Below are 144,179 nucleotides of genomic sequence, written 5' to 3' on the forward strand. Positions count from 1 at the left end.
AATAGGGAAGCATGGAGGGCTTGAAGGGAGGGCAGGGGAATGGGGAAAAAAATAAGAACCAAGAGAGCTTATGTAAAGGTGCAAATTTCCAATGATGAATGTCATTACACTGTCTACCTAAAATGTACCAATAAAATTAATTTAAAAATTAAAATAAAACAAAAGTCGACATTATATAGTATTTTAAGAAGACCAAAATCTTACATTGTATTCGGGAAGTCCTCAGAATAATCTAAATTAACATTAGGAAAACCTAAATCCGTGTTGGCAAAACAAACAGTAGACAACACTCCCAATATGTCATGTATGTTCTTCTTACTTGATGACTTTAATGCAGCTATAACAAAAGCACAAATAGTCAATAGCATTACTGAAGCAAGTGTAAAAGGAGAAAGTTTCTCCAAAGCAATAAAACATATTAAAAATAACCAAGTGGATATTTTAGGAATGACAAAAAATGATTAAGCCTAATAAACCTATGCGATACCATCAAGCATACAAACTCACATAATTCCAGAAGGGAGAGAAAGGGGGAAAAATGGAAAAAATACTGAGCAAGTATTTTCTAAATTAAATGAAAATTATGACTACCTATCCAAGAAGTGCAAGAAGGATAAATCCAGGGAGATCCACAGACACAATACAGTTAAATTGGTAAAACCAAGAGACAAAGAGAATCTAAAATGCAGCAAGAAAGAAGTGACATTACATAAAAAAAAGATTTTCTTTAAAATTTTTTTTTCAGTATCCATAGATGCCTGAAGACAAGAGGTTAACATACTCAGAATACTAAAAGGAAATATTATGCAATAAGAATCCCGTATCCTGGAACTAGGAATTAACTCAGTGATGAAGTGCTTGCCTAATCTGCTCAATGACTCTAGTAAACACCTTATTTTACTTAATTATAGCCCCAAAGCACAAGAGTAGTGATGCTAGAATTCAAAAATGCAAAGAAAAGCTATAAAGGGCTTTCTTTAAATAAAAAAGATAAAATTCTTGTTTTATCTTATTTATTTTAAATGAAAAAGATAAAATACATATGCACAGGAAAAAAACAGTGTATGTAAAACTTGTTACTATCCACAGTGACCAACACAGTGAGAACTGATAGTATAACAGCCTTTGATGAGTGATACTACTGTATTCTGAAATGGTGCTTCAAGGAAGTAGTTTTAGATGAGGCCATGAGGACTAATTTCTCACTATAGGCCTAATTTCCTTGTAAAAGAAAAAAGAATCAGGGAGCTCCTACCCTCCCCTCATCTCTCCAGTGCAGTTTTAAGAAAATTGAACCAAAAATCTTCATATATAATTTATAAAAATTTAAGGCAAGTCTGTTATTTGCCAACAAAAGCATCCTACATGACAGAGATTGTATTCCCTTTCTTTTTAAATTCTTCTCTTTGTAGAAAAGTAAGTACAAACTACCAATGGGTTACATTATCTACTTGCCTTTGGTGAAGTTCAAAAAACAACTATGCTTAGAATTTTCAGGGCAACCTGGGTTAAAAAAAAAAAGATTGAGAAATAGATTTTTTTCATCTCTATCCCCTCCCCTGGCTCCTCCCCTGGATTTTCTTGCTTAGATAAAATAGGCCCTTGGGAACTTTTTTACACAGACTCTCCTGGTAGTGTTGTTCCAAGGCACGCACTACCTAGAAGGTTGAAACCTCTGATTGTCTCTCCAAGATGAATCTCACTGCTACAAGTCATCGAGTACCCCTAAATGATGGAAACAGTATTCCTATCATTGGACTGGGTACCTACTTAGATCCTCAAACAGTAAGCTCTCGTTCTCTTTCCTCTGCATGTGTGCATGTGTCTGTAGTTTTTAAAATATTTTCCTAACATGCAAACTTTCATTTTGTGTTTATCTCATTGACAACTTTTTGGTAATATTTAAAGTAACTCTCAAGGACTATTATTTGCCTGATTAAATATCAAGCCAAAGGTTAAACTATAATGAGTTCATGGTTAAAAATTAGCATAAAGAAAGTGATTGTATGCTTCCTTTATTGAACTTGAGTTAAAATCTAATTCCCAGAATGAACTGAGGGTACATGAAATTTGTGAGTTTATGGCTTCTGTAGTTCTCTAAAATTATATACTTCATAATTTTTAGATCAGTCTAACAACAAGTATTCAGTGAATACCTGTCATGCCCTAAGTACTAATTATAGAGTGCTTCTACATTAAGAGGACATGTCTTTTCTAATTAACCATTAAAAACTCTATAAACCATCCAGACTCTTTAACATCTATACAACAATAAAGATTAGGGCCGGGGATTTAGCTGAGTGAAACTGCACCTGCTTGGCAAGCTGAAGGTCCTGAGTTTGATTCCCAGTACCAAAATAATAATAATAATAATAAAGATTAAGTCTCTAATCCTAGAACTGTAACCAGTATCTCTTTGAACAATTCCCCCCTGCCACACACACACAGAGAACAAGATCTGATCATGATGATTGAAATGTGTTTCCTTTAAGACATAGTAAATCTACTTAAAATAACAATTCTTTCTGCATTGCATTTCAGCATTCAAAGCTGATCATCCGAATAAACTATGGTATCATGTGTTACTCAGCTTTCTATACTTGTAACAAAGTACAAAATACATGGCATGATCAAAAGGAGGGGAGATTCATTTTGACTACTTGTTTCCAAGCATTTCAATTCATGGTCACTTGGCCCTATCACTTTTGCCCCATAATAAGGTAGAGCATCATAGCAGGGACCATGCAGTGGAGCAAAACTGTGCACCTCCTTGTGGTTGGAAAACTGAGAGAAACAGAGAAAAGGGTCAGGGTCTCAGTATTCCTTTCAAGAGCATGGCCCCCTCCATGACCTAACTTCTTCCAACTAGATCCTACTCCTAAGGATTCAGCTACTTCCCCATATTTCCATAGGCTAGTGATTAAGCCTTAGCATGGCTTTTTTTTTTTCTTTTTTTCTTTTTTTTGCTGTAGGAGGGATCAAACTCAGGACTTTGTGTTTGTGAGTCAGGCACAGTGCCACTGAGCTCTCCAGCCCCCTTAGCATGGCTTTTAAGGGATGTTTAAATATCCAAACCATAACATATTGCCAGAGACCCCTGCAGTAAGTCTCTGGTCCCCATCTGCCAAGTATGTGATGCAAGGTTGAAGAAAAACTTAAGACAGAGTTAAAGAGAAAGTGAACTAGGACAGCCAATACTCCTTTGGCAAAAGGCACTGGCCCATCTCACCCCCCAAATTTTATTGTTCATCAATCAGGATAAAAGGTGCAATACATGTATAGATCTGCAGTATGTGAAATTACTATGGAAACTAATGCAGGAAAGGCTTCAAAGAGAACAGTCAAAGCATTTTCAAATTAGAAACAAGATAGACAAAATATATGGTTGTGATTAGAGCATTGTCCTTCAAGCTATGAAGGCACAAATTGTGGGAATAGAATTTGGGTGCAATTTACTCTGACCTCAGCTACACACGTTATCGTGTATTAGCCCCATGGCTTCGTAGGCCATTAATCAGGTCTCAACCATGACCATTAGCAGGGAGGTCATATTGACGAACATGACTACAGTACTCATGAGATACTTCTGTGAGTCATGAGATACTTCTGTGACCTTCTGTGAGTAGCTTCAGTCAGACTTGCTTCTTAAAGTAAGTCAATTGAGGGATTTAACTCTTTGTAGCCTGCACTACTTACAGCATGTTTTGGGTATAATCAATATTGTGGGCTCTGGCAACATGTGTATAGAAATGCTACTGAAAGCTGAGTGATCATGCATGAATGAACGCTACAAAGCCAGGTATGAATTGGCCAGCAGAGAAGCTGAGCCAAAGCAGGACATTTCAGGAAGGAGAGAAAGTTGAGAGACACAGGATATATGATATGTACAGAGAAGGCCAAAGGTGGGGTGACTGCAATATGGAGTTAATGGAGAAGGTGATGGCAATTGGATCTGAAAATGCAAGTTAAGACTGGATTACTGTAGACCTGAAATATCTAAGGAAAGAGATGGAACTTCATTATACAGAACTGAGAAACTATATAAATCTTAGGGAAAGAGATCTGTTTCTGAAAGATAATTCTGGTGGCAGCATACAGAATGAGAGGCAAAGTAAAAATAATAAATGGGGACCAAGAATGTAACACTTGCATCCCAATTCTGCATTCCTTGTTTTTGGTAATGGGAAGAAAAGTCATTCTGGGAATAATCCTGAGCCTGTATCATTGACCATTTTCTCTTCTTTCTTTGCCTATTATCTCTGTTTGACTTCATTCATAGTCATGGCTCCAACCACATATATGCAAATCTATATTTACTTTTCTGTTTGTTCTCTCTTCCTTGTACAACCATAAACTGACTATATCAGAACACCTGGGACATTTTTGAAAATATGTATTGTTAGGCCTCATGCCAATCCACTAAATATAGATCTCTAGGTCTGAACCATAGAACCTGCATTTAACAAGCTGCTCAGGTGATTCCAATGTACACACAGATATATACTCCACCTTTCATACCACCTATAACTCTACAAGACAGAAATACACTGACCTTCTTCCATTCCCCAAATAACCACTTTTCCTAGCAAGTGACACGTCAACCAGCAGCCACTCAACCCCAAAGTTAGGATATATGACTTCAGTCTGCCCTCTTCTTCACACTACATCCCAATGATTGCAGAGTCTTTGTTGATTTTATCTTCAAAGACTTCCCCAATTCATACCCTCTCCTACGTCTTTTGTCATTACCTTAATTTAGGCTCTTATTTACCTTTAGGCTGTTCTTCCAGTTTTGTCCACCTCTGGTTAATTGTACAGACTAAGACCATCAGGATCTTTCAAAAACCCAAATCTGATCATGTTAGGCCTCTGCTTAGACAGTTCAATGGCTCCCTCTCCATAAGAAGGTAAATCCTACACTCCTTACTGTGCACACAGAGCTTTTATGGTTTCACTGGCTGGTCAGTCCAGCTACACTACTATGTTCCAAGGTTCACCTATGTTATTAATCATGTCTTGGGCCATATTCAATTATATGAACATATCTGTGTCCATTTTATTGTTGGTGGGCATTTTTTTTCTTTACTTTGTTGGAATTTACAGACATTATTGCCATGAGCAGTCTTACACATGTCTTAGTGCAAACACTTCCTTATTCTTTGTCCACCCCAAAATTAAGCACTAAAGGAAAGCTGCAGAAATAAATTTTTGCCTTGTGATCACATACCAAGAAGACCTATTTATGGCCAAGATTCAGCCCTCCCCCATTCCATGTGGCCCAAGGTGTCAGCTGACAAGGTGATGTTGATGCAACTGTATTGAGTGACTTCTGAGTGACATACTGTCTAGTCTAGCTTGTATCCAATCACAAGTGTACCAATTATATCTCACAATATACTTCCACTGACCCACTTGAACTTGTGTCTTAGTGGCCAGATCACAGCCCAGATCATGACAGATAGCTCTGACTACAGGGTCACACAATATCCCATGGACAGATGCTGTTTCTACAGAGCTCAGTAGCATGACAGGCCCTTTATATCCATGAGTTTTTTCATTGAAGATTCAACCAACTGTGGATAGAAAATATCAGGGAGGTGCATCTGTCCTGAACATATATAGACTTTTTTCTTATAATTATTTTCCAAACAATGCAGCATAAAAACTATTCAACAACATTTACATTGTATCTAGAGATGATTTAAAGTACATGGAAGAATTTGTGCAGAGAATATGCAAATACTATGCCATTTTATATATGAGACTTGAGCATGCATAGATTTTGCTGTCATGTGGAAACAAACTCTTCTTGTATAGCAAGGGACAATTGTACTGTAACTGAGTAATTTATCAAGAACAGAAATTTATTTTCTCAAGTTTCTGGAAATTAGAAAGTCCAAGATCAAGGTGCAACAAATTAGGACAGTTTGCTTCCAAGATGGTACCTTGAATGCTACATTCTCAGAGGAGATTTCTCACATGCAAAAGGGATGTGATGAGATAAATCCATTCCTGCAAACCCTTTCTTTAGCAGCGTTAAGTGAAATGGGCATCTCCCATTAGGCCCTATCTCCCAGCACTATTGCATTGCGTATTAAGTTTCAATAGGAGCTTTTGACGGAACACATTCAGACCATAGCAAATGAATCATGTATACCTCAAGTGTTGATAATCTTCCAGGTTATTTATTTTTGTCCTGTCTATGTTCAGGAGTCAGGATATCCTCATTCTTCTGCTTAACTCAAATTGATAAAATGAACAAAGATTTGATGACCAAATTTTACAAAAAATATAACATAACTCCCAATAATCTTTCCTCTGCAGATTTTCATTTTTTAAATTAATTTTATTGGTACATTTTAGGTAGACAATATAATGACATCCGTCATTGGAGATTTGTACCTTTACATAATATATCTTGATCTTTATTTTTTCTCCATTCCCTGCCCTCCCTTTAACCAACCCACCATCTCTATTTACAAAGACTTTGCTGCCATTTTTTTCATTTTCTCATATTAATTCCATTCCCTTCTTTCCTTTCCCCTACCCCTCTTACTTCCCCTTCCTTTTTGCCCCTTTTCTTCCTATTTCACATTATCTATTATACACTTGATTCTTATTTACACTTTTGGTTTCTTATACCAGAGAAATGATTTGGTATTTACATACGTGTGTCCTATTTATTTCACTTAAGAGTATCACCTCAATGTGCATCCATTTAGCTATGAATGTCTCTAATTTCTCATTCCTTAGGGCTGAGTAGTATCCATTTTATAAAAAGAGAACCACAACTATTGGGATCAGTATGTGGTCTATTTTTGAGAACAACCCGTGTGCAGCTGAAAAGAATGTGTATTCTGATTTTGTGGGGTGGAACACTCTGTAAACATCTGTTAAGTTCATTTGTTCAAAAGTTTTATTAAGTTGTAGTATTTCATTGTTTATTTTCTGTCTAGTTATCTATCTATTTGTGACAGTGGGGTATTGAAGTCCCCCACTACTACTGTATTAGTGCTTATTTGATTTTTCATGTCTGTTATTATTTGTTTTATATAGTTGGATGCATTAGTATTTGGTGCATATATATTTATTATTGTCACCTCTTCTTCTTGGATTTTTCTTTTTACAAGGATGTAGTGTCCTTCTTTGTCTCTCTTATTTACTTTTGGTTTGAAATCCACTTGTTCTGGAAAGAAGATAGCTACTCCTGCTTTTTTTTCAGGTTCCCGTTGCATGGAGTATGGTTTTCACCTTTTAATTTTCAGCCTATGACTTTCTTTTTGAATTAAGTGTATTTCTTGTATGCAGCATATTGTTGGATCTTGCTTCTTGACCCATTCTGCCAGTTCAATTTCTTTTGATTGGTGAATTGAGACCATTAACATTGATGGTTATAAGTAATACATATTGATTTATTCTTGTCATGACTTTTTCTTTTTGTTGGATTCTCCCCCTTTCCATTTAATTTTTTGTCATGCCTGATGGATTCTTTCTGCTGGGCTTCCTGGGATTGTGATCCTCATTGTCTTTTCCTAGAATATTGTCTAAAATGTTTTGGAGTGCTGATTTGGTATTCGTGAAGTTTCTCAGGTTCTCTTTGTCATTAAAGTATCCTATTTCTCCACTAATTTTGAAATAGTTTTCTAGGGTACATCAATCTGGGTTGGAAGTTGTTTTCCTTTAGGGATTGGAATACTTAAGTCTGGGCTCTTCTTGTCTTGAGGGTTTGTGTTGAGAAGTCTGCTGTGATTCTGATGAGCTTTCCTTTTTATGTGATTTGTTTCTTCTGTTGGGTTTCTGGGCTTCTATTAAGTGCCTAGGTGTAGATTTTTTTTATTATGGAGAGGTGGAGTCCTATATGACACACTAACTTATCTGTATGTCAAGTTCTTTTTCCTTGTTTTGGAAGTTTTCTGCCATTACTCTGTAAACAGTTATTTTATGTCATTTTCACTCTCTCTTGTTTCTTCATTGACTCAGATCAGTTCTTATGTTATTCTTTGCATCATCTAGCTGCTTCTGGATTGATTTCTCATGGCCCCTTACAATTTTGAAGCAGTTCTTCTTTTCCTGGTCACTAATTGAAATGTTATATTCTATATCCGAATTCCTGCCCTCACTTTGGTTCATTCTGCTGTGTAAACTTTCAGTGGAGTTTTTAATTCCCTGGATATCTGTTTACATCTCTTTTATGGATTCCATTTGTTTTCTATGTTGGGATTCCATCATGTTCCTCAGCTCCTCTATTTTTTTATCTGTGCCCACTCTAGATTTATTAACCGCATCTTGCATTATGGACACAATCTGTGTTGTTATCTGACAAATTATTTCTGATTTCATTTTTTCCAGAAGGTCTTTCGTTGCCAGTTCAGGGAGTCCAGGTGGTTGAGTATCAGATTGATCGATGTGGTTGCCCTTTGGGGTTGCCTTAGGTGATCTGAAAGTCTGATTTTGTGACTTGTTTATATGTCTTTTCATTTTAATAGTTGCATCCTGTGCCTTTTGAGGCAACTTTTTCCTCACCCAGTGGTCTTCAATTCTCAGCAAGCCACCAAGAGGCCTTTTTGCTACTCACATCTCCACCTATTCCTGGGTTCAGAGTGGTGCCCTTCTGGGTCCCTCAACTCCCCTGTTGTCCAGGAGTGGTTCTTGCTAGGGCCTGTGCGCACTTGGGATGGTATCTGGGTTTGTCTCCAGCTGGGGCCTCCCCCCTGTATATAGCTGTTGTCTGCCAGGGTCTTTGGCTGGGGGCTTTGCACCCCAGTCACTGGTTTCTGAGTGGGCTTCTGGCTGGGCTCTGCATGCATTTACCAATGGTATCTGGACAGGACTCTGGCTGTTGCTTGTGTGCCTGTGAAGCTCTTTTCCAGGCAGGTCTTTGGCTGGGGCCTGTAGGTCCAAGCTGCTGGGGTCATGCTGGGGCCCTGGCTGGGACCTGTCTGCAACCATGGCACCGTGGTCCACACAGGCTTCTTGGTGGGATCTTTGCACCCTTATGGATGGAATATGGCTGGGTCTCTGGCTGTTACTTGTGCACCAGAGTAGCTCTTCTCCAGGTGGACCTTTGGCTGGACCTGTGTGTCCAAGCTGCTGGAGTTGGGATGGGACCCTGGTTAGGACCCACCTGTAACAGTGCTGCTCTCGTCCCCACAAGCTTCTTGCTGGGATCTGTGTGCCCCTCCCTAGATTTTCTGAGGTATAATTGACATACTATAAGCTGCACATATTTAAAATATACTATTTGATGTTTGAGAGATATATTCTTCTCAAACTATTGCTACAATCAAGATAATGAACATTTCCATCAACCCTAAAACTTCCTCATGTCATTTTGCAATTTTCCCACGCATTAACCTTAGCCTGGAAATCTCTCATCTGCATTGTCACTATATATAGATTAATTTTCATTTTTTAGCATTTTATAAAAATAGAATCATAATGTATTTATTTTTTTCTATCCATCTTCTTTTACCCAGCACAATTATTTTGAAATTCTTCTATGTTATATGTATCAGTAGTTTACTCCTTTTACTTACTGAGTAATATTTCATTCTAGGGTTATATCTCAGGTTTTTTACCCAAATCTTTTATTTATAATTTAGCCTTCTTCAATTAAATTGTGCCCTCCTCAAAGGCTTCCATGAAGTCTTCTCTCCCTGGAAATGTTGATCAAATCACATTTCTGAAACTACAAAGCTGAGAGCAAACTCCAGATAGATGGAGTGTCCTTGGAGACTCATTTAATCTATCTTCAAAATAGTCTTACAATCACAACAGTACAGGATTAGGAATTGTCATTTTAGCTATGAAGCAATGTATTGAAAGAATCCTGATTAATAATGATTAAACTAAAGACTCATTTCTTTTCATCTCAACCCCAACCTCCTTGTCATTTCAGACATCTCAGGAGACCTGTTTGACAGCAGTGAAAATGGCCATTGACGTGGGGTATAGACATATTGATGGGGCCTACCTTTACAAAAATGAGCATGAAGTAGGGCAGGCCATCAGAGACAAGATAACAGAAGGAAAGGTGAACAGGAAGGATATTTTCTACTGTGGGAAGGTGAGATCTCTTTTCCATCTCTATCCTCTATTAATGCTGTCACTTCTTTCTGCTAAACAATGTTGGACTCACCAAGAGGAGGAGAAGATTTCTCCCTCCTCAACTACTAGATTCTCAGTCTTGCTGAAAATTTAGAGGTCTAAGACTAAAACAAGGCTCCTTCATATATGGGCATTGATTTCAAACAACTTAATATGGGCAAAGTCAAATCTACAAAGCAGAAAAATCAGGCAGTGTTGGGAAATATGGAAGTGGTCATACTGCAAAAGGATTTGCCAATTTTTGTTTAAAGAGCAGCCTTCTCTTTTTTTATTTGTCTACATATAATCATTTTTGAATTTGAGATATAACTCACTTACCATTGTCACCACTTAAATTCTGGTTTTACCTAATTCCAAAACATTGTCATCATTCTAAAAAGAGGACTCACACCCATTAGCAATCACTTCTCAGTTATTTCTCTTGCTTGGTCTCTAAAACTCCACTGCTCTACTCTGTCTCTATAGTTGTCCTTTTCTGGACATTTCCTACAAATAGAATCATGGACAATATGTGATCTTTTTTATCTAACTTTTCTCTCTTAGAATCATGTTCCTAAGCTTTCACCATATGAAGCTGCAAATGTGCACACACTATAAACTAACAATTCCTCTCTTCGTGTATATTCCAGAGAACTTTTGTCTTACATGATTGATGTTTCTTTGAAAGATGTCCAGAGCTCCACTGATATATGATAGCTCAAAACTAGAAACAGTCCAAAGTTCCATCAATAAAATGGACAAATGGATTATAACATATTCAAACACATACTATAAGTAATGATGAATGAAGTACAGCTTAAAGTATCAATGTGGGATGAAATTTGACAACATGACAGAGAAAAAAACAAGTCATCAGTAGGATTTCACATATATACTTCAAAAACATGCAAAATTGGACATTATTATTTAGTGTTACATTTGTAGATAGTGAAAACGATAAAATCAAGTAAAGCAATGATAAACACACATTTCAGGATAGTATATGCTGCACATAAGGTAATGGTTCATCTTGAGCTTTTTGAACAGATAAGGTTCTATCTCTTGACCTCTTGAAGGTGAAAGGATGTCAGGTATTCATTTTATCACTCATTTTCCGATTGGATGTGTGTATGTAGTTGTATTCTTATGAGTAGAGTTAGTCCCTCATACCTACGCTTCTGAATTTTTGAATTCAATAACCCATGAAAAGGAAAGAGGTGGAAAAAAATGTATTCATACTGAATGTGTACAGACATTTTTCCTTGTTGTTTATCCCTAAACAACACAGTATAACAACTATCTACATAGCATTTACATTTCATTCGATATTATAAAAAGGTCTCTACCAGGGATTTAGCTCAATGGTGCCTCTGCCTGCCTTACAAGTGCAAGGTCCTGAGTTTGATCCCTAGTACAAAAAAAAAGAGTAGAGATGATTTTAAATATACAGGAGTATTGCATAGTTCTATGCAAATATTATGCTATTTTATATGAGGGATTTCAACATCTTTGGATTTTGGTATTCACTGGGGCATGCATGGGTAGTATGGGTGTTCTGTAACCAATCTCTCACAAAGACTGAGGGAGAAATGTATACTGCTTAATAAAAACAGTGCAGTTTTTTTCTTTAAGTAAATGGAAAATGACACCAAAACTATGCAAAATAGAATTTTCAACAATCTTATACTACCAGTTTATTCTTAAGCTTGAGAGAAGTAATAATAAACAGAGTAACATTTTGAAGAGAAAGAGGTTTAAAAAGAAGTGCTTGTGAAAAGAAAGATATTTTTAAAATAGCAAGAGACCATGAAAAATCATGCCAACAGCTGCAAGATGATGCAAAGAAGAACAACATAAGATTGATCAGAATCTATGAGAAAGCTGGAAATAGACCAAATGTCATTTTTAAAAAAGCTTGTTCACAGAAGTAATGGCAGAAAACTTCTCAAGCAAGGAAAAAGAGTTGACAAATGAATAAGTAAGGTATATAGAATTCTAATTAGCCATGACCAAAATAAATCTACACCAAGGCATATAATTATCAAGATCCCAGAAACTCAGCACAAGAACAGGGGTATTAAAAGCTTTTAGAGAAAAGAAAAAAATTATCTATAAAGAAAAGCCCATCAGAATCTCAGAGTTTTCAGTGCAAACCTTTAAATCAAGGAGAGTTCATAGTGAAATATTTCAGGTTCTGAAAGAAAACAACCTCCAACCGAGATTGATGTAACCTGCAAAACTATCTTTCAAAATCAATGGAGAAATATCTTATTTCCGTGACAAAGAACAACTGAAGAAATTCATGTGCACCAAACCAGCTCTACAAAATTTTCTGAAGGATATTTTAGAAAGAAACAATGAAGACCACATTTCAAAGACCATCAATAGAAAGAAGCCACCAGCCAAGAAAACCAATTAAACAGAGGGGAAAGACAGGGAACCAACAGCAGGACAATAATCTGACAAGAATAAGCCAAAAATATCAGTTATAACCATCAATGTAAATGATCTCAATGACAAATCAAAAGAAACAGACTGGCAGAATAGATCAAAAAATGAGATCCAACAATACTCTGCATACAAGAAACACATTTAATGCAAAAAGAAATTCATGGACTGAAAGTCCAAGGATAGAAAACAATACTCCATGTAAGAACATACCCCCCACCCAAAAAAGGAGCAGAGGTAGTTAGGCTATCTCCAGATAATGTGAACTTCAAGCCAAACATCAAAAGAGAAAAAGAAGGCCACTATGTACTTGTTAGGGAAAACTCCAAGAAAATGAAGAGATAACAATCACAAATATATATGTACCAAATACTGGTGCACCCAACTATATTAAAACAAATATTAACAGGCATGAAAAATCTTGTAAGCACTAATACAATTGTAATGGGAAACCTTAATACCCTACTGTCACAAATAGACAGTAAAATTAGACAAAAAATCAAAAAAGAAATGTCAGAACTGAAACAACCCTGTGAACAAATGGACTTAGTAGATGTCTACAGAGTGTTGTACCCCACATCAGAATATACATTTTTTTCTGAGCTTCACATGGATGTCTTCCAAAATTGACCACATACCAGCCCATAGAACTTGCTTAAGTAAATGCAAAGTAATTGAAATTATCCCATGCATATTATCTGACCATAGTGCAATGAAAATGGAAATCAATGGCAAAAGAAACCACAAAAGCTCCATGAGCACATGGAAATTAAATAACACCCTTCTAAACAAACAATGGGTCACAGATGAAATTAAACAGTATTTACAATTAAATGATAATCCCAATACAACATACCAGAACTTATGGGACACAGTCCTAAGAGGGAAATTTATAGTGGTGAATTCTCACATAATGAAAACAGAGCAAACTCAAATAGACAACCTAATGTTGAATCTCAAGTGTCTAGGAAAAGAACAAGCCAATCCCAAAGCTCATACAAAGGAGGAAACTTATAAAGATCAGAGCAGAAATTAATGCAATGAACACTAAGAAAACAATACAAAGAATCAATGAATTGAAGAGTTGATTCTTTGAAAGATTAAATAAAATTGATAAACCCTTAGCCAACCTTATCAAAAAAGGGAAAGAAAAGACTCAGATTTATGCAATTAGGAATGAAAAGCATGAAGTCACAACAGATCCTGGATAAATCCAGAAGATCATCAATAACTACTTCAAGAACCTGTACCCTAATAAGAGGGAAAACACAGAAGAAATTCACAGATTACTAGATACATATGAATTACCAAAGCTGAATTAAGGAGATAGAAAAATTCTAAATAATCAAATATCAGTCAATGAAATTGAAAATGTCATTAAAAACTTACCAACAAAGAAAATCCAGGTCCTGATGGATTCACTGCTGATTTCTACAAGAAATTTAGACAAGAACTAATGCCACTACTCCTCAAACTCATTAACGAAATTGAAAGAGAAGCAATACTCCCAAAATCATTCCTAGAAATAAGTATTACTCTGACACCAAAATGAGAAAATGACCCAACCAAAAAAAGAGAAATACAGGTCAATCTCCCCAATGAACAGAGAGGCAAAAATCCTAAATTATATACTGGCAAACAGAATGTAGAAAATTATGTAGAAGATTCTAAACTATGACCAAGTAGGATTCAACTCAGAAATTCAGGGATGGCTCAATATATAGAAATCAATAAATGTAATACACCATAGCAACAGAGCCAAAGACAAAAAAAGTATGATCATCTCAATAGATGCAGAAAAAGCATTTGACAAAGTCCGAAACCCATTTATGATTAAAAACCCAACATAAAATTAGAATAGATGGTCTCTCTCAATCTGATAAAAGCCATCTATGACAAACCAACAGCTAACATCATACTAAATGGTCAAAAACCGAATGCTTTCACTCTAAAGTCAGGAACAAGACAAGGATGTCCGCTATCACCACTACTATTCACTATAGTTCTAGAAACATTATCCAAAGCAATTGGACAAGAGAAAGAAATAAAATGGATAAAGATAGGAAAGGAAGAAGTTAAATTATCATTATTTGTGGATGACATGATACTCTATATAGAAAACCTCAAAAACTCTACCAAAAGACTCCTAGATTTAATAACCAAATTCAGTATCATAGCTGGATACAAAGTCAACACTCAAAAATCAGTAACATCCCTGTACACAAATAGCAAACTGAGAGACAAATTAGGGGGAACAACACCCTTAACAATAATATCCAAAAGAAAGAAATACTTAGGAATCAATCTAACAAAAGAAGTAAAAGACCTTTACATTGATAATTACAGTATTCTGCAGAAGGAGATTGAAGAGGATATCAGAAAATGGAAAGATATCCCTTGATTTTCAGTAGAAAGAACAAACATAGTAAAAATGGCCATAAATCCAAAATTGTTATACAAATTTAATGCAATCCCAATCAAAATACCATTAGTATACCTCACAGAAGTAGAGAAAACATTCCTAAAATTCATTTGGAACAACAAGACACCTAGAATAGCAGAAACAATTCTGGGCAACAAAGGCAAGGGACAGAGCATCACAATCTCTGACTTGAAATTATACTACAGATTTACTGTGATAAAAACAGCATGGCACTGGCAAAAAAACCAGACCTGAGTATCAGTGGAACAGATTAAGAGATGCAGAAACAACCCCAAACACACTCAGCTACCTTATCTTTGACAGAGGAGACAAATGCCTTCACTGGAATAAAGATAGCTTCTTTAATATATGGTGCTGGAAAACCTGGCTTTCTATGTGATGAAAACTCAAACTAGACCCTTGTCTCTCCCCATGCACTAAACTCAAATCAAAATGGACCAAAAATCTAAATATTAAAACAGAAAGACTAAACCCGCTAGAAGAGAGAATAGGTAGAACTCTTGAGGATATAAGTGTAGGCAAAGACTTCATGAACTAAAGCTTGATCACATGGTAAATACTAACAAGAATCAACAACTGGGACCTCATCTTATTAAAAAGCTTTTGCACCAAAGGAAATCACCAGCAGAGTGAAAAGACAACCAACCCACCATATGGGAAATTTTAGCTAGTTGTTCCTCACAGAAAGGACTAATATCTAGAACATACAAAGAATTAAAAAATCAAGGCCCCCAAATTTAAAGATCCAATCCAAAAATAGCCATCTGAGATAGATACTTCTCAGATGAAGAAATAAAATGACAAATAAATATATGAAGAAATGTTCAACATCACTAGTGATTCAAGAGATGCAAATTAAAGCAATACTGAGATTCCATCTCACTCCAGAAAGAACGGCTATTATCAAGAAATCAACCAACAACAAATATTGATGGGGATGTGGGGAAAAAAGGAACCATTCTCCACTGCTGACTGGAGTGTAGACTGGCAACCCCTGGGACATCAGTGTGGAGATTCCACAAAAAACTAGGACTAGAGGTCCCATTTGACCCAGCTATTGCCCTTCAGGTTATCTTCCCAAAAGGTTGAAAAGGATCATACCACAGTGATATATGCACACCAGTGTTTATAACAGCAGGGTTTGTAATAGCTAAATCTTGGAAACAACTCAAATGCCCATAAACCAATAAATCAATTAAAAAGTTGTGTTTTTTAAAATAATGGAGCACTATTCAGCCCTAAATAACAATAAAATTCAGACATTTCTAGGTAAATGGATACACCTTAAGACCATACTCTTAAGTGAAATAAATCCAACACACATGTGCAAATATCACATTGTCTCTCTGACATGAGAAACTGAAAGTGTAAATAAGGACCAAAATGTTGATAGGTATTGTGAAATAGGAAGAAATTGTTTAAAATAATATTGTCAGATATTTTGTTAGTAATTAAAATGTTTTATGCAAAAAGGTATAGTTTTCTTAAGAGATGAGCTGAGAGATAGATTAGCAACTGAAAAATATTCTTTTAAGGTCATGATACACAGTATATTTATCATTTGTTATTCTCTAATTACCCTATGAAATTTTAGTTTTTTGATAGAAGTTTTTATATTTTCTTTCTCAATATCTACCTGTATTACATTAAAATAAAAAAGATTTTTAAAAAAAGAAGTGCTTGCCAGTCATGGTGGCACATGCCTGTAATATCAGCACTCAAGAGGCTGAGGTGGGAGGATCACCATGAGTTTGGGGCCAGCAAGGTCTACATAGTGAGGTCCTGACTCAAAAAAATAAACAACAAATAGTTCTTGAATAAGCTTAATAAACTCAGAAATCGTATCTATTTTTGCATCAATAGATGGTTAATAAAAGTAAACAAACATAAATCAAAAATAAGTTCATAAGGTCACGAATCCTAAAGCTAGCTGTGTACACTTTTAGGGCAGGTATGTCATTGCAAGCCTGGGACTCAAACTGTTACAGAGTCATTTCTCATTATGAACTGAACATATGAAAAAACACTGTCAAATTATCACCTGAAATTCTTTATATTACCCAGAAAGTAGTTGTATATGCATTTGATATTTATATGTGTACAATAAAAATAATGTACATATAAAATATGGCAGTCAGCAAATAAACAGAAAGGATGTGTGCTGCTGAGTTACCATAATGGGAAGCTGCTGTTGCTCTAGTAAAACTGGTTTTCAGTACCACTCAACTCATGCCTGGAAGATGGTGTGAGGCAGTGGTTGTTATGTTTAGGCCTAGATGTCTCCCCAAAGCCTCATGCAGTCATAGGTGGGGCTTTTTCAGAGGTGGCTGGACCTAGAGTGTGTGATGCTGGGATTGATTCATGGCTCAATGCTAGGCTCAAGGGCGTTAAGATTAAGGGTGTGAGTGCCACTCACCCTAAGTAGCCTATATAAGATATAAGGGATAGAAAGTGCTGTTATCCTCTCTTGTTTGTTTTTCTACCTTCTGCCTACCATGAACTGTTTCTCCTCTACCATGCCTGCTTTCTGTGCCAGCCTGCTTTGGAGCCAGCTGATTATGGACTGTGACACCTCTGCCAACTGTGATCTAAATAAACCTTTCCTCCTTTAACTTTAGGAGTTGGGCAATTTGTCTCAGAAATGAGAAAAGTAACTAAGACAAGAGAAGTGGGGTTGTTGCTGTGACTGTACCTGACCATGTGGTTAATGATACTTTGGAGCTGGCTTGTGAAAAGGGGAAGAGTTAGGAAAGGTTTGGTGATGCTGACTGAAAAAGTACAACTGGAATGCCTTAGGATGTACTTGATGGGAGACTCTGGTCAGAGCTCAGAAGACAAGAATGTTGACAGAAATGATGGTGATAAAGTCCAGGCTCATGAGGTTTCTGCTGGGAAGAAAGCATTGGTTGTTGGACTCCAGATGATTTGTGTTATAGCTTGGCAGAAAGTTTGCCTGCATTTTGCTCATCTCTGAAGATTTTGCCTCTGACTTTTGCTTTGAGATTAAAGCGGCAGACTAATTAATTTTTCAGAAGAAATTTCAAGACAAAATAATGTTGAGGCAGTGGTATGGCTACTGTTGGGGGCTTTTAGCCAGATCTATGTTGAGAATCAAGAACAAAGAGCCCAGCAGAATGATTTAACATGTTTTGAGTTTGGCTAAAAAGAAATCTCCAGTAAAGTTGTGGCCTACAAAGATGGAACAAAGGGGAAATAGGTCACTGAAAATCCTAGCAAGAAAAAGCCATGAATTTCAGAAGAGAACAGAAAAGATGGCCTGAGGACATCATAAGAAGCAGCAGGATTCCAGCCTTTGCAGCCTCAGAGTTGCAAAGCTGGAAGTCTTTGCTTTGAGAAGAAAGCCCAAAATCACCATGCTCCAGAATGCTGGCACCCCAAGGAAATTGTTCTTTGGGATTTGCCTCATAAGCACTTGATCTCTACAACCAAGAGAGAAGGAGGCCTGGCTACTGCTCGAGCTGGCAGGTAACAAAGATGTCATCCATGTGGTGCTGGTTTTAGGGGCATGCAGAATTCAAGAATTGTGGGGTTAATAAGGCTTCCACCCAAATTTCAGAAGAAGGCCTGGGAGGCCAGGCAGTGTGCCCCTGAGAGGACAGTGTGTGAAGCTGTGAGTATGAAGCTAATGGTGCAGTGGAGACCCCAAAAGTTTTGAGAAGTCAAGAAGGTGGCTTGTCTGAGGAAAGCTGCAAGGAGGGAGCAGAGCTGGCCCAAGAGAGAAGCCATGGGAGCTACAACCACCAGAAGTGCCATTAGGGGCACTCAAGTTCTTTGGAATTCACATCTTGCCACAAATTGCACCAGATGGTACATATGGAACTACAGGACTTAATATTTGCCCTGCTAGATTTAGGACTTGTTTTGGTCCTATTCCTTTGTATCCTCTTATTTATGCCTTTTAGAATGGTAATGTTTGTCTTGTGTCATTGTATGTTGGAAGTGTTTACCTTTCTTTTCATTTGTACAGGGGCTCATATCTAAAAGTTTGCCTTAAATCCCAAGGACTTGTGACTTGGACTTTTCAGCAATGCTGAAACTGTTAGGAATTTTGCAATTCTTAGAGATGGACTAAATGCCTTTTTCATAAAGGAATATACATGAGTCCTTGGGGGGTCAAAGGTAGAATGTTATGGTTTGCATCTAGATGTCCCCCTGATGCTTCATGCAATCATAAGTGGGGCTTTTACAGAGGTGGATAGATCCAGAGTGTGTGATGCTGGGATTAAGAGTGTGTGATTACTAAATCAATCCACTGATTGGCTTCGCAATCCCCTAATCCCAGTAGCCTAGGGTATAAAAGCGTCAGAAAGAGGCTGCTACAGTCTTGTGTTTGCTTTCCTGCCTTCTTCCTGCCATGAACTGATTCTCTTCTGCAATGTCTATCTACCATACCACCGTGCCTTGGAGCCAGCTAATTATGGACTGAAACTGCTATAAACTATGAGCCAAATAAACCTTTCCTTCTTTAGCTTTGGGTGTTGGATATTTTGTCTCAGCAATGAAAAAATAACTAAGATAATAGTTAAGTGCACAGACTTTGGTGCTAGATTATCCAGGTCATAATTTATGGTCCCCATAACCTATAATGTAAAATAATATATGTAAGTATTAGCTGTATGTTTCAGATTTATCACTACTAGCTGGAAATTACTTAGCATTTCTGTATGTCAGTTTCCCTCCCTGTAAAATGAAGATAATGTTGTTAGCCATTTCATGTGTTAACTTTTACAAAGCATTTAAATGGTACCTGGAACAAAGCTAATACTGTATCTATTTGTTGAATACAAGTAAATTAATATATAATATAAGCCAGGTGTGACGGCGCATCCCTGTAATCTCAGCTAGTTAGGAAGCTGAGGCAGGGGAATAGCAAATTCATGGAGAGCTTGGGCAAATTAGCAAGAACATGTCTGAAAATAAAATTATAAAAAATGCTAAGGATGCAATTATGTGGTAGAGTGCCCATGGGTTCAATTGCCCTGCTTATGTACATATAAAACAGAATTTTCACTTGGATAGGGTGGCACAAAAAGCACCAAACAGTAATTACAACATGTTTCCCCACTGTTCTCTCCACATTGTTTTCTCTTCCTTGCGCTTTTAAGGCAAGAAAAAAAAAATCATTGTCCAACAAAGAAAAAAAATCATATTTCACCCATTTTACTTTTCTTTCTCATAAAAAAAAAGGTTACAAAACTCAGAACATTTTTCAAAAACAAAATCCTTGAGCAAAATGAATGCTGCAAGATGTACTAGTTCATCCCATGGGTCTGAGTACTGCCTGTCACTCTGTTTTACACACCTACAGTACCCATGCCACAGTATGATGAATCAACCTTAGTCTGTTGCTATGCAATGCTTTGAACATCAGTACATTCTTAGTAAGCATTAACAGAGTTGCTTTGAGGACTTGGTAAGACCAAATGAGAACAAAAGAGCTATGAAGGAGAATCAACTTCTGTGCAATAAGATGTCACTGGGTCACTGCATTGTCTCTTACTAAGCAACAGATCCACTGAGGCTACACACATGACCATTTCTGATGCTTATTCCAATTTTATCAGAGTGACATGAAAATAAAGTTCCAAGCAGGCTCAGCACCTCTTACCAGAGACATGTTCTCTGGTTACACAATGGAGAAAAGCAAAAATGGAAGAGTCAATTAGGAAATTACTGCTGCCTTGGGAAGACTGTTATCAAGTCAGGTTTTCTGGGTCCAGATAGATCTTTATCTTCATGTACTATGTTCAGATAAAGTCAGACTTGATGCCCAGGAGCCACTGATTTATCTTACACTTTCATGACATTGCAACATGCACATATTTCTGTGAAATGGAAAGTGTGCTTTGCAAAGAGTAAAGAGCTGCATAAATGTAAAATTAGTGTGGAAATTAGTTAACCTCTCCTATGACTCTTTCAGCTGTGGGCTACATTCTTTGAACCAGAGATGGTCCGCCCAACCCTGGAGAAGACACTCCAGGAACTCAAGCTGGATTATGTGGACCTTTACATCATTGAAATGCCCATGGGCCTTATGGTGAGTCTGCATACCTAAGCCTTAGGGCTCTGCCCCTCTGTGACCATGAGCCTACAGCCAAGTGCATGGAGCTTGTTCATCCCTTAGCACCACAGAATGCTATGGGCTTAGTTCCATAGATTAAAGTGTACTGACCTTGCCTGACAATGCTGGCCACTTGCCCAGGAGATGGCTAAGATTCTGCTAATTAGGAAGAATGAGGCTTCTGAACTGCAGTTGCTAGAGTTCCTTTAGGTGACCAAAGCCACTGCCCTTGCTTTATTCTCTGGGAGCCCTTCCCTGTTGTCTCCCTTGGGGTCACACCCAACATCCATCACTTTAGGGGAGATTCTACTTTTGCTTCTACTTCATGGACATGCGGATTTGGAGCTTTCACAAGGAGTTTCTTTAAATATGCCTTAAGAGTTTGATACAGTTTCAGTAAATTCACGTTTAGCCAACTCCATAAATGAGCACTTAAAACTAGAAATCTTGTTATTTCAAGTGTCTTTTATCTAATCCTCAGGCTGAAGGTTTCTTCCTCTTAGAATACAGCCTCCTTCTGCTTATCTCCTAAATCCTCAGTTTATCTCCTTCTATCTTGGTCTCTGGCTCAAAATAGTATAAAACTGGGGAAACACAAAGTGCTTTTTTATATTTATTAAGTTTATTGGTACATTTTAGATATACAATATGATGACATTCATCATTGGGAATTTGAATCTTTACATGATATATCTTGATTCCTATTTTTTTACCCATTCCCCTACCCTCCCTTCAATCCCTACACTCCTGCCTATTTACAAAGATTTTGCTTCTGTTTTTTCCTTTTCTCATCTTTTTCCTTTCCCATCTTTCCTTTCTCCTACCACTCCCACTTCCCCTTCCCCTTTGGACTTTTTCTTCCTATTTCACATTAGCTATTATACATTTTGATCCTCATTTACACTTTCAGTTTTCACACCAGATAAGTGATTTGGTATTCACACATTTGTGTTCTGTTTATTTCATTTGAGAGTATGGCCTCAATGTGGATTCATTTATTTATAAATGTTTCTAGTTTCCCATTCTTTATGGCTGAGTAGTAGTTCATTTTATTTTTTAAAAAAAACATATCTTCTTTATCCAGTCACCAGTTGAAGAGCATTTTGGTTGTTTCCAAGATTTAACTATTACAAACTGTGCTACTATAAACATGGGTGTGCCTATATCACTGTAGTATGATGCTTTTAATTCTCTTAGAAGATATCCAGCAGGGGAATTGCTTGGTAAAATGAGACCTCTTATTCTACTTTTTTGAACTATCCACATACTTATTTGCACAGTGGTTGCAGCAGTCTACACTCCCACCAATAGTGGAGAATGGTTCCTTTTCCCCCACAATCCTGGCAGCATTTTTTTACCATTAAGTTTATTGGTACATTTTAGGTATAAAATACAGATTCATTCATCATTGGGATCTTGTAACTTTGCATGAGTATCTAAGTTCTTATGTTTTTCCCATTCCCCTGGCCTCCCTTCACCCCCTCCACCCTTCCCTATTTGCAAAAACTTTGTTTCCATTTTTTTCCTTTTCTCATATTTTTCTTTTCCCTCTTTCCTTTCGCTTGACCCTGCCACTTCCCCTATTCCTTTAGACCTTTTCTTCCTATTACACAGTATCAATTATATATATATTTTAAATGGCAATATCAAGAGCTAGAACATTACCATAGATTTTATAGAATTTAAAAGAATATAGAAAGCATATTACAAAAATATTTTTAGAAATAAAATTTGACAACTTCTAAGAATTACCTTGGAAGACAAATCAATGAAACTGACTCTGGAGGAAATATAAAATTTGAATAGCACCTATTAAAGAAAGTATATTCCTAACTTGAAAACCTACCTATATGACAACAACAGGCTCATATACATTTGAACTGGTAAATTATATCAAACATTTAAAGCAGAAAAAAGAAGTAACATTTCTCCCCTCACTTTAGGTAATCAACATTGTGCTAATACTAAAAATGGATAAAGATAATAGAAGAAAAAGTATGAGTATAGATAACAATTTGTTTAACAAAACTAACTATTGGAAGTCAGATCTGGCAGTATGTAGAAAGTGGTTTTATTATAGGGATGGCAGTGTTGGCTCAGCTTTGGAAGATCCACCCCCAAAAGTCAACATTTTAACAGAGGAAAAGAAAAAGCCATATGATCCTGTCAGCAGTTGGAGAAAAAGTATTGGACTAAATTCTACAGCTGTTCATGGTAAAAGCTATCAGGAGACTAGAAGTAGAACAGAACCTTCTCAACAGATAAGCCATGTACTCTATACTTCCAGCAAAAACCCCTTATATGGATGGAGAAGATACAATGCTTTCTCCCTAAGGTGGGGAACAAGGGCAGATATGCCTACTCTTCATCTGTCCATTAAACTTTGAAACATAGGCCCAAACCAAAGTAGTCTAGCAATAAAATGACACAATTAGGATAGGATTGGCAAGGTAGAAGCAAAATTTTTATATGTAGATGAAATAATCATCTACAGAGAAAATACTAAGAAACCTCTAGGAGCCTGTAGAATTTGTATTTGAATTTAGCTGGATTAGAAAACACAAGGTATATATAAAAATTCAGGTGTATGTATACTTGCTATCAATGAAGAATTGGATATTGAACTTTAAAAGTTATGTAGGAGTAGAAAGGACCTGGAAAAGTAAAAAGAAAAAAAAATAACAGTGGTGGAAGACATTTATTACATGATTTTAAGACTTCTTCTAAAGCTACAGTAATCAAGGCAATGTTGGTGTAAGGAAAGACATATAGATCAATGGAACAAAACAGAGAATCTAGAAATAGACCCACACATATATGATCCACTGAGTTTTGAAAGATTATTTAACATTAATACTTTATAGAACATAAACTCAATTCAAGAGCAGAGGAAAAGATAGTGTTTTCAGCAAATGGCACTAGAGCACCTGGTATCCATATATTAAAAGTTAACATCAACCCTTTATTTCCATACATAAAAATAACTTGAAAGGATCTATGAACCTAAATATGAAAGACTAAAACTATAAACCTTTAAGAAGAAATTATGAGGGAAAATGTTTATGAATTTATGGTAGGCAAGAATTTTCTAGGACATAAAAAACATGATGTATAAAAGAAAAAAATTGATAAATGAGATGCCATCAAAATTTAGAACTTTAAATGACATTGTTAAGAAAATGAAAAGTAGTCCTTAAACATGCCATATTTATAATGCATATAATCTATTACTAGAATAAAGAACTCTTACAGCTCATTAATAGACAACCCAATTAAAAAGTAGACACAAGAAGATGATAAATAGCCAGTATAGCACAAGGAAATGTGTGCAACACTAGAATCAGAAAAATACTAATCAGTACAATAACAAGATTGAATTATACACTCATCAGAGAGATGAAGTTAAAAGCATTAAAAAAACAAATGTCAGCTTAGATATGAACCAGTTAGAACTTACTAATACTGCTAATGTGAATGTAAAATGATAAAACCATTTTGGAAAACAATATAGAAATTTCTTGTATTACTGTTAAGAACCAACAGTTCTGTTCTTAAATTTTTACTTCAGAGGAATGAAAACACATGTTCACAATAGATTTGTACATACAAGTTGAGTATTCCTTATCTGAAATTCTTGGGACCAGGGTGTTTCAGATTTTCCTTTGAAATCCACTTGATTTGCAAAGAGGATAGCTACTCCTGCTTTTATTTTTTGGGTTCCTGTCACATGGAGTATTGTTTTGAACCCTTTAATTTTCAGTCTGTGAGATTCTTTTTGAATGAAGTGTGTTTCTTGTATGCAGCATATTGTTGGATCTTGCTTCTTGACCCATTCTGCCAGTCTATTTCTTTTGATTGGTGAATTGAGACCATTAACATTGATGGTTATAATGTATACATATTGACTTATTATTGTCATGACTTTTTCTGTTTGTTGGATTCTCACCCTTTGCATTTAACTTCTTGTTGCACCCAACAGATTCATTCTGCTGGGCTTCCTGGGATTGTGATCCTCATTGTCTTTTCCTAGAATATTGTCTAAAATTTTTTGGAGTGCTGGTTTGGTATTCACGAAGTTCCTAAGGTGCTCTTTGTCATGAAAGTATCTTATTTCTCCATCAATTTTGAAAGATTGTTCTGCAGGGTACATCAATCTGGGTTGGAGGCTGTTTTCCTTTAGGGCTTGAAATATTTCACTCCAAGCTCTTCCTGCCTAGAGGGTTTGCTTTGAAAAGTCTGCTGTGATTTTAATGGGCATTCCTTTGTATGTGATTTGTTTCTTTTCTCTAACTGCTTGTAGAATTCTGTTCTTCTGTTGGGTTTCTGGAATCTGAACTATTATATGCCTATGTGTAGAGTATTGTAGATTTTTTTTTTTATCAAGGCTAGTTGGAGTACCATATGCCTCACTTATCTTTATGTCAAGTTCTTTTCCCCTCCTTGGGAAGTTTTCTTCCATCACTTCTGTGAACAGATTTTTATGTCATCTGCACTCTCTCCCATTTCTTCATTGACTCTAATGTCATTATTATTATGTCTTATGTTTTTCTCCTTTGCATCATCTAGCAGCTGATGGATTGATTTCTCATGGTTCCTTACTATTTTAAAGAAATTTTTCTTTTCCTGGTCACTAATTACAATCTTATCTTCTATATCTGAAATTCTGTCCTCACATTGGCTCATCCTGCTGCATAAACTTTCAATGCAGTTTTTAATCTCCTGGAAATCTGTTTGTATCTGTTTTATGGATTCCATTTGTTTCCTGTGTTGGAATTCCATCATGTTCCTCAGCTCCTCTATTTTTTTATCTGTGTCCTCTCTAGATTTATTAATCATGGCTGGCACTATGGGCACAATCTCTGGTGTTATGTGAGAAATTATTTGTGATTTCATTTTTTCCAGATCCTCTTTTGTTTCCAGTTCAGGGAGTCCAGGTGGTTGAGTATCACAGTGTTCCACCTCATTTCCCTTTGGGGTTGTTTTAGGTGATCTTGAAGTCTGGTTTTGAAACTTGTTTACGTGTCTTCTCATTTCAACAGGGGGACAGGGTTGCTGCTGGCACCCACGCAGTTCACCTCCTGTGTGCTGGTGGGGGTGGTAAGGTGGCCCTGCTGCCTCTTCCTGTGGCCTGGGAGTGGCTCACCTCCTCTGTGCTGATGGGGGTGGTAAGGCAGCCCTGAAGCTTCCTCCTCTTCCAGGATTTGTTATTGGTTGATTTCTTGATAGCAGCCATTCTTTCTGGAGTGAGGTGAAATCCCAGAATTGTTTTCATTTGCATCTCTCCAATGACCAGTGATGTTAAACATTTTTTCATATGCTTATTTGCTGTTTCTATGTCTTCATCTGAGAAATAACTATTCATTTCAAATGCACATTTTTGGATTGGGTCTTTATATTTGGGAGGTCTGATTTTTTTTAAGTTCTTTATATATTCTAGATAGTAGACCTTTGTCTGAGGAACAGCTGGTAAAAATTTTTCCCAGATTGTGGGTTGTCTTTCCACTCTAATTTGGTGGTTTGTCTTGCTGTGCAGAGGCATTTCAGTAAGATGAGATCCCAGTTGTTGATTCTTTGTGTTCACATGTGACTGAGGTTTTGTTCACAAGTCTTTTCCTACACCAATGTCTTCATGAGTTCTACCTAACCTATCTTCTAGTAGGTTTAGTGTTTCTGTTTTAATATTTAGATCTTTGATCCATTTTGATTTTAGTTTAGTGCATGGTGAGAGATATGAGCCCACTTTTAATCTTTGGCAGGTTGATACCCAGTTCTTCCAGCACCATTTATTAAAGAGGCTATCTTTCCTCCAGTGCAGGTGTTTGTCTCCTTTGTCAAAGATGAGGAGACTGAGTTTGTCTGGAGTTGTCTCTGCATCTTCTAATCTGTTCCACTGATCCTCAGGTCTGCTTCTTTGCCAGTACCATGCTGTTTTTATCACAGTAACTCTAGATTATAGTTTCAAGTTGGGAATTGTGATACACCCTACCTTGTCTTTATTGCCTAGAATTGTTTTTGATATTCTATGTCTCTTATTATTCCAAATGAATTTTTTGATTGTTTTCTCTAGTTCTGTGAAAAATGCTGTTGGAATTTCAATTGGGAGTACATTGAATCTATATAGCAGTTTTGGAAGTATGGCCGTTTTCACTATATTGGTTCTTCCTACCCAGGAGGAAGGGTTGTCTTTCCATTTTCTGATATCTTCTTTGATCTCTTTTTTCAGAGAACTGTAGTATTCAAAGTAGAGGTCTTTTATTTCTTTCATTAGATTTCTTCCTACATATTTGATTTTTTGGGATGCTATTGTGAAAGGAGCTGTTTCTCCAGTTCCTCTCTCAGTACATCTTTTGTTCATGCACAGGAAGACTATTGACTTTTGTGTGACCTTGTATCCAGCTACTCTTCTGAATTTGTTTATTAAGTGAAGACGACTTTTGGTGGAGTTCTTGGGGTTCTTCTATATACAAATTCATGTCATCTGCAAATAATGACCATTTAACTTCTTCATTTTCTATCTTTGTTCCTTTTATTTCTTACTCTTGTCAAATTGCTGTGGCTAATTTTTCCAGAACTATATTGAACAGGAGTGGCAATAGTGGACAGCTCTCAATTTTATATCCCCTGGGCACATGGCTTGGTGAGCTAAATCATTGTAGGATATCCTGTTCTAAGAGGGGCTGGAGAAAGGCCAGGGCTCTTCTGGGCAGTTCCTCCCTAATTCAAATTGTTGCATCCTGAGTATATTATGCAGCTATTCTTGAGGACTGCAAGCAAGAAGGGGGAAGAGTTGGGTCAACCAAGACTATCCAGTAACTTGCACTGCACCAGTTTTTTTTCCTGCTCAGTTTCTTACCTTCTTACTTTGTATAGCACTGACTTCTCTGTTTCTACAAAGCCCAGACATGAACTTTTGCCATCTTCTATTGTAATTGAAAGCCAAAAGAACCCACATTCACAAAACATCATCTTATCTCTCATTTTAAAAGCCCAATAGAAACAGACACGTCCATCTTTCTAATGGGACCTTACCAAAAGCTGCAAAAATGGCCCACAAACCCACTGCTTTCCTACTAATACCCTAAAACTACAGTTTTAGTTGGCCCACTGTCTGAGTCTCTAAGCAATGATATAACCAAATGCCATGCTACCAATAGAGCAATAATTGCCAGTTCTAAGCTCAAGGTTGGGAAATCCTCATTGTCCATAATCCCATACTATTCTAAACAATTCTACATTTTAGGCCCATTACTTGCAATATCCCAAAACATCTTTATTAGTCAGAATTCTTGTTACACATACCAGAAGCTCAGTTCAAACTGACCTTGAAGAGAACAGACAAAGAAATAGAGAATTTGAAAAGTGATCTAATCTAAGCCCAAAAGTTTAAACTATGTATTTCCATTCTAGCTCTTTATCTATCTTCATGTTGTAGTTTTCATACTTCTCAAAAATCTTCATCTATGATAGAAAGTGACTGTGGACATATCAAACCTACAGTATCAATATAACTTGAAAATTCAGAGAAAGCAAAATTGCACATTAAACCTCCAGGAGAAATACTGATTCACCTGTTTGAGTCACTGCTAATTATTCTTCGGTCTATATGGCCATGAATGAGAGCTGAGAAAATACAGGCAAACAACATAGGCTGGATTTCACTGGACAGGAAGGCATAAGGAGGGTATAAAACAAGATAGATTTCCACTGAACTCACTGATTAGATGTCACTTGGTGATGAATCCCATCTCTGTCCCATAAGAGCCTCGCAGTGTGGTCAAGTCATAGCTAGTCTCTATCCCACATTACCTAAGTTTGATGCAATGGAAAGAGTATGGGCTTTAGGGTTACCCAGAAAGGGATTGATATTCAGCTTCATTTCTTTCTAGAATAGTAACTTTGGTTATTCTGAATTTTTTAAATTGACAGTTTTATTATCTGTAAAATGGAGATAATAATAACTAACAAGTCTGGGGATGTAGTTCACTTGTCATACAGCACTTGCCCAGCATGAGTGAGGCCCTGAGTTTGATCCTCAGGAGTACTAGCAATAATAATAACTTGCAGAGTGCTGTGAGGAGTCATTAAAGTTATATTTAAAGTTACTGACACAATGCCTGGCATTTTATAGGTAATGAGTGAAAGATAATATTATGAAATATTAGGGTGTAAAAGGAAGCAGTTATATGCCTCAATAACCTCATTTGATTAAAGACAAAATAGAGTCCAAAAATGATGAAGTGGCTTCTCATTTTCAAGTCCAACAGAACCAGGCCCAGACTCTGGATCCTGGGTCCTGTGGAATCTGTCCCATGAGATTAAACTTCTTTTTTAAAATTTTTATTTTATTGGTACATTTTAGGTATACAATATAATGACATTCATCATTGGAAATTTGCATATTTACATAATCTCTCTTGGTTCTCATATTTTCCCCTTCTCCTACCCTACCTTTAACCCCTCCATCCCTCCCTATTTACAAAGACTTTGTTTCCATTTTTTCATATTAATTCTGTTCCCTTCTTTCCTTTTCCCTACCCCACCCACTTCCTTCCCCTTTGCCCATTTCCTTCCTATTTCACATTATCTATTATACCTTTTTGTCCTTATTTACATTTTCAGTTTCTCACACTAGAGAAACTATTCAATATTGACACGTGTGTCCTATTTATTTCACTTAAGAGTATCACCTCAATGTGCATCCATTTAGCTATGAATGTCTCTAATTTCTCTTTTTTTAATGGCTGAGTAGTATTCTATTTTCTTGAAAAAAAAAAACCAACACATTTCTTTATCCAGTCTCCAGTTGATGGGTATTTGGGCTGCTTCCAAGTTTTAGCTATTACAAATTGTGCTGCTATGAACATGGGTGCACATATATCACTGTGGTATGATTATTTCAATTCTTCAGTGAAGATACCCAGTAGGGGAATAGCTAGGTCAAATGGGACTTCCAGGCCTAGTTCTTTGAGGTATATCCATACTGATTTCCATAGCGGTTGCACCAGTCTACACTCCCACCAGCAGTAGAGAAGGGTTCCTCTTTCCCCACAGCCCTGCTAGCATTTGTTATTGGTTGATTTCATGATAGCAGTCATTCTTTCTAGGGTGAGGTGGAATCTCAGCATAGTTTCCATCTGCATCTCTCGAATGACCAGTGATGCTGAACATTTTTTCATATGTTTATTTGCTAATTCTACTTCTTTGTCTAAGAAATGTCTGTTCACTTCAGATGCCCATTTTGGGTTTGGGTCTTTAAATTTGGGAGATCTGATTTTTTAAAGTTCTTTATAGATTCTAGAGAGTAGACCATTGTCTGAGGAACAGCAGGTGAACATGTTTTCCCACATTGTGGGTTGTCTCTTCACACTGCTGGTGGTTTCTCTTCCTGTGCAGAAGTTTTTAATAAGAAATGATCCCACTTGTTGATTGTTGGTGCTAGTTCACAGGTAACTAACTGAAGTTTTATTCATAAAATCTTTTCCAACACCAATGTCTTCAAGAGTTCTTCCTAAACTCTCTTCCAGCTAGTTTAGTGTTTCTGTTTTAATATTTAGATCTTTAATCCATTTAGATTTTAGTTTAGTGCATGGTGAGAGATATAGGTCCAGTTTTAATCTTTGAAAAGTTGAACCCCAATTTTTCCAGCACCATTTATTAAAGAGGATATCTTTCCTCCAGTGAGGGTGTTTGGCTCCTTTATCAAAGATGAGATGGGTGAGTGTGTCTGTACTTGTCTCTGCATCTTCTAATCTGTTCCACTGGTCCTCAGGTCTGTTTCTTTGCCAGTACCATGCTATTTTTATCACCGTAGTTTTGTAGTATAGTTTCAAGTTGGGGATTGTGATACCCCCTGCCATGTCTCTGTTACTTAGAATTTTCTATCCTGGTTCTCTTCTTGTACAAAATGAATTTTTGGATTGTTTTCTCAAGGTCTGTGAAGTAAGCTGCTTGGATTTCAATTGGGATTGCATTGAATATATATAGCAGTTTTGGAAGTATGCCCATTTTCACTATATTGATCCTTCCTACCCAGAAGTAAGGGATGTCTTTCCATTTTCTGATATCATATTCAATCTCTCTTTTCAGAGTGCCATAGTTTTCAAAGAAGAGGTCTTTGATTTTTTTTGTTAGGTTGATTCCTAGATATTTCAGTTTTTGGATGCTATTGTGAAAGGAATTGTTTGCCCTATTTCTATCTCAGCAAGTCTGTTGTTCATGTAGAGGAAAGCTATTGATTTTTGTGTGTTGACCCTGTATCCAGCTACTCTACTGAATTTGGTTATTAAGTTTAGAAGACTTTTGGTGGAGTTCTTGTGGTCTTCTATATAGAGTGTTGTGTCATCTGCAAATAATGACAATTTGACTTCTTCATTTCCTATCTTCATTCCTTGTATTTCTTTCTCTTGTCTAATTGCTAGGGCTAATGTTTCCAAAACTATACTGAACAAGAGTAGTGACAGTGGACATCCTTGCCTTGTTTCTGATTTTACTATGAAGGATTTCAGTTTTTGACCATTTAGTATGATATTGGCTGTTGGATTTTCATAGATGGCTTTTATCAGGTTGAGGCAGACACCATGTATTCCAATTTTTTGTAGGTTTTTATCATAAATGCAAGTTGGATTTTGTCAAATGCTTTTTCTGCATCTATGGAGATAATCATATGGTTTTTGTCCTTGGCTCTATTGATATACTGTATCACATTCATTGATTTGTGTATGTTGAACTGTGTATGTATGAATCCCACTTGGTCAGGGTGTATGATCTTCTGCATTCTATTTGCCAGTATCTTATTAAGGATTTTTGCATCTATGTTCATTAGTGAGATTAGCCTATAGTTCTCTTTTTCGGTTGGGTCTTTCTCTGCTTTGGGAATCAAAGTGATGCTTGCTTCCAGGAATGAATTCGGGAGTATTGCTTTTCTTTGAATTTCATTGAAGAGTTTAAACAGTAGAGTCACTAGTTCCTCTCTAAATGTCTTGTAGAATTCAGCGGTGAAGCCATCAGGACCTGGGCTTTTCTTAGTTGGTAAGATTTTAATTACGTTTTCAATTTCATTGATTGATATTGGGTTGTTTAGAATTTTTATGTCTTCTTCGTTCAACTTTGGTAATTCATATGTATCTAGGAATCTGTCCATTTCTTCTGTGTTGTCCATCTTATTGGCATATAGTTTCTTGAAGTACATATTGATAATCCTCTGGATTTCTGCTGGGTCCTTTGTAATTTCACCCTTTTCATTCTTAATTGCATGGATTTGGGCCTTTTCTTTCCTTTTTCTAATAAGATTGGCTAACAGTTTGTCAATTTGTTTATTCTTTCAAAGAACCAACTCTTGGCTTCATTAATTTTTTGTATCATTCTCTTAGTGTCCATTGCATTGATTTCTGTTCTGATCTTTATAATTTCCTCCCTTGTATGAGCTTTGAGTTTGTCCTGCTCTTCTTTTTCTAGAAGCTTTAGTTTCAGCATCAGGTTGTTTAATTTGGGCTCACTCTGTTTTCCTAATATGAGTATTCACTGCTATGAATATCCCTTGTAAAACGACTTTCATTGTGTCCCATAGATTCTGATATGTTGTATTGTCATTGTCATTTAATTGAAAGACCTATCTGATTTCTTCTTTAATTTCCTCTGTGACCCATTGGTTATTCAGAAGCGTTCTGTTCAATTTCCATGTGTTTATGAAATGTTTGCGGTTTCTTTTGCTATTGATGTCCAATTTCATCACACTGTGCTCTGATAATATACAGGGGATAACTTTAATTCCTGTGCACTTACTTAAACATGTTCTATGAGCGAGTATGTGGTCTATTTTGGAGAACGACCTGTGTGCAGCTGAAAAGAATATGTATTCTGATTTGGTGGGGTGGAACACTCTGTAAACATCTCGTAAGTTCATTTGTTACAGAGTTCGATTGAGTTGTAGTATTTGATTATTTATTTTTTGTCTAATTGATCTATCTATTTGTGATAGTGGGGTATTGAGCTTCCCCACTACTACTGTATTAGTGCATATATGCCTTTTCATGTCTGTTAGTATTTGTTTTATGTAGTTGGGTGCACTAGTGTTTGGTGCATAGATATTTATGATTGTCATCTCTTCCTGTTGGAATGTTCCCTTTACAAGGATGTAGTGTCCTTCTTTTTCTCTCTTAATCGGTGTTTGAAATCCACTTCATCTGCAAAGAGGATAGCTACTCCTGCTTTTTTTCATGTTCCTGTCACATGGAGCATTATTTTTCCACCCTTTAACTTTCAGTCCATGAGTTTCATTTTGAATTAAGTGTGTTTCTTGTATGTAGCATATTTTTTGATTTTGCTTCTTGATCCATTCTGTGATTAAACTTCTAACAGTATGAAATAACAGACTATGACATACCCTCTGAATGAGCTTGTTCAAAAATCCATATTTGAAGCTATATTTTCTTTTTGTTGACTCTCATAATTATTTTTCACAGTACCCTTTCTTGTTAAAATATCACAGCACTTTATTTTTTGTCTCAATTTGAGAAGACAAAATAATAGAATAAAATGCAAAATATAAAAATTATAAGGCATTTTTAAAAAGACAAATGAATAGCAATGAGAGTAGAGAGCATGGGTTTTGGAGGGTTGAATTGTTCTCTCAATACTGCCTGACAGTGAGGAACAAGAAAATAGGAAAAAGAAAAGCAGTCTTCTCAAGATGATAGAATTAATAAAGTAGTCTCAGAGGAAGCTTCTTTAAAAATATCTAAGATGGGTCAAGCTCAATAAGCATTTAATTAAAATCTGGGGGAAATGTTATGTAACAGATTTCACTGGTAGAGGGCTTGCCTAGCATATGTGGAGCCCTGAGTTTGATCCCTAGCAATGAAAAAAAAAATGAAGTCAAAACATTCAAAACAGCACTCTTGATTTCTGGCTCAAGAAATTATTACCATGATCTACCCAAAGAGCCAGGAATCATGTTTGATTTCTCTTTATCCCTCACCATCATCCCCTCACCACATTTCCAAGCCAACATTAAGGTACATTTGGCTCTAGACCCACTTGATATTTTAATTTATTCCTTTCTTTTTATCTCCATTGCTATTGCCCCTGTCCAGGGCACTATCAATTCCCATCTATTGCAACAGTGTCTTCCTTTGAGCTTCCTAGAAACAGGCCCTGAGATGAGAAAAATGCATATGACAGTGACTTAGTAAGAAGTATAACTGGGAAAAACTGGTAGGGGTGTGGGGAAATGTGATTGGCAAATAAAGAAAGCTAAGCAGATGTGTGATAGAAAACAAAGTCCTGTAGAAAGCAACTTGGGTTCAGTGTCCCAGGAGCCTCTGGTCAAAGTCAGTTACATTTCAAAATTGTTTGATCAAGGAAGAGGAATCTGCGACTATGGATTATAGGCTAACCCAGGTGAATGTAAATTCCTGGGCACATCCCAAGTGATTAGACAAATGTTCCACCACTCTGAGGTCTATCTTCTGACAACTGAATTCAAGTAAGAGCTGGCTGTGGTTAGGAAAAGCATGGGACACACAAAGATGTAATGGCACCCAAGGGCAGGTGTTTTAGTCTAGTCAAGCTGCTATAATAAAATACATTAGAATGAGTAAAATAAATCACAGAAATTAATTGTTCACAGTTCTGTAAAGTAGGTAGGCCAAGATCAAGGTTCCAACAGATTCAGTGCCTGGTGAAGGCCATTTCCTCATAGATGGCACCATGTTTTCTCACGTGGTGTAAGGAGCAAGACAGATCCCTGAAGCCTCTTTCACAAGGGTATTAATCCCATTCACAAAGGCAGAGCACTCAATCTAATTACTTTCCCAAAAACACCCTACCTTCTAGCAATACTGTCCTCTTGTTTATTAAGTTTCAATATACGATTGCACTACAGAAACAAATATTCATAGCAGAGTAGCGGGTAACTGAGCTCCTGCTACAGGATCCTAATCTGCTTTATGTGTTTTCACATTTATTCATTGTATTAATTTTCCATGGTTGCTGTAAAAAAAAGAGTCCAAAACTGGATAAAATTTTATTTTTTAACAGTTCTGGAGATTAAGGTCTGAGGTCAAGGTATCAGAGGGCTGGTTTCTTCTCTAGGATAGAGAAAGAATATCTTCCATGCTTCTCTCCTACCTTCTGGTCATTGTCTGGCAATTTTTGGGGTTCCTTGGTTTGCAGAAATATCACTCCAGTCTCTGCCTTTATCTTTACATGGTGTTTTCCCTCTTTGCTTTCCTGTGTTTGGATCTAAAATTTCCCATTTTGGATTAGAACAGAGTCATATTGTATTAGGACCCTGAAGAGGGTTCAAGGGATTTAGAGACTTGCTAAAGAGAAAGAGATGACCATGAGAGAGGTAGTAAGACAATAAGCATTATTGGATGACATCTGGACAAGGTTGTGAAACTTCAGAGATTAGACCACTCAGAGGTTTATGGCGGAGAGAGGAACACCATTTGGAAGGGGAGAAAGAGGCACCAGAGGAGAACTTTTGTATGTAGAGTTGATGTCACTTGATATGGTGGGGATGGGGAGCCTGGGTCACAGATCTCTGAAGGGCCACAGAAGCTTGGAGTCAATCCTCAAACTGTCTTTTATCAGTAGCCAGCAGATGCTGAGTGAAAAAATGTTTTTTGTTCTAAGTGGCTAATTTCTGCTTGTTTGAGCAATTTTTCAAAATAGATGTCTAAAAATGTGAGTTGGGACAAGAATTTAAGGTAACAGATCTTGGTCTACAGTGAAGAATTAACCTATAGGCCAATACACAGAGTCTACTTGGGGTTTACTTTTATAACAAGCCAGCCCTAACAATTCCATGTTAATTTAATCATTTGCCATTTTACTATTTCCAAATAAATTCACATTCATGGGTACTGGGACTTAAATTTTCAACATTTTTTAGGAGAACATAAATTAATCCATAACATACCCCAAGTGCATCTTCCCAAAGTAGTAGTAATGATCTTTTGTAAAAAGATAAGTCAAATCAATCATTTCTGTTTAAAACTCTCCTAAGATTTCCTATTATTGCTTTGGAGTAAAATGTCAAACATTAGCCACTGCACACTGACCTGGCATAATCTGGCCATTGACTTGCTATTACATCACCTCTTGGCATATTTTCTGGACTTATTTGTGCTCCACTTTAGCCATGCCAAGCCCATCACCTCTGGGACTTTGCATTCCCTCTGCCTGGACTGTTCTTTGGTCCACCTCTTTCAATAGCTGTCTTTATCAAAGTTTTCAGGATCCAGCTCAATTGTCACATTGCTAAGGAAGATCTATCTAAAACTCCTATCAAAAATCATCCTACTACAAGTCATTCTCTAGCAAACAAGTAGCTCCCTCCACCTTCTTTTAAGCACTTGTCAATATCTTGACTTGTTTACCTTCGTTATTATCATCTCTATTCATTAATTGTCTAATTCCTACTAGAAAATAAATCTTACTTGTCTTTTAAACTACAATATCCCCAAATCTTAGACCAATCATTGGTATATAAGAGAGACTTAATAGGGACATAAGGAACTGAGATCAATAGACAGAGAGTAAAACAGGAATAGGGGTGTCTGGGGGTTGGATATAAAAATAGCAATGATGAAGCAAGTTCTTCATAGGTGATCTGAAGGCTGATGTTTTTACTCTGAAGAAAGTTTGTAGATGGAGAAGAAAGGGAGATTTCATTAACTTCAACATGGCAAATGGAATATCTGATTTTCTGATGTTTCAGGAGGGAAATGTACCTATAGAACCATAAGTAGTAGGATGAAACAATGATTTTCACCACTTTTGGATTATAGTTATAGCAAAGATGAATCTTGTCAGTGTTCCCATAGTGAGATGGCCTTTCTCAAAAAGCAAGGGCCAGTCAACAATGGTGTTTCCTTAAATTGGTGTTTTGTCCATAGATTTCTTTTGTGTGTGTCCATCTAGAAAATGAGTTCAGGAAAATTTTCTTTTGTAAATTTCTGGAACTTTCCCACTCCACCATGTATGTTGGCTGGTAATCTCCATGTTCGTTTTTACTGAATTGTTGCAAATACTCCTTCAAAGAGATAGGTCACTTTTATAAGCAGAAAAAAAAGACAAATCTGAAAGACACTGTTCCTACACCATAGTCAGACTTACCTGGAAGGAGATAATCCAAGACTAGAGAAGAAGATTGACCTTCAAATCAAAGTTTGGAGTAGAAAATAAGATGCTGAACTCTCAGTGGGCCCAAAAAGGGAAGGAAAAGAAGCATGGGGAGTTTGTCAGAACTGAGAAGTCACATGCCATGTAGTTCCCTTACAGATAGGAAAAATGCTAGTGACCAGCTGCAGTTTTCTTAGTTGAAGAATTTCTTCTATTCTTTAGTGGTAATCTTAGTCTTTTAGGAGAATAAGAAATTTGCTGTTGTAAATGGTTATATCACAAATCAAACATGTGTGCCAATGAGGATAGACTATTCAACCACTGAGACTGAATGTCCCAATTCTCAACCACTAGTCCTTTCTAGCAAGAGTAATTTTTTCCTTAAGATAGAACTTCATGGCTTAAGAACAATAAACTGTCATTAAATAAAGGAAAATAGGGCCAGGTGTGGTAGCGCATGCCTGTAATCCCAGCACTTGGGAGGTCAAGGCAGGAGGATCCCTGTGAGATCAAGGCCAGCATTGGCTACATAGAGAGTTGAAGGCCAACCCGAACTACATAGTGAGACTCTGTCTCAAAAAAATTAATTAATTAATTAAAATTTCACTCAAAATAAAAGCTAGGCAAGATTTTTAAAAACTAATATGCTAGGTCTACTGGACAAAGGAAGGCATTCATGGATATCACAGGAATGGAGAAGATAGAGAAATTTCATTAATTTTTATTGTCACTATTATATTATTATACATAATATAATTATATAATTATTATATGAGACTATTATATATAAAACTATATATACATACACATTCATAATATTATTCAATTATATAAACATATAAAAGAGTAAACTTGAATTATTTTCCCAAACCAGGGTATATTGATATCAAATACCATAATTTTAATTCCTAGATAAAATAAATTGAATTATATGTTGTTTTGTTTTGGTTTGTTTTTTTGCAGCCGGGAAAAGAATTCTATCCTATAGATAAGAATGGGAAGTGGTTGTATCACAAAGTAGATCTACGTGACACTTGGGAGGTAAGTTCATGTGAGCATCTTACTTTACAAAGTTACATTTCAAAGTTGCAATAAGATTGTTTCTCTCAGATTTATGAAGAGTTGCAGTTTTTACTCCAAGTGTAAAGTAGCAGTTGAGTTGGCATTTCTAACCATAACTACAGATATATGAGCTTTCACTTCCTGGGGCTGAATACATTATTTTGTTTTGTTGAAAAGAAAAATGACAAGGAAGGGTAAGAAGAAGCTGTAGAAGGAAAAAGAAAGTAAATGAATATGTCCTAACCTAATATCAATTGGAAATATATAAATGAGATAAACTCATAAACTTAAAATTTGAATTTTAAAAATCAATAAAAATAAGTGAGAAACTCACAAATCAAACAACCAATAATATGGTGTCTAAAAGAAACAAAGTGAAAACAAAATGATACATATGAAAAACTGAAAACTAATTCCAGTTTCATTTTTGAACCAGCTGTTGACTCCTTCCTCAAGATGACAAGATTGGAAAATTGTAGGGAAATAAAGTGGTTATAGATTCAGGAAGAAGAGAGGGATACTTTGAACTGGTTTACTTATGAGGTGTTATGGAGCTGTGACCCAGAATGGAAGGGAACCTAAGCACAGTAAGAAGAGAACACACATAAGAGAGGAACTCTTAAGGTCTTTTTGTGCTTTCCTCTCTCCCATGGTATCTTCACCTTCAGAAGCTTATAACTTGTGTTCAGGTGTCTTCAGGAATCCTAAACTTGTAAGAAGCTGAAAAAAGCATACTATTTGCTGCCTTCTGGCAACTGTTTTCCTCTTTCCAATATTCAAAATTCTAAGGGCTGGGAAATTGTACTATGATGAGTGTGTCTTCCTATTTCCTCCTGGAGCTAAAAGGTGAAGACCTGAACCTGTGAGGTTGTGTGGAGAGCTAAGGAGGAAGTGAGCAGGTGTTCTGGTCCCCAGGGCTCTCTGTCCAAAAATCTATACACTCACTCCTGACCTCATTATTGCTGCTGAAGCTTGGGGTATGACATCCTCCCCTCATTGACAAGATAGATTGACAGGGTCACCCATACTCTCAGGAGAAAATGAGTTTGGGCTCAAACTAACAAAGCATTTATTTCACAAGAGGACAACATATCTCCATTACATCTCCCTGCATAATAATAACAGAGAATCAAGAACTTTTAAATCATAAATTAATATATTTGCTATATAAAATAATGATAAGCAATATGAAACTAGAACAGGAAAACATTTTATACAAGCAAAAATAATAATTAGAAAAATAAAAAGTACAATGAAATAGCTTGGAATAAATAGAATGGATACAGATTTTAAATATTCAATTAAAGGACCAGAACATACCCATGTTTATAGCAGCACAATTCATAATGACTAAATCCTGGAAGCAGCCCATATACCCATCAACAGATGACTGGGTAAAGAAAATGTGGTATCTATATATAATAGAATACTATTCAGCTATAAAGAAGGACAAATTTGAGACATTTGTAGGAAAACAGATGCACCTGGAAAATATAATGCTAAGTGAAATAAACCAGCCACACAAGCTTAAATACCATATGGTATCAGTCATTTGAGTAAGACAAAGTTCAAATAAAAAGAATAATAAAGGATGGAAAGAAGGAGAAAGAGAATAGATACCTTGCAAATGAAAAGTGGTCCAAGAGATCAAAGATGAGGGGTGAGGGAGAGGGAAGACAAAATAAGTAGAAGAAAGATATGCCATGTACAGGAACCTAATTATTGCAATGAATGTAAACATTACATGTCATAAACAAGAGTTAAGATTAATAATATCAACAACAATGAAAACGGGGAAAATGAATTAAAAGATGGAGGGAGGAAGCTACATGTATTATGTATATGTACCTACTTCCCAAAATGATTACAAACTGCATGTACTGCAAACATGTACTAATAAAAAAAATTTTAATGAGCCAGAATGAGAAAATTTTCCAATATGAAGAAGGAAAAGAAAAAATTTTAAACATTAAAGGAGAGCTGAGTTGTAAAGAATAAAACTAGATTTTCTAATATTCAAAGAATAGACATCTAAGAAAAAAGGAAAAGAGATAATATTTGGAAAAAACAAAGATATTTAGTGCATCACATTGTACAAACAAGGAAAGATGAGGAAACCAACACCTAGAGGCATTATAGTGAAATTTCAGAATTTTAGGTCTAATGAAGAAATGTTAAAACTTTCAAAGTAGAGCAAAAAAGTCAATAAAGGAAGCAAAATAAAATAATAAAAAATAATCTATCTAAGAGAAGTCAAGAAAGGAAAATAAATAGATGGGATAGTGGAAAATAAACAGCAAGATGAGCAAAATATACTATTGCAGAATATATAAATAGTCTAAGCATTTCAATTAAAAGGCAGGAATGGGCCAGGGATTTAACTCAGTGGTTTTGCCACCTGCTGTGGAAGCACAAGGACCCAAGTTCAATACCCAGTACCAAAAAAAAAAAAAAAGACAGGAGTTGTAAGAATGGATACAATTCCATTATATTTTATATACAAAGAACTCATTTTAAATAAAAAGAAACAAGTTAAAAGGAAAAGATTTATTTTAAAAGATAAAAGGATGAAAAAGATATATTAGCCCAGAACTGATCAAAAGAAAGCTACAGTGGATATTTTAATATCAAGAAAGATTTCAAAGCAGAGTTTACCAAGGATACAGAAGGTTATTTTATGATTAAAAGGTCAATCCTAAACACTATACACTTTCCAACAATAAATCTTCAAAATAAAAAAGCATAAATTAAGGGAAAAAGCAATTCATACTTAAGGACATTTTTAAGACATCTCTTAATCATTGAGATAGTAGCCCACGCGCCAGCCCTGCAGAGCCTGCCAGCCTGGCTCCCCTCCCCGGCCCCAACAGGTGGGCAGGCTGCCCTGAGGAGGGGGGAAGGAGAGGACTGGGCCGTCCTGGCAGGCGGGCGACGATGCCGAACTTCTGTGGCCCCCAACTGCACGCGGAAGAGCACGCAGTTCGACCTGGCCTTCAGGTTTCTGCGGGGTCTGGCCAGATGCCAGAAGTGGGTGGAGAATTGTAGGAGAGCAGACTTAGAAGATAAAACACCTGATTGGCTAAATAAACATTATCAGTTTAAATAAACATTAAACATTATCGGTTTAAATAAACATTGAACACTTCGAGACCTCTATGATCTGAAAAACTAATCCTTATAGGACCGTTCTTCGAGACAATGCAATACTAACAATATTTGATCTTACCAGTCATTTGAACAATCCACATAGTAGACAGAGAAAACAAATTAAAGAATTGACTGAAGATGAAATCAGGACACTGAAACAGAAAAAAATTGATGAAACTTCTGAACAGGAACAGAAGCATAAAGAAACAAACAATAGCAATGATCAGAATCCCAGTGCCAAAGTTCAGGGGGATGAACAGGATGATGACATTTTACCTTTAACCCTTGAAGAGAAAGAAAACAAAGAATACTCAAAGTCTCTATTTGAAATTTTGATTCTTATGGGAAAACAAAACATACCTGTAGATGGGCATGAGACCGACAAAATCCCAGAAGGTCTCTTTACAGCTGATAACTTTCAAGCTTTGTTGGAGTGCCGGATAAATTCTGGTGAAGAGGTTCTGAGAAAGCGCTTTGAGACCATAGCTGTTAACACATTGTTCTGTTCAAAAACACAGCAGAAACAGATGCTAGAGATCTATGAGAGCTGTATTAGGGAAGAAACCCTCAGGGAAGTGAGAGACTCACGCTTCTTTTCCATCATCACTGATGATGCGGTGGACATAGCAGGGGAAGAGCACTTACCTGTCTTGGTGAGGTTTGTTGATGAATCTCATAACCTGAGAGAGGAGTTTGCTGGCTTCCTGTCCTAGGAACCTGATGCAGAAATTTTGGCTGTGAAATTTCACACTACAATAACTGAGAAGTGGGGACTAAATGTGGAGTATTGTCATGGCCAGGCTCATATTATGTCCAGTGGATTTTCTTCTAAAATGAAAGTTGTTGCTTCTAGACTCCTAGAAAAATATTCCCAAGCTATCTACACACTCTCCTCTTCCTGTGCCTTAAACATGTGGTTGGCAAAATCAGTGCCTGTGATGGGGGTATCAGTTGCATTGGGAACAATTGAAATTTGTTCTTTTTTCCATGGATCACCACAACTACTTTTAAAACTTGACAATGTAATTTCAGTTCTTTTCCAGAACAGTGAAGAAAGGGGTAAAGAATTGAAGGAAATATGTCATTCTCAGTGGACAGGCAGGCATGATGCTTTTGAAGTTTTAGTGGACCTCCTGCAAGCACTTGTTTTATGTTTAGATGGTATAAATAGTGACACAAATATTAGGTGGAATAACTGTATAGCTGCCCGAGCATTTGTACTCTGTAACGCAGTAACAGATTTTGATTTTATTGTTACCATTGTTGTTCTTTAAAATGTCTTATCTTTTACAAGGGCCTTTGGGAAAAATCTCCAGGGACAAACTTCTGATGTCTTCTTTACAGCCAGTAGTTTGACTGCTGCATTACACTCACTCAATGAAGTGATGGAAAATATTGAGTTTTGGTTTAAGGAAGTCACAAATTTGGCAACGAACCTTGATATTCAAATGAAACTCCCTGGTAAATTTTGTAGGGCTCAACAAGGTAACCTGGAATCTCAGTTAACCTCTGAGAGCTACTATAAAGAAACCCTGAGTGTCCCAACAGTAGAGCACATTATTCAGGAACTTAAAGATATAGTCCCAGAACAGCATCTCAAAGCTCTTAAATGCTTATCTCTGGTACCCTCAGTCATGAGACAGCTCAAATTCAACACATCAGAGGAACATCATGCTGACATGTACAGAAGTGACTTACCCAATCCTGATACACTCTCAGCTGAACTTCATTGTTGGAGAATCAAATGGAAACACAGAGGGCAAGACATAGAGCTTCCATCTACCATTTATGAGGCCCTCCATCTGCCTGACATTAAGTTTTTTCCTAATGTGTATGCCTTGCTGAAGGTCCTGTGTATTCTTCCTGTGATGAAAGTTGAGAATGAGTGCCATGAAAATGGATGGAAGTGTCTCAAAGGATACTTGAGGAATGCTTTGACAGACCAAAGGTCAAGTAACTTGGCTTTATTTAACATAAATTTTGATATAAAACATGATCTAGATTTAATGGTGGACACATATATCAAACTATATACAACTAAATCAGAGCTTTCTACAGATAATTCAGAAACTGTTGAAAATACCTAAGAGATTTCTACAGTGGGATTTTTCTTATATTTGCTATCTGAAAGAAAAGCTATAAGGGGTATGTAGGCCACCTAATCACTGAATATGTTAGCCTACTGGCCTGTCACTGAATATATTAGCCATTGATAATCTCCATATTTAAATGGTCCCTCTGAACCCTCGTGCACCTGAGACCTGTCTGTTCTTCTCCATGGTTCCACTGCCTGCCTCGCAAGTGCAAGTTCCCATGTTCCATCCCTGGTACCAAAAGAAAAAAAAAAGAATGGCAGAAGATGGCATTGTAAGTGTCATGCTTCACTTGGGAGTGACCTCTGCTGGTGGCATTATGGAATTATTTTAATTAAGTTATTTTAGACAACACACTGTCATTGTGGATCCACTTTCAAGTATTGAGTTGTCAGTTTTTGAAGAAATGAATTTTGAGGTGGTGTGGGAGAAAAGAATGCTTCTTATAAAATGTTATGGTGAAAGCCATCACTGACCTGTGATTAGTAGGAGTTTTAAATATGTTATTAAAAATCTAATGGGCAGTTAAGGGAATTACTAAAGAGAAGTTTATGAGCCTACCAGATTTCAATGTAGATTTTGTCTTATTAAATGAACGTAAAAGAAGAGGTTACTGCCAAGTGTGGTGATGCACACCAGTAATCCCAGCACTTGGGAGGTTGAGCCAGGAGGATCACTGTGAGTTTGAGGCCAGCCTGGGCTATATAGTGAGTGCAGGGCCAGCCTGAACTACAAAGGGAGACCCTGCCTCAAAAAACCAAAAAAAAAGAAAAAAAAATGAAAAAGAAAAAGAAAAAGAAGAGGTTACAGTTTAAGCTTGAACAGAAGAGCTTGCCATTGTTATTCCACATCTGGTTATTGCTGTTTACATTCCTTTGTGGAACCTACATCTTCATAAGCTTCTTAGCAGGTAAATGTTGAACACTTCTGCTTCATCATCAAGGCAGAATCAGAGGCCATCCATACAGGCAACTGACTTGTCTGTCTTCTTGTCTTTTTCCTGACTCTTATCTACTGCCTCTTCATTCATAAGCAAAACTGAAAACCTACAAAATGAATATTTTGTGGTATATCTAGAAATAATACAGAAAATATTGCTGTTATTTTTGGTGAAGAAAATTTTGTATAGTTTATTTCAATCTAAATAAAATGTGAATTTTGTTGAAAAAAATAGTTGAGATAGTAAATAGAGAAAATCTATACAATATAATAGATTTCACATTATCAACTTTTTGACATACTAGACATTTATAGAAGATTCTACCAAAATACAATCATGTGCTACTTTTGAAGTACACAAGGAACATTTAACAAGATGGACCATTTTCTAAGACAAAATCTCAATAAGTTTTAAGACATTCTAATTATGCAAATATGCTCTTATCAAGTTTAATTCAATTTAAGACAAGATAATGCCTGAAAATATACAAAAAATTTGGAAACTGAGAAGCACACATGTAAACTATAAAGAGAAATGGAAGTGAAATTACTACAAATAATCTGAATACCAGCAATTCATAATTAGAAACTGATTTTTAAAAAAATAAGAATCAACTTAATGAAGGTAGTGAAAGACCTCTACACTGAAAGCAACAGCATACTAAAGAAAGAAATTAACAAAGACACTAGAAGATTCAATGCAATCCTAGTCAAAAATCCCAATACAAATTGAAAACTTTATTCTAAAGCTTATGTGGAACTACTAATAATCCATAATGACCAAAAGAACTTTAAAAAAAGAGGGATACATTTGGAGGACATGCAACAACTATTTTTGAAAATTGTATACAACTGCAGTAATTATGACAGTGCCATATTAGCATAAAGAGGGACATCTGGATCAGTGGAACAGCATTGAGTGTGCTACAATAGATCCATGGGTACACATGATTTCCAAGAGAATGGTCAGGGTGATTCAATGAAGATAGGTCACTTTTTCAATTGTGTACTAAAACTGGCTCATACCAGCTTTCAAGAAGCCATTTTATAGATCCCTTCAGCACACCATAGTCAGTAATGTCATGTTGTTAGCCTAGTGCCCACTGGTATGAATAGCTACACTAAAAAAACTGACAAACACTACACAGGGGAGCTTCTCCCTTAAACTCTCCATTGCTTGTTGTTAAATATTTGTCAGCATTCCACTTCAGATATTTATAGTTTTTATGGTGGTAATGATTTTACTGGTATGTACATATATTAGAATTAATCAAAGTGAATACTTCAAAGATATGTAGTTTATTGCACACCAATTATAATTTGATAAATATATTTTTTATTCATTAAGTTTAATGGTATATTTTAGGTATACAATATGCTGATATTCATCATTGGAAATTTGTACTTTTACATGATATATCTTGGTTCTTATTTTTTGCCATCTCCTTGCCCTCCCTTCAACCCCTCCACCCCTCCCTATTTACAAAGATTTTGTTTCCATTTTTTCCTTTTCTCATATTTATTCCTTTCCTTCTAAAGAGGAAGGGGACATGGGAGGGATAAACATGTTTTTGAAATAGTAACAACTCGGGGAGAAAGTTAGTCATACACAATTAATTTAGTATGAGTTTTTAAAATGTATTTTGTTTTATTATCAGCAAACACTGGATGTAAAAAGATGGTAGAATAGTATTTTCAAAGAGTTGAAGAATAAAGAACATTGACCTTGAACTTTATATACAGCCAAACTAAAAGGCAAAAAATGGTGCATTGATAAAAGTTATTTCATGTCTATAAATGTTCAGAAATTTCACCACATATAGACCCATACTGAAAAAAAATTAGGAAGAAAAGTCTAAGAGGTACTCCGAGAAATGTATAAAGTGACCAAATTAAACTTTATACATTATTTAATATCTACAAAAAATTTAAGGAAAATGTACTTATAATAAGCTATAATTAAAGTCTATGTATACTATTGATATCACAGATGTCAGAGGTAGAACAAGGAATGTGCGAACATGTTATTTTTGTCTTTGTTAAGAGGAAAGCATGTGTATGTGTGTCTGTGTATTTTAAACTTTTTTAAAGTAATAAAGAGTTTAAAAGAAACAAAATTTGAGATAAACTGAAATAAGAACTGAAAATGATAGGAACAGCTCAAATATATTTGTAGTTGCAATAAATATAAATTCACCAGCTAAAAGACAAATATTGACAAAATTAACATGAGTCATTGAAATATATAGACACGCAAAAATTAAAACTTGAATGAGGAGAACATAGTCAAATATTTATCAGAGAAAGTTGGTGTAATTATATTAATATCAGATAACATTTAAATATCAAAAGCACTTTTAGGTATAAAAAGTTGAATTAAAGATATTTACAAAGAAGATCTACCAATTTTAAATATATAGATCCCAAATAAAAATCTTCAAAGTATATATAGCAAAAAATCAAAATATATAAAGTAAAATCAAAATATATAAAGCAATATCATATTGTACAATATATTGTATATCGTAGAACATAGGAAGATAGTAACAAATAGAGGAAGAATACAGGGAGACATTAACAAATTTACTATCATATGGGCTGGGCATTTAGCTCAGTGGTTCTGCCACCTGCCTTGCAAGTGCAAGGACCCAAGTTTGATCCCTGATACCAAAAAAAAAAATCTACTAGCATAGCAAGAGGTGTCTAACATAGTCCTTTAAATTACTGAGAAATCCCCACAAATGCAAGGACCCAAATTCAATCTCTGGTACCAAAAAAAAAAAAAAAAATTACTGGGCTGAGGATTTAGCTCAGTGGTTTCACTGCCTGCTGCACAAGAGCAAGGACCTGAGTTCAATCCCCAGTACCAAAAAAAACTACTGAGGAGACAAGCTAGTGCTAATTTTACATATAATGTGAATTTTGAATCTAAAAATAGAAAAATATACATCTATCCAACACCCCAGAACATTTTAAAAAATTGATCAAGTATTATGCCATAATGAAACTCTCAACAAATTTCAAGAAATATATCATTAGTAACATACTAGTATACATTTTAAAAATACAAGCAGTGGTGCACCTGTAATTCAGCACCCAAGAAGCTGAGGCAGGAGAATCACCACAAGTTAGAAGTCAGCCTGGGCTACACAGTGAGTTCAAGACTACCCCAAACTACATAAGGGACCCTGTCTCAAATAATAATAATAATAGTAATTAATAATTAATAATAATAATGATAAAAATAAAAATACATGGGGGAATATGGTTACAATATTTTAAAAACTCATTCAATCATAAAGTCATGCCTTTTCCCATCCCCTTTTGTTTTGTAACAGAATGCCAGGCTCTTCTTTCTGTCACAGAATGCCAGACTCTTCTTTTTAAATAATTTACAGTCAGCTTTATAAACATTCATTTTTACTCCTTGTGAGATTTTTTTCTTGACCTGTTGACCTTTATTCCAAGGCCTTGGAAGCATGCAAAGATGCTGGCTTGGTGAAATCCCTGGGAGTCTCTAATTTTAACCGCAGGCAGCTGGAACTCATCCTGAACAAACCAGGACTCAAGCACAAGCCGGTCTGCAACCAGGTACAGCTATACAGCTCCTCCAGGTGGGGAGCAGGACCCAATATAATTTTTAAATAACAAAAAGAAGCCTGGACTATGCATCAGGAAGTCTTCTGATTGCTCGGCATAAATCTCATAATAAGACCCTGGGCCAATCTTTTAACTTCTCTCAATTTACATCCTTAAGAATAATATTTGAAACTTTGAACCCAGGTAAGAGTTTTTTTGAAGAAGAAAAGCAATGAGGGGGGAATAAGACATGGCAGATATTGATACAGATAGAATATTAAAATAATGTAAGACCTGAGAGGCTAAGGCAGAAGACTCCCTTAAGTGAAGGAGTTCATGACCAGTCTGAGCAAAATAGCAAGACCATCTTAAGTAATTAAAAAAATAATAAGCCAGGCATGGGCTGAGGCAAAAATATGGCAAATTCAAGGCCAGCCTGAGTAATTTAACAAGTTCTTGTCAAAAAAAATTAATTAATTAAAATTAAAAGGCCTGGGTTGTAGCTCAATGCTCTCTGGGTTCAATCCCCAGTACTACAATCAATCAATAAAATAAAGTTAAACTAAATTAAATAAGGGAAGCACAAGAACCAACATACAAATAAATTGAAAATGACAAGTGTTTAGAAATAGGCCAAAGTATAATAAATACTTAACATAAAGTAACACAAACTAATGGCAAAGGAATGTATTTTTTATGCAATAGTGTGATAAAATGGTTACGGAGAAACATAGGCCTTTGCCTCATTTTACTCCAGGTATTTGCCTTTGATCAGAAGTTAAAGGAAAAAGCAGAAATCATGTGTAAACACAATGAAAGAATTTTAATTTTTTGGAGCTGTAGGTAGAAAGAAAAGCCATGGAAAAATCATAAAGAAAATTTGATAAATTTAATAGTATAAAATTTTTTAACTCTAAAATTATCAGAAGCAAACAGGTTCAATCCCCGGTACAAAAATAATAATAATAACAGAAAAGGCCTAATTAAAATCAATGGGAAAAATTGAGAAAAAAATCATCAAATCTCAACAGTAAAATGACCAAAAGAAATTGATAGAAATTTGCAAAAGACTAACTGGTAAACATGAAAAATGTTTAACTCACTATTAATTAGAAAAACATAAATTTGAAGATGATTTTGTATTGCATGCATTTGCTTTATATTTTATTATAATGCTCCGGGTAAGCAACTAATGAAATGATGGGGAGGGCAAATTGGGTCAGCTTTACTGGAAAGCAATTTGACATGTATCAAGAACCTTTAAAAACAGTCCACATTCTATTCCTGGGAATCTATTAGTCAGTTTCTCTTCCCTGAGACACAATACTGGAAACCCACAATTTAAAAGAGGCTTAATTTGGCTCATAGTTTCAGAGGATTCAGTCAATGTTTGGCAGACTCCAAAGCAGGATACCATGGTAAAAGAATATGGCAGAGCAGAGTTGCACAGCACATGGTATCCCAGAAACAGAGCAGGAGAGCAGTACCAGAGAGAAAGGGGCAAGGGACAAGACATAAACCTCAAGGCCATGTCTCTATAATCCAAGACACACCCAGAAGCATGCTCTACCAATCCCACAGATGGATCACAAAGACAATCAAGTTGACACTCCACCCTAACTACCACATCCCATCCTTCTCAACAAACACATCTCTTTATCCCGTATTTAATCTCCAAATAAAGACAATAAGTTCATAATTTTGCATAATGTATGCAACTAACCTGTGTACAACTGGAAATGCAACAATCCTTTCCCCAGAATTTTTCACTAGTCCAAGTCAAAGTCTCTTTTGAGACTCAAGGCAAACTCTTAGCTCAAATCTCTATAAAAAACAAAAACAAGTTACAGAATTCCAAGATACAAAATGTCATATGGTAAACATCCCAATTTGAAAAGAAAGGAATAAGAGGATAGAAAAGAATTGGACCAAAGCAAGACAGAAATCCAGCAGGGAAAACATTAGGTCCAGGGGGCTCCATATCTGGCACCCAAGGCACTTAGTGGTAAAATGTGAGTTCTATAAGTCTTGGGTGGCCTCACCCTTATGGCATTGCTGGTTGCAGCACATACAGCCTCCTTTTTAGATTGGCTCCATTCATGGCCTGGAGCTTTCCTTGGCAGACATTCCACATTCCTGGCATGTCTGATTTTCTGGGTTCTCTATTGCACTTTTGGCTTCATTCCCACAGCTTCACAAACTGCCCTCTAGAGGCTCTTTGTGTGGTCTTCCAGGCTTTCTTTTGAGCTCTTGGTGAAAGCCTTTCTGACCTCATAACTCTTGGATTTTGCATGCCAGTAAAACCCTCATCATGTGGATGATTCCAAGGTTTGCCACCAGCTCGAGTAGTATCTGGGCCTCCCTTATACTATAGCTGGCTGAGCACTGCTATAGTGAAATAAATCCAAGGGAACCAATTCCTTAGCAGGCCTTTCTTAAGGAGGCATTCCAGGAACTCTTTTCTGAAATGAAAAGTTTACACTTTTGTTCACTTTAGGCTGTGATGAGATCTTACTGATTTCTGTGATGCTCTCAAGGCATTTTTCTTGGCCCTACACAAACCACTTGGCTTCTTTTCAATGATGCTAATCTCTTCAGTAACCACGTCTCCTTTGCCTTACATATGATTCCTTTGGGGCAAAAATTTAAAGTTTGCTGATTTTACTTCTTTGCTTTTGCCTCTTAATTTTACTATAAATCTGGCTAAAGACAGAGAGCAGTACCCATGTAATAGCCTGAATGTTGGGCTGCTTTGAAATTTCCTCTGCCAGATCAATTAGTTCACCACCCTTAATCTTAATCTCTCACAAAGCCTCAGGACACAGGGAAAATTTCTGCCAGGTTGTAACACACATGGCCTCTAGTCCAGCTGCCAATGGAATCCTCATTCTCAACTGAAGCCTCCTGAGCTTCACCTTTACTGTTTGCATTCCTGTTAGCATTCTGATCTTCTGATCTCTGACTAGAATCACCCAGCAATCTCTACTTATAGCATTCTAAGGATTCTCTAGGCCACATCTCCAAAACTTTCCAAACTCCTACTGCAAATCAATTCCAAAGGTATCTAAACTATATGATAAGATACAGTCACAGCAATGGAACTGTTATTCTAATAAAAGCTGTATCAGGTGCTTGAATAGACTTATATGTGTATTTATCACAGCATTGTTTACAATGAAAAAAATAGAAACATAATACAAAAAATTAGAGGCATGATTAAGACATGTGAAATCATAACAAAAGATGTTTTTGCAGCATTTTTGAGGAAAAAAGAAATAAATATGACATTAATGAGAAATTCTGGTAAAAATGCAATATGGAGGTGATTATGAACTTTTGAAAAAAAAATCTATGTAAAATTGCATTCAACTACAAGGTCTTAATTATGTGCTCTGCTCTCCAATGCAAAATAGATTGAATGCCATCCATATTTCACCCAGCCAAAACTCTTGAAATTTTGCCAACAACATGACATTGTTGTTGTTGCATATAGCCCTTTGGGGACTTCTAGGAATCCAAACTGGTAAGTAATGCTGAACATCTCTTCAGAAAGTATTTTCCTTTTTTTTCTTTCTTTTTTTTTTGGTACCGGGGATCAAATTCAAGACCTTGCACTTGCAAGGCAGGTGGCGGCACCACTGAGCTAAATCCCTGGCCCAGAACATATTTTCTTTAATATAGGATATAAAACTAATGAGAATTACTTGATTGGAAAGGCTCTATGTAGCTGTATAATCTTAAGGAAGTAACATTTTCACATAATGATCCATATAAATGAATTAGAGCTAAAAATATCTCACTAGGGTGTTTTAAGTGTTGATTACATAAAGTATATGAAATTATCTATCAGTGATACATAGAAAATGATCAATAATGTTAGTTTAATTATTATTTGATGAAGTTTCTATGGCCATGTTCAAAATATACTGAACTACTTAATATCTATATTCAGTGCTGACATTTCTTTTATGTGGCCCACAAACTTAAGCAGAAAATTTTCTCTGATTCTAAGAGCTGTGGCTCTATTTTTTTCTTCTCTAGTGTTCCTGCATTTTCCTATTTGTCTACTCCTGACCCAGTTTTCAGAAAAAAAAATTTTAATCAAAGAGTCAGCTCCATAAATTTGCTTCTCTTGTCTTTTCCATTCTAAGAGCAACCCTTCATTCAATGAGTTTTTACATTAAAAAAATGGCTACAGACGATGTCAACTGCCCTGGTAGGTGACCAAGTAAATAGGAGACAGAAGAAACCAATTGATTAAACCTTGGTTCTCATCACTCCAGCCCAATATGATGCATATTTTGATTTTTTAAAGGGTGAATGTATCTTCTCCACCTTTGCTAGAGGATGCATTTTTAAACTCAGTGGCAAAAAAGTACAATAAGACAGCAGCTCAGATTGCTTTACGTTTCAACATCCAAAGAGGGGTGATTGTCATTCCTAAAAGCTTTAATCCTCAAAGAATCAAAGAAAACTTCCAGGTAAGACAATTGGTTTGGAAATTTGGCAATATTGCTCTATTTGTTGCTTTACTTTCAGAAAATGTTCTTAGAAATTGAAATTACTAATTCCTAATAATTTCTCTATAACTTCAATTTCGAGTAACCCCCTGCATTAGCAATTATTTTCCTTTATAATTCCCAACAAAGAAGCTGTAATCTTCAATCTTAAAAAATAAAGTCCAATATACACCTCCTTTCTTCTCCACCCATTTCCACTTCTCCTTCCATTTATTGCAAACCCCATAAGAGAAGTTTTTTCTCATTTCCTGCTTCCCCCACTCTCCTCTAGTCTCATTTAAACCAAGCTTTTACCTTGATCATCTGAGTAAAAGAGCTCTTCTGAAAGTCAGGAATTTCTTGTCTACTGGACTTTTGAACTAATGGGAGTTTTTTATTTTGTTTTATTTCTTTTTTCATACCTGTAATCAAACTTGGGGGCTCACACTTGCCAGGCTAGTGCTGTGCCACTGAACTACATCCCTAGCTCAACCTGTTTTAATACAATCAATGCTCTCTCCTTCTTAAAACATTTACTGTGATGGGAAAGCATAAGAGATGCAGGTTTTGAGGGGGAATGTCAAGAGTTCAGTTTTGTAATATAAAATCTCCATTCACTTAAGGTAATTTCTGCTGTGAAAAAGAAGTTGAAAATCAATCCACATTAAACAAGGAAAATCATTGCATAGGTATAATATAGAGAAGGAGTATTTTTGTAAGTTTATCTTAAAATTGAAACAAAAATTTATGGAAACATATATATTTTATTCTCAACAAAATTTAGGTTCCAATTGCACATGTACACATTTCTAGGAAAAAGTTAATCAGTATTGATTTCCTATATGTTTGACAAAATTAGGTGATAATACAACTGTTATGTTCTAGCTGGCAAAGCTTTCTGCAGAACAATTATGAAAAGAATAATTTTGAAAAATTTGAAGGGCTCCTTTTGAAGAGAATTCTCAATTCTTGAATTTTTTTCAAATTATATTTTTTTAATATTGAACTAGACTTTAACCATGTTAGATGCTTCTTTGGAAAAAAAATTGTGCCTGTAATTAGAAGAAATCTCCCAAATCACTCTCACTAACTTCATGAAATCCTGTATCTTTACAAGATTTCCTTCACTCTGCCATTTGACTTAATTATGCTTTCAAAAAAGTAGATGACTGAGCTTAGCAGTCAACCAAAAAGGAAGTTTGAGTAAGGATTCATTTTTTAAGTGATTATTTCATTCATGACTGTGTTTATATTATATAAATTTTTGACCCCTTAACTATCTCATAAACACCAATACTTGGCTGATAAATGATCAAGAAAAGAATACTCTGAAAAGAGTGCTCAGAGATGATCCACAGAAGAACAATTAAGTTATCATGTTACATGTATACTCTGAACAGTGATTAAATGAATTGTCAGCCTATATATTTTGATAGAAAAGGTCATTAAGATCACTAAGCTATTATGTAAATAAAGCAAAGTTACAGAATAATAAAGATATGCTACCAGAGCATCTTTCCTCCTAATATGTTTAATATCTGGGAAGAATATCTGGAAAGGGAAATAAGGTAGGGGTAGTGAGTGAGTGATAAGAGAAACTCTTTTTTATTCCATTATGCGTTTATTATTTCTGTACTGTTTCACTTCTTTACAAAGAGCATATAGGCTGGTACTTCTGTTCATGAACTTAATTTGTTTTATGATTTGGGGGAAGATGACCACATTTGTATTTGTGTAGGGAAGATGGCTGAGGTTGTGTTTATCACTTGATATGGAGTTTGTGAACAGAAGCAAAATTTTGTCAAAACTCTGTTAGTTGAGGACCAAATTGTTTGCAAACAGAAGCTTTCATGAGCCAAGGTATAACTGCATTTAGGAACTACTTTTATAATTAAAATTTATAAATCATTAAATATATTACAGTGAAAAGGTATAGAAAGATAATAACATGAGAAGTATTATAAACATATAAAGTAAATATAACTGAAAATATATTAAAATGCTAATAAAGGCCATAGAATAAAATCATATTGTAAACAAAGTATAAAAACTAAGAAAAATGCTTACAATAAAAAAGTAAAAGAGACATTAAAAATTATGAGAGAAAAAATTTAAGAGATAAAATAAAGGAAATTAAAAGTTAAAAATAAGCAAATTTAGAAACTAGGTACTATTTTAAGAAAGAAAAGTATATGACAGTAGGCCAGAATTAAAAATTCAGTATCCTACATGAAAATCATTAGAACTGTTTACCTTCGGAATTTCAGATTTTGTAAACACATATTGTTTCAGAACATTAGAAATTTCTTGCAAGATATTCCCAACAGGGTTGTCTCAAAGACAATGGGGGGGGGACAAAGGGGGAAACACAGTATTCAGGTCCACATTGGTAGGTGGTCTCCAACACTAGCCCAATTCTCCTCAGACATCTACAGAAATAGTCACCCACCTTTCAAGAGCTCCCACTGCTGACTCCCCTCTGGTTCCACTCTTGTTCATTTTCTACCTTCAAAAATGTTGTTTTATTTTCATTATTTCAGATCTTTGATTTTTCTCTTACTGAAGAAGAAATGACAAGCATTGAAGCCTTGAATAAAAATATCCGCTTTGTGGAACTGCTTATGTAAGTTTTGGAGGACCCCTAATTCGGTATTGCCCTGTAGTATTATATTGTCAAATGTCAACCATCAAGGATGCTTGATCTATGTCCATGGGAATGCCAGGAGAATGTATGGGTAGCATGTTATGAATATTAAACACTCCTGTATATAAAACACCTGCTATAGGAACCTTCTACACCACACTTCCACTTGAGAGAGTCTGAACATTTATGATACTCCATGACTTAGGTTAAGACATGAAGAAAATTAACTCATAGTGGATATTTGTGAAAACAACAGGAGCACAAATATTGAACTACCATGTTTCTTCCTAAAATTCAGAATGATGCACAAATTGGAGCAAATTTATGAAAATATTTCTGAGAAAAAGAAATTATAATCTAGGCAGAGCACGAGGTTGGGAAAGAAGAACCTAGCATTACAAATACTTTCTTGCCTATAAGATGTAAAGCTTCTAGTTCCCTCTACTAACTGACTTTTCAGAGAAGAATTTTTCACTTCTTCAAGGTGTAGCCAAGTAGAGCTAACCAACTGAAGTAACTTTCATTCTCTAAATATTGAAGATCTTTTAAAAATAAATAACATTAAAATATTAATACAGCTCAGGGGTAGAGGGCTTGCCTGGCTTGTGTGAAGCCCTGGGTTTGATCTCACCACCACAAAAAATAAAAATAATATAGTTTATACATATACACAAAATGTACATTATATATAATATATATTTATATAACCGCACACACATTTTTCTTCTTAGTCAGTCCCCATTAATCTCTCCAGTTCTTCAAATCACCTCTACAATCTTTTTTTTTTGTAATCTTCTGAAGAGAGCATTTAAGAAAAGCTTATTAAAATGATCTATAGAGTTTGTACACTTATCTTATTGATCTATTTCTATGTCTGGAATGCACACACTCCAGATTCTTATGGGCTCTTTGACTATTATTATTTAAAAGATAAGGTTATCATCATCATCACAAGATAGGGAGGCAAGATTCACATCTTGTGTTTTTGTTTTGAGTGAAATGTTGGCATGCAACAACCAACCTTTCCATACCCTACCACACACACTCACACTCACACCCAAGGTGCTCTCCAGAGCTTCAGAAACACAGGGAAATGGAATGCTGTGAGTGAGAAAACACAAATGAGTGAGAGGTGAATGTGGTTATTGAAGTGATCAAAGGATGCTAGCAACATAGCAACTGTGCCATTTGTGGAATTAACTGATTTTTTTGTTTTGTTTTGGCAGGTGGAGTGATCATCCTGATTACCCATTTTTTGATGAATATTGACTTCAGAGAATTCAACTGATTTTTCTCTTTACATAAGGACATTGGGCTGGGTATTTCCCACAGAAGTGGAAACAAAAAGGATTTTACTATCTTAAGAGGAATTAGTGATAGAAACATGCCACACTTAACTTTTTTTTAGTGCAAGTGGCCTCTACTTATATTGTCATTTATGGTGGAGGAATCTTCAACTACATAATGTTAGTTTAACCACTACAGTGCTGAATATTGACTCACTAAAGTCAGCCTTACAAGTATTCCATGCCTATGTGATAAACTCTAATAACATTGAACCTCAATCACTGATGGAATAATTAAACACTGCTTATACAACTCTATTGGAAGAAAATAATCAGATATTTGTGCCTTGTCTCCTTCTTTGATGCTACCTTATTCTCCTTTTAATGTGGCTAATTTTAACCTGTATCCTTTTAATATAACAAATGATAGCTATGAATGTAACAGCTTTCTTTGATTTTGCAAGTCCTTCCAATAAATCACTGAACCTGGGGGTGGTCTTAGGGACTCCTTACCACATATATACTTAAAATAAAATCAAACAAAATGCAAGAACTTCCCTGGGAACTAGATAATTCTTGAAGAAGCCTGATAGACTAGCAGTAAACAAACTTTTTGGCATGACAGACTGGTTTTTTGGAAGACAAATTTTTCATGGACATGGCAGTGGTTTGGGGATGGTTCAAGCACATTACATTTATTGTGCTCTTTATTTTTATTATTTATTACATTGTGATATATAATGAGATAATTATACAACTCAGAATAAAGCAGAATCAATGGGAGCCCTGAGCTTGTTTTCCTGCAACTAGATAGCCCCATCTGGGGGTGATGGGAGACAGTGACACTTGAAGTGTTTTGGTTATGTCCAGTCTACTCTACTTGTTTTGGTTGGTGTCACTACAGAAAACCCTGCTTCACAAAGATAGGATGTTGAAAATGGAAGCAGGCTTTTCAGTGCTTTTGTGGCAATCTGAGGCTATTCCACCTAGATGTTAATCCAGAACATCTCAAACATCTGAAGTTCTCTCACACATACTTTTAAAGCCATCATCATTTGAAATCTCAAGCAGTGTATCCTCTACTAGCATAATCAAAGTTGATTCATCATACTTATTCACAAATGGTTCATGAAACCATTCCTTCCCAGTTCAGAGGTCCTTTGTTGTTGGGAAGTAATGCTCAGATTCTGTTGAAAATTGAGATAGATGACCATTCACCAGTTGGGAGAAAGAATGCTTTTGAAAAACTTCAAGTGTTTGTCTTTCAATCCAAGGTATTTGGTCTCCATGAGGTGAAGGACTTTTAAAGTTTTCATGGCTTTGCTGGATAGCCAGTCACTACACATTACACAAAATAGGCTTGGAGAATGTGAATAACCTGCTGCAATAAGCCCATAATTTAAATAGGGCTCTTAATATTTTCTTTTCTATGCAGCTTTCTTTCTTTTTTTTTTCTATGCAGCTTTCTTTTTGCTAAGTCTTGGAGACTTCTTCTATCCCATCATTGGATCTTTCACCCTTTTAAAAAAGCTCACCAGTGCTGTTTATTTATTTACTCATTTTGGCTAGGGTTAGCTTATGTACTTACCAAAACTTTGACTGAGACAAATGTGCAGTGTGGAAAATAGATGTGAACAGAAGTAGCAAATAAAATAATGGGTAGGCTGTGCACAGAGTAAAGTAAGTGATGCATTCTGACCTAAATGCTACCCCCAGATGCAGCTGTACTATTGAAATATATCAGCTCTTCCTACTAAAAAGCCTGCTGCCTGATGTAGCTTAATTTTCACTCACCACTCACTGATAGGATTTTGATATAAGTTTGCCAGCAATTGATTTATTGTGGTCTCTGTGGAGTCAAACCTCTCTGCTGATGTTAATCTGTATTTGCAGCCAAGCACTGGTATCCCAAGCACTAGCATCACTGCCTCAGCTCCAGCTCAGATCACCAGACACTAGATTCTCATAAGTAGTGCACAACTAGATCCCTCACATGCATAGTTCACAGTAGAGATAGAGTCCTATGATAATCTATTTCTACCACTGATCTTACAGAAGGCAGAGGTCAGGTGGTAATGAAAGTGATGAGGAGTGGCTCTAAAAATAGATGAAGCTTCACTTGCTTTCCCACTGCTTGCTTCCTGCTATGTGGCCAAGTTGGGAACCCCTGTGCTACCCCCTACTCTTAATATATCTTGGATAAAGTACAAATTTTATGCTCTTAAGTTATAGTGAAGAGAGCCACAGGCAGACCAGTGAGGAGGAGAGCCACACTGGCACCTGCAGCACCACCTCAGCCCCCCACCCCCCACCCCACTTCTGGCTTCCTTGCCTTGCCTGTACCTGGATCCACACCACAGAGGCACAAGGGGTCATAGAGGCCATTGTCCTGAGCTCCAGAAGATACAGCAGAAGTGAACAACAGAAAGAGGGCCTCTCTCAGGCTCCTTGATGGAAATTGAAGCCCACTGGAAAAGTGAAGAGAATCTCTGCAATAAAGGCACACCAGACCACCATAGTTGATAAATTGGAGGGATCACCACTTCCCATCAGAACCTGGACTATCTTCAGGGGAAGGGCAGCTGGAACCTACAGTAGAACCTTGCAGAGTTCAACCCTGCAGGAGGTCAGGGAGCTCAACTTGAAGCCAGAAATCAGCCTGAATCTCAGGGGTTGGATGCTGGCTTGCTGAGACTAATTGATTTAGATCTGCACACTGCGGTCCATGTTGTCTATTGTGACAGCAGAGACATACCCTGAAGGAGGCCCTTCATTTTTATTTTTTACCTTCAAAATTATTTTTTGTCTTATTTTTAATTTTTAATTTTTTTCTACTCTGTTCAAAAATTTTTTCTTTCTTCTTTTTTTTTCCTTTCTCTTTCTCAAACTCTCTCACTCTCCCACATTGTTCTTCATCTCCCTTTTTGTTCCTGTTCCTGCCCTAATCCATATTTCTTTCTTTTTCTTTTCTTCTCTCTTTTTCCTTCTCTCAATTGTCATTAGTTTCAAAGGAAAGTGAATACAGTTTCTAGCTTCCTTGTTGCTGTTAGATTGTTCTGTTCTTGTCTTTGTTCTTTCATACCATTTTCTCCTTTTGTCTTCAACAGTTCCCTCGAGTTTGTGTGATCTTCCTGTGTCCTCTGGTCTCACTTCTAACCTTTCCCTATCCTTCTACCTATCTATCTCTCCCTCTCCAACTCCTTCTAAGTCCCCATCCCAAAAGGTAAAGTTGCTATATTGAAGAGTTTATTCACTATAAATATATTTGGGGCTGGTCCTCAATTTTGATTTAATTCACATGGATAAAGGTGGTAGATTAATAACTACCACAAATTGTCATTTTCTAAGCTGTGCTTGATACTATTGTTGTTGCTTATGGTATCACTTGGGCTAAGGTATTGTGATTGATCTAATCAGTTATCCTTCCTGGTATAAAGAAAATGAGACTGCCCCAGAGTCATTAGAGACTGAAAACCTTAAGACTAGCTATATCTGGAAGACACTTCTGAGTAGCAATTATTCTATAAGGGTTCTAAATACAAGCAAGAAAGATACCTACAATAAGCAATATCAAAGTATCAACCCAGGAACTAAACCAAGGACTAAACCAACACCAAAAATAGAAATAAAAAGACATTTAAACAAGGCACAATCCCAGACTTCCAGCTCACCAAAGGGAAACCCTGGGAGAAACAGGGTGGAAAAGTCTGATAATCAACCACCTAGACACCCTGAACTGACAGCACAGGAAGTAACAAAACAGATGAATGAGGCTCTAGAAAAATTCAAAACAGAAGTAATTTCCCAGATAACTACAGAAATGGTGAGTGGAATGAAAGATATGATTAGAGACTCTAGAACAGAAACAGATAAAAAAAAATAACCAGATGAGCTAAGGACCATGATGGAAGCCATGAATGCACAGCATAGGAAAGAAATGGAAATCATTAACGCCCAACATAGGAAAGAATTGGAATCCATGAAACAGATTCAAACATATACCCAGGAGATTAAAAACACTATTGAGAGTATACACAGCAGACTGAGCCAATCTGAAGACAGAATATCAGATATAGAAGACAGGATGGGGGGGGGGGTCATTGACCATGAAAAGAGATATCTCTTAAAACTAGTAAAGGACCATGAAAAAACAATGCAACAGCTCCTAGATGATGCAAAGAAGAATAATATAAGACTGATTGGAGTCCACGAAAAAACAGGAAAAATTACAAATGACATAAAAAAAAAAATGTTCACAGAATTAATGGCAGAAAACTTCCCAAACAGAGAAAAAGAATTTGACATACACATAAGTGAGGCATATAGGACTCCAATTAGCCTTGATCAAAAACAAAAATCTACACCTAGAAATATAATAATCAAGATCCCAGAAACTCAACAGAAGAACAAAATACTACAAGCAGTTAGAGAAAAGAAACAAATTACATGCAAAGGAAAGTACATCAGAATCACAGCAGACTTTTCAACACAAACCCTCAAATCAAGGAGAACCTGGAGTGAGGTATTTCCAGCCCTAAAAGAAAACAACCTCCAACCTAACCTGATGTATCCTGCAAAACTATCTTTCAAAATTGATGGGGAAATAAGATACTTCCATGAAAAAGAACACCTGACTACACTCCCACCAGCAGTGGAGCAGGGTTCCTCTTTCCCCACAGCCCCGCCAGCATTTCTTATTGGTTGATTTCATGATAGCACCCATTCTTTCTGGAGTGAGGTGGAATCTCAGCATTGTTTTCATTTGCATCTCTCAAATGACCAGTGATGTTGAACATTTTTTCATGTATTTATTTGCTATTTCTACTTCTTTATCTGAGAAATGTCTGTTCATTTCAGATGCCCATTTTTGGATTGGGTTTTTAAATTTGGGAGGTCTGATCTTTTTAAGTTCTTTATAGATTTGAGATAGTAGACCTTTGTCTGAGGAAGAGCAGGTGAAGATTTTTTCCCGCATTGTGGGTTGTCTCTTCACACTGCTGTTGATTTCTCTTGCTGTGGAGAAGCCTTGTAATAAGAAGAGATCCCATTTGTTGATTGTTTGTGCTAGTTCATGGGCAACTGAGGTTTTGTCCATAAAATCTTTTCCTACACCAATGTCTTCAAGGATTCTACCTAACCTCTGTTCCAACTGGTTCAGAGTTTCTATTTTAATATTTAGATCTTTAACCCATTTTTATTTTAGTTTAGTGCATGGTGAGAGATACAGGTCTAGTTTTAATCTTTGGCAAATTGAAATCCAATTTTTCCAGCACCATTTATTAAAGAGGCTATGTTTCCTCCAGTGAGGGTGTTTGACTCCTTTGTCGAAGATGAGATGGCTGAGTGTGTCTGACATTGTTTCTGCATCTTCTAATCTGTTCCACTGGTCCTCAAGTCTGTTTCTAATGGAGATACCTCAAAGAACTAGGACTGGAAGTCCCATTTGACCCTGCTATTCCACTGCTGGAGATCTTCCCCAAAGAATTAAAAGAATCATACCACAGTGATATATGTGCATCCATGCTCATAGCAGCACAGTTTGTGACAGCAAAAACTTGGAAACAGCCCAAATGCCCATCAACTGGAGACTGGATCAAGAAAATGTGGTTTTCTAATAAAATGGAGTACTACTCAGCCATCAAAAATGAGAAATTAGAGACATTTTTAGCTAAGTGGATGCACATTGAGGCAATACTCTTAAGTGAAATAAATAGAACACACATGAACAAATTCCGAATAGTTTCTCTGCTTTGAGAAACTGAAAGTGTAAATAAGGACTAAATGTATAATAGGTAATGTGAAATAGGAAGAAAAGGGGCAAAGGGGAAGGAAATGGGAGGGCTAGGGGAAAGGATAGAAGGGAATGGGATTAATATGAGAAAATGGAAAAATAGGAACAAAATCTTTGTAAATAGGGAGGAATGGAGGGGTTGAAGGGTGGGCTGGGCAACGGTGAAAAATAAGAACCAAGAGAGACTATGTAAAGGTGCAAATTTCCAATGATGAATGTCATTATATTGTATACCTAAAATGTACCAATGATTAGAATGAATAATCAATAATGCAAAATAGGAAGAAAAGGTCCAAAGGGGTAGGGGTATTGGGAGGGGCAGGGGAAAGGAAAGAAGGGAAAGGAAAAATGCTGAGAAATGGAAAAAATGGAAATAAAGTCTTTGTAAATAAGGAAGGATGGAGGGCATGAAAGGAGGGCTAGGAATGGGGAAAAAATAAGAACCAAGATACATTATGTAAAGCTACAATTCCCAGTGAGAAATGTAATTGTGTTGTATACCTACAATGTACCAATAAAAGAATTCAATGCATTAAAAAACAAAAAAAAGAAAGAAAGAAAAAGAACACCTGAGAAACTTCATGAATACCAAACCAGCACTCCAAACAATTCTAAAAAAATCCTAGAAAAAGACAATGAAGGTCACAACTCCATGAGGCCTAACAGAGCAAATCCATAAGGCAAGGCAAGAAATTTAAAGAACAGGGGAAAAAATTAAAAAGAGCCAACAACGGGAAAATAGCATGACAATAATGTCAATACATATCAGTTATAACCATCAATGTTAATGGCCTCAACTCACCAATCAAAAACAGACTGGCAGAATGGATTAAGAAGCAAAAATCCAACAATATGCTGTATACAAGAAATGCACCTAATTCAAAAAGAAACTCTAGACTGAAAGTAAAAGGATGGAAAACAGTTTTCCATGTGACAAGAACCTGGAAAAAACTAGGGGTAGCTCTCTTATTTGCAGATAAAGTAAATTTCAAACTAAAACTAATTAAGAGTGACAAAGAAGGTCACTATATCCTTGGAAAGGGAACAATCCAAGAGGAAGAGATGACAATCATAAATATATACGCACCAAATACTAATGCCCCCAACTATAGAGAACAAATATTAGGAGACATGAAGAAACAAATAAGCACTAACACAATTATAGTGGGGGACCTCTAAACCCCACTGCCAGAAATAGATAGATCATCTAGGCAAAAAATCAACAATGAAATACTAGAACTGAACCAAGCTTTTGAACAAAAGGACTTCATAGATGTCTACAGAGTGTTCCACCCCACAAAATCAGAATATACTTTCTTTTTAGCTACACAATGGTCATTCTCCAAAATAGACCACATACTAGCTCATAGAACATGTTTAAGCAAATGCAAAGGAATTGTAGTTATTCCATGTATATAATCAGACCATGGTGCAATTAAACTGGAGATCAATAGCATAAGAAACTGCAAGAAACAAAAACTAATTAAAAGAGACAAAGATGGTCACTACATTCTTGTGAAGGGAAAAATCCAAGAGGAAGAGATGACAATCATAAATATATATACAGCAAATATGAATGCCCCCAACTATATGAAACAAATATTAATGGAAATGAAAAATAAAATTATCAGTAATACAATTGTAGTGGAGGATCTCAATACCCCATTATCACAAATAGACAGATCATCTAGACAAAAATTCAACAACAAAATTCTAGAACTGAACCAAGCTATTGAACAAAAGGACTTAATAGATATTTACAGGGTGTTGCACCCCACAAAATCAGAATATACATTCTTTTCAGCTGCACAAGGGTCATTCTCCAAAGTGGACCACATGCTAGCTCACAGGACATGTTTAAGTAAATGTAAAAGAACTGAACTTACACCCTGAATATTATCAGACCATAGTGCAATACAATTGGAGATAAATAACATAAGAAACTCCAAAACCCCCACAAACACATGGAAATTGAATAAAACCCTCATGAACGACCAATGGGTCACAGAGTAAATTAAAGAAGAAATTAGACAGTTTCTACAAGTAAATGATAATGCCAGTACAACATACAGGAATCTATGGGACACAATGAAAGCAGTTCTATGAGGGAAATTCATAGCACTGAATGTCCATATAAGGAAAATGGAGAGAATGCAAATAAACAACTTAATGCAGAACTTCAAGCTCCTAGAAAAAGAAGAGCAAGACCAACCCAAAGCTTGAACAAGAGAGGAAATTATAAAGATCAGAGCAGAAATCAATGCAATAGAGACTAAGAGAATGATACAAAAACTCAATAAATCAAAGAGTTGGCCTTTTGAAAGAATGAATAAAATTGATAAACCTTTAGCCAACCTTATCAAAAAAAGGAAATAAAAGACTCAAATCCATGCAATTAAGAATAAAAAGGTGAATTCAAAACAGATCTAGCAGAAATACAAAGATCAATACCTACTTTGAGAACCTGTACTCTAATAAAATGGAAAACACAGAAACAATGGACAGATTCCTAGATGCACATGAATTGCCAAAGCTAAATGAAGAAGATATAGAAATTCTAAACACTCCAATAACAATGAGAGAAATTGAAAATGTAATAAAAAATTTACCAACAAAGAAAAGCCCAGGTCCTGATGGCATCACTGCTGAATTCTACAAGACATTTATAGAATAACTATCACCATTACTCTTTAAACTCATCAAGGAAATTGAAAGGGAAGCAGTACTTCCAAATTCATTCCTGGAAGCAAGTGCTACTTTGATTCCAAAAGCAGGGAAAGACCCAACCAAAACACAGAACTACAGGCCAATTTCCCTAATGAACATAGGTGCAAAAATCCTCAACCACATACTGGCAAACAGAATACAGAGGGTCATCAAGAAGATCATACACCCTGACCAAGTCAGATTTATCCCAGGGATGCAAGAATGGTTCAACATACATAAATCAATAAATGTAATACACTATATTAACAGAGTCAAGGACAAAAGCCATATGATCATCTCAATAGATGCAGAAAAAGCATTTGACAAAATCCAACACCAATTCATGATAAAAACCCTACAGAAAATTGGAATAGATGGCCTTTATCTCAACCTGATTAAGGCTATCTATGAAAAATCAACAGCCAACATCATACTAAATGGTCAAAAACTGAAAACTTTCACACTAAAATCAGGAACAAGACAAGGATGTCCACTATCACCACTCCTGTTCAATATAGTTTTGGAAACATCAACCACAGCAATTAGACAAGACAAAGAAATAAAAGGAATAAAGATAGGAATGGAAGAAGTTAAACTGTCATTATTTGTGGATGACATGATGTTCTATATAGAAGACCCCAAAAACTCCACCAAAAGACTTCTAGACTTAATTGACAGATTCAGTAGAGTAGCTGGATTCAAGATCAACACTCAAAAAAGAATAGCCTTGCCATACACAAATAACAGACTCACTGAGAGATGAATTAGGGAAACATTCCCTTTTACAATAGCATACAAAAAAATGAAATATCTAGGAATCAGTCTAAGGAAGGAAGCAAAAGACCTCTACACTGAGAACTACAGCACTCTGAAAAAAGAGATCAAACAGGATATCAGAAAGTGGAAAGACATCCCCTGATCCTGGGTAGGAAGAACCAATATAGTGAAAATGGCCATACTTCCAAAACTGCTATACAGATTTAATGCAAAGCTGATTGAAATTCTAGTATATTTTACAGAACTAGAGAAAACAATCCAAAACTTCATTTGGAACAAGAAGAGACCTAGAATAGCAAAAGCAATTCTAGGGAACAGAGATATAGCTAGGGGTATCACAAACCCCAATTTGAAACTATATTACAAAGCTACTGTGATAAAACAACAGCATGGTACTGACAAAGAAACAGACTGGAGGATCAATGGAATAGATTAGAAGATGCAAAAACAACTCCAGACATGCTCAGCTACCTCATCTTTGACAAAGGAGTCAACAACCCTCACTGGAGGAAAAAATACCCTATTTAATAAATGGTGTTGGAAAAAATGGTTTTCAACCTGCCAAAGATTTAAACTAGACCCATACCTATCACCATGCACTAAACTAAGATTGAAGTGGATTAAAGATCTAAATATTAAAACAGAAACACTAAACTTGCTGTAAGTTAGGTAGTTAGGAAGAATTTAGGTAGTTAGGTAGAACTCTTGAAGACATTGGCATAGGAAAAAACTTTATGAACAAAACCTCAGTAGCACAGGAACTAGCACAAAGAATCAACAACTGGAATCTCATCTTATTAAAAAGCTTCTGCACTGCAAGAGAAACCACCAACAGAGCTAAGAGACAATGTACAATGTGGGAAAAAATTTTTACCAGCTGCTCCTCAGACAAAGGAGTATTATCTAGAATATATCAAGAACTAAATAAAATCAGACTCTCCAAATATAAAGACCTAATTCAAATATGGGCATCTGAAATGAACAGACATTTCTCAAAGAAGTAAAAGCAGCAAATAAACATATGAAAAACTGTTCAACATCACTGGTCATTCGAGAGATGCAGATTAAAACAACACTGAGATTCCATCTCACCCCAGAAAGAATGGCTGCTCTCAAGAAATCAACTAGTAACAATTGCTGGTGGCAGTGTGGGGAGAAAGGAACCCTTCTCCATTGTTGTTGGGCCTACAGACTGGTGCAACCACTATGGAAATCAGTATAGAGATACCTCAAAGAACTAGGACTAGAGGTCCCATTTGACCCAGCTATTCCCCTGCTGGGTATCTTCCCAAAAGAATTAAAAGAATCATACCACAGTGATATATGTACACCCATGTTTATAGTGGCACAGTTTGTAATAGCTAAAGCTTGGAAACAGCCCAAGTGCCCATCAACTGGAAAATTGATAAAGAAGATGTGGTTGTTTTATAAAGTGGAGTACTACTCAGCAATAAAGAATGAGGAACTAGAGACATTTATAGCTAAATGGATGCATATTGAGGTCATACTCTTAAGTAAAATAAATAGGACACACATGTGTAAATACCGAATAGTTTCTCTGGTGTGAGAAACTGAAAGTGTAAATAAGGGTTAAAATGATTAAAATGAATAATTGATAATTTGAAATAGGAAGAAAATGTCCAAAGAGGTAGGGGAAGTGGGAGGGGAAGCAGAAAGGAAAGAAGGGAAAGGAAAAATTATGAGAAAAGGAAAAAATGGAAACAAAGTCTTTGTAAATAGAGAAGGGTGGGAGGGGTGAAGGGAGGGCAGAGGAATGGGGCAAAAGTAAGAACCAAGATACATCATGCAAAGGTACAAGGTGCCGATGATGAATGCAACTGTATTGTATACCTAAAATGTACCAATAAACTTAATGAAAAAAACGTTATAGTGAAGACACAATACCTTCAAGGTCATGTGAGACACTTGTCTACTCTAAAATATTGGAGTATGAAAGAATATTGAAATCAATACAATCTACCCTAAGTCCACAGTAAACAGTGACTAATATAAACTGGCCAATATTGGAACACACAAGAAGAGTTTTGCCTTCATATTAAACTATTTGCCATTCATATTGGACAACATACTACAATGGACACACACACACACACACACACACACACAAATATACAGAGTAAATAAAATGTGTGGAGTCCATTCATCTGAAGCATATAGCTCAATGATGCTTTTCTCATTTATGCACACCCAGATGCAGATGAGTATTTCCAGCAATCCAGAAGTTCTCACCTGCCTTCTCAATCTATATTTTCCCTCCAGAGAAAGCATTATTATGATTTATCTTACTGCATTATTTATCAATATTATCACCATAAAAGGTTCAGCTATGTTTAGTGCCCATTACAAAGTCATGTAATCTGATTATTGGGAAACTACAAAATGATCAGATATTATGCTATTTTTAAGGCTATTCTTGTAAAAATAACTTATGCTTAGTCATTCTTTTATCCAAATAGGATGCTTCTTAATTATCTTCTAGTATACCAGAAGATAAGTCTGAAGCTATTTGTATATTTTTAAAAATTGATTTTCATCTGAAAACTTATTTACTAAAAACTTAGAAATAAACCTGCTAAATTACTACATTTACTCAAAAAATTTATTTACTTAGAAATAAACCTGCTCTATTACTATATTTATTAAACTATGGAAATCTACTCCCCTAAGTACTGCTAATGTATACTTTTTGTTAGTTAACCTTGATCACATCACTAAATGACTATATCTCAAGTAATTTTGAATTTTTCATTTGTTCATTTTTGCTGGAGGTTTTTAGAAATCTCTGCCTACCATTAGTCATGCTTGTAACTCAACCCACACTATGGCTCACCAATTGACAAGGCCAGTGACTTGAGTTCAAGTTGTTGGGGCAAGGAAAAAGATTTCTGTGCAGCTCTCCTGCCATGGCCTGTGTAGCAAGGGTTGGAGGCCTGAGTAGGGCAATGGAAGATGCAGAAAACAAAAGAAACTTAAAGCAGGACCAGGTGGGACCTCCTGCCTGTGAGAGGAGAAGACCACAGCCTGCATGTCACTTTATTTAAGACACAAGGAGGGGAAGTACAAACAAGAAGATGGGGCAGGGCGTCCTTGGTAATTTGTTATTCTAATACATTCTGAGACTAAGTGATTGATAAGGCTGGTGGAAACAGGAATATGCAAGCTTGCTGTTCCTAGGACCATGTTAACTAGGACTACAATAAACAGAGTAGAAGGAATATTTCCTTGCACCCTGAGTATCTACTTTGGCAGGGTAAATTGAGGCACAAAGGGAGGGAAATCATGAACATCAGGAGCCACCTCCTGATCCTGGCAGCTCCCAACACTAGTCAACCAAAATAAGATGAGAGCAATGACCAAATCAGACCATTTGCTTAGAGGTTGCAATGGAAGGCTTATACAGTGGGAAGACAAATTAAATAGGCAAGCACCAAGTTAACTCTAAATTCTAGGGCAATTACAAATTTCAGTGGTCTGTTTTTCTGACACATGAGCTGCTGTTATCTCTAGATCACTGAATGTTCTGGATTCTGTAATGTAAATCAAATTTACTGATTTGAAAATTTCATGACTCGTGTGTTCTAGTTCCTTTTCCCAGAAATAGTTAATTCTGCAGTTAATTATGAGAATACAAAAGGCATCTTTTCTCCAGAGGACAGAGATAGCAAAAGTCTATCTTCCCCCACCCAGTCCTGGGGAGATAGAGAAAAGTAAATTTTCCCTAGATTACAAGAGCAGATATAATTTCTTGGAGAAAAGTTTTAACCCATTAGGTGGCTTCAGTCATTGGTGTCATTTACAGCAAAGCTACTGGGAAACTAATAATCTATTGCCCAGTTGTGTGAATTCCAAAATGAGTAATTTTTTAAAAGTCCACTAAGAAAAGTGAAGCTAAAGGATTTACCTGACTTTTTCCTTGGTAACAATCTCAGATTCCAAGTGTAGCTATTTTTTCTAATTTTAAGCTTTATTGAGGTATGACTGACAAAAATGTGTATATTTAACATGCCCAATACACCTATGAATGGTGAAATTATTTCCATAAGCTAATTACTATACCATCACTTCACATTATTACTTTTTTCTTTTTGTGTAGATATAAAAGTGATTCTTTAATGTTGATTTATTTTCCTGTAATAATACTGAACTTGTGTATTAGTTATAGTTTTTTCATTGACTCTTTAGGGTTTTCTATATATAAGATCCTATCAGCAAATTCAAACAACTTAACTTCTTTCTTTTTCTGCCCAATCACTTTGACAGGGACTTCCAGTACTATATTGAAAACAACTAGCAAAAATGACTGTGATATTGTGATATAATAAGAAATATTTATTTGGTTTCTGTCCTTGTAAGACAGCTCATTGCACCTTAGGAACTCCAAAAACATGTGGCTTTTTGTATGCTAATGAGATGACTAATGATCTTAGATAACCACAGGTTGGGGGAAGCTGGTTGACAAGGGAACTGTATAACTTAGGGTTCACTAGAGGAACAGATATATATCAAGGTAGGCTTACAATGGTCACCTGGAGAGTCAGGTGTGAAGGAATGCAAAAGGGCCATCAACACACTGGAGATCCAAAACATCTGGTCAAATGTTGAAGGCCTGAGTCTCACCGTAGAGTCCCATGTGAGTCTGTATCAGGAAGCTGAATGGTCTTGTGGTGCAAGGCTGAAGAGTCTGCACTTGAAGCCTGAACGTGGACATCCAAAGTTGGTGGCAAAGACTGGAACTCCTTCCAAGAAGTTGAAGCAACATTTCTTTCTTCTTTCCCTTTTCATTCCATAAAGGCTACAAACCTATTGGCCAGTGCCACCCACATCCAGAGTGAGCCTTCTCTCTTCAAAAGTCAATTGTACACACACCCTCACAACTGTGTTAAACCAATCTGCTAGATATTTCTCATTCAATTTGATAGCACAATTAATTATCAGAGATTAGTTCCCTACTTCTGGCTGAACATCAATTTGATCACCAAAGGCCAGTAATTTAATCAATTGCACCAAAGAAATAAAAGTTTCACATAAAACACCAAAATGACAAGGTTCAGACAGCATCCAGTTACATGTCCACATACCTTAACTGAAGCACACCCAACTTCAGAGAGAGAAATCCCTGCGCTTAGGACTTGTTCAGACTTTGCCTTCTGTATCTCTTTATCTGACTGTTCATTTGAATCCTTTAAAACATCCTTTGTAAAAACAATAGTTAAATGAAAATAAAGTATTTCCCTGAGTTCTTTGAGCCACTCTAGCAAATTAAATGAACCCAAGAAAAAGTTTGTGGAAACTAAAATCTATAGCCAGTTGGTCAGAAGCACAAATCCCAGTCTGGGGGTTGCAACAGCAGAAGTCTCATGGGCTCCTTAACCTGTGGGATACAACTCCATTTCCAGCTAGATAGTATCAGAATTGAGTTAAATTGTAGAACATCCAGTTAGTATTTGGTGGATAATTGCTTTGAGTGTAGAGAAAAGCCACATATCTGGTGTTCAAAGTGTTGTATTTAGAAGCTGTGGGACAGCACAAAGATGCTCATGAAAGAGGAGTGCCAGAACTACTTCAGAAAGTGGCAAGAATGATATAAGTATGTTGGAAACAAGAGGGAGTATTTTGAGAGGGATTAATGGTAATGTGTCTTCTACTGTAATTTTTAAAATTTATTCATTATAGTTTTCAATCACATCTTTTATTCTGTTTGGTTCTTTATTATTATCTTTATTATTTCTATCTCTATGTTGAATATCTCATTTTGTTTTCCTGATTTAATTATGGAAATTCCAAGGCATAGACACTCACAGAGTGGCCATGTAGCTGGGTCTGGACCACATGTGTATGCAACGCAACCTCAGTTCTGGGCCCAGTGTGAAAAGAGCCTATAGTTACAGAGGTTCAAATGTCTGAGGGATGGGAACATGCAGCACAGTCATGAAACCAGAGTCTACAGCCCAAACATATATGGAACACTTATGGCTTCAGGGTCTGATGCGTATGAGGTACAGAGAAGATGGTTCCAGTCTCAACTATAGTTTCTTCTTGTGGGTAGGAGAGTAAAGCAGCATTGCCCTCTCCAGAGCATTTGTAGTGGTGATGGATTGTGGTTACTAACTTCAGTGGCAAAAGCTGCTAATGTCTTCTGCACAACATGCTACTAGGAACCTGGTAGCTGATACTGATATCCCCTCCTTCTTTGTTCCTAGAAATCTCCAGTTATCTCAAGTATGCTTATCTCCCCAGTAAACCTTTCTGTATCATTACTCTCTATTTATTGCTCCACTGTGTGGCAGAAGATACTTAATTGGACCCTTGAGCCCTCTTAGGGCTATTTTTGTTTGTATATAGCTATTTAACTGACTTTTGGGGAAGGCTAATTCTGGTATCTCCTATTCCACCACATTACTAAAATTATTAATGTAGCTTTTTAATTTTATTTTCATGAGGTGAGGATATATTTGTATTAGGTATACAAACAGAAACATCTTACCATTTTCTTCCTTAATTCTAGGGGGAAGATCCTGTTTGATTTTCAAAATCCCCAACAACTTTTATTCTTATAGGCTAGGAGAAATCAATAAATAATTATAATAGTGTTTCTGTATTGAATGCTAGGTGGCTTTGACCTTTTTTGTTGATTTATATAGAGGAAAAGAGAGACCAGGATATTATTTTTGATGGTCTCTTGGTTGGAAATGTTAATAGAAGTACAGATAATCACTTTTAGTTACAATCTCTAAGCACTAGTATTTTAGCCACTTTGAGAGCTGAGATGCAGAGGATGGGTGGGGTAAATGGAAGTACTTTTTTCTTAACAAAATGGACTTTGCAGGGCCCACCTTAAATGTAGTTATTTTTAAATCCTCCTACAAAGGAGATGTAATATACTTATAAGCACGGGAGTCCCCTTTGACATTGCTGTGGGATTGTCAGGATAGGGATGAACTATCAGAGGCCTTGGAGCTAGACAGATCTCACAGTTAAGTCAGGAAGCAACTTTACTTGGGTGTTGGTGGGAATGATTGAACATATTATTTTTTATTATACTACTATGTGATAATATGCTACTGAGGATTTTTATATTGATATTTATACATGAGATTGTCCTGTAGTTTTCTTTATGCATACTCTTTAGTTAGCTTCTATTACATGTATTATTTTTATTTCACTACTAAAGAGAAAAATTTTATAGGGACAAATTAAATAAATTAAAATTATATATAGTATTCCTTAAAGTGTTGAGGGAATTTACCTAAGAATTTTATCTCTATCCCTAAGGAGCCTGTCCATCTTCTGCTTCATTTAAGATCAATTTTGCAAATGTGTCTTTTTCTCACATTGTATTTATATGATATAGTTTAATAAAATATTTATGTTTGTCTATTTATCCCATGAATATTTTTGAGTGCCCACTCTGTGCTATGCTCTATACTAAGCACTTGGTCTATATCAGTGAACAAAACAAAATCCATGACTTCTCAGAAGTCATATCCTTACACTCCTGTTGTAACCAGATCTCTCCCACTCTGGATTCTTGTTCTGAGGTGACAAAGAACAGAACAGCATGCAGAGGTGAATGGATTGGGATGTGGTTTATTTTAAAGAACAAAAAGGAAAGCTCCTGCTATTAGGAGGGGTTCCAAAAAATGAATACCACAGACAGTTAAATCCAGGGACTTATATGCAGTTTTTAGCATGAAAAGGGTGCAGGGAAATGTATGAAAACTCAGGGAGGCAATTGCTGCTGTCAGGCTTTTGATGTCCAGAAAGCAGGCTGTGCTATTTCTTTGATCTGCATTCCAGCCCTTGGAGGCTTTTTCAGTTTACTCAGGGACTTGTCTCTTGTTCTTCCCATTCTGATTACCCAAGGCTTATCTTCAGCTCATTTAGGTCCTGGCCTTCAGTTTACTCAGTTTACTTCTTCATTTACTCAGTTGGTTTACTCAGGCCCTTATCACCCTATCCTGTGTATTTTCCTTATATATATCCTAGTCTCACTATGATTCCATTAATTTTCCTATGCCTTGCTTTTCTATCCATTCTTATTTTATATATTTATGCTTTTGTTCCTTTAGTTGTTAATTAGGGGTTAATCTAGTTAGTTTTCTTTCCTTTTCTTATTTTCCTTTATTTCACTTAGACCAAATTTCCAAAAGGAAAAGAAAATGTTCAATTAGTTCTGTGGTTTCTCTCTCTCTCTCTCTCTCTCTCTCTCTCTCTCTCTCTCTCTCTCTGTGGTTCTGGGTATCAAACTCAAAAACTTGAGCATACTAAGCAGCTACTCTACCACTGAGCTACACTCCTGTTCCTGGTTTTCTGAGGTTTTTTATTCACTAATATCTTATTTTCTTATATTAATCTCTTTTATCTGTTTTTCTTAGCTTATCAATGGATTGGTTTCTAACTTCTTGAGTTGAATGCTTATTTCATTGAATTTTTGGCTATTTATTTTTCTTATCTACTAACATAAACATTGAATGCAATGAATTTTCTCTTCAGTACTGTTTCAATTCACATTTCATAAATGTAATAATTTCAATTTTATTTTCTGAAATAGGTATTCTGAAATTTGATTTCTTCTTTAACAGTTGTTTGATAGGTCTCCCACTACCTCAGCAGCTATTATGGATAGTAGCTGCCCTCTTCCTATTGTGCCTTGCCCCCTCCCCTGTGTGATGTCATGTCAAGATGGTTGCTCCCACCAAAGAACAAACCTTTCTTCCCAGCATGCCCCTGGTCCCACCTAGAGAGTAACCTGATACTCGCTCACCTACCACCTAGTGACATCACCAGCTCCTCCACTCCCTAATCACTACCTCACTCAACCCCACCTCAGCCCCTACAAGTCCTACCCCAGTCTCTATAAAAGACTCTCCCTGTCCCAGCCATATTGCTTTTGTCTCTCTGTTCAGAGACCGCCTGGCAGATCTATTCCCCTAATAAAGGCTTGTTGTGGCCTGGTCTGGTCTTGGTCTTTGGCCTTTTACCTGACAATTCTGGTGCCATGACTCGGATGGTAGATGGTCCATTAATGGACGATCCCCCATGGGATGGGGTTGATTGGCCTTTTGGGCCATCTCCATTGGACAGACCCTATCTGCCATTGCCAGGACCCTCCGGGGCTTTCTACCTTTGCCATTACTGATGCTACACATCCATACCAGTCACCAATTTCTGGGTGAGTAGGCAGATCAGCCTCCCTCTCATCAGGTTCTCTGTCTCATTCTCTCTCCCTCTGGGGACTTCTCAGAAATCCAAGTGCTTGGTCAGAGAATCCTCCATGGCTGCTGGGCCCAGGACCGTGCCCCTGGGAGATGTCCCATCAGCCGCCTCCTCTCGTTCTCTCCCTCTGGGAGACTCACTCGGAAATTGTCAAAGGAGACAAGGACGCTTCTCCCCTTTGTCCCTCTCCCAGGGAGCTGCCTCCTCCTCGCCCGCTCTAACATGGGAGCCCAACAATCCAAACCCCCTCCCTCAATGCCTCCGGGCTACCTCCTGGCACAACTTAAACCCTTCTGATTGTTGGGACCAGACTTTAAGCCAAAAAGACTTGTTTTCTATTGTAATCAGGTTTGACCTCAGTATAAATTAGGTAATGGGTTTCAATGGCCTGAAAATGGCACTTTTGATTTTAATATACTGCACAATTTACAGAATTTCTGTCAGCGCAATGGCAAATGGTCAGGAACCCCCTACATATAAGCCTTTTTCTACCTATGCTCTCGACCCTCCTTCTGTCAGACCTGTTTACCTCAAGTACTCCTAGCCCAAACTTTGCAGTCCACCCTTCCCAATTCCACTCTTTCTGATTCTGACTCATTCGATCCAGCTGATCACTCACCAATCACACTTCCCCCACCTTATAACCCCCCAAACTCTTCTTCTGCCTTGTCCCATGCTTCTTCTCCCCCACTATATTGTACCTCTCCTTTGTCTCCTTCCACCTCACCACATGGCCCTTCTCTCTCGCCATCTTGTGAACTTCCTCCTCCACCATCTTGTGACCCACCTTTACCTCCTCCTATCCCATCCCCACCACCTCACATCTCCCTGCCCCACACCCATTCTTGCTATCCCATCCTTCCACCATCAGCCCTGGCCAAACAGATGCCCCTCCGAGAGGTAGCTGGGACTGAAGGCATTGTTAGAGTACATGTTCCCTTCTCTTTCTCTGACCTTTCTCAAATTGAAAAACACCTAGGCTCCTTTTTCTCTGATCCCAATGTTTATATCAAAGAATTTTGAATTTTGCTACCTTACTCAGTCTTATGATATGACCTGGCGAGATATTTATACAATTCCTTCAACTACTCTCTCCCCAGAGGAATGCCAGAGTGTCTGTAGGGCAGCCCAGGCAGCAGCAGATGATTTTTATGCCACAGATCCAACTAAACTAGTGGGCACCCAGGCAGTGCCAGATACTCAACCTGATTGGACTTACCAGGATGGAGACCCAGGCAGAGATCTCTGAGACTATATGATTGTTTGTCTCAGAGAAGGCTTAAAGAGAATTTCACAAAAGACAGTTAATTTTGATAAAATTAGGGAAATAACTCAGGGACCTCAAGAAAATACAGTACAGTTTCTTTCTAGGTTGGCTGATGCTCTTCAAAAATATACCAAAATTGATCCCACCTCTCAGGCAGGCATGATTGTTATTAACACCCATTTTATTTCACAGTCTGCCCTTGACATCAGGAGAAAACTAAAAAGGGTCGAGGAGGGCCCCCCAGCCACACAAACTGAGCTCAATATTTTTTTTAAGATGTTCAATCACCATGAGGAACAAGCAAAGCAATAAAAGGTGGCCAATAACCAGATGCTGGCAGCAGCCCTACAGGGTAAACCACCATCTTGCAAAAGGACATTTACTCATGATGGGCCTCCTGGGGCCTGCTTTAAGTGTGATCAGACTGGACACTGGGCTAAAGAATGTCCCAATCCCAAGCCACCGCCTGGCCCTTGTCCCAACTGCAAACAGATGGGTCACTGGAGGGTTGACTGTCCCCTTCCCCAAAGAGGTAAGAGGCCATCCCCTCCTCAAACCCAGTCAGCAGGTGTGGAGACATCTCTGTCAGAGCTCATCAGCCTGGTGATGGAGGATTGACGGTGCCCAGGGTCATCTACAGCCCCCATGGCCATCACTCTCAATGAGCCCAGGGTAACTGTCAGCCTCTCAGATAGGCCTATTTCATTTTTACTTGATACAGGGGCTACCTATTCAGCCTTACCACAGTACTCAGTCCCTACACATCCCTCCATGGTAACTATCATGGGAGTTCAGGGAATACCCTCAAGCCCACTAAGTACACCATCCCTAGCTTGTTCTCTGCTGGGCAGTACATTTTCACATAGTTTCTTGGTTATTCCTAGCTGCCCTACCCCCATCTTAGGGAGAGGTATTTTAACTAAATTCAGGGCTTCACTCACCCTTCATTCAGCCAATTCAGACCCTACTGGTATTCTGCTGCTCCTGGCTGCCCCCCTGACAGACTCAACTCCCAATCTAACTTCACCCTCTCCTAGGGAGATTTATATTAACCCCTCAGTCTGGGACACCTCCACCCCTTCTGTGGCTAAACATCACCCTTCCATTCAGGTCTCTCTCAAAGATATCACTCTATTTCCAAATGTTCTCCAATACCCTTTAACCTTAAAACATTTAAAAGGATTTAAGTCTGTAATTACCAGTCTACTCAACAAGGGACTTCTCAGACCAACTCACTCCCCCTACAACACTCCTATCCTTCCAGTTTTAAAAACAAATGGTTCCTAACAATTAGTACAAGAATTAAGAGCCATCAATTCTGCTTTACTTCCTTTACACCCTGTTGTTCCCAATCCCTACCTGTTATTGTCTCACATCCCCGCCTCTTCACATTATTTCACAGTTCTAGACAACAGAGATGCATTTTTCACCACCCCCCTACACCCCAACACACAAAATATTTTTGCTTTCACGTGGACTGAACCTGACACAGGACACTCTCAACAACTTACTTGGACAGTTCTTCCACAGGGTTTCCAGGATAGTCAACAACTCTTTGGACAGGACTTGGCTACAGAACTCTTAAAATTAAACCTGTCTAGGTCTGTGCACACCCTACCAAGGCCCCAAGTCACATGGAAGATGCCGAATCACACCGCTGCAGACAGGCAGCCAGCTGGTTCCGCACTACAAAGATGCAGAGGACACCAGACCACCAGAGAAAAGTACTGAGTCCCACTGCTCCAGGCCCAGAGGTAGGGGCTTCTGAGCTGTCCTGCCACTGCTCCTGGTCCAGAGGAAGGCACTTCGTGGCCACAATCCCTGCCACTGCTCCCAGCCCACAGGGAAGGGCTTTTGGGCCACCATCATTACCACTGCTCCTGGCCCATGTCCCACCTCTCCCAGCTCAGAGGAGGTAATCCATGCAGGCGCTAACAGGTCCTGCCCAAGTCAAAATGAGAAAACATGTAAATAAGTCTCAAAACCAGACTTCCAGATCACCTACAGCAACCCCAAAGGGAAATGAGATGGAACACTCTGATACTCAACCACCTGGACCCACTGAAATAGCAGCAACAGGGGATCTGGAAAAAAAGAAATCAGAAATAATTTCTCACATAACAGGAGAAATTGTGCCCCTAGTGCAAGAAATGATTAATAAACCTAGAGAGAAGCTGAGAAACGTGAGGGAATCCCAACATAGAAAACAAATGGAATCCATAAAACAGATGCAAATAGATTTCCAGGACATGAAAAACTCCATTGAAAGACTACACAGCAGAATGAGCGAATGTGAGGACAGAATTTCAGATATAGAAAATAAGATTGCAATTAGTAACCAGGAAAAGAAAAATTGCTTCAAAATTATAAGGGAACATGAGAAATCAATCTAGCAGCTGCTAGATGATGCAAAGAAGAATAACATAAGACTGATTGGAGTCAAAGAAGAAACAGGAGAGAATGCAGATGACATAAAAAAATCTCTTCACAGAAATAATGGCAGGAAACTGCCCAAGCAGGGGAAAAGAGCTTGACATACAGATAAGTGAGGCATATAGGACTCCAAATACCCTTGATCAAAAAAAATCTACACATAGGCATATAATTGTTAAGATTCCAGAAACTCAACAGAAGAACAAAGTTCTACAAGCAGTTAGAGAAAAGAAACAAATCACATACAAAGGAAAGCCCATCAGAATCACAGCAGACTTCTCAACACAAACCATCAAGGCAAGAAGAGCTTGGAGTGACATATTACAAGCCCTAAAAGAAAAAAGCCTCCAACCCAGATTGATGTATCCTGCAAAACTATCTTTCAAAATTGGTGGAGAAATAAGATACTTTCATGACAAAGAGCACCTTAGGAAATTTGTGAATACCAAACCAGCTCTCCAAAGAATTTTACACAATATCCTAGGAACAGACATTGAGGATCTCAACCCCAGGAAGCAAAGCAGAATGAACCCATCTGGCATGACAAGAAATTAAATGTAAAGGGGGAGAACCCAACAAAAGGAAAAAGTCATGGCAATGACAAGTCAATACGTTTCAGTTATAACCATCAATGTTAAGGGTCTGAATTCACCAATCAAAAGAAATAGACTGGCAGAATGGGCCAAGAAGCAAAATCCAACAATAGGCTGCATACAAGAAACACACTTCATTCAAAAGGAAACTCATAGACAGAAAGGTAAAGGGTGGAAAACAATACTCCATGCAACAGGAACCCGAAAAAAAAGCAAGAGTAGCCATCCTCTTTGCAGATCAAGTAGATTTCAAACCAACACTGAGTAAGAGAGATGAAGAAGGACACTATGTCCTTGTAAAGGGAACAATCCAACAGGAAGAGATGACAATCATAAATATCTATGCACCAAACACTAGTGCACCCAACTATATAAAACAAATACTAACAGACATGAAAAGTCATATATGCACTAATAAAATTGTAGTGGGGGACCTCAACACCCCACTGTCACAAATAGATAGATCAACTAGACTAAAATTAAGTAATAAAATACTAGAACTCAATCGAACTCTTGAACAAATGAACTTAACAGATGTTTACAGAGTCTTCCACCCCACAAAATCAGAATACATATTCTTCTCAGCTGCACATGGGTCATTCTCCAAAACAGACCACATACTCACACATAGAACATGTTTAAGTAAGTGCACAGGAATTGAAGTTATCCTCTGTATATTATCAGACCATAGAGCAATGAAATTGGAGATCCATAGCAAAAGAAACAAAAAATTTAATAAAAACATGGAAATTGAACAACACACTTCTGAATAACCAAAGGGTCACAGAGGAAATTAAAGAAGAAATCAGACAGTTCCTTCCATTAAATGACAATGACAATACAACATATCGGAATCTATGGGACACAATGAAAGCAGTCTTATGAGGGAAATTCATAGCAGTGAATAGGCACATTAGGAAAACACAGCAAGCCCAATTAAACAACCTGATGCTGAACCTCAAGCTTCTAGAAAAAGAAGAGCAGGACAACCCCAAAGCTCAAACAATGGAGGAAATTATAAAGATGAGAGGAGAAATCAATGCAATGGAGACTAAGAGAATGATACAAAAAATCAATGAAGCCAAGAGTTGGTTCTTCGAAAGAAAAACAAAAATGATAAACCTTTAGCCAACCTTGTCAGAAAAAGGAAAGAAAAGGCCCAAATCCATGCAATTAGGAATGAAAAGGGTGAAATGACAACAGACCCAGCAGAAATCCAGAGGATCATCAATACCTACTTCTAGAACCTATACACCAATAAGATGGACAACACAGAAGAAATGGACAGATTCCTAGGTACATATGAATTACCAAAGTTGAATGAAGAAGACCTAAAAATTCTGAACAACCCAGTATCAACCAATGAAATTGAAAATGTAATTAAAAACTTATCAACTAAGAAAAGCCCAGGCCCTGATGGCTTTACTGCTGAATTCTGCAACATATTTAGAAAGGAACTGCTGCCACCACTGTTTAAACTCTTCAATGAAATTGAAAGGGAAGCAATACTACCAAATTCATTCCTGGAAGCAAGCATCACCTTCATCCCCAAAGCAGAGAAAGACCCAACCAAAAAGGAGAACTATAGGCCAATCTCACTAATGAACATAGATGCAAAAATCCTTAATAAGATACTGGCAAACAGAATGCAGAAGATCATCAAAAAAATCATACACCCTAATCAAATGGGATTCATCCCAGGGATGCAGGGATGGATCAATATACAAAAATCAATCAATGTAATACACTATATCAATAGAGCCAAGGACAAAAACCATATGATTATCTCCATAGATGCAGAAAAAGCATTTGACAAATCCAACATACATTTATGATAAAAACCCTACAAAAAATTGGAATAGATAGTCCCTACCTCAAACTGACAGAATCCATCTATGAAAAACCAACAGCAAATATCATACTAAATGTTCAAAAACTGAAATCCTTCCCACTAAAATCAGGAACAAGGTGAGGATGTCCACTATCACTTCACTCTTGTTCTATATAGTTCTGGAAACATTAGCCATGGCAATTAGACAAGAGAAACAAATAAAAGGAATAAAGATAGGAAATGAAGAAGTCAAATTGTCATTATTTGCAGATGACATGATACTCTATATAGAAGACCCCAAGAACTCCACCAAAAGTCTTCTAGACTTAATAACCATATTCAGTCAAGTAGCTGGTTACAAGGTCAACACAAAAAAAACAATAGTTTTCCTCTACACGAATGACAGACTCACTGAGAGAGAAATAGGGCAAATAATTCCTTTCACAATAGCATCCAAAAAACTGAAATACCTAGGAATCATCCTACCGAATGAAATCAAAAACCTCTTCTCTGAAAGCTATGACAGTCTGAAAAGAGAGATTGAAGATGATATCAGAAAATGGACAGACATCCCCTGCTCCTGGTTAGGAAGGATTAATATAGTGAAAATGGTCAAACTTCCAAAATTGCTATATAGATTTAATGCAATTCCAATTGAGATCCCAGCAGCATACTTCATAGACCTTGAGAAAACAATCCAAAAATTCTTTTGGAACAAGAAGGGACCCAGAATAGCAAAAGCAATTCTAGGTAACAGAGACATGGCAGGGGTTATCACAATCCCCAACCTGCAACTCTACTATAAAGTTACTGTGATAAAATCAGCATGGTACTGGCAAAGGAACAGACCTGAGGACCAGTGAAACAGATTAGAAGATGCAAAAACAATGCCAGACACACTCAACCATCTCATCTTCGACAAAGGAGCCAAACACCCTCACTGGATGAAAGATAGTCTCTTTAATAAATGGTGCTGGAAAAATTGGGCTTCAACTTGCCAAAGATTAAAACTAGACCTATATCTCTCACCATGCACTATACTAAAATCAAAATGGGTTAAAGATCTAAATATTAAAATAGAAACTCTGAACCAGTTGGAACAGAGGTTAGGTAGAACCCTTGAAGACATTGGTGGAGGAAAAGATTTTGTGAACAAAACCTCCGTTGCCTGTGAACTAGCACAAACAATCAATAAGTGGAATCTCTTCTTATTAAAAGGCTTCTGCACAGCAAGAGAAACCAACAGCAGTGTGAAGAGACAACCCACAATGTGGGAAAAAATCTTCACCTTCTTTTCCTCAGACAAAGGTTTACTATCTCAAATCTATAAAGAACTTAAAAAGATCAGACCTTCCAAATTGAAAGACCCAATCCAAAAATGGGCATCTGAAATGAACAGACATTTCTCACACAAAGAAGTATAAATAGCAAATAAATACATGAAAAATTGTTCAACATCACTGGTCATTTGAGAGATGCAAATGAAAACAACACTGAGATTCCACTTCACTCCAGAAAGAGTGGCTGCTATCATGAAATCAACCAATAAGAAATGCTGGTGGGGCTGTGGGGAAAGAGGAACCCTGCTCCACTGCTGGTGGGAGTGTAGACTGGTGCAACCACTGTGGAAATCAGTATGGAGATACCTCAAAGAACTAGGACTGGAAGTCCCATTTGACCCTGCTATTCCACTGCTAGGGATCTTCCCCCAAAGAATTAAAAGAATCATCCCACAGTGATATATGTGCATCCATGTTCATAGCAGCACAGTTTATAATAGCAAAAACTTGGAAACAGCCCAAATGCCCATCAACTGGAGACTGGATAAAGAAAATGTGTTTTTTTAAAATAAAATGGAGTACTACTCAGCCATAAAACATGACAAATTAGAGACATTATAGCTAAGTGGATGCACATTGAGGCAATACTCTTAAGTGAAATAAATAGGACACACATGAACAAATTCCGAATAGTTTCTCTGGTGTGATAAACTGAAAGTGTAAATAAGAACTAAATGTATAATAGGTAATGTGAAATAGGAAGAAAAGGGGCAAAGGGGAAGGAAGTGGGAGGGCTAGGGGAAAGCATAGAAGGGAATGAGATTAATATGAGAAAATGGAAAAATAGGAACAAAATCTTTGTAAATAGGGAGGACTGGAGGGGTTGAAGGGAGGGCTGGGCGAGGGTGAAAAATAAGAACCAAGAGAGACTATGTAAAGGTGCAAATTTCCAATGATCAATGTCATTATATTGTATACTTAAAATGTACCAATGATTAGGGTGAACAATTGATAATGTAAAATAGGAAGAAAAGGTCTAAAAGGGTAGGGGTAGTGGGAGGGACAGGGGAAAGGAAAGAAGGGAAAGGAAAAATGCTGAGAAATGGAAAAAATGGAAATAAAGTCTTTGTAAATAGGGAAGGGTGGAGGGCATGAAGGGAGGGCTAGGAATGGGGAAAAAATAAGAACCAAGATGCATCATGTAAAGGTACATTTCCCAATGAGAAATGTAATTGTGTTGTATACCTACAACATACCAATAAAAGAATTTAATAAAAAAAATTTTCTTCTCAAAAAAAAAAAACATTAAACCTGTCTCCCTCTAAGCTACTCCAATACGTAGATGACTTACTTTTGTGTAGCCCCACCTTCACACTCTCCCAGCAGCACACGGCCTCATTACTTAATTTCTTATATAAAAAGGGGTACCAAGTCCCCAGGACAAGGCCCAACTCTCCCAACTCACAGTGCAATACCTTGGGGTTCAGATCTCATACCAGCAATGAGAGATCACCTTGGACCGTAAACAACTTATTCAGGACCTCCCCATCCCCTCCTCCAAGGCTGAGATCCTGTCTTTCCTGGGGCTCGCAGGCTTTCTCCGCTTATGGATAGCAAACTTCAGTCTACTTGCTAAACCCCTGTATGATGCTTCCAAGGGAGACCCAAATGAACCTATAAATAATACTTCTATCAAGGGACAATTTCTCAAGCTTCAGGCCACTATCCTCTCTGCCCCAGCACTGGCTCTCCCAGATCTTCAAAAGCCATTCATTCTGTATGTCACTGAACAAACAGGATTGGCTTTGGGAGTTCTGGGACAAAACATAGGCTCACACTTTGTTCCAGTTGCCTACCTGTCTAAACAGCTTGATTACACAGTCCAAGGCTGGCCTACATGTTTATGTGCTCTGGTGGCTGCTTCTCTCTTAGCCCAAGAAAGTTCCAAACTTACCTTTGGCCAACCAACCACAGTAAAGTTACCCCATCGCTTACAGGACTTACTCACTCATTATAGCCTCTCACACCTGTCCCCCTCTAGGCTACAGCTCTTCCATACCACTTTTATAGAAAACCCATCTTTCTCTCTTCAGTCCTGCCCCTCCCTTAACCCAGCCACTCTCCTTCCTGAGGCTGTTCAGACACTCTCCCACTCATGCACAGAAACAATTGAAAACCTTCTTCCCTCCCTCCCTAATGTCTCCTCAGAGGCTATCTCAGATCCAGAATTCACATGGTTTATTGATGGCAGCTCAATTTCCACCCATGTGCCTGGCCAGAAGGGGGCAGGATATGCAATAGGTTCTTTCACACAGACCATTGAGGCTAACACACTCCCACACAACACTACCTCTCAACAAGCAGAATTGCACTCACCCGAGCTCTTACCTTAGCTCACAACAGGTGAGGCAATATTTATACTGACTCCAAATATGCATACCACATCCTACACTCTCATAATTCCACTTGGAGAGAAAGAGGCCTTATGACCACAAAAAGGACACCCATTATTAATGGACGTCTAATACATACCCTTCTCCAAGTAGCCACCCTCCCAACACAAGTGGGGGTCATTCATTGTAAAGGACATCAATCATCTTCCTCTCCTATAGCTCAGGGAAACAACAGAGCAGATCAAACTGCCCACAACATGGCACAACAATGTGTTCCCCAAAGCCAAAATCAGTTGTTCATCCTTCCACCCTTAAAGCCTAACTATTCTCCTCAGGAAAAGGCCAAATACATGGAAAAGGGTGCTACACTAAGAAATGATTGGCTTCTATATTGGGGGTGCCATGTCATACCTGATGATCAAATAATTCCTCTCCTCACTGACATACATAACTCACTCCATATAGGAACCCAACCCCTCCTGCACCTTCTCAGGCCTTTTCTATACCACCCATCCTTAGAGTCACACACACAGACAATAACACAGGCCTGTCCCATTTGCTCAACCACCAGTCCCCAAAGTGGCTTTCAAACACCCACAAAGACTCACCAGTCCAGGGGACAACTACCAGGGGAAGATTGGCAAATCAATTTCACACATATGCCACCTGTGAAAAAGGTTAAATATCTCTTAACCTTGGTAGATACTTTCACAGGGTGGATAGAGGCCTTTCCCTGTAGGTCAGAAGGAGTGGCTGCTGTAGTTCATGTGCTCCTAACAGAAATCATTCCTGGATTTGGTTTTCCACATTCCATTCAATCAGACAATGGACCTGCCTTCATCTCTCAGATCACCTGACAGGTAACAGAGACACTCAACATACAGTGGAAACTACACATCCCCTATTGACCTCAATCATCAGGAAAGGTAGAACGAGCCAATGGGTTAATTAAAACTCAACTAATTAAACTCTCAATAGAGCTCAAACAAAATTGGAATACCCTCCTCCCTTTAGCTTTCATGTGGCTTTGCTTGACTCCCCAAAAACCATTAAATTTAACTCCCTTTGAGTTGATGTATGGATGACCGCTCTTGTTTTCTAACTTACCAGACCCATCACCAGCACTTGCTGATTATATCCAACACTTAATTATGCCCGTCATCTCCTTCAAACCCTGGCTAACCAGACTCTCCCCTTTCTGGACTAATCAGGCATTCTACATCCTCCTCCTCTTTCTCTAGGTGACCAGGTATATCTCAAGACCCTGTCCCCAAGACCCCTCCAACCACATTGGGAGGGACCTTTCACTGTTTCATTAATAACTCCTACCATGGTAAAACTCCAGGAAAGAGTCCCCTGGTTCCATCTTTCCAGGATAAAAAAGGATCCTCCAGATTCCCAGATGAAATAGCCTGAACAACAATCTAACACTGCCAGATACTCCTACATTCTCACAGGACCTACTAAATTCAGATTATTCAGTACTCTCTCACAGATTCCAGAGGAAAGTTAATCTCTCTCTATCTCTCTCTCTCTCATTGACATCTTTAACCTTATCGGCTCAAAATCCAATTGATCTTCCTAGGTAATATGGATGTACATCCTCTTACAGCACCAGTTTTGGGCCTTCCTCGAGTGTGCTCTGGAAAATGTCACTTGGTGCTGCCCACAGGACAACATCCCTGAGAAATCCTCCAGTGGGTAACAGACCTCTGGTTACAGGGAGCACTAGCTGGTTTTTCATGTCTTGAGATAGAGCTCTTTTCTTTTCTCCTCGTTTGCTGTTTGTACACACATCTTCATCTGCCTCAAGACATTCCCCTTTGTTAAGGGACCCATGGGGTATTGTGATTCCATATACACAGGGTCACCTACAGATATCCTCAGCCTTCTCTTATTAATTCTTTGGGGCCTTCTCTTTGGGGTTGGGCTCACTGCCACTGCCCCAAGAGATTGGAAAACTATAGACAAATGTATTCTGGTGGCAATATACTACCTCATCATTACCCTCATTAGTATTATTGGTTGTCTACAGTAATTTATCAAGGGTGACTGATAGCTGTTATTAGGGCTCCCTCACAAGAGTTTTTCTCATGGTAACCTATTACCTAATTATCACCCATCTTGGTATTCTTATTTGTCTTTACAAATACACAAAAATGTTTCTTCACTCTTCTCTTCTTCCCTTTGACAAGACTCTTCACCATTCCATCATATACTATGGGATCCACATCACAATTCTCCCAAGTGCCCTCATTTCCATCTTCCTCTTTCCTCTACATGCAGTTTCCATGGCCCCACCCTTACCCGTCAACCCTACACACATACACAATGACCTCCAATTGACTCACTCCTCACTTATACACTATCTAGATAACATCCTCCAGCTAACCCACTCCCTACTAAATCAATTCAACCCATCTCTAGCCAGTAACTATTGACTATGTATGTCCCTATCCACTGCTTCTTATACAGCCATCCTGGTACCTACAAAAGTCTGGGCTACAACAAATCTTACTTACCATCCTCAATATAAGATGGGAAGTCCTTTACAGTTATTTAATAAACAGTCCCTCACTGACTTTCACATCACTGATATGACAAAAAAAAAACACACAAACAGGTCGTGCAGCCCAATTCCTTCAATCTTACATGGCTAACCTGTCTCTATATGAGAGTAAGGAAAAGTCTATACTCAGACCTATAGCTGATAACATCATCTTGAGCTTTCAAGCCCCACTTTGCTTTCAACATAATTTTTCCATGGGCTCCATGTTGGGACATGTTCCCTCTCAGAAGTGTAATTACACATTACAATTACAGGCCTCTTCAGGTCATGCTAACTACAAGGTCACCTAAGATTCCCCCTTTATTCAGCCTGTCCACTTCACTGGGGCTCCAAAAATTATGACACAGGGTCTTCTCAATAAAGACACAGGGTCTTCTCTGGGTTTTGCAATGGTTGGCATATGCCTTGCATGACTATACATCCCCGGACCCATTGCAACACAGCCCCCTCAGTCTCAGAATGCCTCCTTATTCCAACATTTAACCATTCTCCAGAATGGCTTCTGGTCAATACCAGGAGATTCTTCCTCCAATGGGAAAATAGGACCAACAATGCCCAACAAATCTCATGCCAAAGACCTTTTCAAACTTTAACAGGTGCTGTGTTGGCAGGAACACTAGGAATATGGGAAACGGAGAATAACAAACTCACACATCTTTTCTACATACACAACCAATTCTGTTTACCCAAAGCATCTTCTTCCTTTGTGGAACTTTGGCCCACCTGTGCCTGTCAACTAATTGGACAGGGACTTGCACTCTAGTTTACCTCACCCCTAACATTGATATAGCCCCAAACAATCAAACTTTATCAGTGCCAACAAAAACATGGGTCAGACCTAGACAAGCTGTCCAATTAATACCTTTACTTGTAGGACTAGGCATCACTGCTGCTTTAGGGACAGGAGTAGGGGGCCTAGCTATCTCACTAACCCAATTCCAAACTCTCTCTAAAGAGCTAAGTGACAGCCTGAAAGAAATAGCTAGATCAATCACAATTTTACAAAACCAAATAGATTCCTTAGTGGCTGTCACTCTTCAAAATAGGAGGGGGCTAGATCTCCTTACAGCAGAGAAGGGCAATATATGTCTTTTTCTAGGAGAGGAATGTTGTTTTTATACAAATCAATCAGGTATAGTATGAGATGCAGCAAAAAAGCTCACTGAAAGGGCCTCAAACATTGATCAATGCATAAACAATTGGGTAAATGAAAATCTCTTTTCCCTAAATAGTTGGCTGCCCTGGCTCCTTCCTCTGATGGGACCATTGGTCACCATCTGCCTTATCTTACTCTTCAGACCCTGTCTGGTTGTTTTCAAAATTTCTTGCAGGAACGAATGAGGGCATTCACCAACCAGACAGTCACGGAGTTCATCTTGGCAGGGTACCAGCCAGTACAGCAAAAGGAAGAGGTCTCCATTCACCAGGGGCCTCATCAGATCCAGGTCTAGCCCCAATCTTCACCCCTTGTCAGCAAGAAGCAGCTCCAGAAGAAGAGACCTTCACCCAACTATCATAAAACAAAAGCCTGGAATGATAGGTCTCCCACCTCCTCAGCAGCTATTATGTATAGTAGCTGCCCTCTTCCTATCATGCCTTGCCCCCTCCCCTGTGTGATGTCATGTCAAGATGGTTGCTCCCACCAAAGAACAAACCCTTCTTCCCAGCATGCCCCTGGTCCCACTTAGAGAGTAACCTAATACTTGCTCACCTCCTACCATCTAGTGACATCACCAGCTCCTCCACTCCCTAATCACTACCTCACTCAACCCCACCTCAGCCCCTACAAGTCCCACCCCAGTCTCTATAAAATACTGTCCCTGTCCCAGCCATATTGCTTTTGTCTCTCCTTTGTTCAGAGACAGCCCGGCAGATCTATTCCCCTAATAAAGGCTTGTTGTGGCCTGGTCTGGTCTTGGTCTTTGGCCTTTTACCTGACATTGTTTACAAGAGTTTTTGTTTTATTTTAAGTTCTAATGGTAGAACTTTATCATCTAGCTTTTGTAGTCTATTTTTAATCATGCTGAGCTCAGATAATATCACAAATCAATGTGTTTAATATTTCATGAGATTGTGACATGATTTATTCTATTTTAAAGTATTAAGTGGGATATAATGGACATACAGTCATGTGTTATAGGTTTATATCATTTAGTATTGAAAAGCTGTAATATTGAGTGAGTTGTTTGATTCATTTCATTCTAGAGATATTTTTGGTTGTCATAACTGGTGTTGGGGACACAGAGGTGATACTAGCACCTAGTAGGTACAGACAGTTATACTGCAAAATATCCTACAATGCAAAGGCAGCTCTTATGACAAAGAATGATGTGGCTCAAATGTCAATAATGCAGAGGTTGAGAAATCGTATTAAGAGAAATTTCCTTGTTGATAGATGTAAAAATGTGCTGATTCCTAATGACATAATTTCAGCTGATTACATATAACAGAAAATTAATCTGTTTAGGCCCATTTGTATAGTGCTTAAGATAAACAGCCTATCCCTTATAACTCAACATTTATTCCTGCATTTTATCTTTTCTCAGACTAACTGATAATGGTTTTTATGCTCTTAGTATCTGAGCTTTTGCACACACACACATGAATCCCAATGAAAATGAGTTAATGCAGGAAATAGAAATTATAAATAACTTCCTTAATATGTCAACAGAAAATTGCTCTAGTAAATAATAGACTGCTATTATAAGATGGGAGCAATGAGAGATTAGATTCAACTAATGCTCTTTCTAGCTCTAAATTTCTTGAAATACCATGCAAAAAGCAAAATTTTAAAAAATCTATACCATGCCTAGAATTTAAAAAGGGTACCTTCAGAAACCCCAAATCCTCCATGATAGAAAGAAGAGATTGCATTGAAGAAAAAGGAATAGAGAAAACTGTAGTCCAAAGTACTTAAACAGCTGCTGCAAAGATAAGGACAATTTTAGAGATACTCCAGCCTTAAAGTCAATTTAAAATGAAAAGAAACATTTAGGGAATCTTCAGCTAATTCATTAAAGAGCTACATTCAAAAACAACAGACCAAAAAAATTAAGCCAGCTGGATATGGTAGCTCATCCCTGTGATCCAAGCGAATTGAGAGGCGGAGGAAAGAGGATTAGAGTTGGAGCTCAGTCTGAGGAGCTTGTTGAAACCTTGTCTCAATGTAAAATATTTAAAAGAGCTGGCAGTGTAGCTCAGTGGTAGAGGATTTTCCTAAAATAACAACAAAACACAAACAAAAATGCTAAACTACTGACTTCATATTCCACCAGTGTTATTCTTACACACACGCATACACACATGCATACACACACACACACACACACACACACACACACACACATGCACACACCCAGAACTCCAAGGGATGGAGTAGCCAGTCTTTTCTTCAGATTGAATCTCATTCTTCTAATTAATGAGAATGAGTACCATGATCACAACTTCAATTCCAGTGAAATAAGGTTAGCAGATCAAATGTTAATATAAACATGAACAATTAATATAAACATGAACAGGAGCTCAAAGTTTTTAGAGATTTTTGTTTTCTTTTAGTGCTTTAAGTGTACTGTCTCTGGGAAAAAAATATCTTGCTAAAAGTGTACAGCTTTTTACAAGTTTAATTATGAATTTAATTAATGGCCTTTGTTACTGAAAATGATAACAGAAAATTTGTTTTTAAGCAAGTAAAACCTGATAATACCTGGTATATATTTATATAGGGGAAAGCTTTGTATAATAATACTATTCAAGATGATTCATTAGTCAGTCCTAGTAGCACATTCTGTAATCTCAATTACTCAGGTGGCTGAGCCAGTAGGATCAAAACTTCAAGGCCAGCCTGGGCAACTTAGCAGGAACTTGTCCCAAAATAAAAATTATATTAAAAGGTTTGGGGAAGTAGATCCAGCATGGCTGACTAGAGGAGGAGTAGCATCACAGGTACTCAGAGAAAATTCACTGAAGTCACAGGTGGTTGGGGAGGGTCTTACAACCTGAACAAGAGAATTAATTGGAAAGATGGCATGTGTAGATCAAACCTAACAACTAGATCATTGGAGAGAGAAAGCAGAGCCAATATGGCTTGTCTGCACCCCTCCAGTGCCCACCTTCTTAGGAAGCAGCCATTAGGACACATTCCAAATGAATCTGAGGGAAGAAATGAACAAGAACTGTGGTGGCTGGTCTCCTAGATCAGATTCTACATATACCAACACTTTCTCTCCAACATCTTTCCTCCAAACGCTGGGAAATGCCTAGCAGCATCCTCACCAGTGTTCTCTGGCAGAGGGTATAAAAGAGTGAACAGGGCCTGTGAATTCCTGAGGGCATGCACACCTGCCTGCGGGTTTGGCAAACACCCACCAGAGAGTGAACTGCCTACTGATCCACCTGTTTCTATAAGCAACTAAATATGTGGGCCATCTCTTACAGATGCCCTGCTGGTGTGTGAATGCATTCACAGATTCCTGAAGTCCCCCAACAAAAGCACAAGCATACCCCAAATCCATGGTCCCCCACCTGCAAATGGGCCTGCCCACTGCTTCTGCCATCATGCCTGGGTGGGAAATTCCTAAGTCAAGCCCAGGAAGAGCATCAGATTTCACCTGCAAGCTGGTGGACTGGATCTGGTTATTTTTTGAATGCAAGGTGGCTGGCACAATCAGAATGCAACCAAAGCAGGAAGGGAACTGTGTGAACATTGGAGTATTTTTGGCAAAGCAGACACATGTAAATAGCATGCATATTCTCCTGTTGGAGTATTTGATCTCAGTTCCCACCAGATATATTGGGGGGGGGGTGTTGTTGTTGTTTGCTTGGTGGGGGGGTTGCCTTCATTTAGTTGGTGTTTATTTTCTCTCTAACTTATCATCTATCTAGTTTCTTCAACTCAATCTTCCATGGAATACTATTTTCTTATTTTTACTTGTTTTCCCACTTCTTAAATTCTTCCTGCTAAGTTTTAAGTTCTCCATATTCTGCTCTCTTTTGGTTACTCCTATCTTCTCTTATACCCATCTTCTGTCTTCTCGATTCTTTTTCTTTTGCTTTCTTATCTTACCTAGTCCCCTGTCTTCTCTTGTGTCTTCTCCACTTTCCAGTGCACAGGCAGGTTCTGATAACCTCATAGCTTTCCTTAATCCCAAATTAACCCCACCATATGCCTTCCTCACCTCCACAAATATCATCATAAAATCCCCAGCAATCCAACTAAAAGATCTCCAATAGAATCTGACCCCATATCTAATTTTCACCTATTACTCTTCCCTTATCTACCTCACACTTCAGACTTAACCTCCTCTTTCACCTATCCCTCAAATATCTTTCTTCTACTACTCCTTCCACATCACAGACTAACTCCTAATAACAACTGAATAGAGGCTGCAAAGACATTGATAAATGGTGATAGTATAAACATAAGGTCTATCACATATAAGTGATGTATGATCAGATCTGTTGATACTGTTATAACCAAAAGGAATTCATTCCTCAAAACACAGAGACAGACTCCAAATCAATTAAATTAAATAGCTGAAGGAGTAAATACTATCTCTGGAGAAATAAACCTAAATAAACCTTCCATCACAGGAAGACACTATCTTACTAAAAAATCTCCATATCAATTACAAACTCTCCCCATTCTAATTTACTTCAAACCTCAGCGCCAAAAAGAGGGAAAAAGTGGGGAGACAAAAAACAATTATACACACACACAAGAACATGAGAAAAGAACACAACAAAAGACACCACAGGTCTCCCACACTCCCAAGGCAGACCCACCAGGCACCAGTGGAGAGGAAAACCAACACCAGGTAGCAGATCTCTTGGAATTAATTAAAGAACCAGTAAAGAAGTTTGATGAGTTCAGAGGGGACATGACCCCAAAGTTTATGGAATTATATAAATGACTGATGTGGATTTGGGGAAATCAAATGGAAATTTGGAAGAGCTGATCAAAACGGTTTGAAACATGAATGATGAATTTATCAAAGATATAGAATCCACAAATGGATATAACAGAAATACTACATATAAAAAAGTGTATAGAGTTCATAAAAGGCATAAGTGACCAGTGTGAAGACAGGGTTTCTGAAATCAAGGACAGCTGGGGATTTAGCTCAGTGGCACCACACCTGCCTCACAAGTGCAAGGTCCTGAGTTCAATCCCAGGTACCAGAAAAAAAGAGAGAGAATGAAATCAAGGGCAATGTGGTAAACTATGAATAATTACTCAGATAAGCCTCAAAAAAGATAAATGAGTAATAAAAATTCATCCAACAGCTATAAGACAATACTAGAAAGACCAACCTTAAGTTCATTAAACTACAAAACACCACATGTGAAAAAACTAAGTTTACAAAAATCATAATAGAAAACTTCCTAAATATGAGGAAAGAGTTCAGCATACCAGTAAGTAAGGTTTACAGAGCACCAACCAACTACAATGAAAAGAGAAGCTCTCCAAGACACATTATAATGGCTCTAAATGACACATATTGACTTATCCCTGTAATGTTATTTTCCTGCTGTTGACTCCCTTCTTTCCTCCTCTGTTCAATTTCTTACCTTGCCTAGTGTATTCATTCTTTTGAGTTCATGGAGTTGTAATCATTTTGATCTCTTTCTAGAATAGCCTTCAGAGCACTTTGAAGTGCTAGTTTGGTGTTCATGAATTTCCTCAGGTTTTTTTGTCATGGAAGTATTTTATTTCTTCATCAATTTTGAAAGATAGTTTTGTGGGGCACATAATCTGGGTTGGAGGTTGTTTTCCTTTACAGCTTGAAATATTTTACTCCAACCTCTCCTTGACTTAAGGGTTTGTGTTGAGAAGTCTACTGTGATTCTGATGGGCTTTCTTTTTTTTTTTTTAAATAACTTTATTATCAAACACACACACATTCAAAAATTAAAACCATTCAAAAAAGAACAATGCAAGGGAAAAAATCTACAATAATATTAAAATACAGTAGAAGTCAACCAAAACAAAACTGAAAAGCACTTAAACATTTTTCCATATAACTTTAAAAAAATCTCAAGCACTAACAAGACCCCAGAGGATGTGATTGGTTTCAGAAAGATATCCAAAACAAACCTTGAACAAATAGTGGTCTGGAAAAAAACTGCAGTTAGCTAGCAGACCCCACATAAGTGATGGGCTTTCTTTTATAGGTGATTTGTTTCTTTTCTCTAACAGCTTTTAATATTCTGTTCTTGTGCTGAATTTCTGGAATCTTGACTATTATATTCTTGAAGAAGATTTTTTTTTATCATGGCTAACTGGATTTCTATATGCCTCACTTACCTGTATGTCAGATTCCCTGTTTGGGAAGTTTTCTGCCATTACTTCTGTGAGCAGTCTTTTCATATCATTTGTGCTATCTCCTGCTTTTTCATTGAATCTAATCAATCTTATGTTATTCTTCTTTACATCATCTAGCAGCTGCTGTATTGATTTCTCATGGTCCCTTGCTATTTTTTATGAAATTTCTTTTCATAATTGCTAACCACAATTCTGTCTTCTATATCTGATATTCTGTCCTCACACTGGATCATTCTCCTGCATGTACAGTCAATGGAATTTTTAATGTCCTGGATATCTGTTTGAATCTGTTTCATGGATTTCATTTCATTCCTATGCTGGGTGTTCATGGTTTCCATCATTTTCTTGAGCTCCTCTATATTTTAAATCTGTATCTGCTCTAGAGTCACTAAGCGTGTCTTTCATTCTGGTCACCATTTCTGTAGTTAACTGAGAAATTATTTCTGCTTTGATTTTTTTTTTCTAGAGCCTCATTCATCTGCTTTGTTACTTCCACTGTTACCATTTCAGAGAGTAAGGTAGGTGGCTTTCAGATTTTCCTCATTTCCCCCTGGGTTTCCCTTTGATGAGCAGAAAGTCATAGGGGGTGGGGGGGTGCATCTTGTTTAAATGTTTTTTTATTTTCTATTTTTTTTTAAAGTTTAATTCCTGGGTTATAGACTGCTTATGGTGAGAAGCTTTATTGCCAGTATTCAGAACCCTTAGGAAATGACTACTTCTCAGAGATGTCTTCCAGGTATAACTGGATTTTGGGTTTTGAGTCTGTTGCAAGATCCTACCATTTCAATTTTTTGGAGATAAGAAGTTTCTGCATACCTGGCCCAGCTCCCAGTTCTTTGTCACTGTCCTATAGTATTTTTTAAGACCCTTAGGCAATCTCAAGTCTTGGTATAACAAGAAGAACAATTGATTAGCACAATAACAATATCATCAAACACAGCCTAGAAAATGACATACTGTGGTAAATATTAATTTGCCACTTTGAACCATATAAACTATGTTTGTGGCTATACAACAAAATCTAGAGTGAACCAGAAAATTGTATGCAGTAAACAAGCCCTCATTATGGCAATTTTGCCCTAAGTGGAAAAGATTTAAAAGGGGATAGGGAGGGAAAATAGAGATTAGAAGCAAGGCTGGAGAAAAAGGATCATACAAAGTTTGGGAAACTAGTGAAAAAGACAAGAGAGAAGGAAGAAATAAAAACAAGAACATAACAGGGCCAGGGATTTAGCTCAGTAGTGCCATGTCTGCCTCACAAGTGTGAGGTCCTGAGTTTGATCCCCAGTACCAAAAACAAAACCAGAAAAACCACACACAGAAAACTAGAATCTGTTCACACTCATGTAAAAACAAGAACAAATAATCAAGAAAAAACAAAACAGAACAAGAAAAAAAAAAACAGAAAAGAGCAGGAAAAAAGAAGAAAATAAGCAAAAAAAGAGAAGAAAAAAGTCCAATTCAAGCCCTGTCTCTGCTGTCACTAGTAGACAACACGGGGAGACAGACTCTATATCTGAGTTGTTTAATCCCAGTAAGCCAGCTGTAAATTTATGGTGGAGTAGTAGATAATCCCAGCAAGTCTGGGCCTTTAGTGCCACTGAAGTTCAAGTTGCTGTCTGGCTACAAGGCTGGAACCTATTAGTTAAGCCTCCAACATTCTGTGTGCCTCCTGCTGGTTTGAACTCCAGTCCCTGACATTCTGCCAATTTGAACTCAGCACCATCACCACAACACTGGGAGCCACTAGAGGGAGCCTGTCCATAGCTATTCTGAGTTCTGAGATCAGTTGGCTCCTTTCCAAGATGGCTACTGGCCAATTGCCCTCTCCTGTGTAATATCTAAACCCAGATAACTTATCAGCCACTGCAATCCACTGTGCCCACTGCTCTGTTCCACTGGTGTGTTTCTCCATGGAGGCCTCTGAGGTCACCAGTAGTCACCATCCGTCTGTAGGTTTGACCCACCCTTGAAGCCATGCCATGAGTCCAGACTCTGGGACAAAGTGCCAGCTGCCATTTCCTCATTTCCATTGAAGTCTCTGTCTTTCCTTTCCCTGTGAACAATAATTCTTGCTTCAGATCCTTCCTGGGTTCTGGGGACCCACTTCCCTCTTTCTTCTCCACATGCCACTGTAGTCCAATGTCAGGACACCAAATCTCAGATGGGCTCTTCGCTGCTCACCACTCTGCCATTTTCCCAGAAGTCTGAAAAGTTATAATTTTAAAAGCAGTAAGAGAAAAGCAAAAAAAAAAAAAAAAAAAAAAATCACCTATAAAAATTGATTCATTAGAATTTCAGAAGACTTCTCAACACAAACTTAAAAGACAAGAAAATGGAATGAAGTATTTCAAGCCCAGAGCAAACATATCTGACAAAACTTTCCTTCAAAATATATGCAAAATAAGGAAATTCCATGAAAAAGAACAACATGATATTTATGAATACCAAACTAGCACTCCAGAAAATACTTGAGAATAATATAAACAGATACAATGAAGCCAATAAAGCCAAAAAAATCCCCCAAAGAAATCAATAGGTAAAGCAAGGTGAATAAATAAACAAAAAATAGGAAAAGAAAAACAAATGAATCATCAATAGAAAAAGAGTAATGAATAATTAACACCTCTCAGTAATATGTCTTAATGATAATGGCCTCAATACCCCAAATAAAAGACACAGATCAGCAGAAATGATCATAAAACAGACTCTCAATCTTCTACTGCATTCAAGAAACTCATCTAATCCAATAAGATACCTGCACACTAAAAATCCAAGAATGGAAAACAATATTTCATTCATTAGGACCTCAAAAACAAATAAGAGTAGCAATTTTACTCACAAAGTGAACTTCAAGCAAAAACTGATTAGAGGAGGCAAAGAAGGTCACTACATACTATTAAGGGAATAATTCAAGAAGAGATAATACTTGTGAATATATATGCACCTAATACTCAAGTCTCTATCTTCCTTAAAAAAATACTGCTGATATAAAGAACATTAAATTCTAAAACAATCATAATGGCTGTCCTAAATAACCATTTTTGGACATAGATACATCATCTAAATAAAAAAATCAATAAAGAAATATCACATGAGGTCCGGGGATTTAGCTCAGTGGTTCCGCAGCCTACCTCACAAGGGCAAAGACCCGAGTTCGATCCCCAGTACCAAAAGAAAAAAAGAAAGAAACATCACAACTGAACCACACCCTTGAATATATGTACATAGATATCTGTGGAGTATTCTACCCTACTGGAACAGAATATACATTGTTTTCTGCAGCACACAGAACTTTCTCCAGAATAAATCACATATTAGTCCACAAATCAAGTTTAAAATATATAAAAGAATCAAAATCACCCCATGTTTACTATCAAACCATTGTGCAATGAAACTAGAAATTAATCACAGAAGAAACCATGGAAAATTAGAAATATCTGGAAAATTAGTAACACATTCCGCAACATCCAATTGATCACAGGAGAAGTCAAGGAAGAAACTAAAACAATTTCCAGAAGCAAATGACAATAGTAGTACAATACACCAGGACTTATGGAATGTTGGGGACTAGGGCACCATAACTCAGATCTCACAGACTCTGGATCACTGTTATCTTGCCTTGGAAATAGTGGAGTATACAGAAGGCCACATTCTCCCTGGCTATGGGAAGAATGCTGATGACCCAGCACTCCTGAGGCAAGACAGCATCTGCTGAGAACATTTATCAATATACAGGCATTTAGGTGTGGAGAAAATCTAATTCCTCATTAACTTAATCCTTATCCACCCATTCTCTGTAGTTGCTGTTCCATAAAATGTGTGCTAGCCCTCTCCCTGCACTTTTCACTGGCTAATAAAAGCAAGTCAATTGTGGATTTTATTTGAGTCTGTCTGCTAGGGGCAGGTCTCCTCCAAGTCCCTCCTTTATATCTTGAAAATTGTCTGTCTCTTTCTTTTTATTCCTCATTGTTCCCCTGCCGGAGGCTGCTGTGAAATGTGTCAAAGCCTGAGCATTTGAGGACATCAGAGGGCACTTGAGGACACAATCCCATCGTTTAGCACAGGCTCATGATGGGGCTTTCTTATAATAATAATGAATCACTATGGATGACCTTGCACATACTACTTGGCTATGCAAGATTACATGGTTGTTTTGTCTTACTGTGCCTCAAAAAGCTGCTAAAGATATGCAGCTCTTGAGTTCTGAAGCTGCAGCTCCAATTATCATGTTCTGATGCTGCCCTGATGCTGGAAATTAGTTTGTTTACTGCTTTGTAATGTCTGCTCCACAAACATTCTTTTCTCAGGGAGCCTCATCTGACTGGGCTTCCCTTTAGCCCACCAGCTCTGACACTTGATATAGTCAAACTCAGGATGGTTAGTTGAGTGTTCCCACCATAGCATCTTCAGAAGCAGCACCAGATAGTGGGGAGGAACCCTGAGGGAGTTATTGCAATGCATTCCCCCACCCCACTCCTGCTGTCAGGAGCAACTTTCTTGGCAGCTTGGAAATCTCCTGAGACCTGGGAGGTGGTGCTTCTGACACCCAGAGATGTTTTACAGGCCTTGGAAACACTAGAGACCCAAATTCCTCTCTCCCACCATGAATCAGCAGGAAGGATGGCTTTATTGTTTTTCCGTCTCTTCCACCATGTAAGACAGGAGGCAGAAGACCTTGTTCAGCAAGTGAACCAATTGCAAAGAACTGTAGAGAGCTTGGAGCAACTTGTGGTATCTGCAGAAGCCATGCTGAAGGAAATAGAGAGTGCTACTTCCTCTTGGAGCATAAGTCCCATGTATCAGGAAAGCCTTCTGATTTTCCAGGCATGACCCACTGTCCAGGAAGGGTGGGTGTGACCATGCGTGCATGCCTGCTATGGCTCAGGATGAGAAGGCCAACTCTGCAGGGTCAGATGCTTGGTTGCTTGAAGGTAAGCCAATGCCTAATTTGGGAAGATCTCATATCAGCTGGCTTAGACACAGAGCAGTTGGAGGGGCAGCCCTTAAACGTGTTGCTGTCTTTATGAAAGCAGTTGTACCTAACCAGCAAAACCAGCCCATAGGCCCAAAGGTAAAAGCAGCCCCAGTGAAGCAGAATGAGCTGACACTGGCAGCCTTTTACCCAAATTAGGAGGAGACAGGCCAGGGTACCCAGTTGCTAGGGACCCCAGGAGACCAGAGACCATGTGTGGAATTAACTATTTATTGGTCCCTGAAAAATGTGCAGCAGGTACTGGCATTGGTGGATTCAGAGCCAAGTTAACACTGATCCATGGCAAACCAGACCACCTCACAGAGCCTACTAAACACATAGAAGAATATGGAGGTCACTACATTATGGTCCAGAAGGCCAAGGTGACTTTGAGCATCAGGTGTTTGGCCCCACATTCCTATGTTATTTATGTTTTCCCAGTTGCTGAATATATACTGAGAGTGGACATACTGACTAGTGCCAGGTTAGACACCACAGGGAAAATTCTATTTGCAGATTGGCATGATTAAAAACTATTCCCTAAGAACATCCCCCATCACACACCATTGATTTTCCCATAGGCAATGCAGCTTGTGTGCCTGAAGCAGTATCAGCTGCCTGGGGGTCATGAGGAAATAGGACAGACTAGTTTGTAGAGGAAGCAGTGGTAATATGCCCAGCACAAAGTCCTTTTCAATTTGCCAGTGTGGCCTGTGCAGAAGCCAGATGGGACTTGGCAGATGACTGTGGACTACTGGGAGCTAAACAAAGTGATTCCTCCATTTCCTGCTGTGGTACCCAATATTGCTGATTTGATGGACCAGATCACCCTGATATTGGGTCAATACCACTACATAGTGAACCTGGCTTATGCATTTTCACCATCACTATCACATCTGAAAGTCATGACCAGTTGCCTTCACCTGGTTGGGCAGACAATGGACTTTTCAAGTGTTGCCACAGGCTATTTGCATAGCCCTACTTTGTGCTATGGCCTGGGGGCATGAGCTGGCATGGCCTAGTGGCCCAGAGCTGGCCGCATGGGCCAAGCCACACTCTGTGTTTTTGTTCCATTAAATTGATGATGTCATGTTAACCTCTGATTGTCTTATGGATTTGGAAGCTACCACAAAGAAGCTTTGCTGACATGAGGGTGGACAGTCAATGAAGACAAGGTTCAGGGCCCTGGCTTATCTGTCACATTCTTTGGTGCTGTCTAGTTGGATAAGACAAAATAATTCCCAATGCAATAATGATAAGATCCAGTCATACCTCAGACCAACAACTATACACCAGTTACAGGTGTACATGGGCTTGCTAGGTTTCTAGTGGACATTAATTCTGCACTTAGCCACCTTGTTGCACCCTCTATATCAGATAACTCAAAAGGGTGCAACATGTGGCTGGACAGAAGCAGTAAAAGCCACATTCCAGGACTCAAAGAGGGCTGACACTCAAGTACAGGCCCTTCAAGTTGTTGACCATACCCTGCTTTCACCCAAACAATGAATGTAGATGAGGTTGGGTTTGGCTGAGGTGTGTGGCAAAAGCCTGGGGAGCAGAAGCACCTTGTTGGCTTTTGGTCACAATTATGCAAAGGAGCTGAAAGCAGTTATTCCCTTATTGAGAAAGAGTTGGCAGCAGTATGTGCTACTCTGCATGCCTGTGAAAGAATCAAGGGGGAGCAGACTGTGGGAGTGCAAACTAAGTACCCAGTAGAGGGCTGGGTATGCACAGGAATGTATTGCTCCAGGAGTGGAGTGGCCCAGGGCCCCAGCATGGCAGGATGGGGAACATATCTACAGCAAGAGCTTCTTTTTTGGCTAGCCTGTTAGTGGCCAAACTGACAGCAGTGCTGGGACCTGTGACATACACAGCCCACGAAATTGTACAGGATGATGAATTACTGATTATGATTCCTAGTCCCTTTGTGGAAGGGAAGGAGAGATGCTCAGCTGAGGCCTGGTATGCTGATGACTCTAATTGTGGCACAACCTCGCAATAGATGGTTGTTGCTGTCCAGCTCAGTTCAGAGACAGTCTGATTTGAGGCTGGACAGGTAAGTCAAGCCAATGGGCAGTTTTAGGCAGTGTGGTTACTTGTCATTCATGAGGACAAGCCTCTGCATGCTTGTGCAGACAGTCGGACTATATTCTGAGGGCTGATGTTCTAGTTACCAACCTGGGTGGCACAAGACTAACAGATAGGACATCAACCCTTATGGGGTGCTGATTATGTCAAGACTTATGGGAGCATGGCTACATTATCACAGATACAGTGTAACATGTGTGAAGACATGGGCCTCTCCTCTCACCAGGGAATGATTTAGCAGACTCTTTGACAAGGGTAGCAGCCCTTTAAGGGCCACCCTTAGCAGTGGCATCTTGGCTGCATAAGAAATTGGGGCACATATAGCCCTGTATCATGCAAGCTGTAGCACAGTAATGACATTGGATATGACTCACACAGAAGCAAGAGTGACAGTGAAAGTGTGCCTTCAAATGTGCTCACCTAGCCCCTTGGAGAGAGGGTGTCCGCACAACTGAGTGCAGTACTGCTGGCACCCCATCCCCTGTAGCAATAAAAAGTAGACTGTATCAGTCCCCTGCCTCTGTCAGAGGGACATAAATGTGTACTAACTGCTGTGGATTCTGCCAAAGGTATAGGCTTTGCCTACACCATGCCCTCTACTGACCAGGCCATAACCATTAAGGCATTACAAAAGTTGACTGCAGGCTCTAGATGTGGAGTTAGCTAACCTTGCTGTCCTTTCCTAGGCTACTGTCTGCTGGCTGTGTTTCTTAAAATAAATGTTCTTTTAGTGTTGGAACAAGCAGCTAAAATCCATGCTAGGCAGTGACAGATTTTTGGTGCCCAATGTGGGATTAGATAAGCCATCCTGCAAGATTAACTGGATGACCAAATTTAATTAAGCACATGCAGTATTGGATACAATCTACAGGCAACTTTAAAAATATTTATGCTTGAGGAAAGGGCTTTTGGGCCGTGTCCATCCTGCCACTCCCAGCACAGAGGAAGGGGCTTCTGGGCTGCCATCCATCCTGCTGCTCCCTGTCCAGAGGTAGGGGATTCTGAGCCTCTGTCCCACTGCTCCTGGTCCAGAGGAAGGGGATTCTGGGCCACCATCTAGCCCACTGCTCCCAGCCCAGAGGAAGGGGCTTCCTGGCCACCATCGCTCCAGCCACTCCTGGCCCAGAAGAAAGGGCTTTTGGGCTACCGTCTGTCCTGCTGCTCCCAGCGCAGAGGAAGGGGCTTCGGAGCGACTGTCCCACCACTCACAGCTCAGAGGAAGGGGCTTCAGGGACACCATTGCCACCACCACTCCCGGCCCATGTCTGACCTCTCCCAGCTCAGAGGAGGTGAGCCACGCAGGTGTCAACAGCATCCCTCCACCCCCCCCCAGTCAAAATGAGAAGACATGAAAATAAGTCTCAAAACCAGACTTCCAGATCACCTACAGCATCCCCAAAGGGAAATGAGATGGAACACTCTGATACTCAACCACCTGGACCCACTGTACTGGCAACAAAAGGAGATCTGGAAAAAATGAAATCAAAAATAATTTCTCAGATAACAGAAGAGATTGTGCTCCTAGTGCAAGACATGATTAATAAATCTAGAGAGGACCTGAGGAACATGATGGGATCTCAACATAGAAAAAAAATGGAATCCAGAAAACAGATGCAAATAGATTTCCAGGACATGAAAAACTCCACTGAAAGTCTACACAGTAGAATGAGCCAATGTGAGGACAGAATTTCAGATATAGAAGATAAGATTGAAATTAGTGACCAGGAAAAGAAAAATTGCTTCAAAATTGTAAGTGAACATGAGAAATCAATCCAGCACCTACTAGATGATGCAAAGAAGAATAACATAAGATTGATTGGAGTCAAAGAAGAAACAGGAGACAGTGCAGATGACATAAAAACTCTTCACAGAAGTGATGGCAGAAAATTTCCCAAGGAGGGGAAAAGAACTTGACATACAGATAAGTGAGGCATATAGGACTGCAAATAGCCATGATCAAAAAAAATCTACACATAGGCATATAATTGTTAAGATTCCAGGAACTCAACAGAAGAACAAAGTTCTACAAGCAGTTAGAGAAAAGAAACAAATCACATACAAAGGAAAGCCCATCCGAATCACAGCAGACTTCTCAACACAAACCATCAAGGCAAGAAGAGCTTGGAGTGACATATTCCAAGCCCTAAAAGAAAACAGCTTCCAACCCAGATTGATGTACCCTGCAAAACTATCTTTCAAAATGGATGGAGAAATAAGATACTTTCATGACAAAGAGCACCTTAGGAAATTTGTGAATACCAAACCAGCACTCCAAAGAATTTTACACAATATCCTAGGAGCAGACATTGAGGATCACAACCCCGGGAAGCAAAGCAGAATGAACCCATCTGGCATGACAAGAAATTAAATGTAAAGGGGGAGAACCCAACAAAAAGAAAAAATCATGGCAATGACAAGTCAATACGTTTCAGTTATAACCATCAATGTTAATGGTCTCAATTCACCAATCAAAAGAAATAGACTGGCAGAATGGGTCAAGAAGCAAAATCCAACAATATGCTGCATACAAGAAACACACTTCATTCAAAAGGAAACTTATAGACTGAAAGGTAAAGGGTGGAAAACAATACTGCATGTGAGGGGAATCCAAAAAAAAGCAGGAGTATCTATTCTCTTGGCAGATCAAGTAGATTTCAAACCAACACTAATTAAGAGAGATGAAGAAGGACACTACATCCTTGTAAAAGGAAGAATCCAAGAGGAAGAGATGACAATCATAAATATCTATGCACCAAACACTAGTGCACCCAACTATATAAAACAAATACTAACGGACATGAAAAGTCATATATGCACTAATACAGTAGTAGTGGGGGACCTCAACACCATACTGTCACAAATGGATAGATCAACTAGACAAAAGATAAATAATGAAATACTAGAACTCAATCAAACTCTTGAACAAATGAACTTAACAGATGTTTACAGAGTGTACCACCCCACAAAATCAGAATACACATTCTTCTCAGCTCCACATGGGTCATTGTCCAAAATAGACCAAATACTTGAACATAGAACATATTTAAGTAAGTCCAAAGGAAATGAAGTTATCCCCTATATATTCTCAGACCATAGTGTGATGAAATTGGAGATCCATAGCAACAGAAACTGGAACAATTTCATAAACACATGGAAAATGAATGACACACTTCTGAATAACCAATGGGTCACAGGGGAATTGAAAGAAGAAATCAGACAGTTCCTTCAATTAAATGACAATGTAAATACAACATATCAGAATCTATGGGACACAATAAAAGCAGTTTTATGAGGGAAATTCATAGCAGTGAATGTGCATATTAGGAAAGCAGAAGGAGCCCTATTAAACAACCTGATGCTGAACCTCAAGCTTCTAGAAAAAGAAGAGCAGGACAACCCCAAAGCTCATACAATGGAGGAAATTATAAAGATCAGAGGAGAAATCAATGCTGTGGAGACTAAGAGAATGATACAAAAAATCAATGAAGCCAAGAGTTGGTTCTTCGAAAGAATCAACAAAATTGACAAACCTTTAGCCAACCTTGTCAGAAAATGGAAAGAAAAGGCCCAAATCCATGCAATTAGGAATGAAAAGGGTGAAATTACAATGGACCCAGCAGAAATCCAGAAGATCATCAATACCTACGTCCAGAACCTATATGCCAATAAGATGGACAACGCAGAGGAAATGGACAGATTCCTACATACATATGAATTACCAAAGTTGGACGAAGAAGACATAAAAATTATAAACAACCTAGTATCAACCAATGAAATTGAAAATGTAATAAAAAACTTATCAACTAAGAAAAGCCCAGGCACTGATGGCTTCACTGCTGAATTCTACAAGACATTTAGAGAGAAACTATTGCCACTACTGTTTCAACTCCTCAATGAAATTGAAAGGGAAGCAATACTCCCAAGTTTCTTCCTGGAAGCAAGCATCACATTGATCCCCAAAGCAGAGAAAGACCGAACTGAAAAAGAGAACTATAGGCCAATCTCACTAATGAACATAGATGCAAAAATCCTTAATAAGATACTGGCAAATAGAATGCAGAAGATCATCAAGATGATCATACACCCTGATCAAGTGGGATTCATCCCAGAGATGCAGGGATGGTTCAACATACACAAATCAATCAATGTAATACACTATATCAAGAGAGCCAAGGACAAAAACCATATGATTATCTCCATAGATGCAGAAAAAGCATTTGAAAAATCCAACATGCATTTATGATAAAAACCCTACAAAAAATTGCAATATATGGTCTCTACCTCAAATTGATAAATTTATGAAAAAAATTTATGAAAAACCAACAGCCAATATCATACTAAATGGTCAAAAATTGAAATCCTTCACACTAAAATCAGAAACAAGACAAGGATGTCCACTATCACCACTACTGTTGAACATCATTTTGGAAACATTAGCCCTAGCAATTAGACAAGAGAAAGAAATACAAGGAATAAAGATAAGAAATGAAAAAGTCAAACTGTCAATATTTGCAGATGACATGATACACTCTATATAGAAGACCCCAAGAACTCCACCAAAAGTCTTCTAGACTTAATAACCATATTCAGTAAAGTAGCTGATTACCAGGTCAACACACAAAAATCAATAGCTTTCCTCTACATGAATAACAGACTCACTGAGAGAGAAATAGGGCAAATAATTCCTTTCACAATAGCATCCAAAAAAACTGAAATACCTAGGTGTCGACCTAACAAGAGAAATGAAAAACCTCTTCTACGAAAACTATAGCACTCTGAAAAGAGAGATTGAAGATGATATCAGAAAATGAACAGACATTCCCTGCTCCTGGGTAGGAAGGATTAATATGGTGAAAATGGCCATACTTCCAAAACTGCTATATAGATTCAATGCAATTCCAATTGAGATCCCAGCAGCAAACTTCACAGACCTTGAGAAAACAATCCAAAAATTCATTTGGAAGAAGAAGAGACCCAGAATAGCAAAAGCAATTCTAGGTAACAGAGACATGGCATGGGGTATCGCAATCTCCAACCTGCAACTATACTACAAAGCTACTGTGATAAAAACAGCATGGTACTGGCAAAGAAACAGACCTGAAGAACAGTGGAAAAGATTAGAAGATGCAGAAACAATGCCAGACACACTCAGCCATCTCTTCTTCAATAAAGGAGCCAAACACCCTCACTGGAGGAAATATAGCCTCTTTAATAAATGGTGCTGGAAAAATTGGGCTTCAACTTGCCAAAGATTAGAACTAGACCTGTGTCTCTTGCCATGCACTGAGCTAAAATTGAAATGGATTACAGATCTAAATATTAAAATAGAGATGTTGTACTGGCTGGAAGAGAAGTTAAGTAGAACTCTTGAAGACATTGGTGTAGGAAAAGACTTTATGAACAAAACCTCAGTTGCCCGTGAACTAGCACAAACAATCAACAAGTGGGATCTCTTCTTATTAAAAAGCTTCTGCACAGCAAGAGAAATCATCAGCAGTGTGAAGAGACAACCCACAATGTGGGAAAATATCTTCACCTGCTCTTCCTCAGACAAAGGTCTACTATCTCGAATGTACAAAGAACTTAAAAAGATCAGACCTCCCAAATTTAAAGACCCAATCCAAAAATGGGCATCTGAAATGAACAGACATTTCTCACACAAAGAAGTAGAAATAGTAAATAAATATATGAAAAAATGTTCAACATCACTGGTCATTTGAGAGATGCAAATGAAAACAATGCTGAGATTCTACCTCACTCCAGAAAGAGTGGCTGCTATCATGAAATGAACCAATAACAAATGCTGGCAGGGCTGTGGGGAAAGAGGAACCCTGCTCCACTGCTGGTAGGAGTGTAGACTGGTGCAACCACTGTGGAAATCAGTATGGAGATACCTCAAAGAACTAGGACTGGAAGTTCTATTTGACCCAGCTTTTCTTCTGCTGGAGATCTTCCCCAAAGAAATAAAAGAGTGATACCACAGTGGTATATGTGCACCCATGTTCACAGCAGCACAGTTTGTGATAGCTAAAACTTGGAAACAGCCCAAATGCCCATCAACTGGAGACTGGATAAAGTAAATGTGGGTTTTTTAAAAATAAAATGGAGTACTACTCAGCCATAAAAAATGAGAAATTAGAGACATTTTTAGCTAAATGGATGCACATTAAGGCGATACTCTTAAGTGAAATAAATAAGACACACATGTGTAAATACTGAATAGTTTCTCTGGTGTGAGAAACTGAAAGTGTAAATAAGGACTAAATGTATAATAGGTAATGTGAAATAGGAAGAAAAGGGGCAAAGGGGAAGGAAGTGGGAGGGCTAGGGGAAAGGAAAGAAGGGAATGGGATTAATAGAAAATGGAAAAATAGGAACAAAATCTTTGTAAATAGGGAGGGCTGGAGGGGTTGAAGGGAGGGCTGGGCAAGGGTGAAAAATAAGAACCAAGAGCAATTACATACAGTTACAAATTTCCAATGATCAATGTCATTATATTGTATACCTAAAATGTACCAATGATTAGAATGAATAATCAATAATGTAAAATAGGAAGAGAAGGTCCAAAGGGGTAGGGGTAGTGGGAGGGGCAGGGGAAAGGAAAGAAGGGAAAGAAAAAATGATGAGAAATGGAAAAATGGAGATAAAGTCATTGTAAATAGGGAAGGGTGGAGAGGGTGAAGGGAGGGCTAGGAACAGGGAAATAATTAGAACAAAGATGCATCATGTAAACGTACAAGCTCCCAATGAGAAATGTAAATGTGTTGTATACCTAAAATGTACCAATAAAAGAATTTAAGAAAAAAAAAAGTTGACTGCAGTATACTGGGTGCTGCTAGGAATAGGGTCTGACTAAGGAATCCACCTTACAGGGGCTTAGTTGCAACAGTGGGCCAGAGACAATGACATTACCTGGCACTTTCATGTGCCGTACCAGCCACAAGCTGCTGGTATGACTGAGAAATATAATAGGCTCTTAAAAACTAAGCCATCCCCACCGCCCCTGAATGCCGAGGTTCAGAGCCCCCTCCAGTGCCAAGGAGGTGAGCCTCTTAAGTGCCAGCAGCACACCCCCCTCTCCCCCTGTGGCTGTGCTGAGCCATTACCTGGATCCACACTGCAGAGTTGCAGGGGTCATAAAGGACATTGTTCTGAACTCCAGAACATACAGCAGAAGTGAACAACAGAAAGATGGCCTCTCCGAGGCTCCTTGATGAAAATTGAAACTCACTTGAAAAGTGAAGAAAATTTCTCCAAAAAAGGCACAACAGACCACATTAGTTGGGTAATCCCCTGTATATTATCAGACCATAGTGCAATACAATTGGAAGATCAATAACATAAGAAACTGCAAAACTCCCACAAACACATGGAAATTGAACAATGCCCTCCTGAACAACCAATGGGTCACAGAGGAAATTAAAGAAGAAATTATACAGTTTCTACAAGTAAATGATAATGCCAGTACAACATACAGGAATCTGTGGAACACAATGAAAGCAGTTCTATATGGGAAATTCATAGCAGTGAATGCCCATATTAGGACAACAGAGAGAACTCAGTTAAATAACTTAATGCAGAACCTCAAGCTCCTAGGAAAAGAAGAGCATAATAAACCCAAAGCTCGTACAAAAAAGGAAATTATAAAGATCCAAGCAGAAATCAATGCAATGGAGATTAAGAGAATGATACAAAAAAATAATGAATCAAAGTGTTGGTTTTTTGAAAGAATAAATAAAATCAATAAACCTTTAGCCAACCTTATCACAAAAAGGAAAGAAAAGGCTCAAATCCATGTGATTGAGAATGAAAAAGGTGAAGTCACAACAGACCCAGCAGAAATCCAGAGGATCATCAATACCTACTTTGAGAACCTGTACTCTAATAAAATGGAAAACACAGAAGAAATGGACAGATTCCTAGATACATATGAATTGCCAAAATTAAATGAAGAAGATATAAAAATTCTAAACACCCCAATAACGAGTGAAATTGAAAATATAACAAAAAACTTACCAACAAAGAAAAGTCCAGGTCCTGATGACTTCATTGCTGAATTCTACAAGACATTTAAAGAAGAACTAATGCCATTACTCTTTAAACTCATCAAGGAAATTGAAAGGGAAGTAATATTTCCAAATTTAATCCTGGAAGCAAGTGTTACTTTGATTTCAAAACCAGGGAAAGACCCAACCCAAAAAGAGAACTACAGACCAATCTCCCTAATGAGCATAGATGCAAAAGTCCTCAACAAGACACTGGCAAACAGAATACAGAGGGTCATCAAGAAGATCATACACCCTGACCAAGTTGGATTTATCCCAGGGATGCAAGGATGGTTCAACATATGTAAATCAATAAATGTAATACACTATATTAACAGAGTCAAGGACAAAAACCACATGATCATCTCAATAGATGCAGAAAAAGCATTTGACAAAATCCAACACCCATTCATGATAAAAACGCTACAGAAAATTGGAATAGGAGGTCTTTATCTCAATCTGATTAAGGCTATCTATGAAAAACCAACAGCCAACATCATACTAAATGGTCAAAAACTGAAAACTTTCATGCTAAAAGCAGGAATAAGACAAGGATGCCCACTATCACCACTCCTATTCAATATTGTTCTGAAAACATTAGCGATAGCAATTAGAAAAGAGAAAGAAATAAAAAGAATAGAGACAGGAAAGGAAGAAGTTAAACTGTCATTATTTGCTGATGATATGATACTTTATATAGAAGATCCAAAAAACTCAGCCAAAAGTCTTCTAGACCTAATTGACAGATTCAGCAGAGTAGCTGGACACAAGGTCAACACTCAAAAAACAATAGCCTTCTTATATGCAAATAACAGACCCATTGAGAGAGAAAGTTGGGAAATAATTCCTTTTACAATAGCATCTAAAAAAATGAAATATCTAGGAGTCAACCTAACAAAGGAAGCAAAAGACCTCTACACTGAAAACTACAGCACTCTGAAGAAGGAGAGAGATTGAAGAGAATATAAGAAAATGGAAAGATATCCCTTGTTCCTAGGTAGGAAGAACCAATACAGTGAAAATGGCCATACTTCCAAAACTACTATATATATTCAATGTAATGCCAATTGAAATTCCAATATACTTCACAGAACAAGAGAAAACAATCCAGAAATTCATTTGGAAGCAGAAGAAACCTAGACTAGCAAAAGCAATTCTAGGCAACAGAGACATGGGTATCACAATCCCCAACTTGAAACTATACTACAAAGCTGACAGAGAAGCTCAGCTGGTCCCAGCAACCGGAAAGAAGCTCCCCACCTCCATCCAAGGCTCCTAGGGCAGAGAAGGTGAGCCGGTCACAGCACCGAGAAGGAAGCTCCCCCGGCTCCATCCCAGGCTCCTAGGGCAAAGAAGGTGAGCTGCGTGGGTGTCAGAAACACCCCTGCCCCAACTGTGGAAATGAGAAAACACATAAACAAGCCTCAAAAACAGACTTCCAGATCACCTACAGCAACCCCAAAGGGAAACAAGATGGAACCATCTAATGCTCAACCATCTGGACTCTTTGAACTGGCAACAAAAGAGGATCTGGGAAAAATGAAATCAGAAATAATTACTTAGATAACAGTAAAGATTTTGCTCATGGTGCAAGACATGATTAATAAATCTAGAGAGGACACAGATAAAAAAAAATAGAGGATCTGAGGAACATGATGGAATCCCAACATAGGAAACAAATGGAATCCATAAAACAGACACAAACAGATTTCCAAGAGATTAAAAACTCCATCGAAAGTCTGCGCAGCAGAATGAACCAATGTGAGGATAGAATTTCACATATAGAAGATAAGATTGCAATTAGTGAGAAGGAAAAGAAAAATTGCTTTAAAATTGTAAGGGAACATGAGAAATCAATCCAGCAGCTGCTAGATGATGCAAAGAAGAATGACATAAGACTGATTGGAGTCAATGAAGAAAGAGGAGAGAGTGCAGATGACATAAAAAAAACTCTTCACAGAAGTGATGGCAGAAAACTTCCCAAGGAGGGGAAAAGAACTTGACATACAGAGAAGTGAGGCATATAGGACTCCAGCTAAACTTAATCAAAAAAAATCTACACATAGGCATATAATAGTTAGGATTCCAGAAATCCAACAGAAGAATAAAATTCTCCAAGCAGTGAGAGAAAAGAAACAAATCACATACAAAGGAAAGCTCATCAGAATCACAGCAGACTTCTCAATGCAAACCCTCAAGGCAAGAAGAGCTTGGAGTGATGTATTTCAAGCCCTAAAGAAAAACAGCCTCCAAACCAGATTGATGTACCTTGCAAAACTATCTTGCAAAATTGATGGAGAAATAAGATACTTTCATGATAAAGAGCACCTCAGCAACTTCATGAATACCAAACCGGCACTCCACAAAATTTTAGACAATGCCCTAGAAAAAGACAATGAGGATCACAACCCCAGGAAACCCAGCAAAATGAATCCATTGGGCATGAAAAATTAAACACAAAAGGGGACGAAAATCCAACAAAAAGAAAAAGTCATGACAAGGCTTTTAAAACTTTTAACTTCATCTCCCTAATGATTGTATAATTCAATTTTATTATTGTACTGATTAGTATTTTTCTGATTCTAGAGTTGCACACCATTCCTTGTGCTATGCTGGCTATTTATCATCTTCTTATGTCTACTTTTTAATTGGGTTGTCTATTAATGAGGTCTAAGATTTCTTTATATATTCTGGTCATAGGTGATATGCATTGTAAATATGGTCTTTTTAAGGGCTACTCTTCATTTTCATGATGTCATTTAAAGTTCTAAATTTTGATGGCATCTCATTTATCAAATTTTTTCTTTTATACATTTTTTTGTATCCTAAGTAGTTCTTGCCTACCCTGAATTCATAAATATTTCCCCTTATAATTTCTTCTTAAAGTTTTATACTTTTAGGCTTTCTTATTTAGGTTCATAGATCCCTTCAAGTTATTTTCATGTATGGAAAAAAGGGTTGAGGTTAATTTTTCATATACGGATACCTGGTGTTCTAGTGCCATTTGCTGAAAACACTATCTCTTCCTTGGTTCTTGAATCGAGTTTATATTCTATAAAATGCTAATGTTAAATAATCTTTCAAAACTCAGTGGACCGTATATGTGTGGTTCTATTTCTAGATTCTCTGTTTTATTCCAATGATCTATATGTCTTTCCTTACACCAACACTGCCTTGATTACTCTAGCTTTAGAAAAAGTCTTAAAATTGGATGATAAACATCTTCCAACACTGTTTTTGTTTTTGTTTTTGGCTTTTCTGGGTCCTTTGTACTCCTACATAACTTTTAAATTTCAATATCCAGTTCTTCATTTATAGCAAGTATACACAGACCTGAATTTTTATATATACCTTGTGTTTTCTAATCCTGTTAAATTCAAGTACAAGATCTAGGGACGCCTAGAGATTTCTTAGTATTTTCTCTGTAGACAATCATTTCATCTACATATAAAGATTTTGCTTCTCCCTTGCCAATCCTATCCTAGATGTGTCATTTTATTGCCAGACTATTTTGGGGGGGACTAGGTTTGAAAGTTTAATGGACAGATAAAGAGTAAGCATATCTGCCCTTGTTCCCCACCTTAAGGAGAAAGCATTGTATCTTCTCTATTCATATAAGATGCTCTCGCTGGAAGTATGGAGTACATGTCTTTAATCTGTTGAGAAGTTTCTGCTCTACTTCCAGCCTCCTGATAGCTTTTACCATGAACAGCTGGAGAATTTAGTCCAATACTCTTTCTCCAACTAGTGACAGGATCATATGGCTTTTTCCTTTCCTCGGTTAAAATGATGACTTTTGGGAGTGGATCTTCCAATGCTGAACCAACACTGCCATCCCTATAACAAAGCCACTTTCTGCATCCTGCCAGATCTGACTTCTAATAGTTTGTTTTGTTAAACAAATTTCTATCTATGTTCATACTTTTTTCTTCTATTATCTTTATCCAGTTTTAGGATTAGGACAATGTTGAGTTCCTAAAATGAGGGGAGAAGTGTTCCTTCTTTTTTGCTTTAAATGTTTCATATAATTTATCAGTTAAAATGTTTATGAGCCTGCTGTTGTCATATAGGTACATTTTCAAGCTAGGAATATACTTTCTTTAATAGGTGCTATTCCAATTTTATATTTCCTCCAGAGTTAGTTTCATTGTCTTCCAAGGTACTTCTTAGAAGTTGTCAAATTTATCTCAAAAAAGACTTTTGTAATATGCTCTCTCTATCCTTTTAAATTCTGTAAAATCTATGGTAATGTCTCCTAGATCATAATATTCTAATTTTAAAAATGTATAACTGATATTGTGTAACAGGAAGAAAAGGTCTAAAATAGTAGGGGAATTCGAGGGGTAGAGAAAGGTTAAAAAAAATGAAAGGAAAAAATATGAGAAGAGAAAAAAATAGAAACAAGGTCTTTGCAAATAGGGAAGGGTGGAGGGGGTGAAGGGAGGGCAAAGGAAGGGGGAAAAAATAAGAACCAAGAGACTCATGTAATGGTACAAGATCCCAATGATGAATGTAACTGTATTTTATACCTAAAATGTACCAATAAAGTTAATGGGGAAAAAATATTTAAAAATAAAAAAATAAAATAAAAATATACTACAAAGCTACTGTGATAAAAACAGCATGGTACTGGCAAAGAAACAGACCCAAAGATCAGTGGAATAGATTAGAAGATGCAGAAACAACTCCAGACATACTCAGTCACCTCATTTTTGACAAAGGAGCCAACCACCCTCATTGGAGGAAAGCTAGCCTATTTAATAAATGGTGTTGGAAAAACTGGATTTCAACTTGTCAGAGATTAAAACTAGACCCATACCTATCACCATGCACTAAACTAAGATTGAAGTGGATTAAAGATCTAAATAGTAAGTCAGAAACACTAAACTTGCTGGAAGATAGAACTCTTGATGACATTGGCATAGGAAAAGACCTTATGAACAAATCTTCAGTAGCACAGGAGCTAGCACAAAGAATCAACAACTGGGATCTCATCATGTTAAAAAGCTTCTGCACTGCAAGAGAAACCACCAACAGAGCTAGGAGACAACCTACAATGCAGGAAGAAATATTTAGCAGCTGTACCTCAGACAAAGGTCAACTATCGAGAATATATAAAGAACTGAAAAAAATCAGACTCCCAAAATTCAAAGACCCAATTCAAAAATGGGCATCTGAAATGAACAGACATCTCAGACAAATAAGTAAAAACAGCAAATAAATATATGAAAAAATGTTCAACATCACTGGTCATTTGAGAGATGCAGATGAAAACAACATTGAGATTCCACCTCACCCCACAAAGAATGGCTGCTATCAAGAAATCAACCAATAACAAATGCAGGTGGGGATGTGGAGAGAAAGGAACCTTTCTCCATTGTTGGTGGGAATGTAGATTGGTGCAACCACTGTGGAAATCAGTATGTAGATACCTCAAAGACCTAGGACTAGAGGTCCCATTTGACCCAGCTATTCCCCTACTGGGAATCTTCCCCAAAGAATTAAAAGAATCATACCAAAGCAATATATGTGCACCTATGTTTATAGTGGCACAGTTTGTAAGAGCTAAAGCTTGGAAGCAGCCCAAGTGCCCATCGACTGGGAACTGGATAAAGAAGATGTGGGTTTTTTTAAATAAAATGGAGTACTACTCAGCCATAAAGAATGAGAAACTAGAGACATTTATAGCTAAATGGATGCATATTGAGGCCATACTCTTAAGTGAAATAAATAGGACACACATGTGTAAATACTGAATAGTTTCTCTAGTGTGAGAAATTGAAAGTTTAAATAAGGATGAAAATGATTAAAATCAATAATTGATAATTTGAAATAAGAAAAGGTCCAAGGGTTTGGGGATGGTGGAAGGGGAAGGGGAAGGGGAAAGGGAAGAAGAGAAAGGAAAAATTATGAGAAAAAAATGGAATCAAACTCTGTGTAAATAGGGAAGGGTGGAGGGTGTGAAAGGTGCAGAGGTAATAGGAGAAAAAATAAAAACTAAGATACATCATGTTCTGGTACAAATACCCAATGATAAATGTAAAAATATTTTATACCTAAAATGTACCAATAAAATAAATTTTAAAAACCTCATAGACTGAAAGTTAAAGGATGGAAAACAATACCTCATGTGACAAGAACCCGAAAAAAAGCAGAAGTAGGTATACTCTTTGCAGATCAAGTGGATTTCAAACCAAAATCTGAAACACTTATGGTCCCAAGAATTTTAGATAAGGGACAGTCAACCTGTATGTACAAATCTATTTTGAACATGTGCTTTCATTTCTCTTAAGCAAAAACTTAAGAACAGAACTGTTGGTTCTTAACAGTAATACAAGAAATTTCTATATTGTTTTCCAAAATGGTTTTATCATTTTACATTCATATTAGCAGTATTAGTAAGTTTACCTGGTTCACATCTAAGCTGACATTTGTTACTTTAAAATCTTTAACAATCTCCTCAATGAGTGTGTAATATGATCTTGTTATTGTACTGATTAGTATTTTTCTGATTCTAGTGTTGCACACCTTTTCTTATGCTGTACTGGCTAATTATCATCTTCTTGTGTCTACTTTTTAATTGGGTTTTCTACTAATGACCTGTAAGAGTTCTTTACGTATTCTGGTCATGGGTTATATGTGTTATAAATAGGTTCTGGTAAAGGACTACTTTTCATTTTCTTACCAATGTCTTATATACTTCTAAATTTTATGGAATCTCATTTATTTTATTCTATAGATTATACTTTTTGTATCCAAGGAAATTCTTGCCTACCCTACATTCATGAACATTTTCCCTTATAATTTCTTCTTAAAGTTATATAGTTTTAGTATTTCATATTTAGGTTCATAGATACTTCCAAGTTATTTTTGTGTATGGAAATAAAGGGTTGAGATTAATTTTTTACATACAGATACCAGGTCTTCCAGTACAATTTGTTGAAAACACTATCTTTTCCTCTGCTCTTGAGTTGAGTTTATGTTCTATAAAATGTTAATGTTAAATAATCTTTCAAAACTCAGTGGACCATATATGTGTGGTTCTATTTCTAGATTCTCTGTTTTATTCCATTGATCTATACATCTTTCCTTATGCCAACATTGCCTTGATTACTGTAGCTTTAGAAGAAGTCTTAAAATTTGGTAACAAATGTCTTCCACCACTGTTATTTTTTTTTAATTTTTCCAGGTCCTTTCTACTCCTACATAACTTTTAAAGTTCAATATCCAGTTCTTGGTTTATAGCAAGTATACACAGACCTGAATTTTTATTTATACCTTGTGTTTTCTAATCCTGCTAAATTCAAGTACAAGTTCTAGGGGCTCCTAGAGAATTCTTAGTATTTTCTCTGTAGATGATCATTTCATCTACATATAAAGATTTTACTTCTACTTTGCCAATCCTATGCTATTTGTTTATTTTTATTACCAGACTATTTTGGTTTGAGCCTATGTTTCAAAGTTTAATGGAGAGATGAAGAGTAGGCATATCTGCCCTTGTTCCCCACTTTAGGGAGAAAACATTGTATCTTCTGTATTCATATAAGGCATTTCTGCTGAAAGTATGGAGTACATGTCTGTGATCTGTTGAGAAGGTTCTCTTCTACTTCTAGTCTCCTGATAGCTTTTACCATGAACAGCTGGAGAATTTAGTCCAATACTTTTTCTGCAACTACTGAGGATTATATGGCTTTTTCCTTTCCTTTGTTAAAATGATGACATGGGAGTGGATCTTCCAATGCAGAACCAACACTGCCATCCCTATTATAAAACCACTTACTACATACCGCCAGATCTGACTTCTAATAGATTGTTTTGTTAAGCAAATTTCTATCTGTGTTCATACTTTTTTCTGCTATTGTCTTTATCCAGTTTTAGGATTAGCACAATGTTGATTTCCTAAAATGAGGGGAGAAGTGTTCCCTCTTTTTTCTGCTTTAAATGTTTGATATAATTGATCAGTTAAAATGTGTATGAACCTGTTGTTGTCATATTGGTAGGTTTACAAGCTAGGAATATACTTTATTTAATAGGTGCTACTCAAATTTTATATTTTTTCCAGAGTCAGTTTCATTAACTTGTCTTCCAAGGTACTTCATAGAAGTTGTCAAATTTATTTTAAAATATATTTCTGTAATATGCTTTCTATATCCTTTTAAATTCTGTTAAATCTGCTATAGTGTCTTTTAAATCTTGATATTATAATTTTTAAAAAATTTATAATTGATATTGTGTAATAGGAAGAAAAGGTCTAAAGAAGTAGGGAAAGTGGGAGGGGTAGGGGAAAGGAAAGAAGGGAAAAGAAAAATATGAGAAAAGGAAAAAAATGGAAACAAAGTTTCTGTAAATAGGGAAGAGTGGAGGGGTTGAAGTGAGGGCAGGGTAATAGGGAAAAAATAAGAACCAAGATATGTCATGTAATGGTACAATATCCCACTGAGGAATGTAACTATATTTTATACCTAAAATGTACCAATAAACAATGGAAAAAATAAAAATAAATAAATGGTGCTAGAAAAATTGGGTTTCAACTTGCCAAAGATTAAAACAAGACCTATATCTCTCACCATGCACTAAACTAAAATCAAAATGGATAAAGATCTAAATATTAAAACAGAAACACTAAACAGGCTGGAAGAGAGCTTTGGTAGAACTCTTGAAGACATTAGTGTAGGAAATGATGTTATGAACAAAACCTCAGCTGCCCGTGAACTAGCACAAACAATTAACAAGTGGGATCTCTTCTTATTAAAAAGGTTCTGCACAGCAAGACAAACTACCAATGGTGTGAAAAGACAACCCACAATGTCAGAAAAAATTTTCACTTGCTGTTCCTCAGACAAAGGTCTACTATCTAAAATCTATAAAGAACTCAAAAAAATTAGACCTCCCAATGAAAATGGTCATACTTCCAAAACTATTACATAGGTTTAATGCAATGCCAATTGAAATTCCAACAATATATTTCACAGGACTTGAGAAAACAATCCAAAAATTCATTGAGAACCAGAAGAGACCTAGAATAGCAAAATAAATTTTAGGCAACAGTGATATGGCTGGGGGTATTACAATCCCCAACTTGAAACTGTACTACAAAGCTACTGTGATAAAAACAGCATGGTATTGGCAAAGAAACAGATCCAAGGATCAGTGGAATAGATTAGAAGATGGAGAAACAACTCAGATATGCTCAGCCACCTCATCTTTGACAAAGGAGCCAACCACCTTCATTGGAGGAAAGATATCCTATTTAATAAATGGTGTTGGAAAAACTGGATTTCAACCTGCCAAAGATTAAAACTAGAACCATACCTATCACCATGCACTAAATTAAGATTGAACTGGATTAAACATTTAAATATTAGGACTGAAACACTAAATTTGCTGGAAGATAAGTTAGGTAGAACTTTTGAAGATATTGGTATAGGAAAAAACTTTACGAAAAAAACCTCAGTGGCACGGGAACTTGCACAAAGAATCAACAACTGGGATCTTATCTTATTAAAGTTTCTGCACTGCAAGAGAAACCACCAACAGAGCTAAGAGACAACCTACAATGTGGGAAAAAATTTTCAGCAACTGTACCTTAGACAAAGGACTACTATCTAGAATATATAAAGAACTGAGTAAAATCAGACCCCCCCCAACTTCAAAGACCCAGTTCAAAAATAGGCGTCTGAAATGAACAGACATGTCTCAGATAAAGAGGTAAAAGGAGCAAATAAATATACGAAAAAATGTTCAACATCACTGGTCATTTGAGAGATGCAGATGAAAGCAACACTGAGATTCCAACTCACCCCAGAAAGAATGGCTGCTGTTAAGAAATCATCTAATAACAAATGCTGATGGGAGTGTGGGGAGAAAGGAACCCTTCTCCATAGTTTGTGGGAGTCCAGACTGGTACAACCACTGTGGAAATCAGCATGGAGATACCTCAAAGAACTAGGCTTAGAGGTCCCATTTGACCCAGCTATCCCCCAGCTGGGTTTCTTCCCAAAATAATTAAAAGAATCTTATCACAGCGATATATGTGCACCCATGTATATAGTGGTACAGTTCCTAATAGCGAAAGCTTGGAGACAGCCCAAGTGCCCATCAACTGGAAACTGGATAAAGGAGATGTGGATTTTTTATAAAATGGAATACTACTCAGCCATACAGAATGAGAAACTAGAGTCATTTATAGCTAAATGCATGCATTTTGAGGCCATCCTCTTAAGTGAAATAAATAGAACATATATGTGTAAATACCGAATACTTTCTCTAGTGTGAGAAACTGAAAGTGTAATTAAGGATACACATGGATGAAATGGCCTAATAACATATTTCTCAGATTGTGTTTCCAAAATATGTCATATGAGTGTATCAAAATTTAAATTAGGGAGAAGTTTGGCATATGTTGAGTCTGCTAACTAAATGGAGTTTTTTTCCAGATCATTATTTGTTCAGTGTCAGTTTTGGGGATCTTTCTGAAACAAATCACATCCTCTGGTGTCTTGTTGGTGCTTGAGATGCTTTTTTAAGTTATATGGACAAATGTTTAAGTGCTTCCCAGTTTTGTTTTGGTTGAGTTCTACTGTATTTAAATATTATTGTAGTTTTTTCCCCCTTGCATTGTTCTTCTTTGAATGGTTTTAATTTTTGTATGTGTGTGTGTGTGTTTGATAATAAAGTTGTTTTAAAAATTTTTTTAAAAATCAGACCTCCCAAATTTAAAGACCCAATCCAAAAATGGGCATCTGAAATGAACAGACATTTCTCAGACAAAGAAGCAGAAATAGCAAGTAAACATATGAAAAAAATGTTCAGCATCACTGGTCATTTGAGGGATGCAAATGAAAACAATGCTGAGATTCCACCTCACCCCAGAAAGAATGGCTGCTATCATGAAATCCACCAATAACAAATGCTGGTGGGGCTGTGGGGGGAAAGAGGAACAGTGCCCCACTGCTGGTCGGAGTGTAGACTGGTGCAATCACTGTGGAAATCAGTATGGAGATACCTCAAAGAACTAGGACTGGAAGTTCCATTAGACTCAGCTGCTCCCCTGCTGGGTATCTTCCCCAAAGAATTAAAAGAATCATACCACAGTGATATATGTGCCCCTATGTTCATAGCAGCACAATTTGTAATAGCTAAAACTTGGAAGCAGCCTAAATGCCCATCAACTGAAGACTGGATAAAGAAAATGTGGTTTTTTTTGTAAAATGGAGTACCACTCAGCCATAAAAAATGAGAAATTCGAGACATTTATTGATGTCTCTAAGTGGATGCACATTGAGGTCATACTTTTAAGTGAAATAAATAGGACGCACATGTGTAAATACTGAATTGTGTCTCCAGTGTGAGAAACTGAAAGTGTAAATAAGGACTAAAAGACATACTAGATAATGTGAAATAGGAAGAAAAGGGGCAAAGGGGAAGGGGAAGTGGGAGGAGTAGGGGAAAGGAAAGAAGGGAATGGAATTAATAGCAGAAAATGGAAAAACTGAAACAAAGTCTTCATAAATAGGGAGGGATGGAGGGGTTTAAGGGAGGGCAGGGGAAGGGGGAAAATAAGAACCATGAGAGATTATGTAAAGGTGCAAATTTCCAATGATGAATGTCATCATATTTTATATCTAAAATGTACCAATGATTAAAATGAATAATTGATAATGTGAAATAGGAAGAAAAGGTCCAAAGGGGTAGAGGAAGAGGGAGGGGAAGGAGAAAGGAAAGAAGGGAAAGGAAAAATTATGAGAAATGGAGAAAATGGAAACAAAGTCTTTGTAAATAGAGAATGGTGGAGGGGGTGAAGGGAGGACAGGGAGTGGGGAAAAAATAAGAACCAAGATGCATCATGTAAATGTACAAGTTGCCAATGAGAAATGTAAATGTATTGTATAACTAAAATGTACCAATAAAAGAATTTAAGTCAAAAAATAAAAATGAATAAATAAGGACTAAAAGTTATGGAAGAAAAGGAGCAAAGGGGAAGGGAAAGTGGAAGGGGAAAGGAAAGAAGGGAATGGAATTAATATGAGAAAATGAAAAAAATGGAAACAAAGTCTTTGCAAATAGGGAGGGATGGAGGGGTTGAAGGGAGGGCAGGGGAATCAGGAAAAAATAAGAACCAAGAGAGATTATGTAAAGGTGCAAATTTCCAATGATGAATGTCATTATATTGTATACCTAAAGTGTACCAATAAAATTAATTTTTAAAAAACTAAGACATTCTATTTGTCTCCAAAGTTTATTAGGTGGGTGTGAACCTTACCACAGGCTGATTAATTACTCAATGATCAGTCCCAGCATACAGATAACAGCCCTTTGGATCACTTTTTGAAAGCTCAGCCAATTCCACCGAGCATTTGACTGGTAGAGAGAGGTCCTAAAGTGGTAAAAGGGACTTTGACCCTCTCTGCACTAGAGCCTATGCAGCCAGGGACCTGGTACCAATGGACTTGGGAGTGGCTCAAAGATCCCCTGCTGGGGAATTGGGTATTCTTCTTGGAACCCTTGGGGAAGGGACTGTGCTATGCCATAGAGGTGAAGTCCTGGATTTCAACATGGTCCCTGAAGGCCTCAGTATGGTCCCCACCCAATGCCAGGACCACCATTCTCAAGGGAAGTGACATTGCGGCTGCTTGGCCAATTTCATCCCCCAAGGAGTGATAGACCTAGCTCCAACCCTCTTGCCTCTAGTGGCAACAAGGACACAGGTCTGGTATTCTAAACTGGGAAGTAAAATAATCCTGGCCACCATCCTATTACAGGATGAACATGTGGCCTGCATTCTCCCCAAAGGGCAAGCCCTCCCTAGGATGATTTCTGTCTTTCCTGTCCCTCTGACCATGATGAGTCAAGCTAACAGCATCATATCCTGGGCACACGTTTGATCCTCTGCACCAGGAATCTCACTGTTAGTTGTGCACTAACTACCAATGGACATGGCCAAAGGCCTTCTGTGGAAAATTGTGCTGGTGTCTCTGCACAATTGAATGGAATGATGACAAAACAGGATTGGACCCACCTGGGATCAGAGATGCCAGGCTGTTGAGGTGCTGATCCAGAAGAGCACAACCACCCCACAAGAACTGGGACCTATGATACATAATGGTTGGGGGTGAATTATGGGGAATCAAGTAACATTGTTGGATGTTGTCCCACTATATATTGAACAGGTCAATTCATCAGTGGAAAATCAATCACACAGCAGGATAGATACCTTTGCACTTGTGTAGCAAAAGGTGAATGACACAAATGACTGGTGGGATAGCCATAAGCTCACAGGTACAGTTCCCACTGATTGGCCCATGGTGGATCCATTATGTGTCTGTGGCACTATGGGTTGCCTATTCCTCCCCTTGCACTGGACAGGATGCTGCACCAGAGGGTTTTCCCTATATTAAAGGCACTATCGAGCCCACTCTGATAGACACACCCCACAATTGGGGTGCTGTATGTCACAGATGGCACCATGTCAAATGGGTGGCCTGCTGGTTTTACCCTATGGTAGTACTGGTGCCAGGGGTAAGAACTATAGACCTACCCCCTCTAAGCTGAAGCTCTAGCTCAACACATGGTGCAGGACCTGAATATTATACACCAGACTCTGATGTTGCTCATGGATGAAACATCCCTAATGAGAAAAGTGGTGTTACAGAACCTTATGGCTCTGGAGTTGTTGACTGGAGTACAGGGAGTTATTTGTGCCCTCCTACATGTAGAATGCTGTGTTTTTATTCCTGGCCACCAGGAACCAGTACAAGAGGCCTTAAAAGAGATGGACATGGAGGTGTCTGCCATTCAGGCTTTACAACAAGACCCCTTGACCCAGTGGTGAAAATTGCTAGGATCCACCTGGCACTGGGTGGCTCTCAGTGATGCTGCAATAGCAATGAGGTTGCTGGTTATGTGTTCATTGTATTGCTTTTGTGGGATCCGGGCACAAGAGGAAGCCTTGTGAGCCATTTACAAGAAGCACCAGTCCCTTGATTTTTGAAAGGGTGGCATGTGGGAGGCCAACCTGAGAAATGTCAAAACCCAAGCACCTGAGGACATCAGAGGGCACTTGAGGACACAATCCCATCATTTAGCACAGACACGTGATGGGACATTGTTATAATAATGATGAATCAGCATGGATGACCACACACATACCACATAGCTATGCAAAGTCATGGAACTATTTTGTCTTACTGTGTCTCAGAAAAGCTGATAAAGACACACAGCTCTTGAGCTCTGGAGCTGCAGCTCCAACTCTCATGCTCTGATGCTAGAAATTAAAGTTTGGTTCCTGCTTTGTAATGTCTTGTCCACGTGTGTTCTTTTCTCTAGAAACTTCACCTGACAGGGCCTCCCTTCAGCCCACCATTCCTGACATCCTCCCCAAAGGTAGCTGAGGATCTGATCAGCCCTTAGTAATGGGACACAATGAAAGCCATCCTACAAGAGAAGCTTATTGCAATCAATGCTAACATTACAAAAACAGACTGAGCTGAAGTAAATAACTAAACTAGGACACTAAAAACATTTGAGAAACAGCAACAATCCAAGCCCAAACTGAAATTAAGGAGGAAAATCATAAAGATGCAAAAGAAAGTTAATGAAATTAAAGCTAAAAAAGCAATACAAAAAATCCACTGATCAAAAAGCTGGGTCTTTGAAAGAATAAGCAAAATAGATAAATCCTTAAACAAACTTACCAAAAGAAAGAGAGAGAAGATTCACATCAATGTAATTATAAAAATACAAAATTACAATAAAAAAACAAAATTACAATGGGCACCATGAAAATCCAGAAGATAGAAAGTATTATAAAAACTGTGTTCTAACAAATTGGAAAATCTTGAAGAAATGGACAGATTCCTAGACTCATTTGAATCATTACAACTGAACCAATAAATCACAAAAATTTTAATGGTCCAATAACAAGAAATGAAATTGAGACAGTAAAAAAAAAAAGTGTAGGGGAGGGGATTTAGCTCAGTGGTTCCAGTGCCTGCCTCGCAAGCACAAGGACCAGAGTTCGATCCCTGGTATCAAAAAGAAGAAAAAGAAATAAAAATGTACCAAGTAGGAAAAGCCAAGGACTTGAATTCATCACTGAATTTTATAAAACTTTTAAAGCTATTTTATCACCAGTGCTCCTCAAACTCTTCAATGAAATTGACAAGAAAGGAGTGCTTTCAAACTCATTTCTGGAAGCCAGTAGCACTCTGATCTCAAAAACAGACAAAGACCCAACTGAAAAAGAAAACTATATGCCAAAATCTCATTGATCAAAATAGATGAAAAAATCCTCAATGAGACATTGACAAGGAGAATGCCACACATCATCAAAAGGATCATACATATTGTGCCCTGGTACATTTCAACCCAGGTTTGCAAGGATGGTTCAACATACACAAATCAATAAATGTAATACACCACACAAACAAAAGCTACAAAAACCACATGATCATCTCAATAGATGCAGAAAGGCTTTTGACAAAATCCAAAACTTCTTCATGATAAAATCCTTGATGAAAATAGGTATAGAAGGACCTTACCTGAGTCTGATTGAAGCCATTTGTGGCAAACTTATAGCAAACGTCATATTAAGTGGGGAAAAATAGAAAATTTTCCCTCTAAAATCAGGAAAAACACAAGGATGCCCACTACCACTATTCTTGTTCAATGTAGTCCTCAAAACATTAGCATAGCAGTCAGGCAAGAGAAAGAAATAAAAGGAATATTATAGGTAAAGAAGTGAAATTATCATTGTTTGAAGATGACATAATAGAAGATCCCAAAAATTCCACCAAAAAACTCTTAGAATTAACCAATTTAAGAAATGTAGCAGAGGGCTGGGGATTTAGCTCAGTGATTCTGGCACCTGCCACACAAGCACCAAGTCCCAAGTTTGATCCCCGGTACCAAAAAAAAAAGAAATGTAGCAGAATACAAAATTGACACACAAAAATCAATAGGATTTGTGTATACTAATAATGAACTCAATGAGAAAGAAATTAGGAAAACAATACCACTCACAATAGCATCAAGAAAAAATAAATACCTAGGAATGGCTTGGGCCATTGCCACATCCAGGAGTGTATGGATAAGAGGGGATTCTGGAGCAAGGGAAGCACTTTAGAGGCCTACAGGCCATAGGGCTACTAAGAGTTAGCACTGAATCAGGGAACACAGAAGGTCATGGACATAAAGAAAAAGAGCCATTTCAGGGCTGGGGATTTAGCTCAGCGGCATCATGTCTACCTCAAAAGAGCAAGGTCCTGAGTCCTATTCCTGGTACCAAAAATTTTTTTAAAGAGCCATTGCAGTGAATACAGCCCATATGCAGATACCACATCATTGACTAACCACATGTCTGATGGGAAAAGTGGGACAAAACTCATCATTCACAAAGCAAAAAATGGTCATAGAAACTAAATATGCCCTAGTTGTGACTCACTATCCCTATGTCATGTCTGGTGGATTCCAATACTACAGGGCCTGGAAAGAAACCCATCACCCAAACTTGCAGAGGAATTTTTTATATTCATGTATTTTTTTGTTTATTTGCTTTTGTTTGCAATATACCATGTAGAGGACAATGGTCACTGTGGAATTTCCCCCACTGATGCTCTTCCCTGACTCATCTTTGGATCTATCAGGTTCCTGTTCAGGCCCAAAGTTTTGCATGAATTTCCCAGAAAGACATGTTTGCTTCAGACTAAGAGGGAGACAACAAACCAAAGAACAGCTCAGAATGTTGAGTAAATGAGTTCATTAGGGGTTATTTACAGAGCAGTGAATGATTTGTCAGCTACAATACCATCAAATTCTCCAAACCCCCTGTGCTAGGCAACTGGCTTTATAAGGCTCTACTTAAAATAGCAAAAGCAAGATTAAAAGCAAGAATGGTCCTTGGGAAAAGATTGATGCACTCCACTCCCATCCTATTCTTATTGGGAAACTTTACTGGTCAGCAAGCACTGTCTGGACATGGTGGTAGATGATCTTGTGCTGTAGTCTGGCACATGTCCTCAGCACCTGGTGGGGCCCTAGTGGACAACTAAACAAGGGCCCACTACAAGATGTAATTACTTTGATGAGGGTTCAGAGGACAATTCACACCATGGAGGGACAGACATATAAGAGTAAATGGAAGTGATCAGTTCACACTGCATCCATATATACAAATATAGTAAATCCTGTTAAGCTGTACAATACAAACTAAAATTACATTTTTAAAAATTACAAAATTGAGGGGCCAGGAATTTAGCTCAGTGGTGCTATGTCTGACTGGCAAGTGCAAGATCCTGAGTTCAATCCCCAGTACTGAAAAGAAAATTTACAAAATTGAAAACAAGATGAACTCAGATAGTTACTATCTACCTAGCATACACCTGGGTATTTATCCCAGAGAAATTCTCCCACTCCATGTCCAGAATGCAGCACGCACAAGACTGTCTGTGGAAGCACTGTATGTTGTTTCTTGTCCTTAGAACCAATCTGTGTCCCATAGCAGGGGAGAGGATAAGTACAACATGGTGAGTGCACAGAATTGGGTACTCTGCAACCAGTAGATGCAAGAGGCTAACTGTAAACATAGCAAATGGATCCTTAAAACAGCACTGAGAAAAAAATAACAAAACAGAATGAAAAGTATAACATGACTCAATTTACATAAATTAGAGACTTTGTTTAAAGTTGCCAGAAACAAAATAAAGTCCCTTGCATCAACTCTAAGACAAAGAAAAAAATTAAATTAAGTTAGGAGGCTATAAAGGAAGGGTTCTCAGTATGACTACTTGGTAGTTAACTATTAAAAAAGACTGCCAGTCTTGCACAAATCTCACTGCATCCTTACATAAAAATTACTTTTTTGAGGACCTCTGCCCAGTATCTGTTTGCTTAACCTCAGACTGCTACTCTTGTTATCAATCTTAGGGTCAAGGACTGTAGTTTCAAAATAGCATCTGTAATCCTCTTCATGTGAAGCTTTATTTTTATTTTTTGTTGTTATATTAACTTCATGTTCCCCCAGGTATGGTGGCACATGCCTGTAATCCTCAGGAGGCTGAGGCAGGAGGATGACCAATGAGTTCAAGGCCAGCCTGCATTACATACTGGACAAACAAACAAATGAAAAACCCAAACAAAAAAATCCTTCACTTTTCTTAACCCCTTCAAATACACTAAAGCTTCCTATGTCACATATAGTCCTCCTCTCTCTCTCTCTCTATCTATCTATCTATCTATCTATCTATCTATCTATCTGTCTGTCTATCTATCTCCCCTCTCTCTCTCATTGTTATTTATGAGTGGGAAAGATGGATGCAAACTCAACAGTCCAAGCAGGTTTATTGTTAAACCTGAGGGGAACCTCTCTAGGTAAGCAGAGCAGAGAAAGTGCCTTTTACAGGTTGAGGTTTTTTAATAACAGTTTTGGTTGACTTTTGAGGGGGTGGGTCAGAGATATTGCAGGTTTGTGGCTTCCTGATGTGTCCTCCATAACCTGCTGCCGTGTCCTTGGAGGACTGCTCACAGCCTGCTGACATGTCCTCTGTGACCTAAGTAAAGTGAAACCTATGTTTCTCTAAGATGGGGATGGGCTCATTCCAACTGACAGTGTCCCTGTCTGGGCTCTATCAAATTAGGTTAGTAATTCTGAACAACATTATCCATTTTGCAACAATACAAATAAAAGAATATGCATTTGAAATGTTGTAATAGTTGCATATATGTATATGAATATACAAGATAAAAAGGGATATGTATATATACATACACACACATATATACATATACATACATATATACACATACACACATATATATGTGTGTGTAGCACAAGTAGCACATATATATACAAATATATACACATATATGCATATACACACACAAAAGTACCACACACATATATATGCATATATATGTATATGTATAAAAGACCCCCAAAATCTAATGACAATCACATGCCAAAAACAAGGGCAAATGATTAATACAACCTTTTCTGTGATATAGAACATGTGATATAGGGATGACATATGGGCCTCCAAATAATATAAGGGAAGTAAGTATAACTCCCAACCTGCTAGATGTCTGATATGTTGAGCTTATGTTCTCTAAAATTGAAGAATGTCAGGTCTGTGCATGCCCTACCGAGGTCCTGAGTCACGCAGAAGACAACAAATCACCCCGCTGCAGACAGGCAGGTCTGCCCATGCCCTACCGAGGTCCTGAGTCACACACAACATGCCGAATCAGCCTGTTGCAGACAGGCAGGTCTGTGCACGCCCTACCGAGGCCCTGAGTCATGCAGAAGACACCGAATCACCCCGCTGCAGATAGGCAGCCACCTGGTTCCACACTACAAAGACGCAGAGGACACCAGACCACCAGACCAAGGTACTGAGTCCCACTGTTCCCGGCCCAGAGGTAGGGGCTTCTGAGCCATCGTCCCATTTCTCCTGGTCCAGAGGACAGGGCTTCCCAGTCCACCATCCCTCCTGCTGCGCCCAGCCCAGGAGAAAGGGCTTTTGGGCCACCTTCTGTCCCACTGCTCCTGGTACAGAGGAAGGGGCTTCCTGGCCACCATCCCTCTCACTGCTCCCAGCCCACAGGAAAGGGCTTTTGGGTCACCATCCCTACCACTGCTTGTGGCCCCTGGCCCACCTCACCCAGCTCAGAGGAAGGAATCCATGCAGGCACTAACAGCCCCCTGGCCCAGCTGAAATGAGAAAACATGTAAATAAGTCTCAAAAACAGACTTCCAGATCACCTACAGCATCCCCAAAGGGAAATGAGATGGAACACTCTGATGCTCAACCACCTGGACCCACTGAACTGGCAACAAAAGGAGATCTGGAAAAAATGAAATCAGAAATCATTTCTCAGATAACAGGAGAAATTGTGCCCCTAGTGCAAGAAATGATTAATAAATCTAGAGAAGAGCTCAGGAACATGATGGAATCCCAACATAAGAAAAAAATGGAATCCATAGAACAGATGCAAATAGATATCCAGGACATGAAAAACTCCATTGAAAGTCTACACAGCAGAATGAGCCAATGTGAGGACAGAATTTCAGATATAGAAGATAAGATTGCAATTAATGACCAGGAAAAGAAAAATTGCTTCAAAATTATAAGGGAACATGAGAAATCAATCCAGCAGCTGCTAGATGATCCAAAGAAGAATAACATAAGACTGATTGGAGTCAATGAAGAAACAGGAGAGAGTGGAGATGACATAAAAAAACTCTTCAAAGAAAAAATGGCAGAAAACTTCCCAAGCATGGGAAAAGAGCTTGGCATACAGATAAGTGAGGCATATAGGACTCCAAATAGCCTTGATAAAAAAAAATCTACACATAGGCATATCATTGCTAAGATTCCAGAAACACAACAGAAGAACAAAGTTCTACAAGCAGTCAGAGAAAAGAAACAAATCACATACAAAGAAAAGCCCATCAGAATCACAGCAGACTTCTCAACACAAATCATCAAGGCAAGAAGAGCTTGGAGTGACATATGCCAAGCCCTAAAAGAAAACAGCCTCCAACCCAGATCGATGTACCCTGCAAAACTATCTTTCAAAATGGATGGAGAAATAAGATACTTTCACGACAAACAGCACCTTAGGAAATTCATGAATACCAAACCAGCACTCCAAAGAATTTTACACAATAGCCTAGGAACAGATATTGAGGATCACAATCCCAGGAAGCAAAGCAGAATGAATCCATCTGGCATGACAAGAAATTAAATGTAAAGGGGGAGAACCCAACAAGAAGAAAAAGTCATGGCAATGACAAATCAATATGTTTCAGTTATAACCATCAATGTTAATGGTCTCAATTCACCAATCAAAAGACATAGACTGGCAGAATGGGACAAGAAGCAAAATCCAACAATAGGCTGCATACAAGAAACACACTTAATTCAAAAGGAAACTCATAGACTGAAAGTTGAAGGGTGGAAAACAATACTCCATGCAACAGGAACCTGAAAAAAATCAGGAGTAGCTATTCTCTTGGCAGATCAAGTAGATTTCAAACCAACACTGATTAAGAGAGATGAAGAAGGACACTACATCCTTGTAAAGGGAAGAATCCAAGAGGAAGAGATGACAATCATAAATATCTATGCACCAAACACTAGTGCACCCAACTATATAAAACAAATACTAACGGACATGAAAAGTCATATATGCACTAATACAATTGTAGTGGGGGACCTCAACACCCCACTGTCACAAATGGACAGATCAACTAGACTAAAAATGAGTAATGAAGTACTAGAACTCAATGGAACTCTTGAACAAATGAACTCAACAGATGTTTACAGAGTCTTCCACCCCACAAAATCAGAATACACATTCTTCTCACCTCCACATGGGTCATTCTCCAAAATAGGCCACATACTCACACATAGAACATGTTTAAGTAAGTGCAAAGGAATTGAAGTTATCCCCTGTACATTATCAGATCATAGTGCAATGAAACTGGGGATCTATAGCAAAAGAAACTCAAAAAATTTCATAAAAATGTGGAAATTGAACAACACACTTCTGAATAACCAATGGGTCACAGAGGAAATTAAAGAAGATATCAGACAGTTCCTTCAAATAAATGACAATGACAATACAACATATCAGAATATATGGGACACAATGAAAGCTGTCTTACGAGGGAAATTTATAGCAGTGAATGCACATATTAGGAAAACAGAACAAGTCCAATTAAACAACCTGATGCTGAACCTCAAGGTTCTAGAAAAAGAAGACCAGGACAACCCCAAAGCTCATACAAGGGAGGAAATTATAAAGATGAGAGGAGAAATCAATGCAATGGAGACTAAGAGAATGATACAAAAAATCAATGAAGCCAAGAGTTGGTTCTTCAAAAGAATCAACAAAATTGACAAACCTTTAGCCAACCTTGTCAGAAAAAGGAATGAAAAGGCCCAAATCCATGCAATTTGGAATGAAAAGGGTGAAATGATGACAGACCCAGCAGAAATCCAGAGGATCATCAATACCTACTTCCAGAGCCTATATGCCAATAAGATGGACAACACAGAAGAAATGGACAGATTCCTACATACATATGAATTACCAAAGTTGAACAAAGAAGACCTAAAAATTCTGAACAACCCAATAACCAATGAAATTGAAAATGTAATTAAAAACTTATCAACTAAGAAAAGCCCAGGCCCTAATGGTTTCACTGCTGAATTCTACAAGACATTTAGAGAGAAACTGCTGCCACTACTGTTTAAACTCTCCAGTGAATTTGAAAGGGAAGCAATACTCCCAAATTCATTCCTGGAAGCAAGCATCACCTTGATCCCCAAAGCAGAGAAAGACCCAACTGAAAAAGAGATCTATAGGCCAATCTCACTAATGAACATAAATGCAAAAATTCTTGATAAGATAATGGCAAACAGAATGCAGAAGATCATCAAGAAGATCATACACCCTGATCAAGTGGGATTCATCCCAGAGATGCAGAGATCATTCAATATACGAAAATCAATCAATGTAATACACTATATCAATAGAGCCAAGGACAAAAACCATATGATTATCTCCATAGATGCAGAAAAATCATTTGACAAAATCCAACATGCATTTTTGATAAAAACTCTACAAAAAATTGGAATAGATGGTCTCTACCACAAACTGATAGAAGCCATCTATGAAAAACCAACAGCCAATATCATACTAAATGGTCAAAAACTGAAACCCTTCACACTAAAATCAGGAACAAGACAAGGAAGTCCACTATCACCACTCTTGTTCAATATAGTTCAGGAAACATTAGCCACGGCAATCAGACAAGAGAAAGAAATAAAAGGAATAAAGATAGGAAATGAAGTCAAATTGTCATTATTTGCAGATGACATGATACTCTATATAGAAGACCCCAAGAACTCCACCAAAAATCTTCTAGACTTAATAACCAAATTCAGTCAAGTAGCTGGTTACAAGGTCAGCACACAAAAATCAATAGCTTTCCTCTACACCAATGACAGACTCACTGACAGAGAAATAGGACAAATAATTCCTTTCACAATAGCATCCAAAAAACTGAAATACCTGGGAATCATTCTAATGAAAGAAATCAAGACCTCTTCTCTGAAAACTATGGCACTCTGAAAAGAGAGATTGAAGATGATATCAGAAAATGGACAGATATCCCCTGCTCCTGGGTAGGAAGGATTAATATAGTGAAAATGGCCATACTTCCAGAACTGCTATATAGATTTAATGCAATTCCAATTGAGATCCCAACAACATACTTCATAGACCTCGAGAAAACAATCCAAAAATTCATTTCGAACAAGAAGAGACCCAGAATAGCAAAAGCAATTCCAGGTAACAGAGACATGGCAGGGGGTATCACAATCCCCAACCTGCAACTCTACTACAAAGGTACTGTAATAAAAACAGCATGGTACTGGCAAAGAAACAGACCTGAGGACTAGTGGAACAGATTAGTAGATGCAGAAACAATGCCAGACACACTCAGCCATCTCATCTTCAACAAAGGACCCAAACACCCTCATTGGAGGAATGATAGCCTCTTTAATAAATGGTGCTGAAAAAATTGAGCTTCAACTTGCCAAACATTAAAACTAAACCTGTATCTCTCACCATGCACTAAACTAAAATCAAAATGGATTAAAGATCTAAATATTAAAATAGAAACTGAACCAGTTGGAACAGAGGTTAGGTAGAACCCTTGAAGACATCGGTGGAGGAAAAGATTTTATGAACAAATCCTCAGTTGCCTGTGAACTAGCACAAACAATCAACAAATAGGATCTCTTCTTATTAAAAGGCTTCTGCACAGCAAGAAAAACCACCAGCAGTGTGAGGAGATAACCCACAATCTGGGAAATAATCTTCACCTGCTCTTCCTCAGACAAAGGTCTAGTATCTCCAATCTATAAAGAACTTAAAAAGATCAGACCTCCCAAATTTAAAGACCCAATCCCAAAATGGGCATCTGAAATGAACAGACATTTCTCAGATAAAGAAGTAGAAATAGCAAATAAATACATGAAAAAATGTTCAACATCACTGGTCATTCGAGAGATGCAAGTGAAAACAATGCTGAAATTCCACTTCACTCCAGAAAGAATGGCTGCTATCATGAAATCCACCAATAACAAATGCCTGCAGAGCTGTGGGGAAAGAGGAACCCTGCTCCACTGCTGGTGGGAGTGTAGACTGGTGCAACCACTGTGGAAATCAGTATGGAGATACCTCAAAGAACTAGGACTAGAAGTCCCATTTGACCCCACTATTCCACTGCTGGGGATCTTCCCCAAAGAATTAAAAGAATCATACCACAGTGATATATGTGCACCCATGTTCATAGCAGCACAGTTTGTAATAGCTAAAACTTGAAAACAGCCCAAATGCCCATCAACTGAAGACTGGATAAAGAAAATGTGGTTTTTTTATAAAAGGGAGTACTACTCAGCCATAAAATATGAGAAATTACAGACATTTATAGCTAAGTGGATGCACATTGAGGCTATACTCTTAAGTGAAATAAATAGGACACACATGTGTAAATACCAAATAGTTTCTCTGGTGTGAGAAACTGAAAGTCTAAATAAGGACTAAATGTATAATAGGTAATGTGAAATAGGAAGAAAAGGGGCAAAGGGGAAGGAAGTGGGAGGGGTAGCGGAAAGGATAGAAGGGAATGGGATTAATATGAGAAAATGGAAAAATAGGAACAAAATCTTTGTAAATAGGGAGGACTGGAGGGGTTGAAGGGAGGGCTGGGTAAGGGTGAAAAATAAGAACCAAGAGAGACTCTGTAAAGGTGCAAATTTCCAATGATGAATGTAATTATCTTGTATACCTAAAATGTACCAATGATTAGAATGAATAATCGATAATGTAAAATAGGAAGAAAAGGTCCAAAGTGGTAGGGGTAGTGGGAGGGACAGGGGAAAGGAAAGGAGGGAAAGGAAAAATGCTGAGAAATGGAAAAAATGGAAATAAGGTCTTTGTAAATAGGGAAGGATGGAGGGTGTCAAGGGAGGGCTAGTAATGGGAAAAAAATAAGAACCAAGATGCATTATGTAAAAGTACAATTCCCGATGAGAAATGTAACTGGGTTGTATACCTACAATGTACCAATAAAAGAATTTAATACAAATAAATAAATAAATAAATAAATAAATAAATAAATAAAATTGAAGAATGAATTATAGGAACAACAAAGGTTAAGAGCAGGAAATATTTATTGAAAAATATATTCTGTCTAAGAGACAGAAAGGGGGCCTGGAAAGTGTGTTGCCCACAAACCCATTTCTCAAGGGAGCTTTACAGAGCAAACCCATGAGGTGAGATGGGACAAAACTATAGTCAACTGATAAAATTACAAGTATAGTCAAATAAGTAGTATTGATCCAATGGAAAATCACAAGGTCAGTACAAGGTGGGGCAAAACTATGGCCAACCAATGATATTACAAGTATAGTCACAGGTAATATTGATTAAATAAGATCAAATGGGGGAAGCAAGTCAAGTAGCAAGCATATATGGAAAGAACCAGGATTTTCTGGGAAGGAATGGGCTAGGGAGGTTTTGATTCCCCATCCAAAGTGACTGATACCTATTAAGAGTATCTATCATGCTGTTCAGCCCTAAGGGAAGTATGTTGTGGGTGTATTCAATTTTCTTTGTCTTGAAGACTGGCCTTTAATGAATGTGCTTCTGGCCACAGTTGTCTTTTCTTTTCTTTTCTTTTCTTTTCTTTTTTGTATGGGGATTGAACTCAGGATGTTGTGCTTGCAAGGCAGGCATGGTGCCACTGAGCTAAATCCCCAGCCCTAGCTACAGTTGTCTTTTGCATTGTCTATCTCCAGGGTCCATCCCTGTCTTATATATGACCGACCCTAGTTAGCAAGACAAACTCCATATTGCTTCTTGACCCACCTGCCTGTCCTTTAGATGAACTCAGAAGGAGGAAGCTTAGAAACCTCCTCCCCTTAGAAAGTCTCTTTAGAAATAACAATTAATCAACTATTGTTTTACAAATGTTACAAATTTTACAAATCTAACAGCAAGATGTTCTGCTTCTGTACCTTTTGCTTGCTTTACTAGTTCTATCCCATAGGGGGGCCTAGAAACTGTTGGCCTCAAAGGTGTATAAAACATATTTGTCTCCCTCCAGTTGGGCCTCGAGTCCAATGCTCAGCTTGGGTCCTGACCAGTAATAAACTCCTGTGTGGATTTAATATCGGTCTCTGGTTGGTTCTTTCACACTGGGTCTAACATTCTTGGAGGCCCCAGCAAGATAGCCAGCTGCTCTGGAGCTTATTATCTTGGAGCCATTGTTTCTTTTTAGGAGAGACCAGGATTGGACATCAGCGGTGTTTGGCCCCTCTAGACACTGGTATGCAGAAGAAGAGGCCACCCTGACAGTATTCTGGGGCTCTGGGTAGGCCGGTCCCAGTCAGGCCCTATTGCCGATCAACCGACCCACAGGAGTTTATCGGGAAAGTCTCTAGAGGTAAGAATCAAATGATTCTTAGTGCACTGTGGGTAGGTAGGAGGAAGCCGGATGCAGCACAGGCTCCCCTATCTAGAGTCTCTTTGCAGTGGCAAGCAGACTCCCTGGGTCAGAGTCCTCAGAAGAGCGACTCCCTGGGTGGGGTCCAAATCCATTCAGCCCCGGAGGTTTTACTTGGCCAAAGTGTGTCTTTGTCTGTTTATTGTTGTCTGTCTGCTTGCTCTATGTGCCTTTTGCATTTTCACAGGCTAAAATTATGGGTTCCTCACAGTCCACAGAAGGAACTCCACTTGATTGTGTTTTGAATAACTTCAAAAAAATTTATTCCACAGACAGGGAAGATGAATATGGCATAAAATTTTCTACAGGCAAATTACAAACTCTGTGTCACTTAGAATGTCCCAGTTTCAGAGTCAGTTGGACCCTGGTGGGAACTTATTCTGTGCACATTGCTTGCAAGGTTTGGAGTGTTGTCATGGGAGTTGGGGCCCCACAGGTCCTGATCAACCTTTGGCACTCGATTGGCACAGGACTATGGTCCATCAGCCCCATTTTCCTCCTCCCTTTTTCCTTTAAAACAGACAGAGCCTGGGGGAGGATTGATTTATGTCCCTTTTACAACTAGTGATCTATTTTTCATACCCATCAGCCAATTTGGGATGATTGCCAGAAGCTTTTACAGATCCTGTTCACCACTGAGGAGCAGGACTGCATTTATCAACAAGCAGTCAAAGAGGTCCTGGGGCCAAGCACTGGCATCATTCCCAGAACCCTGGGGTATTCTGCCAGGGCTGAAGTGGCAGTTCCATCATGGCCGCTCTGAATGGGACCCCAATGATGATGATGATAGGAGGAGTCTGGTGACCTATCACCAGCACTTATTAGGGGGACTCTGGGAAGCTGCCAGAAAGCCCACTAATTTAAGTAGGGTAAGTGAGGTTCGCCAGGGAAAAATGGAATCTCTGGCTGCGTTTTTAGAGAAACTCTTGGAAGCCTATAGAGTTTTCACTCCTATTGACCCAGAGGCTCCCAAAAATGCAGCAACTTTAAATTTGGCCTTTGTTTCCCAGTCAGCCCCAGACATTAGAAAGAAATTACAGAAATTGGAGGGATTTGAGGGAAAGAATAGGACTAAACTCCTGAGCATAGCCCAGAAAGTTTATGATAACTGTGACACGCCCGAGGAAGTCCTAGCCATAAAACTGAAAAGGCCACTATTGCTGCACTCCAGGCACAAGAGACAGTCCTTCCAGACAGAAAAGGAGAAAGCCATCTTTTTGGCTTTAAAGAAAGCCTTAGTGTCAGCACCAGCCCTGGCCCTTCCTGATGTCACCAAGCCCTTTTGGTTGTTTGTGGCTGAACGAGGAAGCATAGCCAAAGGAGTGCTAGCTCAGGCATTAGGGTCTTGGAACAGACCTGTGGCCTACTGTCTAAAAGACTTGATCCTGTGGCGAGTGGATGGCCTACCTGTTTGAGGGCAGTTGCAGCCACCACCCTCCTCATCAAAGAGGCAAATAAGCTCAGCCTTGGGCAGGACCTGTTCATCACTGCACCCTATGTGGTGGAGACATTGCTGAGAGGAGCCCCAGAACGATGGCTCTCCAATGCCTGCCTGACTCAGTACCAGGCCCTGTTGCTGGATGCGCCACGCATCAAATTCACCTGAGAAACAGCCCTTAATCCAGCCACCTTACTCCCAGACTCTGACCCACACATGCCCCTCCATGACTGTCTGGACACTCTGACAACTTCTACCACCAACCGACCAGACCTGACTGACATTCCCTTGCAACACCCGGATGAGACCTACTTCACTGATGGTAGCAGTTTTGTGGAAGACAGAGTCAGGTACATGAGGGCAGCCATAGTCAGTCCAGAAGGACAAGTATACTGGGCACAGGCAGTAAGCTGGGGGGCATTGGCACAGAGGGCTGAACTAATCGCCTTAACTCAAGCCCTAAGGTTAGATTGAGACAAGACTGTAAACATCTACACTGACAGCCGGTATGCATTTGGCACTGCCCATGTGCATGGTGAGATCTACAGACAGAGAGGGCTATTGACATCAGAAGGAAAAACTATCAAAAATAAAGAAGAAATTTTGCCCTTATTGGAGGCAATTTGGGAACCCAGGGCATTGGCCATTATTCATTACAAAAGCCACCAAAAAAGAGACAGCTTCGAGGCCCATGGTAATTGAGAGGCCAATGATGTGGCCCGACAAGTGGCCAAAGAATGAGGGGGGCCAATAGACATTCTGCCCATCCAACCCTTTGGCTACCTGCCAGAAAGACCCACATATACCCCAGAAGAGGAAGAGTAAAACCAAAAGCAAGGGGATACAAAACTGGACTCAGGCTGGTGGAAAGGGACAAATGAATGAATTTGTCTCCCCTGAGCCCTGGGGCAACAACTTGTTCATCAGTTACATCACTTAACTCACCTGGGAGAATCAAAGTTAAAAAGACTAATGGGCTCCAAGTTTTCAATCCCAGGACTGACCTCTATGGTCCAGGACATCAGTTCCAGGTGTCAGGTGTGTGCACAGGTAAACTTCAAGATAAGACCAAGGAATGAAGGTAATCAACTATGGGGAAGAGAACCAAGGGAACATTGGGAACTTGATTTCACCAAAACAAAATCCAGCAATAGGTTCAAATATTTACTGGTATTGGTTGACACCTACTCAGGTTGGGTAGCTTTCCCCACTCATGGAGAATCAGCCAACTTAGTAACTAAGGTTTTGCTCCAGGAGATAGTTCCCCAATTTGGTATCCCTCATTACCTGGGTTCCAACAATGGGCCTGCCTTCATGGCACAGATATCCAAATTGTTGACAAAGACACTACATATCAATTGAAAGTTACACTGTGCCTATCACCCACAAAGTTCAGGGCAAGTGGAAAGGATGAATAGAACCCTGAAAAAAATCCTGACTAAATATGTTCTAGAAACTGGCAGTAGGTGGCCTGATCTGCTTCCTCTAGCCTTGTTAAGAGTTAGATGTATCCCATATGTTGACAAGTTTACCCCTTTTGAAATCTTGTATGGGAGGCTGCCGCCACTCCTCCCTAAGTTAAACCTTGAACAGATAACAGAAAATTCTTGTGTTTCTTTACTTCAGTCTCTTCAAGCCTTACAGATTCTTCAGAGTGAGATCCAGGCTACAATACAACAGGCTCAAGAAAAACACTTTGTGACATTCCAGCCCCAAGGTTTCAAGCCAGGAGACCTGGTCCTGATATGCTTGGTTTGCTTGCAATGAAGGCTTGACTAAATACATTCCCAAATCAGTCTTGGCTAATCTGCCACTTTATTTTGTGTCACCATGTATGTTGTTCCACAAGTCTTGTGTTATAATGAAAAAGAGGGCTACAAACACCTAGGATTAACCACTGAACACTAAAGGAGTAAACGGGCTGCCTCCATTTTAGTGCCCATTCTGGTGGGATTAGGAATAGCCAGGTCAGCTATTGGAACTTCTTCCCTGATCCTTCAGGACACAAATTTTAAAGCCCTAAACCACCAAGTAGCCAGAGGGGTCACCTGAAAGACTCTATCTCCAGATTAAACAGGTTGATTCCCTAGCTGAAATGGTCCTACAAAATCAAAAGAGACTTGACCTCCTGTTCATAAAACAAGGAGGTTCATGTGTAGCCCTAAAACAAAAACCTGTTGCTTCTATGCTAATGGTTAACTACCCTAGTTTCTGCTGTAGCAGGCCCCCTAGTTATCTTACTTCTGCTTTTGCTTATGGGATCTTACATTATAAATGCTCTGACTAAATATGTTAGACAGAGGGTTGATGCAGTTAAACTGATGGTGTTGAGACAAAAGTATGAGATTTTAAAAGATGTTTTAGGGAAAAAAATCCAAAGAGTAAATACAGAAATCAAAGATTTTATTAAGTTATGAGAACCAGTGGGGAATGAAGGACCCTAGTTAGCAAGACAAACTCCATATTGCTGCTTGACCCACCTGCCTGTCCTTTAGATGAACTCAGAAGGAGGAAGCTTAGAAACCTCCTCCCCTTAAAAGGTCCCTTTAGAAATAACAATTAATCAACTATTGTTTTACAAATGTTCTAACAGGATGTTCCATTTCTGTACCTTTTGCTTGCTTTACTAGTTCTATCCCATAGGGGGGCCTAGAAACTGTTGGCCTCAAAGGTGTATAAAACATTTTTGTCTCCCCCCTGTTGGGGTTTGAGTCTGATGCTCGGCTCAGGTCCTGGCTGGCAATAAACTCCTGTGTGGATTTAATATCGGTCTCTGGTTGGTTCTTTCTCACTGAGTCTAACAATACAGTGATTTTATTCTACCTTAAAATTGTATATATCACCTCTATTTTTCTAATTGCTTTGCTTTTGACTTTTATTTTTAGATCTCTAATTCTGAAAGAAATTGAGCTGAAGCAGGAGCACCTGAGGTAGGGCTTTATTGGGGGAAAGAGCTGCCAGGCTGTCTCCAACAATGGTGAGAGAGAGAGCATGAGGTTGGCCAGGTAGATCTTATGTAAGGTTTTGTAATTGGGACAGCATTGTGGAGGGCTGGGGATTGGTTGTTCTATAGGCTAGCGAAGGGGTGCTGGGTGATTAGAAGGGGAGGGTCATGTGGGTAACAAGGTGGAGCAACAAGTTAGGTTTTGCTTTTCCAGGGGGGGTAGGTTTTACTTTCCTAAAGTGGCTCCTTTCCCATAAGCAGGAACCATTTTAGGGATGGGAGTCATTTTAGAATGTAGGACTGTTAGGCCATCTTGTCTGATAGAGAACTCTATCATTCCAGACTCTTATTATGGAATAGGGGCAAGGGTCTCTTTTTCTGTAGCTACTTCCTGCTGGTGAAGGGGTGAAGGGGCATTGTTGCATGGGGGCTTTAGACAGCTGCAGTGAGATCCCAGTATGGCAAGCTTGTATCAGTGGTGAGGGACTGGTATCTGGCCATGATGAGCTCACCAACTGTCTGCTTTGTGATGGCTCTCATGCATTCCTGCAAGAAATTTTGAAAACAACAGAACAGGCAGGGTCCAAAAAGCAGAATCATGCAGAGCATAGTGAGAGGTCCTAAGAAAGGTAGGAGCCAAGGAAGCCATTGGTTAAAATATCCTGACAAAGGATGTTGGTTTTCTAGATCTTATCAGTACTTTTTTATGCATTCTCTCAGTTTTCTAACCTTGTCACCTATGATGCCTGACTAATTTACAAAGTAGCATCATTCTTCTCCCAGCAAGAGACAGGTCCCCCCTCTTTCTGCTGTGATTATGTCCAGAGCATGTCTGTCTTGAAGCACTATGGCTGCCAGTGAATTGATCTGTGATTTAGGGTGAACACGGAGCCTGCCACCTTTTCCATATCATTTAGCTCCTGACATAGGGAATAATAGAAGAGTATTGATGTTGAAATTTCCATGACCCCTGTGCCTTATCCTGCCAGAACTCTGGGTCCCATTAGGAATGGGAGTATAGAAAGGGCGCACTAGTTAAGATGGTGGATAGTGGTAAAAAAAAAAAAAAAAACGTCTAGCACATTTGTTGTTGATATTATCTATATGATCACTTTGAATTTGGCAGCATATAAGCAAGAATAAAGAAGATTTTTAAAGAAATTAGAACATGTGTAGTCAAGGTATAAGCATTAAAATAAAAGGGGTGGTTTGGGGAAATAGCCATGTTTAGGAACTGCTTGTAAGAGACTAAAGTAGTGAATGTAACTTATCAACCTTTAGACCCTTCCATTAATGGAGATTATTTATAAATCTGATATCTTGTTATGATTTAATTGTGGCTATAAAATGACTAAAAATTTAATAATCCTGAAAAACTAATTGAGCCAGAAAAATTTAAAAGCTCTTGCTGAGTTTGTATAAATTTTACCATGGTTTTATCCAATGACCCATAACAATAGTTAGCTACCAGTATATCTGGAAACTGTCTGAAGGGGTCAGCAATTGAAGCCTCTTTTTAAGTCAAGATATGTAACTATGTTCTTGATTTTACATATCTTTAGTTATGCTTTTCTACTGGATGTTTAAGACCACATTGTAGTCAGACCTATTTTAAATAAAATTAACCTCTTGCTATCTATCCAGGTCAATTAGGTCTTTTCAGGCAATATCTTGGAACCATGCACAAAGCCTCTCAGGTCCTGTCAGTGTCAGCCATCAGGGTACATCATGGCTTTGCCTGACCATGTTGCTTTCTCTGGAAGCATGGGAAGTTTTTTCCCCTCCAGGTGGCATTCCTACGGAAAACTGCAGATGTTGTTTTGGTGCCCAACAATCTCCCTGCTCAGGAGGTTGGGTGGCTTACCAAAAATGTAAGATCTTGTAGAAAAGGTTCTTTCATGCCCTGGATCTTTGTTCACCTTAGAGGGCCAGGGCCAAAATATTGGGATTTTCTTAGCCCAGTTACCTTTCTAGTGCTGGTCTCTGGACTTTGGTAGTTGAACACCCAGAAAAGAAGATCAATAACATTAGCACTGCAATAGGAGTAATGAATTTAATTATTATAATTTTACCTGGAATCATGGTTGTTCTAGTAGTTGATTTCCTGTTATCATGAGTAGCTGAAGAAGAAGAGAAAGGCAAATACCTGAATCAAAAGGAGGTTATTGCCATAAACAATATGTTAGAAGACTTGTACAGTCACAAAACATGAATATATTTTGTACACCTGAAAAGTAGCAATAATAATTATTGCAATTATATGAAACCTTATGTCCTGTAATGTCGCTTGGTACTAAAAGGATCTTTTTAATAACACCTTGTTTTTCCCACAGAAAATTTTATATTTTGAAGATGACCAATATAAACATATCACAATAACTTATTTGGAACTTATTTAGAACTCAACCCTTTGATGATAACCAATGCAAACATTTTATAACCACATATTAAGTGATGTTTATTGGGGGTGTGTCTTCCTATAAAGCTATGAAAATTATTGGGACCCCCCATTCATGAACAAAGACCAGAAATAACTGTTTTCTGAGCAGTTGCTTCTTTATTCATCAAGGGGAGTTCCATCATCCAGCCATCTCCCCAAACCTAAAAGTTTTTATTTAATTATCTTGACAATTTCCTTTTTATATAACCTGTAAAAACCAGATTGTAACAATTAACAATTTATTTGTAAACAATAAAATATATATATATATACTTTTTGAGTTATAGAATGTAACAGCAATATGCATTACAATCAAAATTAATCTTTGACATCATTTTGATCAGCTAGCAACCTGGGAGAAAAGGAAGGAATGACTTTAATAACATTTATCAAAAATACAATTGGACAAACACAAACAATTGGACAGACACAAACAAACATATAAGACAATTTATGAAATGAGTGCACTCAAATATATTTGGCCAATTGAATTATAACATCTCTTTTAATTAAGACTAGTCAAAACTTTTGTAGGTCAATTAACAGAGATCTCATAATTGGAATCAGAAGGAATAAAAGTGCTGTGTATCAGTAGCATAATCTTGTGTTATACTGTCAGAAGTCTGTAAGCAGAAAGTAGAGAGAAGGTCAAGTAAATCGTATAATTACAATTCAAGAATTTGCAATGTAAAAGAAATGTTTTAAATGTATCAATTAGACTTTTGGAAACCAAACACCAATTAAACATCTATTTAAATTGGAGATGAAAGGTACATTTGTCAACTAGCTGAAATTTATAATCTGATTTTTGATTTTTTTAAAAGTTTCCCCTGCCCAGAAGGACATGGCAGCTGATTTTAATATGGAGCAAGCAGTCTATAGCAGGCATTGAGCTGGAACCTATCATTTGGTCTTTGAGCTCAGATCTTAAGCATTACATTTTCTTAGAATTGTTTTAAAACCTTATATTTTATTTTCCAATATTTATGTAGAAAACAGTAAGACCTGATGAAATTTCTTAGTAATGTAGCCTG

General features: G+C 37.9%; 1 protein-coding gene and 1 pseudogene across 1 annotated transcript; both read left to right on the forward strand.

The window, feature by feature from the left end:
- The first annotated feature begins 1,601 nt into the window (after positions 1-1,601).
- On the forward strand, positions 1,602-57,216 carry Akr1d1 (aldo-keto reductase family 1 member D1). Its single transcript, XM_004851239.3, has 9 exons — positions 1,602-1,785; positions 9,899-10,066; positions 20,919-21,035; positions 38,151-38,228; positions 47,897-48,019; positions 51,421-51,530; positions 52,323-52,488; positions 55,047-55,129; positions 56,377-57,216. The coding sequence occupies exons 1-9, from the start codon at positions 1,693-1,695 to the stop codon at positions 56,417-56,419; spliced, it is 981 nt and encodes a 326-aa protein (XP_004851296.1). The 5' UTR covers positions 1,602-1,692; the 3' UTR covers positions 56,420-57,216.
- Positions 41,040-43,627, forward strand: LOC147829403 (52 kDa repressor of the inhibitor of the protein kinase-like; annotated as a pseudogene).
- Positions 57,217-144,179: the final 86,963 nt, after the last annotated feature.

This window comes from Heterocephalus glaber, unplaced genomic scaffold (genome assembly GCF_053883595.1).
Source record: "Heterocephalus glaber isolate CG9 unplaced genomic scaffold, H.glaber_assembly_v1.0 deba00000621, whole genome shotgun sequence".
NCBI lineage: Eukaryota > Metazoa > Chordata > Mammalia > Rodentia > Bathyergidae > Heterocephalus > Heterocephalus glaber.

Excerpts from the sequence above, each read along its gene's own strand:
- Akr1d1 (XM_004851239.3), top strand. The coding sequence starts at position 1,693 with ATGAATCTCACTGCTACAAGTCATCGAGTACCCCTAAATGATGGAAAC. Across the intron at positions 48,020-51,420 it reads ACAAGCCGGTCTGCAACCAG|ATTGAATGCCATCCATATTT; the intron begins GTACAGCTATAC and ends AATGCAAAATAG. Across the intron at positions 52,489-55,046 it reads GAATCAAAGAAAACTTCCAG|ATCTTTGATTTTTCTCTTAC; the intron begins GTAAGACAATTG and ends TCATTATTTCAG.